Raw genomic sequence first — 144,179 nt, 5'->3', positions numbered from 1 at the left:
GCAGGATATTTGTATTACTAATTGGATTAAATATTTTAATGCATTTAATATTTTATTTTTTAAGACTATTGGTGGACTCAAGTAATAAACTTGTATCTAGTATCTTTGTATTAGGCATTATACATATCATATGTGGTGAATTAAATTATATACCCCTCAAAGGACACGTTCTTGATCTGTGTTCCTATGGAAGTAAGACCATTTATATATATTTATGATCTTTTGAAGATGTTACTCTTTGTAAGGTGTGCCACTTGCATCAGGATGGGTCTTGATTAATATTAAGTGGTGTCCTTATGAAGATAAGAAATCAGAAACCTGGGGTCAGAGAAGGCCACAGGGAGAAGCCAGAATTCAGCAGAAAACAGAAGAGCAAACACATGTGAGAGATGGCCATGTGCCTGGTGGCAGACATGCAAGCCAAGGAACCCCAAGAATTGCAGCTTGCCAGCCCCAGAATGCTAAACACTTTGGGGAGAAAGCATTGCCTTGCCAATACCTTGATTTTGGACTTCTAGCCTCCAAAACTATGGACCAATAAATTCATATTGTTTAAACCAACCCATTGTGTGGCATCCGTCATAGTAGTCTGGAAAACCAAGACATCAGAGTATCTCATTACTTAGATAAAAATATTATTTGACCATAGTGCTTGATATTGAGTTTTTGGGAAATGCTCAAAGATAAGCTGGAGACTCTCCAAATCTAAGTTTTAAAGGCTTCTTCTCATAATCTAGATGAATCAAAAGGGAGGAAAACCAGGAGATAGCATCTTTTAGTACTAGGAAGCAGTTGGCAACTTTAAAAATCCATTTGCCATTGTATGTTAAATTTTTCTTTCTGATAAGAGAAAATAAAACATGGTATATTTGGAAGATTTAACATTTCCACAGAAGAAAACAATTACTAAATTATTTTTTGTCCTATGCATATTAGTAGAATAGCCTTAAGATTTTCTAGGAGAAACATTTTTAACATTTCTATGAAAAATGGATAACTAAAAATAACCAGGTAGAGAGTTCATAGTCATTCACATTCTTTTCCAACATGAAAATCTAATGAGGATTTGCTATTTCAAGTTATTCGAGCATGTGTAATTTAATTTTATTAAATCTTTGACCTATATTACTCTAATTATAATGAAGTTGTGAGGAGGGAGTAATCTTTACTCAACCCTGAACTTCAAACTGTGTAAAATCAGGTAATCTCCTTTTAGGCTCAAATAGGAATTCATTCAGAAGTTTACTGACTCCAGTTTGTCTCAACGGAGTTCTACCCCATGTCCAGTTACTGGTGGATCTTAGGTAACTGGTCACACCTGTAATAATTTCCTAGGTAACTGGATGCACCTAGTACTCATTCCCTTGGTAATCAATATATGATTAGAATATACATACTTTGTATTTGGCAAAATCCATACATTTGTACCTTGGCCTATGAGGTTAAAAACTATCATAATGTGGAAGGCCGAAATCTATCAAAGTGGGGAAGGCCTAATGGATGACTGTAAATCTTTCCACCATCAAAAAAAAAAAAAAAGAAAAGAAAAAAAAATCACATCCTAGAGGAAAAAGTGGGCAGAGGGCCACCCAAAAGAACTAAATAATGCAGGAGTGGTAGTCCTCATAACATTTTCATTTAATTCGGCTATCTGGTCTCCCACAAAGGCAAGCAGATCATGGAGAAAGTTAAGAGAATATCATGAATTCAGCCACTGTAGTAGGCTGAATATTGGTCTACTAAAGATATCAGGTCCTAATCCTTGGAACCTGTGTTCCTTATTTGGAAAAATCATCTTTGCAGATGTGATTAAGGATTTTGAGATGACATTATCCTGAACTATCTGGGTGGGACCTAATAAGAAAGAGGCAGGGGGCATTTGACACAGACACACAGAGGAGACTAGAGTGATGCAGCCAAGGAATGCCAACAGCCACCAGAAGCTGGAAAAAGCAAGAATTGATTCTCTAGCCTCTCTACAAGGAGGACAGCCCTGCCAATGCTTGATTTCAGATCTCTGGCCTCCAGAACTATGAGGGAATAAATTCCTGTTGTTTTAAGCCACCAAGTTTGTGGTAATTCGTTAAAATAGTCATTAGATATAATACTTTTGTTAAATCAGATTAGCAAGGACTCAGTTACATGGCATGTGGCCATGGATTCTGAAAATTTCATGCTTTTTATCCCAGTCAGAAATAAGGACTACAATTTACTCGTTTGATCAAGCAAACATTGATCTGATTGTTACTATGAGTGTATTACCTGGATTTCATCAATAGTCAGCTGATTACATATATGGCTGATAACATCTACATTTGGCAAAGGAGATTGCCTTCAGCAATGAGCAGAGTCTCCTTATCAATCAGTTGAAGGCCTTAAAGGGAGAATTGAAGATTTCAGCAGTCAGAAAGAAAAATTTCCATCTCTACTTCAGCCATCTGGCTTCTCATGGGGAATTCAGGGTCACTATCCAGTTGCCCTATGGAATTTGGACTTGCCAATCCCAACAACTGAATATACATATATGAGAGAGTGAGAGAGATGATAGATAGATCCTATCTATTCTGCTTCTCTGGAGAACACTGACTAATACAAAAAAGGTTCACATTCACTGGAACAAATGATAGCATAAATCCACATTCTTCATACAGGGCTGTTTAGCATACTTCTTCATAATATAGTCTGAATAGACATGGACTGCTGAATATCTTGCAGAAAATCACATTGGTCCTGTATAGATAACATTATGTTAATCAGATGGGGTGAACAAGACATAAACGAATGTAGGAATCCTTGGTAAGGCATATTTGTATCAGAAAATAGGAGATAAACCACACAAATATTCCATCAGTGAATTTTTAGGGCCCTAATCATCTGTAGAATACTCAGGCATATATCTCCATAGGACAAGTTATTGCATTTTGCCCCTCTTCTCTTAATGGAAACATAATTATCTTGTTATCTGTTTTTGATGGGAAAAAAATTCCTCTAGATTAGACCACATATAGATAAATGCTTTGTCTGATCAGGAGCCTGGAAAGAGAAAGACTGGATAGTCAGAAATAAGGAAGTTCCAGGTAAAGCATGTCTGTAGACCTAAGGAATTGACATATAAGGTATGAAAATCTTTGTATCCCATCAAATACCCACCAGAATATCCTTTACAAAGGAGACACTAAACAATGAAGTAGACTGAATGATTTGACTACTTTGACGTGAGTGGGCCTCTTTCATCATGCTTAATGGTATAATGGGTACATAAATTGAGTAATTGTGGTGGCAAAATGGAAGCTATGAGTAGGACAGCAGCCAGGTTTCTCACTAAGGTTGATATAACCATAGCCACTGCCAAATGTCTAACTAGCCAGCAACAGAGACAAATGCCCACATCCTAGTATGGCACACATACCCCAAAGATATCTGTCAACAATTTGGTGGTATGTTGACTACATTGTCACTCTTCTATCTTGGAAGGGATAGGGATTTGCTTTGACTAGAAATGATAGAATTCTGGTGTAGGTTTGGTTTGATTTTCCAGCTTGCAGCATCTCTGCCTCACTGAGAGATGCACCAATATAGGATACCACATAACATCACAACAGACTAAGGTATCCATTTCAAAGAAGGGAAGATATATCAGTAGGTACATGAGCATGGAATCCACTCATCCTATAATGCATGACCCAGAAGATTTAGCACTGATAAATGATGCCAAATGACAGAAGGCATAGCTTAGTGGTTAGCTCAGAAAAAAATACTTTGCTATGATGGGGTGTCAACCTCTTATTGTTCAAGTCTATACTCTAAATCAACTACCACTCTCCAGTGCAGTGTACTCAAGAGGTAGAATACATGTGTCCAGGAACCAAAGGGTGAAAAGAATGGCTCCCTTTACCATCATCCCAAAGACCCAATTGCAGAATTTGTGCTTTCCATTCCTGCAAACTTGCATTTTTAAAATGTAAAGGTACTGGTTCTTAAAGGGTGAATATTTTTATCAGGAAATATAGCGAACATCCCAATGAACTTTAAATCATTGTTACCACCCGGGCACTTGAGAATTTGTTTGCCACAGCACTAGCAGGCAAAAAGAGTCACTGTAATGGCAGGGGTAATTGATCCTGATCAGCAGAAAAAGGTAGAGTTGTTGTTAAACAATGAAGGCAAGAAGGAATATGTTTGAGACCCAGCTGACACACATAAGCATCTCTTGCTAACCCCTTGCCAATTTTGATGGTAAATGAAAAGTGCACTAGCCATGACCTGAACAGAGCACAGTAACCAGGGCTTTGGATCACTTGGGATACCCACCAGATAAACTACCTAGATGAGGAAAGATACTAGCTACAGGTGAGACAGAATCAAGAATAGATCTAGAAGAGGAAGATGATGAGTATAAATTCTGGCTTTGAGTCTAGAAACAGATACAGAGTCTTTAGTTCATCACTGTATTTTCCTTTTATATTTCTCACAGGATAGGAAACAGAATCCTACAGAAGCTACTCATACATCTTATGCAAAGAAGTAGATTGAATAGAGCAAGGAGTAGATTTGACACTGTACACTCACCTCTCCCTTTGAGAGTGAAAGGTTTATTCTCTAGCAGCTGAAAGCCTTCAGCTGAAAGCCCACTCTGGGATTTGTTCTCTTCTAAAGAGAGTTGCCGCAGCCATACCTGCTCCTCCTTTCCAGGGGCAGCCTGTGTGCAATGACTGGTTGATGAGGGAGGATGAAGACCTGAGGAGAAAGATCATCCTAGCTTTAGAACTCCCCATGGTGTCAACTATGATCTTTGTTGTGGGGATTTCATTACAGCCCAATTTCTCCCTCTGACTAGTCCTTCTTCCTCCTTTCTCCCTCAATTCTTAATCTTAAAAGCACTCTCAAATGAACTTCTCACATGCTAATCTCTGTTCTTTCAATACACTCCCTAGGGAATCTGACCCACATGGATTATAAAGATACAGGTAGTGTTGTTAGTACCATTATAAGTATCATCATTTAGTATTATAGTAAGCATAGAAACAGACTGGGAGATAAATTTAAACAAATATCCTTTATTTTAATAAATGTAGGAATATTAGGCTTAATATGATTTTCAGATATTTGATGGGGAAGGGATTCAAAATTCTGGTTTGCATTATTAAAAATATTTTCCTTGAGATAATTTCCTTCTCCATAAATATAAATGAGTATTCATGTTCTTGTATGAGATTAGTATGGTTACAATGAATGAGATCTCCAGTTAAAAATGCTATGTTCTTAGCTCATTTTTAGAATACCATTAAAAATTTATGTGTGATCACCTTACCTTCAGGATAAGGAAAGGTGTGGATGTTTTAGCTGAAAAATGCATACATTATACAAGTTCTAACTCATTAATTTTAGAAAAAATAAGGGAATGGTAATTTATCATTGAAAAGAATAAGAATATAATGTTTTGCCACCCTAATTCTCCCTTAAGTAAGGCAATCAAACTTATATTAGGGACTGTGATCTTGGTAGAATGCATACGGACCAAGACAATATTCCTATATTCTATCGTTTACTATAGTATTCCAAAGAGCAAACACAATGCGTGGTGAATAGTAGGTACTCACTGATTATTTTTTGAATAAATGGAAGAGTGAGCACTTATGGTTACTTTTGTTGTACATTAAATAAAATTAATCTAAAACTTTACCTTTAAAGGTGAAAATATCTGTAAATAATATTTGGATATTAAAAATAAAAAAGAAGAGCAAATATTTAAAAAAAAACAACCAAAAAATAGCTTAAGGACAGAGAAAGGCAAATCCTCTTCCTTATTAAAACATGATGTACAACAATATAACTGTTATTTAGAATAGAATACATTTGCTATAAACTTGGTTTTACAGTTTAAAAGCTATAGCCTTGTGTAAGTGTCTTGATCTTTCTGGATCTTAGTTTCCTCATCTGTAAAACAAAATTTAGCTAAACGAGATCCTCTAGTATTGCTGCAACCAAGTGGGTTAGAAGTTTTATAAAAAATAGTAAGCTCTCCTCATGGTAATTTTAGATTAAAGGAGACTAAAGAAACATCACAACTTAAAGCATTGTGTACTACTTGATCGGGGCACAGGCATTAATGGAACTGGGGGGGACATGGATATGGTCTGTATATGAGATGATATTGTATCAATGTTAAATTTCTTAGGTATGATAATGATTTTTCATTACATAGGAGAATGTTTTAATTAAGAGATACTTGATAAAGTATTTGGAGGTCAAGTATCATGATAGTTCCAACTTTTAAACGATTCAAATAAAGAAAAACAATAGACATATGAAGAGAGAGAGAGAGAATAGGGGAAAACAATTTTGCAAAACAAATGTGGCAAAACGTTAAACTAGGTTAACCTAATATGAATCTAGGTGAGGAGGATATTAGTGAGCATTATATTATTTGGTTTTGAATGTTGCCAAATAAAAAGCTTAAGAGAAATCGATCCTTTGAGGTAAATATATTATTATGCCAATGATTCAGAAAAAGAAAACAAAGCAGAAGAGACGATAAATAATTTATTCAAGATTAGACTAAGCCCTAACACCAAAATCTCAAGCCCTGTTTCTCATGTATACTTTACTGCACTACCTCCACTAAAATGTAATATCTTAATGCCATGACTGTCATACTCAACTTTTAATCTTATACAGTACAAATATTATGCTCTCCACATAAAAAACATTATATATATATATAATGTTAATGAAAAAAATATCCAACCAGTCATGCTTATGAAAAACAATAAAACTTGACTAAGTCAGATATACGGTAAGGATACATGAATAAATAGTAGGCAATTTATTTAATCTAAAAATGTTTACCAAGTAAAAGCTTACAGCAAACATTATTTTTAATCATGAGATACCAGAAGACTTTCCATATAATCAGGACAAGATGAATTTCACAAGCATAATTTAATTATTTTAGTGAGAAATGTAAACACCACACTATACTAAGGCCAGAAAAAGAAATAAAGAGTATAAATATTTGAAAAACAAACTTTCATTATTTACATGCAATAAAATTGTCTATATAGAAAAATCAAGATGATCTGAAGATAAAATATGAGAACCAACTGAAGAGGTAAAAATGTTACTGGGTACAAAATCAATGCATAGTCCCTTGCATTTTGAAAAATCAATAATAGAATTTCTATTTCTGTCGATGATAGAAAGCTGTTTTTAGACTTATTCTATTACCATAAACAATATAAAACAGGACAAAATGTATTAATTAAGTGCCACTGGAAAATAAAAACACAAAATATTGATGCTTACATAAATTACATAAGTTGAGTTTCACAGTCACCCAGGCTTTCTGCCAGGGAACAGTCTCCAAACTGACTGCAAAAGGAAAGAAATGAGAGCTATGGAGGAGACAAAAAATCTGCATAGGGTTTCGCTCCATTTTCTTGGCTAAATCCTAAACTGACCATTTACATTGTAAGACTTAGTAGAGAACAGATGCTGAGGGAGTAGAGCTGAAGAGAGATTTTCAAGGTATTTTAGTTCTGTAAAGGCCAATGGAAATTAAAAACAGAAAAATACAGTGTGTAAAATGAATAATTCATTGGGTACCATGTCAGCAGATTGAACAAAGTAGACAAAAGCATCACTGAACATGAAGACAGGTCAAGAGAAATTTTGCATTTGAAACACAAACAGAAACTAGGATGATGATGTTAATAGTTAGAAGAGAGCATTCAAGGTGAGCCAAACAATATCAAGCAGTATGTAACTGGAATACTAGAAGGTAAGGACAGAAAACAAGGGGCAGATACTTTAGGAGTTGTAGTTAAAAAATTTCTAAAATTGTTGAAAGACATCAATCAACTGATCAATGAAGCTCAGGAAATCTCAAGAAGGATAAAATAAATACCAAACCTAGGTACACGACAGTTAAATGACAAAAACTAAAGTTAAAGAGAAAATCTTAAAAGCAGACAGAAAGCAAAAGTCTCATTCACTGATAGGAACCTGAAACAATGATAGCTGACATCTTATTAAAATAAATAAATAAAAGACAGAAAAATAGAATAAAATCTATAAGAGTTTGAAAAGAAATACTGATGAATTAAAATTCGATAGCTGGTAAAAAAAATCTTCAGAAATTATAGCAGAATAAAAGCAGTTCTCAGACAGACAAAAGGTGATAGAATTCATATCCAAAAGCTCACATCATATGAAATATTAAGAAATATAAGAATTTGTATGTTGAAAAAAATGTTTCCAAATGTAATCCTGGAATGTTCAGAAGTAATGACAAAATTTATACAGACAAAACATATAGTTAAATAAAAAATTCTGTTTTTTTAATTCTCTTGAAAACTCTGCTAACCATTTAAAGTAAAAACAAAATATGCTGGGGAAAAACATGTAGAGCTAAAATATATAACCACAAGTGCACAATGGAAAGGAAGTGGTGTAAATGAAGTGTTATTCTTGTAAGATTCTCATATTTTATATTAATTGATATAATATTTTTTGAAGTGGATTATGACTAGTTAAAGATGAGTACTACAATTCCTGGAGAGAAATATGGGAAGGCATAGCTAAAAATCCAATAGATAAGATTGAGAAAAAAGAGACTATTAAGAATAATTAACCCACTAAAAGAAAGGATAGAAGGGATTCCAATTAACTGCTATTCTTAAACCCAATGTATAGAATTACTCTAAAAATAATGGAATTAAACACCTTAATACAAATACAGAGATGATCAGATGGGATAAAAAATAAGATGAACTAATATGGTTTGTACAAGAGAAATACTTTAACTATAAAGGCATAGATAGGTTGAAACCAAGCACAAAGAACACAATATTGTGCAGACACTGTGAGAGCACCAGAGTGGCTAAATTAATATCAAACAAAGCCAACTTCATGAAAAAAGTGTTACCATTATAGAAATGCCATAATTATGAAAAGGGTCAATTCATCAGGAAGCAATAATAATGCTGAATCCCTATGCACCTAACAACATAGCTTTAAAGTGCATGAAGCAGGGTGGTACACTGGTGGCTCAGTGGCAGAATTCTTGCCTGCTGTGGCAGAGACCTGGGTTCAATTCCTGGAGCCTGCCCATGTAAAAGAAAAAGAAAAAAAAAATGAAGAAAGCTGAATTGATAAGACTGAAAGGGGAAATATATAATCTACAACTATTGTTGGAGATTTCAGCACAACTCTCTCAGTAATCAAAAAAAAGACAACTAATTGAACATCAATAAATCAGTAAAGATATGGGCAATACTACCAAAAGCTTATCCTAATTGACCTTACAAAATACAACACTTAAAAAGTCAGAATTATACGTTCTGTATTAAACTTCTACCTCAAAAATCTAGAAGAGGCCATTGTAGGGAGCTGTAGGGGTGGCATAATGTGTTGCAGGATTTAGTTAATCCTCCAGGGAAGCTAGTTAATAGCCAGTAACTGTCTGAAACAACTGTTTGGAGACTTCAGAGACCAGACACACATCACACACCAGCCAGGAATGAGTGGAAGTATGAGACTAATAAATTGCAGTGAGGAGGTGCAAGTAAATCCTTCCATACTGTTGAGTCTGGTGCCCTCCCCCATTGGCACAGCAGAGTCACTCCTTGGTAGGAAACAGAAACCCTCTCTACTAAGAGCAAGAGAAGGGTATCTCAGTCAGGCTCGAAATGTGGCTATTACCATTTAATAGCCTGCTGAATACCAGCTCCAAATACCGATAAATTTATAACACAATCAAGATGGTAACTGGAAGTTCTGTTGCAGCCCCACTCCAAGCAGGGAGGAATCAAGGCTGATTAAAAAAAAAAAAAAAACAGAAGCTTTTGGAGTTAGCTGAGTTCAGATTGCTGGAAGAGAGTTGTACCTCAAGAAAAGGGGCACATAGAACCGAGTACCAATTCCAGTTCTTGATTTGCAAACCTGGGGTGCTGGGAACATCCTCTGAGAACAGCTTTTTTTTTTTTTTTTTAAGCAGCCCTATTGAAGAAAGAAGCCAGGTTTTTTTCACTTTCAGCCCTGCCGCAGGTGGGAGCAGAAATATGGTTAACTCAGAGTAAAAGTTAACTGACAGGTGGTAGTTCCCTAAAGGGCTTATCTTCTCCAAAAAAGGGGGGTGTAGGGTCCAGCACAAGTGGTGGCTCTCATTTAGAAAATTTACATCCAAGGGGCTGGGATATTAACAACAGTTTCAAGCTACATAAGCAGAGACCAGATTGTGTTTCAAATATGTACGAACAGGGGTGGAAGTGGTGCTGCTTGAGAATCACTGTAATTTTTCCAGTCTGCAGGACACAGGGAGCTGAAGAATGGGTCATCCCCCCAGAAAAGGGAGGGGGCAAGGTCCAGTGCAGGCAGTGAGTGATATTTAGAGAATTCAGACCCCAGGAACTGGGAAAATATGAACAGTTTAAGCCCAATTAGCCCTCAGCCTGTCTCAAACCATGTCTCTGGCAGGGACAGGGTTTGCTGATAATTAAAGGCATAGTACCACTTTAAGCCTGTAGGGAGCAGTGGGCTGACAAGTGCCATCTGTTGGGCAAGACAGGAAAAGCACAGAATCAGAAGGCTTCACAGGAAAGACTGGCAACCTGCTGGCTCTCATCCCCAGGGAACATTGATATGGATAAATACCCCTTTCAGGAGTCCTGGACCTGTCATGTCTGGGAAAAACTGACTGGGGTAGATCCTTTCTGAGGGGAACCTTCTCCAATAATTAGCCCTCCAGGTAAAGGTGCTACAAAATGAAAGGAGTGTTAAAAACATATAATGGCAAAAAGAAGGCCCCCCCCCCCAAAAAAAAATGCAAACTACCACAGCAGATCAACATTCCCTGAGGAAGGAGAGGAAAGAGAAAGCTTTTTCCTGGGCAAAACAACTGCACAAAAAAAGGAATCTCAAAAATCATTCCACATATGCAAGGCAAGAATGAGAAAAATAAGGGCTGAAAAAATTCTGATAATTTAAACAGAAGCTATGCTAAAGGTCTAGAATAAGTTGAAATAAATGCCAAAGAATCGTTAGAGCACAAAGCCAACCAACAAGAAAACCCTAGGCAAAAAAAGAGAAAATAACCTCCAAAATAAATTTATTGAAAAAAAATCAGAGGTCTAGGCACCAGCAAAACATCACAGTCATACTAGGAAGTACAAGGATTTGGCCCACTCAAAGGAACAAACTAAAACTTCAGATGAGATACAGGAGTTGAAACAACTAATTACAGATGTTCAAACAAAATCTTTTAAATAAATTCAATGACTTGAAGGACAATGTGGCAATAGAGCTGAAGGACCTAAAGAAGACATTGGGTATTATTAGTCCGTGTTCTCTAGACAGAATCAACAGGAGACATGTGTAAACATAGGATTTATAAAGGTATCTCACACAACAGTGGGAATGAAGAGTCCAGAATTTGCAGGGTGGGTTGTGAAGATGGCAGCACTGATGAAGTCTTGATGAACTCAACAGAGAGTCTCACTGGCTGAAGAAGCAGTGAAAAAGGCTCTCTTCCTCCTTGAAAGTCTTTAACTGATTGGAGTATCTCATTTGTAGGAGACATACCTTAGTGATCACAGATGTAATCATCCACAGTTGCAATCAACTGACTGATGATTTAATACACCAGCCTTCTGGTTTACCAATCAGCCACGAAATGCCCTTGCAGGAATGATCAGGCCAGTGCTTGTCTGAACAGAGAACAGGGCATCACCACTTGACTAGGTTGATACCAGAACCTAACCATCACAGTTCACCCGTTATCAAGTTGGAACCTGTACACATCACCTTGAAACAAGCTTAATTTCCAAATATAACACAATAGCAGACATATATTTCACCTAATAATACTCAACTGTCCTGCACACAACCAGAAATTCACCATATCTCTCCAGAAGACAGTGCAAGTCCTTAGGTAGCATTCACTCTTACACTTCATCTCCTATGACTTAAATCCTATAACATGAATAATACATCTTATGTCATAGGATGAGGAAAACAAGATATTTGCTTTTGAGAAATACAAACCTACTCATAACAATACAGGGAAGAAACATTCATACAATTAAGACCTCATTTTGGTAACTGCTCATGTGGCCATAGTTCATATTTATTACTACCTTCTTCTACTAGCCATTCCATGTTCCTTTTACCCTCAGAAAGTGCTTTGGCTGACCATGGTATTTTGCCAGGTGGGATGACACAAACCTTCATTCCTCAGGTTTCTGAGCCATTGGTTGTTCTGTCTGGCCTGGGTTATTGTAGTTTTACATTGACTTTAATCATAGAACATGGTAATAATAAGAAACATCCTAGGGGATCTACTGTGTTACAGAAAAGTTCCTCTTTACCTTCATTGTGTAGTTGTAGTCTTATTTCTCCTTGTTAGTCAGGGTCAATCAACCCAGACAAAACAGTAATCCCCTTTCATGCCTGTTGATTCAGTGGCATGAGAATCCCAAAGTGGCCAGGTGGCAGTATTCCAATTCAATAGAATCATTATTGTGTCCCCTGGCAGGATCACTCTTCCTTTTAGGAATAAGATGTGTAGACCAGTAGAGCTTTCAGGAACAGGAAGCAAACACTTTTCTAGTGCATCACTAGGGGTGAGAGTGAGTGGTGCCACTCCCAATTCCACTTCTTGATTCCTGGCTACGGGAGAAACAGCACCACACAGTGGAGTGGATGCTGATTCAAAGTATACATAGCCTACTGGAGAACACTGTCCCAGCTCTGCCAGATATTGCCACCTAGTTAGCACATAATTGGGTCTTCAAAAGGCCATTTCTTCTTTCTATCAACATAGTTGCCTCTGAATGATGGGAAAGATGATAAGTCCAGGGAATTGCACGAACACTTGCAAATTCCTGCACTTCATTTTCTGTGAAGTGTGTTCTTTCATCAATAGTAATGCTGTGTGGAATACCATGAAGGTGGATAAGGCATTCCATAAGTCCAGGGGTGATAGTTTTTGCTGAAGCTTTGTGTGCAGGGTAGGCAAACCCATATCCAGAGATTGTGTCTATTCTAGTTAGAACAAATTGCTACCCCTTCCATGATGGAAGTAGTCCAATGTAATCAACCTGTTACCATGTAGTAGGCTGATCACCTCAGGGAATGGTGCCATATCAGGGACTGAATGTGGGTCTCTACTGCTGGCAAAGTGGCCATAGTCATGTCAGACATGGTGAGTGTAAGTCTACATTGCTGAGCCCATGTGTAACCTCCATCCCCATCACCATGCCCACTTTGTTCAGTGAACCCATTGGGCAATGGCAGGAGTGGCTCAGGAAAAAGGCTGACTTGTATGCACAGGACCTCATTCACTTGATTATTAAAAGCTTTGCCAAAGTCACCCTCTGGTGAACATTCCCATGGTACACAGATATCTTCATGTTCTTTGCCCACTTAGAGAGGTCTATCCATATACCTCTTCCCCAGACCTCTTTGTCACTGGTTTTCCAATCATGCTCCTCCCAAGTCCCTGACAATCCAGTCAAACATTAGCAACAGCCCAAGAGTCTGTATACAAACACACCTCTGGCCAGTTTTCCTTCCAAGCAAAATGAACAACCAGGTGCACCGCTCAAAGTTCTGCCCATGGGGTGATTTTCCCTCACCACTGTCTTTTCAGGACATTCCAGAAGGGGTTTATAGTGCTGCAGCAGTCCACTTCTGGATGGTCCCTGCATATCGTGCAGAACAGTCTGTAAACCAGGCCCGAGTTTTGTCTTCCTCAGTCTATTGACTGTAAGGAACTCCCCAAGAGGCCATAGCTCTGGTCTGGAAAAGAGAAGGAAACGTGGCAGAAGTAAGGGCCATGTAACTTGTGCTTTCAGGACCTGCTTGAGACCTTGTATTTTATAAACCACCTCCATTTTATGATGAAGTGCTGCTGTACATGTCCACTCTTATGGCTTGGTGGGTCAGACAACACTCAGGTCATGAAAGGCAACTTAGATCTCATGGTAACTTGGTGGCCCATGGTTAAGCACTCAGTCTCTACTAAGGGCCATAACAGGCTAAAAGCTATTCTCAAAAGGAGAGTTTTCTGCAGCAAATGGTGTCTTTGCACAAAATTCTAAGGGTCTGCATTGTGAGTCTCCCATAGGGACCTGCGAAAGCCTCCAGACAGCATCCCTCTTTGCACTGACACTTCCAGCACTATAGGATCTGCTGGATCATATGGCCCAAGTGGGAGAACAGCTGGCACAGCAGCCTGGACCTGTTGCAGAGCCTCCTGTTTTTCCAGTCCCCACTGAAAAATAGCAGCTTTTCTGGTCACTTAGTAAATGGTCTAGAGTAGCAGACCCAGATGAGCAATATGTTGTCTCCAAAATCCTAAGATGCCAATTATGCATTGCGCCTCTGTTTTTTTGGTCGTAGGAGGCACCAGATGCAACAACTTATCTTTCATCTTTGAAGGGATATCTCAATATGACATGACCCACACCACTGGTTACCTAGAAATTTCACTGATGTGGAAGACCCCTGTATTTTTTCTGGATTTATCTCCCATCCTCTGACATGCAAATGCCTTACCAATGAGTCTATAGTAGTTGCTATTTTTGGCTCACTGGGCGCAATCGACCTGATCAGTGCGATGTCTTGGGGGAAGGAGATACGATCAAGGTCTCTGCAGACAAGATTGTGACATAACAGCTATTGAGAAGAAAGCATTTGCAATATCCATAGCTACATATCAGCTACCAGGGTGTGTGCTGATTTGCTCAAGCAATGATACCACATCTGGAACAGCAGCTACATTGGAGTCACCACTTAATTAAGTTTACAAAAATCCACTGTCATCCTTCAAGATCCATCTGTTTTCTTTCAGGCCACAATAGGAGAGTTGCATGGGGATGTGGTGGAAATCACCACCCATGCATCTTTCAAGTCTTTAAGAGTGGCACTATCCTCTGCAACTCCTCCAGGAAATCCAGTATTGTTTCTGATCTACTTATTTTGCTACAGTTATAGTGGCTTTCTCTTGCCCTTTCTTACCATGATACCCTTATTCCATGAGTCAGAAAAACCAATATGGGGTTTCTGTCAGTTGCTGAGTATGTTGATTTCACTTATACATTCTGGAACTGGGAAAATGACCATAGAATGGGTCTGGGGAACCACTGAAGACACTGTGAGATGGAAACTATCAGTCAGCACACTTCCATAAGCCCCTACTATGACTGGTGAACCAGACTGATGTTTTGGCCCTCCTGGAATTAGTGTCACTTCTGAGTCATTGTCTAATAATTCCTGAAATATCTGATCATTTCTTTTTCCCCAGTGCAGAGATGCCCTGGTAAAAGGCTGTAGTTCTCTTTTGAGAAGGCTGGGAAGAAGGTTGACAATGAAAATTTTGGGCAATTTAAAAAGGTACTTTCCCAAGAGTACCCAGCCCTCCCCTCATTCAAGGGGCTCTGAATCTGTAAGCTGTCTCAAGTCTGGGAATTGATTAAAGGTCCATGATTTCTGTTTCTGTAATTCATGTTAGATTTCTGTTCACTTGACTTATAATTCTTCTGTTTATACATCTCAAACAAGAATTTTGTAGAGTGCCCATCTATTTTACTTCTAGGTACCCAGTGATCTACTAGCAATGCCACAAGTCTGCAAGAAAGATTATTTTGACTGCTACTTTGAGTCTGCTGTCCATTATGATGGGTACACTCACCTTGTCTATGGTAATTAGCTACCATATAGTCTGTGATCTAGGAAAGGGGGGTGTTATGAAACTTGAAAATGGGTCCAATATTTTCAATAAACTAGTTATTGTATAAATAAATAAATACATACATACATACATACATACATACATACTGCAACCAGAAGCAATGTTTAGAAGAAAATTTGCGGCTTTAAATATTTATGTTGGAACTGAAGAAATTTCTACAATCAATAATTTAACCTTCGAAATTAAAATGGAAAAATAAGAACAAATTAGAGTGGGCTACAGTGGCTCAGCGGGTATAGTTCTCATCTGCCATGCTGGAGACCCAGGTTCAATTCCCAGTGCCTGCCCATGTAAAAAAAAATAAAATAAAAAGGACAAAGTAAACATTAGATACAATACAGAAGGAATAATATAAATCAGAGTGGAAATGAATGAGACATCAAACACATGAAAAATAGGGTAAATCAGTGAAGCCAAAGTTGTTCATTGAATAGATTAATGAGATTGAATAAACTAGAGATAAGATTAAGAAAAGGAATGAGACAGGACACAAATGACGATTATCATAAATTAAAGTAGGCAGCCTTACAGAACCTACAGTTACTAAGCATATATTAAGAGGATATTATGAACAACTCTATGTTAACAAATTCAATTAATTAGATGAAAGAGAATAGTACAAAAATTACAAAAAGATACACAAGATAAAAATTTGAATAACTTAATCCTTGAAAATTATTAATGAAATTGCACTCATGATTATAAAGCATTCCACAAATTAAACTGTCAGCCCAGATGACTTCACTATTCAACTCTATTATGAAATATTAATCTAATTGATCCAAAGATTCTATGAAATTCCAATCAAAATCCTGGTCAAGTTTGTTTGTATGAATTGAGACAAGATAAAAACCATTAGCTTTTATGTTAGGAAAAATTATCAATAAAAAGAAAAAAATGATAAATTGTAGTGCGCCAAAATATAAATCTCTGTTCTTCAAAATGTATCACTAACAAAATGGAAAGTCAAGCCAAACACTGAAAGAAAATATCAGGTAGGGTATGTCTGATAAGGATGTACAACCAGAGTATATAAAGAACACTTAAACATGAATAAAACATGAATACACACACAAATACAATAAAAATGGGCAAAGCAGGGGTTCATGGGCAGTTCATTGGTATTATTCTCACCTGCCATGCAGGGAACCCAAGTTTGGTCCCTGGCTTGTGCATTTCCTCCCTCCAAAAAAAAATTCAGCAAATGGTGCTGCAATAATGGGATACTCACATGGAAAAAGAATGAACTGTGACTCCCACCATCCAGCATACAAAGAAAATGTGCAAAGGATTTTCATAGACATTTCAAAAATAAGTTATAAAAAATGGCCACTAAGCATAAATAATGATAAATAATTTTTGACTCCTCATCTTGAGGTCTAGCTACCTGACATTCATGCAGCCATAAGTTAACCTATTAGCTTTAATCCTCATTCTAATATTGCTGGATGGGATCTTTTTGATGGAGATGTGACCCACCCAATTGTGGGTGGTAACTTTTGATAAGATGATTCTCCACCCATTCAAAGTGGGGCTGCTTACTGGAGCATTTTAAGAGGGAACCACCTTGGAAAAAGTTTTAGAGCCAACAAAAGTCCACAAAGCCAAAGACCTTTGGAGATGAAGAAGGAAAATGCTCCTGGTGTAGCTTCATGAAAGAAGAAGCCAGGAAAGAAAGCTAGCAGACATCCACATGTACCTTCACAGCTGAGAGAGAGACCCTGAACTTCATTGGCCCTTTCTTTGGAGTTAAGGCATCTTTTTCTGGATGCCTTAGTTTGGACATTTTCATGGCCTCAGAACTGTAAACTTGCAACTTAATAAATTTCCTTTATAAAAGCTGTTTTATTTCTGGTATAGCACATTCTGGCGGCTTACAAACTAAAACACCAGATTCATGGTACAAAACAAGGTTGAGGGAAACTGACATCAATAAGTAAGTGGAGAGACAAGCCATGTTTCTGTAGTATATCCAATATTGTTAAAGTATCAATTCCCTCCAAATTTATCAACAAATTCAGTGCAATCACAAACCAAATTCCAGTATGCTTTGTTGAAATAATAGACCAATTCTTTAATTTAAATGCTAAATACCTAATTGGTGAGGTTGTGTTGCAACTTAAAATCTTATGAGTGAAAAAATTTGTACAAATATTGACCATGTGACCATGCAATTACTTTCCTAGGTATATATCCAAGATAAATGAAGTATATGTCCATAAAAATAACTGTATAAGCATGCTCCTGGACACCAAATATCCATGAAGAATATGAATGATAAACAGCTTGTGGTATATTGATTCAATGAATACTATTCAGCAACTAACTAGTGTGAATTACCAAGATATAAAACAAAATGGATGAATATTAAGAGAAATATGTTGAGTGGAAAAAGCCAGTCACAAAACAGTCCATACTATATGATTTCATTTATGTAAAGTTCAAGAACACACAAAATTAATCTGAGGTGATAGAATTCAAGATAGAGTTTGCAACTGAGGTGGAAGGGTTGACTTTAAAGGGCCATGAAGAAAATCTTTGGAATGATGGAAATGTTCTTGTTTTAAGTGTTTACATTTTAAACCAATGTATCTTGGTTTCAGTGTTGGTTACATGGAGTTTTTTTTAAAGTAAACAATTTTTATTCTTTTATATGATACATGGATATATGGATACATTTTCCTTAAACAGCTTGCAACCCTGAGGTGATATCCTTGGGTACATAAAGTATAAAGCAATAACAAATGAAATCTGAGCTCCAGGAATAACAAGTGGACTTTGAAAACATAATTTCATATTCATGCAATTGTGCACATACCAATAATATTCTATACCTCATCTAGTCTCTTAATCCAACTATCTCAACTGCCTTGCATTTGCTTCTTATATAGCTTGACTCTCTATATCTATTTCATTATTTACAATGCCTTCCTTCTGAGTGAAATTCAATAAATTAACATGTATTTACATGCAGGGATTTTATGTGGTGAATGCATTGCCAGAAAGTATGCATGGTTTTTGAATATAGCACTTTCCCACATAAAATCTTTAGACTCCAAAAGGGAATGGACACTATCTAACCGCAACAACTTTGGGGTCCTTAAGGTAACCCTGGGATCCACCAGGTAAGGTTTTTCATCTAATTTTTTAGGGCTACATCAAGGGTACAAATGATTAGAGGAGGTGGAAGGTCATGGCTACTGGTTAAAGAACTAGTGAATCTAAGTCCTCAGTTTTCAGGATGCATAACCTACCCACTAAGATGGGGCAACATTGAGGTTTATAGGTTGACTGTGTGGCCAGGTCACAGGTGAAGAGGGAAGGGAAAGACAGGACCAAGTATAAGGGGGCTACCGTGCTTCTTACTCATCAACCTAATGGCTGGCCAAAAGCACTGGTATAAATTTATTTCTGAATATTCAATTTTCTCATAGTTTTATAAACTATGGTGAAGGCAAATGTTTATGAGAAACTAAAGGTGAGTTCATTATATTAGTCGTATATGATCATCCCTCTGAGGATAACAAAGAAGTATAAATAAAAAGCAGTCAAATACCTGTAAGGTGACTTGAGCTATAAATTCTTTCAAATTAGAGATTGACTTTTGCCTTGAAACAACTATAAGGCCTGAAAAGCAAATCATGAAAGCAAAATCTAACTGCGTCTGGCCCATTGATATACAATAATCCTAAATCCTTCCTCAATTCACAGAGTCTGTTTTTCTGAGGAATATCCTCTGTTAATATTCATTTGTTCCATAATTACTACAAAGGGACTTTGTATTATAATTATTATTTATAATTTATTTATTTATATAATTTATTTATAACTACATAATAATTATTACTGTAGCTTTGTCCTCATTTAGGCAGTGACTCTGCTCTGGCCCAACTGACCAAGTACAACTGATCACTTAACAGAACTCATATGTGGCCTGTGGAAGCTGGATACGTTTTCATTCAGTGCATAGATCCTTTAGGACAACTTTTGAAATTATCACAGAACTTGTTCATTACACTTCACTGCCATGACACTGTCCACTGGGATGCAGTTAAAGGCTCCTAGTTGATTGCCTGAAGTGAAACCTGTGGCTTCCAGCCAGATGATTTCTTCTGCTTGCTCCACAGTACAGCAGAGTTCAGCTTCTGAGACTGAGAAGAGCTCACCTGAGTTGGACATTTGTGGCACCCACCTGCTCGCTGAGTAGGAGAGTGTAATTTACTGTGGTGGGATGTCCAGAGAGACCTTCTCTCTGTTCTTGGCTAGTGTTCACAGTCACATGGCTTTCATTTAAGCAGTCACCCAAAGCTAAACTTTTTCTTGTTTTCTTTGGAGAAGACCAAGGAGGAATCCAAAGAGAAGGACAGAGATGCTGTCTTTCTCTTGGATTCTCCCATGGAAGGGATAATAGTCACAGGGTTGGTTAATGCTGAGTTGTAACTGGGAGTAGAGGATTTGTACTGCAGTCTTTCATTCTCTGAGCTGGCTCGCTTTCAGAGGAACCCATATCTGCACTCCCAAAATATGGAGCTTTGTCTCTTTAGAACAGGGATTGCACTGGAGGTGTGATGTCTGTCATATCTGACCATTAGTCCATGCTCCATGAAGTTTTTCAGTTTAGGAAGGGTTTGCCTCAAGTCTGGAGTCCCTAGTCCATGTTGATGTCTTAGCTGCTATGTTTTTGTTTAGAAGACAGACACCATCATTAAATTGCAACTTCTCCCCTCCTTTTGGATATAGTGGAAACTCTCCTTTTCAGTCAGCTTGTCATTGATTTTATCATTGACTATTGATCTAGATGCCTTACAAATTATAGGATACCTGAGGGGCATTTGTAGGAGAAAGGAAATCATGGTGGCCAAACATGCAGTGAAACCAGGGGCAACAGTGGTGCTTTCATCATCTTTTACTTGGAAGTCCTCAGAATTGGGCAACTTGACACAGTATACAAAGTAATCCTTATGTTCATTCAAATCAATAGGGTAAATGTAGGAAAATTCAGATAGTAATTGCCTGCATAGAACTATTAGCTGAGCATTAGAGCATTAATCTTCAAAAAGAGTTCTCTTTTTGCAGTGCACTCCATCCTCAAAAGGAATTCCTTCTGGAATTGAAGCTTGAGGTGTTCGGCTGAAAATGCATGTCCTTTGTCCTTAATGTAATCCGTTGCTTATGCAGTAATGCCACCTCCGGTCCCAAAGCTTTCTTCTGTCTTTCCAGTTCATTTCAAAGGACCCACATTTTTAACTGCAGGCATTTACTTTCTTCTTTCAGCTCATTGCTTGTAGATGTGAGTCTTAGCTTTTCTTCAATTTCCTTTTCAATTTTCTGAACAGTTACTTGAGTCTGCTTAATTGCACACTGGGCTCTATGAAGCCATAGCAAAGCAGAGACATCATAAGGATTGTGAACACAGTTTTGATTCATCTGAAGACTATTCTTCTGAACATTCAAATAACCCTTATGTTCAAATGGATTGCTATAGTAGCCATTATTGAGTCCCCAAACTATTTCATTTTGGTTACAGACATGAAATTAATGATCCAATATTTCAGCCCATCCAAAAAGACTTTCCATTCAATCAACAGGTAATAAACATCCTCTTATCCATCCCAGATCCTCATCACAAAACAAGACACAGATGCATGAAGATGGTCTGGCATTATTCCACAATCAAGACTCCCCCACGTTGGATTAAAGGAATTCTTAATCATTCACTTCTTTGCAATTCTTTATATATCTTTTCAGCATTACACAAGTGAAGTGTGAAATAGGTATCAAGGAGTCAATGGCCATTTCTATGAATGTTGTAAGCAGAAATGTTTTGAAGTTGTCGAAGACACTGCTGCTGAAACAGGAGCTCCACATGCAGGATCCGCGAGGCAAGAACCCAGAGGCAGCATGGCGGCGGGGCCCTGGGGGTGGCAGAGAGACCAGGCCCCCATCCACGCCAAGGTGCTCATCTTGACCCAGTGGCTGTCATTCAAAAGGGCCAGTGTTCCTTGGGCATCCATCCCCATCTCCTAACCACAACCCTCGAGCCTCTGCAGCCTAGAAACACAACACCTGAGAGGCAAGGTTGCCACTGCCACTGACATGTACATTTTAAAAAGCTCATTAAATTATACAGATAAGATTCTTCATTTTTACTGTGTAAATTATGACTTCACTTAAAAAGAGGTGAATAAATTGAATATCAAAAAAAATGTAAACTATGAAGCAAGCAACTTTTTGGTCAACAGTGAAGGCATTATTGTTAATCCAGTACCTGACTCTCAATAAAAGAATCTAACATATTAGCAGAAATTTTATTTAAGCCATCTCTGTACTGAAAAGTAAGTTCCAAGAGAAGGAAGTAGAAATCAGATAAATATGAATGGGTTTGCAGATGGGAAGTTGAGGTCTTGGAAGTAACCACAGTAGGGAGCCAGGGAAGGGAGGAATGGGTAAGCAGTCAGCAGAGAAGAGGCGCTGAACCCCGCCTTCCTCAAAGTTTTACTACGGGTTCCAACTTACCATACACATAAATTATATCTAGGCTTATATTTTTCAATTGCTTAAGTTGAATATAATCAGCACATGAAATCAGATCCTTTTGAGGGTGAATTAATAATTCTATGAAGTCAGTAAAAAAAAATTCTATGCAGTCATGTGTTGGCTCATTGATGGGTCTTCTTTTGGAAAAAATGCAAGTCATGTAGTAGAAAAAGTGGAGTTCAATATAAACTAAGAAAAAAATCATAAAATTTCCTTATATATGCATGTACTAGCATTTCTGACTAGCTCTTGAACTGGAAATGGTTCATAAAAATAGTAGCATTAGAGCTAGGTTTAGGACAGGGTGAAAGAGAAAAGAAATTGGGAACATAATGAAGATGTGAAAACATAGGGGAGGTGAGAAAAGCTTATTTAATGAAAATTAAAGAAGAAATTAAGGAAATCTAAAGTTTAAAGTCTAATGAATGCTGCTAAAATGAGAACAGCAGTACTGTGGAACTCTAAGTTTGATTTAAAACTATTGTAGAGATTGTGTTATCTGATAGTCTACTTCCAGGCCTTTCTGTACTCCAACAATGCCATGATAATCAATATTCATAATAAAGAACAGCAGGAATTGTAAGAGATCATATTTTTTTAAATGAATAGTCAAATGAGAATTACAATTTTAGTCAGTTTTATTGTATTCTCATTCCCAGAGGCCAGTTTAAGGGAATCACAAAAGGAAAACCATGTCACACTGCTTAATCCTTTAATTACTGCCTTTTTTAGTTACCTCTAAGTCTTTACATCTAGTCATCTAGACTTGTTCAATGGGATGAGTCATTTTTCAGCATTAAATGTGTCTGAAAAGTAACCCTGTCTACTCATTCTAAATGTACTTCTCAGGTCTGCTATTTCTCCAATTCTTAAACACTTCATCTCTTAAATTTCCCAACAGGTTGAGGTTTTTTTCCTTGGATGTCTGCTTTGTGCTAGGCTCTTTTCTTTTTTTTTAAATTATATAACATACATATATAAAGCAAAGAAAGAAAAAAAGCAGTAATTTTCAAAGCTCAATTAAACAAGTAGCTACAGAACAAATCCCAGAGTTTGTCATGGGCTACCATTCTGTCATTTCAGATTTTTCCTTCTAGGTGCTCCAAAACACTGGAGGCTAGAGGAAATATTAATATAGTGATTCAGCAGTCATAGTCATTTGTTAAATCCCATTTACTCTATCTTACCTCCTCTGTATCCTTTAATCCTTTTCCCAATCTAAAGAGATATTTGGGGAATGCTTGTTCTGACTTTTTCATGTGAAGGGGTGTCCACACTAAAGGCTAGGGGGATGTAATTAATTGATAATCCTGGAGAGGCTGGTCCCTCTGGATCTCAGGACCCAATTTACCTAGGAACCCTCTGGGAATTATATATTCCAGGAAGGCAAAACTAATGCATAAAACCTTTACAGAGTTTCAGTTAGAGCCCTAGATGTTCTTCAGGGTCAACAGGAGTGATGTTGATTTGGGTCTAGCAAACCACGGCAATTATCACTATTTAACTGAAGCTTGCATAAGACCAGTCTCCAGAATAGCCTCTTGACACCATTTGATCTTTCTTGGCCATGGAAGTTTTATTACATTTCTTCCTCCCTTTTTGGTCAGGAAGGCATTGTTAATCCCACTGGTGCCAGGACCAGACTCATCCCTGGGAGTCATGCCCCACGTTGTCAAGGAGATTTTCACCCCTAAAGGGCTTGTATCAATGTAGGGGGGAGGGCAATAATTTTCCTTGCAGAGTTGGGCTTAAAGAGAGGCAGGCCACCTCTGAGCAACAAAGAGGCTTCCTGTAAGCAACTGTTAGGCCATGTTACAAGTAGTCTTAGCTTCTCCCCTACAGAATAGGTTTCATAAAAGCAAACCTCAAAATCCAGGGCTTGGCCCATTTTCTTGGGAGTCCCTAATGGTTGGGAGGGTAACTGAAGTTTCACCGATGGGAAAGTTTAATAGTTCCATATATAAGTATAGTTTTCCCCTTCAGAACCTCAACGGACTTTACCAATACTTTTTAAGTATCACCCCACCATAGTCTGAGATGTATCCCAGCATTACACCAAGCCATAGAGAATTATAAGGCCTCATTTCATTCTGGACTCCAGGAGTCTGGGCTGTTTAAATGAGCCACCCAGAGAGGCTGATTCAGACTATGTGTTATAGAAAAAAATTAGCTTCTAGACACAGTAAACCTCTCTGCCTTTGATTTCATACAGCAGCTTAAGGTCTAGAATACATAAACTATCATCTTTTACCCTGCATTCTAATTTACCTTTGACCCAGCCAGATTGGCTTTGTTTTAAAATCTAATTGAGGACTGATCTCTTTCTTGACTACTTCAACTGTTATTATTTTTAGCTATGCTAACTTTTAGGTCTGTAGCACTCCATCTCTGGGACCCAAGTGTCAAAGAACTACTCAAAGTTCCCGGGAAATCAACTGATATACACAAATGGCCCAGCAGCTCAGAATCCAGAAATATATCCACAACTTCAGACCAAATATGGCTGCTACAAGATCCCACAATCCTGGCTCTCATTTTTTTTTTTTTTTTTTACATGGGCAGGCACCGGGAATCGAACCCAGGTCCTCGGGCATGGCAGGCAAGCACTCTTACCTGCTGAGCCACTGTGGCCCCGGCTCTCATTTTTTATGAGTATTTTCTGAAACAGACCTTGGCATGTTTGTTTTTTTTGTTTCTGGACCATTCTGCACAGCTTATTGTCCCCAAGGCTTATTCAATTTGTTGTGCATCCCTGGATATTCCTCCTTTTTGCAGCTACAACAAATTCTATCACATAAATGTATCACCATTCACCATTGTTCTTCTCAGTCATTGTATCCTTTGTCTCCCCCTCCATCTATTTAGCATTATAAGTAATGTCCAAAATAAATAAACCATGTCTTACCATACCTTTGTTGGTGGTACAATCAGCAGTACTCTCAATTTTAGACAATTTTCATTTGAATGACAAAGAACCCACAAACATAATGTCACCAACATTGAATCAAAACTATTGCTTATCACTTGTTCCCCAACCGTACCCCCATCAGTTAGTTGCTCCCGGTAGTGCTGTGGCAATGTTGATGTCTTCCTGTTAACTATTGGCCATAGCATGCATTTTTAGTTTTCTCCCCATACTCCTCTACTGTTGACTCTCTGTCCACTATCTAACCATTGAAATAGTTCATATGAGAACTTATCTATGATCATAAATTTAATCACTGGGATATATGGCACTATACATCTCCTTTCATATTCACGTTCAGTATGGCAATGTTACTTATAAACCTGCTAATTAGTTATCACTTCTGTTACCTTGCATTTAGATTCAATCTCTCGCCAACATCTGTAGTTGTCTGTTTCTTTAATAGCAGCCATTCTTATAGGTGTGAGATGATATCTCATTGCCATCTTATAAGGGTAATGCAAATTAAGATGACAGTGAGATATCACCTCATACCTACAAGAATGGCTGCTATTAAGGAAATGGAAAACTGCAAATGTTAGTGAGGATATGAAGAAATAGGAACACTTATTCACTGTTGGTGAGAATGTATAATGGTGCAGCTGTTGTAGAAGATTGTTTGGTGATTCCTCAGAAAACTAAATATTGAGTTGCCCTATGACCTGGCAATACCAATACTCGGTATATGCCCAGGAGAGCTGAAGATAGTGACCCAAATAGACATTTTCACACTGATATTCATAGTGGTACTATCCACAATTGCCTAGAGATGGAAACAATTGAAGTGCTTATCAACAGAAGAGTGGATAAACAAAATATGGTGTATACATATGATGTAATATTATGCAGCAGTAAGATGAAATGATGTACTGAAACATATGACAACATGGATGAACCTTGAGGACACAATGCTGAGTAAAATAAGTCAGTCACAAAAGGACAGAAACTGTATGATTTTGTTATTATGACTCTGGTAAGGGTAATCTCAGAGGTTATACTGTGTAATATAGCAGACCTAGAGGTACACAAAAGCAAGAGGTTGAGGGAAAGCTACCCAAAGAGGATGAGTTTTTACAGAAGTGACTACTAAGTGTTCTGGAATAAATATCTTGATCCATTTTGATTGCCTATTCTCAAGGTAAAAAGTGATTTTTAACTAAAAAAATTTGGACAAGAGAAAAGAAATCATAATCTCTAAAAATTCAAGAGGCAGTATTAGGGTATATAGTGATGAGGTTTGACATGACTTGGTGGCTTAGTTTGGGCCACCTTCTGGAGCTTCTTAACAATAACCTTAGATTCCACATGTATAAATGCTAAAGGTGAAATCTCATCATAAAGTAGCAAGTTTACTCAATGTTGAAGAATTTTTAAATCACCGTTCTAGGTTGCCATCTTGTTAAATTTTCCACCTTCCATTTTTATGTTATTATATATTTGTGAAAAACTTATATTAAGAATTTAACTTTGACTAACAATAGATGGTTTATTTATTGATAACATTTTATTCACAAAACATATCTTATCTAAAGAGGGTCTTTTTAATTACATGGGTCATTTTGTGTATGTATGGTATTTTAATCCACACTTACTTTAATTTCAGATGGCGCTTTATCCATAGTTGAATCTTTTTGCCTGGAGGTTACTTTGGAGTTGATGAAAGGATAACTGCAGGCAGAAATCACTGATTTCCCTTATCTAGTCCAAATACTTTTATTTGAGGCCCTGAAAATGGTTTCATAATGATGTCCTCGAGTTCAGCATGATTTTCATCATTGGTTGCATTCTGAAATTATGACATGTTTATGTTGAGAAAGAAAAGATCATTTTGCTATTTTGGTGATAACATGCCTAAAAATTTAGCAGGGAAAATTCCAAGTTTAATTTTGGTGGGTACTGAGGACTGTTTGGTTTACTAGGTTCACTTTTAGTCTCTTTATTCCATGATACATAGGTAATACTAGCACTCAGTTTCTTCCTATACCAAAATGCTTTTCACAAGCATATATCAAACCCTTGTCTTATCTAGGTGCTTTTTGTACTTTCTTCTGTTATTTTCAGTATTACAAGAATTATCTCATAGGACATGTTATGTTTTCAAATCCATTTTATTTTCTAAGGGAGGTAAGCATATTTATATCAGATGTAGCAGTTTCAGTGCTCATCCTGGTGTGGTGGTGAGGAAGATTTGGAAATACTGTTGCTAGATCGGGAAAATACTTTTGATAGAGCTGAGGATACTTTTGTCAGCACTTTAGATCCTTGTTTGGAAATACTGGTCTTGGGAGTTTCTGTGGAAAACCAAAAAAGAAATATGAGCATTTATTAAACTTTTTAATTGAGGCAGTCAACCTAGGGCATTAATGATTTACAATTCAGAAATTGATATTTGTGAAATAATTTATGAGTTTTAAAGAACATTCGCAAAGACTCCCTTGATTTGATCCTTCCAACACAGCTCTGAAGGAAACAGTAGATAAATCAGTGAGATTAGATGCCTTGCCTAAGGTCATATGTTTATAAAGTAGCTGATTGGGACTAAGACCCGAGTTTTTCACTTTCATTTCATCATTATGACTTCTGCACCCTGATGCCTCTCTAGACAGGTGTGCAGACCTTGCCTCCCTTTTTCCATAAGAGAAATACCTGAAAAGACTTAATAAGCTAACATATGTGGAGAGGTAAATTTTGTCTACAAACACTGAAGGTGTCTCTATCAGAATGCTTAGGTAAAGGTAAAAGTGCACTAAAAATACTATCATTTCTCACTTATTTTGGAGTACATTTTCAGTTGACTGACTCCAACAGATTTTCTTGAGCTTTGAAATAGGATTGTACAGTTGCAGTTACCATTTGGACTCATTTTTCTATACCATTTATCCAGTGCATAAAGCTCTTAGAGAATATTGCAGCTCAGTTTAACAAAATAATTATTTTATCGATAAAGACAGAAATGAGCATGTTTGTGCCTTGCTAATACATTATAATATGGTGTGACAAAACATGATAACACATGTGACAGTAAAAGCCCATTATTTTCTTAATCATGATACATGACAAAAAATGTTTTTTTTTTAAATAAGCTGTTATCTTCTAAAAATGATCTTGAATTAAAAAAGAAAAGGTCACAATCTGCAACAGAAAAGACAAACTTGAATGTAGGAGACAGATGTAAAGTTTAAATGATAAAAATTTTAGGAATGGGATAGAGGCATTGCTACAAGACAATGTTCTTAAATTCTCATTGGAGGGGGAAAGTTCAGCTGTTCTTGAAACTTGGGGGTCTTGTTAAAGAGTATGGATTCTTGGGCACGTTTACTCAGAGATGCTGAGGTAAGTTTGGAGAGGGTCCAGGAATATGTATTTTTGATAAGTACCCTGAGTGATTCTGTTGCAAATATTCCCTTGACACAGAGCACATTGCCTCAACTGTTCAAGACTGGCTGATGACTGGTATCCTAAGTTCACAGCACACAGAAAACCCTCAAAAGGACAGACAGCGCTTGTAACTACCATTTAACAGTTCTGTTCAAAGCAAGACTACAGGCTGTCCTTTGTCATGACCTAATGCATGTTTCAGTTTGGGATGCAATGGCAGCTAGATGGAACCACAAAGTGGAGGTAAGAAATAGTGTATAATGAAAGTCAAAAGACTGGGTTTGAGTCCTGGCTCTGCCATTTATTGGGTGTGCAACCTCAGGCAGGCTATTTACCTCTATTTTCTCTTCTGTAAAATAGAACTTTCAGGTTTGCAGAGAAGAATGGCTTCATACAAGGTTTATGGACAAATTATACTGGGTACACAAACGGTTTCTCAAAAAATTTTAATAACTTGAATATTAAGAATTCCCACCATAAAATTGGAAGACCTGAATTGGAAGACATGGAAAAAATTCAGCATTCCAAAGATTGGAACTGAGTAACGCTTGCCACCTTTAGATGGGCATGCTATCTCCAATGGGCCACAGAACTGTATTCAACCTGACACTCCTGTTTATACTATTTGTGTTCCTCCTGAGAGCACTTGAATATGTGAAATATGGTCTATTTGAATGGGCTTAAGTTTTGAAATCAGGCAGATCTGTTTGAATACCAGCTCTGCAGCTGGCTATCTGTGGGTAATGCTGGATAAGCTAGTCTCACTTTTCTCCCCAGTAAAATGATTTTTTCTTCTTTTATAAAAAGGAGATAATCCATCCACATAGGGTTGATGTGAGGAAAGCACTTAACAGAATTCCTATTAATTGGAACCTAATAATTGTTAGTTCCATTATGTTACCCCTTGAGGTTTAAATAAGTGCATAATAAACTGCAAATTATTATCTATATAAATAGTAAGAATATCATTTCAATCCCATGTTGGTAACAGGCGTGAACAGCATAAGGGAATGTCATTCATTCCAGACAGTAACTGTTTAAAATTTCAAAATTCAAAATGACATATTTGATGCAGTGGTAGAGTTCTCACCTGCCATGCTGGAGACCCAGGTTTGATTCCCAGTGCCTGCCAATGTCCCCCCATATGACATTTTTAAGAGTTTTATTATATTAATTGTTAAGTGATAGTATATTTGGTACCTGCAATGACTTCCTTTGAGGGATACCCACTGTCAAGAACATTCTTGTGTCCTTCGTAGATGGTGATAAACTGGGAATACAAAATTAAGCAGTTTTTTGTTGGACATTGAACACTAGATATACCTAGAAATCCTCAAGGGATGGAACATGGCCATTATACCATCTTACACAGTAATCTCTTTGCTCTGTAGTGTTAGGCAATTATTGTACAGGCTCATAATTTTTGTCCATTATGATTATGAGGATTGGCTCTTGTCATTATGTGGGACTTTAAATGATTTTAAGGGCTCAAGTACGAAAAAACGTCAGCCCTATGTCCCGTACCCTCTTTTTGCTGAATTGGATGATGTTCACTTCATCTTCCCAATTTCCATTTAAGGAAATTTTAGCAACTGAGGGGTCTGGAGCAAGAAAATGGTTTTGTAGAGTTGGTAGGGTAGGGATAGTGTCTCAGACACTGCTTTACTCCATAGATCTTTATCACCTCTTTGAATGCAGAAACAGCAACTGTCCCAGAGAGGCACAAAATAGGTTGGTGCAGGTGGCTGGGCCCTAGTGTAGCTACTTTACAGTGCTGGCAGTTAAAAAAGGAAGTCAAGTATCAGTGAAGCAAGGTTTAAATACAGCAGGATGAGAGAAATGTGTTGGTTATAGAGTATTTACAGGACAGCAGATATTATAAAAGTTTACAGAGACAAATATAAAGCATTGGTTCTCGATGTGAAATATTTTCAAAAAGTATTAATCTCTGGGCCACTCCAGTTGAACTGGAATCTCTGAGAGTCAGCTCGGTTTTCAGTTTTTTTTAAAGTCTCACATAAAACTAATGTGCAACCATGGTTGAGGAACCCTGATCTAAAGGAAACAGCAGGGGACAGATGTTACCACATACCTGAAATGAGTAGATATTGAGTTCTGCTTTAAACTCCCATCTTTCAATCTGTTTAAAAGCGTTTGCAATTATTTCATGGAACACTGTTAGAACAGTTGCTCTAAAGTCTTTTGTCTGATAATTCCAAAATCTTGATTTCTTTAGAATTGGTTATTGTCATTTTCATTAAAAGTTAAGATATTATCTTTGCTCTTTGTGTGGTGAGTAATTTCGGATTGTACTCTGAACATTTTTATATAAGTTATGAGACTTTCAGTCTTGTTAAAATCCTCTGAGAACTTCTGATTTTGTTTGTTTGTTTAAATAAGCAATCAAGCCAGTTAGATTAATTCTATAGTCCTAGCCTGTCCTCCATAGTCTGTGGTTTCAGAGCATTTACAGTTCTATGAGCAGTACTGTGTATAAATCTGTGCTGGTTTGAAAGAATATATGCACCCTAGAAAAGCCATGTTATAATCCTAATCCCATTTTGTAAATGCAGCCATTTCTTCTAATCCCTATTCAGCATTGCATACTTGAAACTGTAATTAGATCATGTCCCTGGAGATGTGATTTAATCAAGAGTGGTTGTTAAGCTGGATTAGGTGGAGGCATGTCTCCACCCATTTGGGTGGGTGTTGATTAGTTTACTGGAATCCTATAAAAGAGGAAACATTTTGGAGAGAGATTTAGAGAGAGCAGAGCAGATTGACATAGCCACGAGAGGCAGAGTCCACCAGCCACAGGCTTTTGGAGATGAAGAAGGAAAATGCCTCCCAGGGAGCTTCATGAAACAGGAAGCCAGGAGAGAAAGCTAGCAGATGATGCTGTGTTCACCATGTGCCCTTCCAGATGAGAGAGAAGCCCTGACCGTGTTCACCATGTGCGTTTTCAGATGAGAGAGAAACTCTGACTGTGTTCACCATGTGCCCTTCCACTTGAGAGAGAAACCCTGAACTTCATCGGCCTTCTTGAACCAAGGTATCTTTCCCTGGATGCCTTAGATTGGACATTTCTATCCAATGTGTTTAGATGTGTTTTAACTGGGACATTTTCTCAGGCTTAGAACTGTAAACTAGCAACTTATTAAACTCCTCTTTTAAAAGCCATTCTGTTCCTGGTATATTGCATTCTGGCAGCTGGCAAACTAGAACAAAACCATTATGAATACCACAGTTTAAGTTCTCAAAGCGTTTAGCCTATGTAACTTCATGCCAATTTCATGTATGCACAGTCTAAGTGGGACTTTATATAAACAGATTAGGAAATTCCTTTCCTCAGAATCCCACCTCTCCATGATTTCCCTTAATCTCTCTGACTCCCAGTGGCCCACTTTTCTAGTCGGACGTGCTGGGGCTTTAGTCTCCCCGCAGTAGTGGCTGCCTTGCTCTTCCAAGCTCCAGGGTAAAGCAGCAGGAAAAAGCAGAGAAAGAAAACTAAATCTCCCCTTCCCCCAATACTTTTCAGACTCCTGGGGACCCTTTTCCCTTTTCATCTGGAAAGACAGGGTTTCCTCTCATTTTTTAGGTGCCTGAGCAGCCTTGCCACTGCTATGTACCATTATGAACAAAACTTGCCTCGAGGCTTGGTCTATGGGGAATAAAAGTGAGAAAAAAAGTGGAAATCACCCTAGCCTCCCCACAGTCTCCATCCCATCACATCCACTCTCACAGTTCTAGTCAGAAAGCAGTAGTATCTTTTGGAGTTTATTCTATCCATTTCCTTTTGCATTTCCAGGATTCCAGCTGCCTTGAGTCTAAGCCAGGAAATACGGGAGGAAAAAATCCAGGAAAATCACAACGGTATTGGCTATTCTTGAGTTTTGATTTCCCTCCTCAATTTTTTGTTACTTATTTTTCAGAATCTTTAGTTGCCCAGAGCTTTTACTTCTAGTAAGTGAGAGAGATAGTGTAGAGTGTGTTTAGTATATATCTTACTTGGAATTGGACTGGGCAACAACTTTAACGAGAGTTTTACCATGGAAAAATCAGAAAGTGAGAGAATGAACAATGAACTAAAAAGGGTCAGATTAGCCAGGAATTCAGCTTGACAGAAACAATGTCCTGTCAATAAGTCCTAAGACTGGAGATTCCTCTCCTTGTTATTGCCATATCCTTTTACTTGGGAAGTATGAGTCTCAAAGTAGAACCTTGAAGTTGTCAAATAGATGCTTATGTTAAAAGATGAGAATTAGGTCAAGCAGGAAAATAGACCAGCATCTTTTGAGATTTTGGCAAAAGTTATCTTGTATATGAGCTGTAGGATTTTCAGAATTGGTTCTGAAAATTACACTACATCATGATATTGGGAAGTAATTGCATAATTGCAATTTTTTCCAAGAAGGAAAAATGTGACAGAGATGAAGAGGAGAGAAGAGAAAGGAAGAGCATCTACAATTTCACCTCTCATTGGAAATTTTCTAAGAAGGACTAGGGAAGAAGAAACTTCCTGGGCACATACTGAAGAAAAGACAGGCCTTTTTGGAAAGATAACCTTCAAAGAGCTGGCCCTTAGAACATGGAGAAATCAGTGGAATCAGCACCCATTTTCCACAAGCCATACCCCTTTATCTTTGAAACATCATTCCCTCCCTGATCACAACCAAGTCCCTCATTTGGTTCTACTCACTTGGACTATGCCAAGTGACACACTCCCTCTAGCATATCTCCATTGACTTCAGTAGCAGAGCTAATGAGTAGAATTGGACTTAGTAGCTAAGAAAGGACATATATACAGTTCAATTACTCTATGTAATTGAACAAGGAATACTGACTTAACTCTAAGGTGAAAATTCTAGTAAGGCAATTTTTTTTTAGGCGCTAGAGACAGGCCTTAGGTGAGGGGAGAAATCTGGTATGAGAAGTTGTAAATAGAGGAATGCTTTCTGAGGTCCCTCAAATCATACCACAGGGTCTGTAATTTCATTTTGACAACTGGGCCATTCTCAACTGAAACTCAATTATTTCATTTAAAGGCTTCTGAAAAATACTTACCTTAACACTACTTGCATTTTCCAGCTTTGGTTCCTGAGAACTTTCTGTGGGCAAAACAAAACATTGGAAAATAGTCTTTTTAAATTTTTTTTCTGACACATGTATAAGATTGACACACAACTGATCTTAACCTTTTTTGTTCATGAAAGAACCATAGAATGTTGACAGGTACAAGCAGTCTTTTTTTAAAGTGTGTAATCAGTGAGTACAGATCTGAAATAGATGATATCCTTAAAATGATACAGTATTTCTCTGCTCTTTACTTGGGGATAGTGAAAGATTAAATGAAATATAAGAGGGGCAGGTTCTGTACCTAAGTAGGTACACTTAGTAGGTACAGTTCCATCTCTATGGGACTGTTTGTTCATTGTAAAATGAGGAGTTACACTATAGATGATCCTTAAGGATCCCTCCAGCTCTAACACTCTTTGATTGTAGAGAGCTAATTAAAAGCAGAAAAATGAAACAAGGCTTCCAGCTAAAGAATTCCCAGAGAGGAAGATGCTGGTCTTAGGAAACATTTATTTCTGGTGAGAAAAAAGAAAGCTTTGAGGGACTATCCTGAAGGAGTCTGGCAGAATTGCTAAAGAACTAGAAGTTTCCTAAGTTCCAGGGGATGTCAATATGCCTGTGAAAAAAATTCAGTCCAAGAAGGTATAAATGTTACTGGGAGAAGCGGTTTCACAAGGCCCTACAGCTAGAGTCAGAAAATCCATGCTGAGCCTCAGCTTCACTACTTTGAGTTGTGTGAATATTGGCAAACTACATCTAACTTTTCTGAATTTGTTTCCTCATATGTAGAACTGGAATAAATAAGATTATCTTCCTTGCCTGTCTCACAGGAGAACACAAAAAGATATCACATTTGTAAACCTAACATTTTATACAATGTGATTCTATGTATATTATATAGAATATATATAATATATATTCATAATATATATATGAGTCAAGACAAGTGGTCATTTTCTGAATTACCTTTTTGGTCAATGTAGATTCTGGAAAAGTTATAGTAAAACCTAATTAACTCAGATACAAGGGGGAATGATTAATTGAATTATCTGAAAAAAATTGGTTAAATTTCATTGTTGGTTGATTATATAAGCTTTTGAATCTACTTCATGACATAATTGAACTAATTTTTATCTGTTAATGATTGGGGATATTTGGGCCTACAACCAGGGCTATTATTTCAAACACTGGCATTCCTGTTTCCAGGCGAAATGGGTCCCAAACTTCTAGAATATATACTAAGAATTGTTTTGATGAAGAAGCACAGAGAATTCCAGATATCTGAGGATCAGAGATATTCAAATTTAACTTTTTTATTGTACATTCCATGAAATTAAAACTTTAACTCTAGCTTTGACTCCTTAATGAATGCTAGACTTAAATATCCAGTTGCTTATGTGACACCTCAGTTTGAATGCCAATGATACCTCAATCTCGGTATCGCCAAAACAGAATTCCTGTTCCTGTCCCCACTTAGTTTTTTCCCTCATTTTCTCCAAAGTCACTAAATGATTTCACCTACTATGTTTTATCCTCTTGGGGATACAGTTGTAAATAGTCATAAATCCTCACTTTCTTGGAACTTACATTCTTGAGGGAGATAGTAAGCAAAATAAAAACAACAACAAAAAACAGCCCATCAGGCGGTGGCAAGTGCCATGGATAAACAGTACCACAGTGGGAGCGAGGTTGCAATTTCAGAGTATCATCAAGAAACACCTCATTTCAAGAAACATTCATTTGAGCAAGAATCTAAGGATAAGGAATAAGCAATGCAGATACAAAGGGAAGAGTACTACAGGCAGATCAGCAAGTGCAAAGGTCCTGAATGCCTACAGTGTCAGAAGGACAGTAAGGAGAACAGTGAAGTCTGGAGTAGAGTGAGCCAGGAAAGGAACAGAGGAGGAGGTTAGAGAGATAATAGGGGGGTAGGGTAGTGTTCAGATGAATGTAGAGTTTTGTTAAGACATTGTAAGGATATTAACTTTTGTCCTAGGTGAGATGGGAAGCTCAGTTATTGATAACTAATTCTAGTTATCAATAACTAGAATTATCTTATTTATATCTTTTCCCTTTCCCTCCCCACTCCAAGTTACAATGCAAATTCCATGAGTACTAGGACTTTATCAGTCTTTTCCACAGCTGAGATCTTAGAACACTGTCAGGCACAAAGAAGATACTCAGTACATCACTGAATGAATAAATAAAGAGATTGATCAAGTGTAACATTATCAAAAGACATTAGAAGTAGGCATGGTCATTGTAATGAACTTGGGAAAAAAACCAAAAACACTGAATTTAGGGTCAGGCTACTTGGGATCCAGATTGGGCTCTGTTTCTGACGCACAGAACTTTGATCAAGTCACTCCTCTCCCTGAGATTCAGTTTCCCCACCTATAAAATGAGATATATGTATGTGTGTGTGTGTGTGTGTGTGTATTAAATAATTTCTCTCTGGGTCTAACAGTCTATGACTCCATAATACAGTAATAACTGGGACACCTCTGGTTATAACGTGTCCATGGAATTAACTTACTGCTCTCTTACTGTTCATCTCCTAATGAAATTGATTTTTGCTTCCAAGTTAAGACAATAAGTTTCTTGAATAACTCCTTGAGTGGGTTGCATGCATGAAATAAGCTGAACCTTCATACTGTGTTTTGGGTTTCAAGGCCATCTTTACAGTAAACAGGACACTCTATTTCTTATGTATGCTATTGTTAGTACCACACTGATCCTCGATATTTTAACAGACCGATTTTTTAACAAAAAAATCCTCATAAATGTCCTAATGAGTCAAAACTAATAGAGACAGAATAAAAACTGAGGTCCATCCTAGCCATATTTTAATGGGAGCAAAATTCAGCTTTTAAAGCCTCTTTGCAAAATTTAATAGGGCTGAGCTTTGAGACAAAGGAATGATTAAATCCTAATAGCATGGCTTTTGGTCCATATTGCAATACACACTTGTTTTGTGTATTTCCAACAAAAGCATGGTAATATCAACTCATACACCACATTGTATATGTCCTACCAAAATTATTAGTGAAATCATAACAGCAATTCAGACAAGGTGAATTAGGTGGCTGATTTTACACTTGAGTTATGTACTGTCGAACCACTTTCCAAAAATAAAGTAACTGGAAATATTCAGTATTAATGTCAGTCTTGATAACTGAAAGGATTATCAAAGTATTAAACAAAGTCTCTTTTTGAATATTCTCTAATTTAAAATAAATCAATCCAACCTTCTAATATTTTAGCACTTGGATCCGGATTACAATCTTCAGTCTCACTGAAACGAAAGAAAAAGGACATTTCATTTCCCACATATTTAATAAACGAAGTAATTACTGGTTAAGAACAGAACATTTTCAATCGTTATTAGAAGTAAAATGGGAATAGTATAACTCTAAGTTCCCAAGTGAAATGAAAATGATTGCTAATTTGAATTTTATTTTGCATTATCTTTGCCCCCCTACTGATACAGAATCATACCTGTCTTTCATTTATATATGTTAAGATTATTATTATGCAGGAGGAAAAGGGGCATGATGGTCCAGGAATGGATGTCCCAAATGACATCAGGTCAAAAAGAAACAATTCTGTAGTGCTGAATGGAATAAAGAGTTAATCAGATTGATTTTCTCCTTATACCCAGTGCATTTCCCATGATGGAAAATGCTACCTTTTTCAGTTTATAAATATTCTTATAAACTTAGGAACACTTTAGAACAAGTTTTGGCTGTTTTAGACACAGTTTTTAATTAGACTCCATGTCTAAAGTGTACTTTGTTCTTCTCTGTCTCCTATAAATATGACACAGTACAGACTTTGCTCTTACAGTCATCCCAACCTGGATTGCCTCACTTTCATGCAAATCCTATCCAGCTTTAAAGGCCAACATAAAATCCCATTGCTCTCTAAAACTGTGCTCTGAATAATCCAATCCACACTGCTCCTTTTCTTCTTTGAATGCTTCCAGGCTACTTGAAAGAGCTAATCAACGACCTTTCAGGGCCAATAGTACAGATATTATTGTTGACCAAGTTCTATACAATGGTATATTTAGCTACTTAAAGAGAACTGACCAAAAATGCTTATGGGTCAATGGTACACATATTCTTGAACTAGTGCCTGTCTTCCAGGTAAAATAAAAACAAACTCTAACATCTTTTCAAATATTTGAACCAAGACATCACTAGACAGGAAAGCAGGTCTCAAAACGAGGAAGCACAGACCAAGTAAGGAGAAATGGTGGAGAGTAGGTGTAGGAATGGGAGGTCCAGTAACCACAGTAGGGAGCTAAGAGGAACAAGACTGAGGAGGAATAAGAGATGGTACAGAGCTGAATAACTGCTTCCTCAGTTTTACCAGGGGCTTCATTCTTCCTATAAGTATTACTTTTATATCAGATTTCTGTTTCTGAGTTGCTTTAATTTAATGTACCCAGCACAGGAAATCAGATCTTCTTGGTTGTATGAAGATGAACTCATAATTCTGTGTACGAAGTAATGTGTTGGTTCAGTAATAAGTCTCCTTTCTTCTTTCTGAAACAGTTCAAATAATATATTATACTCAGTATAGTTTGATATGCATTGTCTCATCTTACTGACACATTTTGCACTTTCAATTACATTTTAGTGAGTTAAAGTTTTACATTGACTTAAAAAATGGATGAATCCTATAATTTCATTTAAAATGTCCTTTCTGATATAATTATTTGAAAATGGCTCAGTGGTGAGGATTTAAATTATGATATTGGGTTTTCAATAAACTTTAAATATAAACCTAACACAATGTTTGAAGAAAATAGTCTACTGTTTCTGTACTTTACAAATATTTTTAAATTATTCATAATTCATTGAGTTAAAAAATGAAGAAACCTTTATTGTGACATTTGTTAGAATCTCAAAAAGAGAGGTTACTAATATTGGGTTTCTTCATATAATCTATACTGATTTTGCCATTATTATCCTATAGCATGATGGAAAAAAAAAACAACAGAGGCTCTGAGTCAGACAGCACAAAATACTGCAAAAGGGCTGGACCAGGGTTCTGGGAAGATGGCAGAATAAAGGGTTTTGGGAAGATGGTGGAATAGGATGGGTTGAATTCACCCCTGTTTCAAGGAACAACTGGAGAAGGGACAAAAAGGCAACTGAGATGATGATTTTAGGGTGTAAGTGACCCAGGAGAGTCTTTTATACCACATAGGGAAGCCCTGGTTACAAAAACTGAAGAATTGAGACACAGAGAACTGGACAGTGTCCAGCTGCTGCAGACAGCCTAACACACTCCTCTGCAAATGGAAGCCTGGAGCCTTCGGGAGTGCATGGATGGGGAGACTGGGACTAGGAATGCTTTACCTCTGTGTCACCCATGCTGCACTCTGCTCCTGATCCAAGGTTTGCCTGAGCTGCACCACATACCCACAACTCCCGTGCCACACATCTACAACCCCACGACACGTACCCCATGCTCAAAGGCACCAGCATAGCATCCCCAACCTGTGCTTAGACCTGCACTGTAAGGCATCACCACTCTGTTGTGTCCCACTCTACACCCCATATCTGCTCCACCTCTATCCTGCAAATACAAAGCTTTTTAGACTAATGAAGGAAATCAATTTACAAAGTAAACCAATCAAGATATTTAGATGCTGTGAAGACAACAGAAGATTACTAAGCATATCAAGATGCACACAGATACAGCCCAGCTTAATGACCAAATTAAAATACCATACGAGACACAATTTTGGAACAAGTAATCAAAGATGTTCATGTAACTCTACTAAATAAAATAAATGGGATGGCTAAAGACATAAAGGAGATCAAGAAGACTCTAGAAGAGCATAAAGAAGAATTTGAAAGAATAAATAGAAAAACAGGAGATATCACTGAGATTGTAAGATGCTGTAGACCAAATTAAAAAAATTCTAGAGACACACAACAGCAGATTTAAAGAGGTAGAAGAAAGAGTACGTGAACTAGAGGACAGGACAACTGATTTCGAACACTCAAAACAGCAAATGGCAAAAAAGATGGAAACATTTGAATTGGATCTCAGGGAAATAATAAATGAACAAAGCACACATATCATTGGTGTCCCAGAGGAGAAGAGAAATTTAAAGGTCTAGGAAGATTAGTGGAGGATATAAATGGAGGGAAACTTCAGAACCCTTATAAAGGACATAAATATACAAGTCAAAGAAACTCAATGAACACCAAATAGAATAAATCCAAATTGGCCTTCCCAAGACACATACTAATCAGTCTGTCATATGCTGATGAGAAGCAGAAAATCTGGAAAGTGGCAAGAGAGAAACAAACTACTACATACAAGGAAAATCATATAAGACTGAGTTTAGACTACACAAATGGCACTATGGAGGTGAGAAGGCAGTGGTATGATATATTTAAGATCCTGAAAGAGAAAGACATCCAGCCAAGAATTCTACATCAAACCATACTGTCCTTCCAAACTGAGGGAGAAATTAAATTTTTCACAGACAAACAAATCCTGAAATAATTTATCAACAAGAGGCTGGCCCTACAGGAAATACTAAAGGGAGTTCTACCAGTTAAATAAAAAAAAAGACAGGAGGGAGGTCTGGAGGAAAGAACAGAATTGAAGAGTATCAGTAAAGATAGCTTAAGAGATAAAAAGAGAAAGAGGGAAAAGAATATATAAATCTGACAAATAAAATTCAAAAGATAAGATGATGGATTCAAGAATTGCCTTTTCGGTAGTAGCTCTGAATGTTAACAGACTAAACTTACCAATTAAAAGATACAGATTGGCAGAATGGATAAAGCACCAGCTATATGGTGCTTACAAGAGACTCATCTTAGATACAAGGATACAAAAAGTTTTAAAGTGAAAGGGTGGAAAAAAATGTTCCATGCAAGTTGTTACCAAAAGAAAGCAGGAGCAGCTATACTAATATTGTGCAAAATAAACTTTAAATGTAAAGACATCATAAGAGACAAAGAAGGACACTATATATTAATAAAAGGGAAAATTCACCAAGAAGAAATAACGGTCATAAATGTTTATGCTCCCAATCAAGGAGCTCCAAAGTACATGAGACAGACACTGGCAAAACTGAAGGTAGTGATAGATGCTTCAACAAAAATAGTAGGAGACTTCAATACATGACTCTCCTCTATAGAAAGAACAATCAGACAGAAGACCAACAAGGAAAGAGAGAAGTTAAACAACTTGATAAATGAATTAGACCTAACAGACATATGTAGGTCACTGCACACCCAAACACCAGGATATACATTCTTCTCAGGTGCTCATGGAACATTCTCCAGTATAGATCATATGCTGGGGCACAAAACAAGTCTTTATAAATTTAAAACACTGAAATTATTTGAAGCACATTCTCTGGTCACTATGGAATGAAGCTGGCCATCAACAACCACCAAAGAATGAAAACTTTCACCAATATATAGAGATTAAATAACATACTCTTAAATAATCAGTGGGTCAAAGAAGAAATTGCTAGAGAAATCATTAGCTATCTGGAGACAAATGAAAATGAGAATACAAGATATCATAACTTATGGAATGCAGCAAAGGCTGTACTGAGAGGAAAATTTATTGCCCGCAATGCCTACATTAAAAAACAAGAAAGAGCAAGAATCTAGGACTTAAGTGCTCACCTGGAGGAACTTGAAAAAGAACAGCAAACTAACCCCAAAGCAAATAGAAGAAGAGAAATAGCAAAGATTAAAACAGAGTTCAATGAATGGGAGAACAAAAGAACAACTGAGAGAATCAATAAAACCAAAAATTTGTTCTTTGAGAAATAAAATTGATGGGCCATTAGCAAGGCTGACAAAGAAAAAAAGAGAGAGGATGCAAAGACACTATAGTATTTCTTTAGCTATCTAAGGAGCCAGCATTTCTGACTATGCTGTACAAGGAAACTGCTCTGCAGACTATATTTGGTCATGAAATAATGTCTTCCCAACAAATAGTTCAGAGAATGTGTTAAGATGATTGAATTGGGGAGCTTCTGAATTGACCAGAGTGGTATCTCTGTTCTTTTTCTCTGGTGCACCTCAGCTTTTGTGTCAACCTGGTAATCACTTCAAATGGATAATCAAGAGAATTGTTTCACTAGTAAATCCTAAAGCATATGTGTTCTTCAAAACCATGTTATGGGATAGATTTTTTGGACAGGGCTACCCCAAAAGGTCAACGGCGTCTAGACGATCTTTTAAAGGGTAAGGAACAAGGGAGAAGAACTGTATGCTGTGATTATGGGGAAGTTTTATGAGCTAATTACAGGGCTGATATTTAGAATATTTTGATTAAGCTTGGGTGAATTGGCTGAGTATCTCTTAAGAAAAAAATTGGCTATGTAACCTGCCCAAAGGTCACAAGTTAAGTGACAGAGTCAGGATTTAATAAAATTGTTAACTTCCCTTTACCTCAGCTTAACTTCTGGTCTTGTCTTTTTGGTATGCTATTTCCCATGCAAAACTGTCAATGAATATTTACCAAAGTATAAAAGGGAGGAAATCTGTTGTTTTAAATAATTATCCTGCATTTCACTTAACTGGTTTCCATTTCTGTTTTCCCTCAATTGTGGTCCATGGCTTAATTGTTTATTATTTCCCTTGTACTGTAAATATCATCAGGCTTAGGAAAACACTGTCTAGAACCATTTTAAAGTCTTTTTCTACCTAACCAAGGTACACTGTTGGACAGAATTTGTGATCTTTACGTTTTCCATAGATATTTGGCCAACGATAATCACACTTTTTTACTTACACTACACTGTGACTTTTTCTCCCAAAGAGAAGAGTCTGTGTCAGTCAAGGTTGTTAAGCAGGTGGCCATGTCAAGCTCAGCAATAGCTCTTTTAACTTGTCTCTCCTTAGATTCTGTTATATGATTTGAAGTTTCTTCAATACTTTCGATATTTGTACTGGATGTGGGCTGACAGCATTTGCTCAGTGATAAAAATTTTTTTAGGCTACTTGTGCTTAGTGTTGGCTTAGGAGAAACAACTTTGCTTTCAACTGGCTTCATGGCTTCTTTTACTTGATCTTCATATAGTTCTGCTGAGCATTCTTTGAGTGAGATGACCTCTCCTAAAACAACTTCTTCATCAGAAGTCAGTTCCTCTTCTATGTTAGTTTCTGAATTTTCTTGATCAATATCATGAGCTACTAACCGAATGATAAGATCTTCCTTGCTCTCAACATCTTTTAAAAGCTCCACTTTGGTGATATCCGGTTTTCTTATATTCTGAAATGAATTTCTGCAAACAGCCTGGAATTGAAAGTATAATGAATATTAAAAACAATACCCTCAATAATTTTTCCTGTGGTTTGACTATGGTATCACTATTTTATATAATTGCTAATATATCAGCAATGCTGGTTTTAAAAAAGAAAATTGTAAGAAAATTATTTGTTGATGTCAATAATTTCTTTTCCACTCAGGGATCTTACTAATTTGCCACATTTACTTCACAAAAAGCAGAAAAAAGTCTGAAATAAGGTTCTTTCTTTTGCTTATAGTTTACATTTGGTTTCAAAATAATTTCATTACTTTCCGTTTTTTTAAAAAATTCATTTGAAAATTTTTGGCAGAGGTAGACATGATATAATATATTTTTCTAAAATCCTACGTAGGGAATCACAGAGTAATCTGAAGACAGACTTTCAAGTATAAAAGCAAGGTGTTGCCTAGCTATGACTTTAAAAACTGATCAGTGTGGTGCTGGGAAAACTGGATCTCCATTTTGCAAAAAAAGGACCCACCCTCACACTTTATACAAATGTCAACTCAAAATGTATCAAAGATCTACATCCAAGAGCCGGAACTCTCAAACTCCTGGAAGAAAATGTAGGTAAGCATTTTTAGGTCCTTGTGTTAGGCAACAGTTTCTCAGACTTTACAACCAAAGGACAAACACAAAAAGACAAAAAAATAAAATAAATCTCATGAAAATTAAAAACTTTTGTGCCAAAAAACACTTTACCCTGAAAGTAAAATGACAATCTACACAATGAGGGAAAATATTTGGAAATCACACATCCAAATAAGGTGGAATGTCCAGAATATTTAAAGAAATCCCTCAGTTTAACAACAAAAAGACAACTCAATTAAAAAGTGGGCAAAAGATTTGTATAGGTATCTCTCCAGAGAAGATACACAAATGGCCAGGAAACACAATAAAGGATGCTCAATATCATTAGCCATCAGAAAAATGCCAATCAATAACCACAATGAGATATAAATTCATACCCATTAGATTAGACACTATTAAAATAAAGGAAAATAAATGTTGGAGAGGATGTGGAGAAGTTGGAATTCACTTATTGCTGGTGGCAATCTAAAATGGTGTGGTTGCTTTGTTTAGCAGTTCCTCAGGGAGCTAAGTATAGAAGTATCATGTGACCCAGCAATCCCACCACTAGGTATACACCCCAAAAAATTGGAAGCAGGAATTCAAACAGATATTTTGCACACCATTGGTCACAGTGGCATTACTCATAATTGCCAAAAGATTGAAGCAACCCAAGTATCCATCAAAGGATAAAGGATAAATTAAATGTGGTATAAACATACAATGGAATATAATTCAGCTGTAAAAAGTAATGAAGTCCTGATATATGCAACAACAAGGATGAACCTTGATACCATGTTGAGTAAAATAAGCCAGACACAGCAGGACAAATATTGTATTATCTCACTGATTTGAAATAATTAGAATAAGCAAACTTGTAGTGTCAGAATCCAGAATAGAGGTTATCAGGAGACAGGGTGGGGTTAGAGAATGGGAAATTAAGTCTTAGAATGTATAGGATTCCTATTTGAAAGATGGAAATATTTTGGTAATGGATGGTGATGATAGTAGTACAATATGATGAATTCAATTAATAGCACTGAGAGGCGATTAAAAGGGGATATGTTAGATTGTATTTATGGTAACAAAATCTAAATTTAAAAACATCCAGGAAACTGCACTACAAAGTGAACCCTAAGTTAAACCAAGGACTTTAATTAGTAATACAATTATGAGTATTATTAATTGTAACAAATGTTCCACACCAATGCAAGGTGTTGGTAGTGGGGTGGTATATGGGAATCCTGCATTTTATGTGATCCTTCTCTAAACACACAACTTCTTTAATAAAGAAAAAAAAGATGAATATACAAAATTGTGAAGGCATTTTTACTTTCAATTGTTCTACTTCTGATCCTTTGAACATATTTTCCAAAAGAAATTTCAAAACAAAGTATTTTTTCTCAATTTCCTATCAATTATCACTTTCATTTGTCAATGTTAAAGGCAGATCAAGAAAAAGGCAATTATAATTAAATAACGAAATGTCTCCATTTTTATAGCTTTTGATGATTCCACAGAGCCTCTAAATTATAATTATTGAGCAATCTTAGGTCTCAGTATCCCTTTGTGATACTGTAAGCCAGCTTTTCAGGTAATGGGTGCCCTAAAAGATTATCTAATGTGGACAACAAAATATAGGAAGAACTTTTAAGAAATTAAAACACAATCAATTTTGATTATCTGTGCTAACAGGGGAAGGGAATCAGAGGTTTAGAAAATTCAAAGTCATTTTATATGGTCTTGTCATTTTCTATTGTATGCACTTTTAATATTCATGTGTCTTTTATGGTACTCGAAAATAGAGAATGAAATGCTGAGGAACAGCCAGCAAAGTGTCTAATTTCTCTGACCTATTTACTACTCTACTTCTATTTGGATAGCATCGGTATCCAGATAGGTGAAATTATATGTCTTTAATGAGTTGCCGATGTTGGCATGTTTATTTATTTCTATGTTTAATTTTTTAGGATAACTTTTCCTCCTCTGAAGAGGACAAGGTAATCGTATTGTTTTAAATATTCTCTCCCTACTTTCTGCAGTCAATAAAGGTCTTACATAAAGAGCTCTGGTAATTAAGAATAAGATTTGTGACAGACAATTCTGTGGATTATTAAATACTGATTTTAGATTAAATTATCCTACAGTCTGTTCAAACAAATTTCACTTAAAACTACAGAATAACACTCTCATATTCTTATTTCACATTTACTATATATTAGTCTTTACTCCTCTAAAATTTGTCCTACACCCAACAATTTTTATGCACCTGTAATCTAAGAACTTTCAGTAATGGATGTTTGTAGAGCCTTAAATTTGAAAAATTTAAACTATTATAGAAGTTTGTTCTTATGATATTCTATGAACTGGACCCTTTTGAATGTCTTTATATCTACAGTGAAGAAAGAACTAAAGGAACTTTAGGAGTTTATGTTTCTTCGGATTCTTAAAATGAGGACTGTAATTCTAGTTGGTCTGGTTTCAATGTTAGAGGCAAGTCTTAATAGCCACATTTTTCAAAGTAAAATGTCAGTTCAATCTGTTTGGCTTAGGAAAATTACTTGAGACCTTTAGTGTAAGCCAGGGAGCTGATAAGGCAAGTCCCTGTAAATCCTAAGACTGTATTAGAAGGAAGAGTACACCAGTTCTGTTATGATGGTGGTAATCTTCTATTACCAACAAAAATGCATTCACAGAGACTTGTTTGCAGAAGGGATCACAAAAGAAAAATTATGTCTTATTATTCACTTTTCTTTTCCATCACTTTTTGCACATACCTGTAATGGCTTTATATCCAGTCGTCCCATTCTATTCAGTGAGATACGTCTTTCTCTCTTTGTCTCTTCATTAGATGTATCTGATGAATAACTTCTTCCATTTATTGATGCTCTTCTCAGTTCTGCTATGCTATGTCCAGTTCTATTTAAACAATCCTTCTGAAGTCTCTCAAGAGGTTGAGTTTTTACAGAAATTACTGCTAAGTGTTGTGAAATAATGGCTGGATCTATTTTGATAGGTTTGTTTCCAATATGTGGAACTATTTTAATTGGAAATTCCCCATCATTTAAATCTGGATCTGACACTTTTTTCTCTAAGTCAGGGACCACTTTAACAACATGCTCTTGTGTCTTTTGAACAATTCGATCAACATCCAGATCTCCCAAGAGATCAGCATTCAAATTCTTTGAGTTAACCCTATCTAATGGGAAATTAGAAACTTCATCAATAATTAAACTAGCTACTTTTTTAGGGAAGAATCTGTTTGTACTTTTTATATCATAATAAAGTTCTTTTTGGGTTCCAGATTGTTTCAGCACATTACTATAAACAGAGTCGACAATCTGAGAAATCATTTCTATACTTTCTGGATTTAAAATGTGTTCTTCAGGATCAGCAGCTACAAGACTAATATTACTTCTAGAAATTTCAGCTTTCACAGATTTTGTCAGTTGACATGCAATTTTATTTAACTCAGGCTTTGATAAGTTTTTCGCGTTTTTGCTTGAGGGACCTGGTAACTTTGCTAGTTTAGCCAATAATAAAGCCATTGTTTCCTCTAAAAACGTGGCATCTAACACTGAACCTTTTCTGGATGAAGGTTTTTCCTGAGACTTAAGTTCATCAATAAGTTTAATAACTTTTCCCATAATCTGGACAGCTTCCAGAACTAATTCTGAACTTGATGCTTCTTCTTCTACTTGAGGTTGAAATTCAGAATTGGAAATTTCCTTCACCATTAAAAAACCTATTATATCAGATAGGACACTGCTCTGGCCTATTAAATCTTTAAATATAGAAGTATGTGAGCCAGAGTGCTTTACAACACTGGTGTAGATAGAATTGACTACTTTTTCAATAGTTGCATTGTTCGCTAAAGGCACAGTAGGTGATTCCCTGGCTGGTGGCACTAGTTTAATCTGACTTTTGGACATAAATTCTTGGACTGAATTTAAGATTTTTGAGGTTATTTTCTGCATTTCAGTTTCTAGAGATTTGGTTCTTTCCTCATTCACTTTTGGGAACATAGATAAAAGCTTTGATAAAAATTTTACAGCAATCTCTTCTATTATATTATAAGGAAGCTTGTATGTACGTGATGGCTGAGACTGGGGAACATTAGTAGTTTGGATGACATCTTTAAGGATATTTTCAACAACATTGTCAATTTCTGCACACTGATATGGAGTTAACTCTCCTGAAAAATAGTTTTGCAACTGATTGCCAGCCACTTCTCGTAGAACTAATTCAACTATAGTTTCTGTAAGGATTCTGCATCCACTGGTAACACAATTTTGTATGATCTTTTGAGATCCAAACTGTGGCAAGAGATTATTATAGATAGACTGAACAACTAATTGGATAATTTCATCATCATTGGGATGTAAAGATTCTACATATTGTATAATCATATCTTCATCTCTGGAGATCTCTGTCTTAATTGTACTTACTAACTTTACTTGAAGGAAATCCAAGTCTGTAAACAAATAGTCTTCAGAGGCTTCTGCTTTGGTGTTGGATATTGTTGAGAAAATTTTAGATAAGAGAGAAGAAATTACATTCTCTAAAAATTCATGAGGCAGAATTATGGTATATGGTGATGATGTCTGACATTCTTTGCTGGCTGTTTGAGTGACCTTTTGAACCTTTTTGACAACATCCTTGGATTCCAGAGGCAAACATGCTGCTGCTGGAAATTCATCACAAAGTAGCAAATTAAGCTGATGTTGAAAAATTTCTTCTATCACTGCAATAGATAGCCTTCTTGCTACATTTTCTCTATTACTATTGATGTTCTTACAAATGGAGTCTTGAGATCTAAATTCCTTCAAAATATTACATATAGAGGAGTGAACAACTTTATTGACCAATGTTTTATCAACTGCTGGTATTTCTTCTTGAAAAGGTACCTTATTTGAAGAGGGTATTTTAAACATTTTATCCACAGGTGGTATTTTGTCCACAGCTATTAACTTAATGCTGGGTGATGCTTTTTCTGTAGTTGATACTTTTTGCCTGGGAGGCAATTCATGAACTGATGACTCTTTACCTGCAGGTGGGAAAGACTGATTTCCCTTACCTGGCCTAAATACTTTAATTTGAGCATCTGAGAATTCTTTTAAAAGTGAATCAATCAGTTTCATAGCTGTATCATAGAGTTCAGCTTGATTTTCATCAACAGATACATTTTGACACTCACTATGTGTTTGTGTTTCCGGTGAAGAAGAAAAGATCAATTTGTTAACCATTTCAGTGATAACATCTTCTAAAAATTTAGCAGGAAAAAGTCCAGGTTTATTTTTTGATGAGTACTGTTGACTGCCTGGTTTACTTGGTTCACTGTTAATGTTTTTGACTTTCTCTTTTTCTTCCATCTTCTCTTTGTCATGGACATATTTGTTAATTGAGGGGGAGAAATCCTTTGCTGAAAGAGACTGTGTAAAATCTTTGTCAACCTCTTGACTTACATGCAATGCTTTATCATCTGCTTTATCATCTGGGAGACCCTGGGATTTTGAATTATCTGCTGAATCTTGCAAAGATACTTCTAAAACATTGTCATAAATATTTTCAATGACATTTTGAACACATTCATAATCCATGTATTTTCCCTCATCCTTAACTGTCTGGGCTAGAGAGTCTCTCTTTCTTTCATTATTTGGCTTTTGGGAGACTACTTTCAAAGTTTTCACCATTGTGTTCTCCTTATTTCTCTCCTTGGACTTCAGAGAAGATAATTTAAACAGCTTGTCATCTTTTTTAAATGAACTTTCTCTGCTCTTGTTACTCTCCTTTACATCATCTGGTCCCTGTACTACTTTTTCATATTTTGTAGTATCAACAGCTAATGAAATTTGTGTGTGATCCTCATCACCTTGACCGTCATCTTGTGAAGTTAATGTGTTTTTCTTCTCAATTTCATTATTTTTAAATGTTGGATCTGTTTTCTGAGTATCCTGACTTTTCATACCAGTACTTGGAAAAGTAATTTTTGATAAATTCCCATTGCATTTTTCAATTGAAATGTCCATTTTCTTTTCATCCTCTTTCTTCTTATTTTTTGTCTCCTCATTTTTGAAACTTTCCTTTGCACTCATTGTATCTTTATCTATTTCCAAAGGGTCTACTGTATTTTTCTTGCTTGCAGTTAGACAAGCATGTTTACATGATTGTTTTGGCAAAATAAGTTGTTTCTCTTTTAAGGATCTGTTTATCTGTGTAGAGGTTTTTTGTGGTAGGTGTTGAACCCTTTGGGTGACATTATCTGGATTTAGAAATGAAAAGAACATGGAAGACCAGTCTCCTGAAAAAAGTGGTTGAATCTTAAAAGCAGAGATTGCTTTCTGGGTTAAAGCAGAAATCATTTCTATAACAACATTACTTTTATCATTTTTCTGAATATCATTAGATCCATAGTTTCCTATAAATTGATCATACACAAAATTGGATATTTTATCAACAATCTCTTTATCAATTGGTGGAAAACAAAACATTTCTTCAGCATTTGGTAGAACTTTAATTTCACTTTTCCTAAATTCCCCTATCAGGGCATTTGCAAATTTTATTGCTAACCCTACAATGTCTGGTTCTTGTATTTCTTTTTTCTTAGAATCTTCAGCAATACTTGGAAGAGAACAAAATTTATGAACGAGGTTAACAATTACATTTTCCAGAAATGTAGCAGAATAAAGAGAAGACTGTGTCTTTTCTTTACCAGTTTTAACTAGGACAGAGACATGGTTATAATCAGACAAGTCATTGGGAGATGTTTCTTCACCATGTAAAAATGGCTTCAGATGATGATCCATGATTTCCTTCATAATGAAGCCAGCTATTTTACTGAGGAAGGGACCTCCTTTTTTGCTTGAATCTTTCTGTACTTCAGCTTGGAATTCAGATTTTTTCAAAATATTCTTACATATGGAGTCAATTAAATTCTCAATCACTTCTAATGGTGTACTTTCCTCATTCTCTTCTGCTGTGGCAAGTCGAATCTCATGCTCAGAAATTTCTTTTATAATTTCATCAGACAGTTTTGAAGCTGCATCTACAAACTCATAATCAGGTGGCACTTCCTCCTCTTTTGGTTCGTTTTCAGTGTCAGATGAAGGGAAGATATGAACTAGAAGTTTGTAAACCACATCTTCTAAAAGGGAACGAGGCAATACAGTAACATATGATGGCAAGGAATAGCTATCCTTCAGGATGATGCTGAGTACATTTCTGATGATAGTATCAGCTCTAGGGGAAGAATAGGAAGAAGATACTAATTCTCCTGACACTAGTGACTGAACCTGATAATCATAAATTTCCCCCAATAGCAAATGATATATTTTCCTTCCAAAACAAATAGTGTCACTTTCTATAGCCCGGTACACTTGAACCAGAGATTTATATTCAGCTAATATATTTTCATAAATTAAATTGACTGTTTTGAAAACCATTTCCTTATATCCTTCTGAAAAACACAGATTTTGATCAAAGTTATCTGCAACTAAAATCTCTGATGTGTTGAATTCCAGAACAATTGATTTTACTAATGTCGTAACAATGTCAGTAATTTTGGCTTCTGCTTTCTCTGGATTTTCAGCAGCCAGGACATTATGTGAGAATGCATAAAGGATTTTACATAAAAGCTCAGAAATTACTTCCTCCAAAAAGACAGCTGAGTTCACAATGAGAGACAATTCTCTTTGTTTAGGATCTATTACTTTCTGTTTATTAGTTTGATCAAATGCAGCTGTAAAGAGAGTTTTACTGTCAGATAAAAATGACTGAATATGATGGTTAAAGATTCCTTTTATTATAAAACTTGCTATTTTTGATACAGGTATGCTACTTATGCCTTTTTTATCTTTTGTAAGAGTCTGGTATAAGTTTGAATATGAAAGATCAGCATAAATGGAATCAACCATAGACTGGATATCTTTTTCTGAAATCATGCTTTGTTTTTCACTTCCATGTTTTGTAATGCATATTGCATGTTTTGAAATTATCAACATGATTTCATTAATCAGCTTCATGACTGTATTACTTAAGCCTGACTGAGAAGTATCTGGGTCTTCTTCACTGGAGGCCAATAGGCTCATCTGAGATATAAGCTGAGTAACTATTTTTTCTAAATGTGTATGTGATAACATAGTTGTGTATAATGTTGAAGCCTGTCTTTGGAGACTTGATTTACTAATGTCATATTTGGCTCTCTCTATCAAAACATCAGCACTGAGCTTAGAATATGACTTAAAAGGCAGCTTTGCTATAACATCTGGATGAATCTGGAAATCAGAAATTTCAGCCAGGATGGTTTTAGTTACCCTTGTAGCCAGTTCCTCTGTGTCATTTAGAAAATCCTTATTGGGTATTATTTCCATTTCATATTCTTGTAAAACCTTGCTGTACACCATGTCAATAATTTTTATGACTATATCTCTATCCAGTGGAGGCAAACACAATTCTTTCTCAGCATTTTCCAGGACACTAACTTGGGCTGTTGAGAATTCTCCTGTTATCAAGTATATGAGTTTTTCAGCTGTTTTGAACAGTTCATCTTCTCTTACTGATTTTGTTTGCACAATGCCTAACATTCTGTGGAATATTTTGCTTAAAACTCCAGAGACTACATCTTCCAAAAAGGCTGCAGAATAAACATTGGCATAAAAAACTTGCCTTCTCTCATCATCAAAATTTGTGTATAATGAAGTAGGTAATGACTTTCCATCCACAAATGGCTGAAGATGTTGCTGACAGATATTTTTAATAATAAAACCTGCTATTCTATCAATAAGAGCATCATTACTACTTGAGATATTTTGTTCAACTGATTCTTGAGCAATGTTTTTGAATACTGAGTCAACAAGACGCTGAACATAATCATCTGAATAAACACACTTGGTTTCTTCTTCATCTTTTGAAAGCAGAATTTCATGTTGGGAAATTTTCCTCCTAATATTACTGATTAGATTTGAAGCGATTTCATTGAAATTCACTCCTGATCTATCTCTGTTTGAAAGCACGCTAGAGGCAGAAGGAAAGATTCTACATAACAGTACTCTGATCATATCTTCTAAAAACATGTATGGCAATAGGGTGTTATATGGAGATAAACTCTGGTGTGGCGTGGTAGATTTACTGATGGTACTAAGGATGCCTTGAACAGTATTCTCAGGCTTTGAAGTAGAATAGGAAGAAGCCAGTAAATCCCCAGAAAACAGTGGATGAAGAAGATAATCTGAAATAGCTACTATAATTAAATTGGCAATATTCTCAACAAAATTTTCACTGTTTTTAGATTCTTTATCAACCTCAGGGTCAAGCCCATCCTGTTTTAAAACATTCTTATAAATTGAGGTAACAAGTTCATCCACAATATCTGTATCTACAGAGGGGAAAGACTGCTCTTTGTCATCATGTAGAATGCTAATTTTTAGTTTTTCAAAATGGTTATTTATTGAATTCACTATTTTTTGGGTCATTTTTTCCAACTCAAATTCACTGTGACAGTCTGGGGAGATCTTTGATAAAAGCCTGGCAACAATTTTCCCTACAAATGCATCTGGACAAACTCCTAAGGGTGATGGTTTCTGGGTTCTGTGTGACTCTGTGACTTCACTGAGAACCTGTTTAACCATATTAGATATTTCATCCATTGGAGAGCTTGGATGAGGTAAACTCTCTTCATCTAAAAAGGGTTGAAGGTGATTTTCAATAATTTCTTGGATAATAAAACTGGCTATTTGGTCAACTATAACTGGGCTTTGGCTTATTATACTTTTCTGTATTGAAATAAAGGAGTCAGACATTTGTAATATTTTACTATAAACAGAGTCCACCATTTTTTGGAGATTTTTTCCGGTACATAAATACTGCTTATCATATATAGTGAACCAAATTTTATGTTTTGAAATGGCTGACATAACCTTTCTAATTATATGGGTGGACATTTCATTAAAATCTGAACTCATGAAATATTTCTTTTCTAAAAAGGAAGCTTCACTGGGTGAGGGAATGAGTTGTGATAAAAGCCTTCTGATGACATCTTCTAAAAATGAGTGTGATAACATGGTGCTGTAGCCAGTTGAAGGCTTGGGCTGGGAATTAAATTCTCTCAGGTTTTTTTGGAGTTTCTGCAATATAATTTCAGCTTTAAGAGGGTATAAAGAAGTAGGTATCAGCTTTCCCCTGAGGTAAGATGGGAGTTGGTAGTCTACAATCTCTAGCAATATGCCATTAGTTATTTGCTTTGCTATTGAGGTATTGTCATGTGCCAGATAATTACCACAGGCCACTTTCAATTTATATTGCTGCAAAACGTCATTATAAACTGAGTTAACAATCTTAGTGACAGCTTTTTTATGGACTGGTGGAAAATATAACTTTTCTTCAGCATTCTGTAAAACCATGACTCTATTCTTATTAAGCTCATTCACCACAGCATTGACAAATAATGTATTCATCTCAGTGAGCTGAGTCTCAGTGATGTTTGCATCTTTGCCCCACGAGGTAGAGAGAGTAAAAAAGAGTTCAGAAATTATTTCCTCCAAAAATGTGGCTGAATAAACACCTGCATTCATGTCTCCTGGATATAGCATCTTATAGATGGCTGCTGTATCTACTTCATTTGTTTTCTGTTTTCTAAAAGGTGATGCATATGAAGGTTTAACTGAAAACTGCTTATAAAATGGTGTTTTGGAACCTACCACACTAGGATCATTCAGGGAACCTGTCAAAGGATTACTGTCATAACTCATGAATCCTAAACAGTTTTTATCTTGTTCCAATTCTGTTAATTCAGGTCTTTTTGCTTTTGTGAAATTAGACTGTATTTGTCTTGTTTTATGCTTCAAATGTTTGTTTGCAAAAGGCAGACTTTGAGGGGCTTTCTGAATACTGTGGGTTAGTTTTTCCATCAGTGATTTAACCAAACTATGGGATATAAGAGTAAGCACAGATTCTGATGACAATAAGTCTTGATCCATTTCTGCCAGATTTTCCAAAAAGTCTGACACGTAATCTCCTTGAAATGGTTCACAGTCCATTGCTCCTTTACAATAATCCAATTCTTCATCTTCTACACTTTGAAGTGTTTTTAAAAGTTGACATTCTTTTGCTGATATTTCATCAGAAAGAGGGTCATTATCAGGTAAGACAGTGCTGGTGCATTTTTCCAAAAGTGTTGTAATAAGTTTCTCACATACAACATTGAGAAGAAAAACTGATTTGGGAGAGAGACCTAGGTTATTTCCAAGTGTGCTATGACTTTGCTGACTATTTGAGGATGGGAAAAATGGTTTTGCTATTTTACCAGAATTCATAGTATCATCTGTACATTCATCTGGCAAAAATAAGTCTAAAACAATATTAAAAACTTTATTAACTACTTCTTTGGATTCATGGGTTTTTAGGCTACCAATCAGATTGTCTAACTTACGTGCCAGATAATTTAACTTATTTTTCTGAATGAGTTCGTCAGTTCGGTGTGTATATGAGTCACATTCTCTGGAACCTGCCTGTCTTTCCATGGAATTTGCTTTGTTGCAAATGGGAATGCTATGGCTCCTCAGCATAGAAAATGATTTGTTTCTTCCTTTGCTTTTAAGGTGATGATTTATTCCTATTTCTTTGGACAGTACATGAATCACTCCTACCAAGAGATCCTGAAAGAGATCATCCAAGTCAGAAGCAGCTACTCCTGGGGAGTAAATGTATTTTGGTTTTATAGAGACCATTTGCTGTGTAATGTCAGCCTTTATAATGTTACTATTAAAAAGGATTTGAATAATGATTTCAGAAATGCTTAAAACAAGTTCTCCAATAGGAATTGACCTGCTTTCAAAAACCTGGGAATAAATTGAAATAATCTCCTTAAATGCTGCTTCTTGACTCTCCAATACTTTCACTTTTGCTTGAGTCTCTTTGGTGCCATCAGAAAAACGGGAACTTATATGGGAGATGACCAACTCAGTGAGGTGTTCACAAAACTGATGAAGCGAAGAATCACGATGTACACCTCTTAGAAGCTGATTTGATTCATACTTTTTCCTTGACAATGTGGAAACAAGAGACACCTTCTCTTCACTGGAAACTTAAAAAGAAAACGTTACCATTTTAACATGCATTAAGGAAAATAGGGAAATTCAATACGTTGGCAATTATTTATATATGAATTTCATCTTGGGTATACCTAACACTAAAGAAAAAAGAAAACCCTAGTCAATAAAGGAATTGGGTTTCTTCCAGTATTCATTTACCACATTTGGAATCTTATTATTTCTCAGAAAGTGATAACATAGCCCTGAAGATTCCAAATCTCTAAGTTAAGTGTTGATGCCTATCTTGCTTGGATGGTTACGAGCTCTAAGAAGCTAGAAATCTTGTGGCAGAAAAATGATCTCTAGGTTTAGTGTTACATCTTAACATGTCTCCAGTGATCTCCAGAGACCTCATATATTCTTTTAAAAATCTGTTTAGTCAAACATTTAATGTTATGCTATGAATTACTTTTAGGAGGCTAGGGAGTTTTGTTGCAATATCAACTTAACTAAAATAATTGGTAGTCATATCTTAATTCCCAGATTAGAGTTTATCACAAAAATGGGTCAGTGCAGTCAGGCACAGAACTCAGTTGTTTGCTTTATTTAACAGATTTGTTGTAAATCATATATATAATTGGGACAGTTAGCATCTAGAAGCCAGAGTAGTATACTCGTTTTTTTCCTCAGAGTTGTCTCAGAATTTAATAATACAGCATAGCTCTTCATTAGATAATGTTTTCAACTGTATCTAGGCAATGTTTTATATATTGCATGGTTCCAAATGAAGGTATGCTTTTGGAGGAGAGACAAAGGCCTGTTTCTTAATTTTCTTCCATCCAGGACCTTTTCTCTCCTTTCCACCTTTAACTCTATGTGCACCCTTAGTAAAATGCTGAAAAATACCAAGTCCTTCACTTTTCAGATAAGAACTCTGACCTTCAGAAAAGCAATTTGCCAAAGAGTCATTTAAGCACTGAATAAAATCAGTTTAAAAAACAGTAAAAAGGATTAGATTTGAACTTATTTTCATATATGTTAAATACTGGCATTTTAAGTTTTATACAAAATTAGGTAAACAGTATTTTATTAATACTTATTTTTGATAAAGGAATTTTTTTTTTTTACCCTTTCAACAAATATTTATTGGCTCGAACGCCACATTTGAGCTGGGATGTGACATTAGACAAGATTTTGTAGACATGAGAGGCTTTAATTGCACCATGATGGCTAGACAAGATTTGGCCACGTAGAGCTGAGGGAGTGAGAAAAAGGGTGTTCTAAGTGGAATAAGGAGCATGAGCAAAGGCAGTGGAAAGTTTCAGATATGCCTAAGAACAGAGAATAGGTTTGATAAAAAGAGCCAAGTACCAAGGGAGTGGAATCATGGACTCTTTTCTTTGTTTTTGTTTTCTTTTTAATTCTCTAAAATCAATTTGGCTATAGCTGGAGAAAGCCTATTATGAGTTTACGGTTGCAGAGGTAGCACTGTCTACCTCTATAGAATACCACTTCTAAGAAAAAGAAATTTCTTCCTTATGCAGGTGGGTAGAACTGGTAGTATGTGTTCTTCTATTTGAATGATGCAAGTGGTGTATCTGGATTGGTAATGTAGCAACTGATCATTAGTAACTGGAACTATGAATCCACTCCAAGATTATTTTTGCATTATGATCAAACTTTATGAAACTGTCAATAACCATCACTTTTTGGCATACAAAAAAAAAACTATTACATATAGTTCAGTCTAATATAGACATAGAAGCATTCTTAAAACGTAGTGCAAATATCATTCTTGTAAGGATATATGTTTAGAGTATTATACCTAAAAGGAATTTTAAGTAAGAGTACCGCAAAGCAAATAAAACAAGGTGTTTAGTACCACCGTTCTTATGAATTGAATAATAATGGCAAGGACTTCAACTGTACATTTAAAAAAAGACGTTGAATCATTTAAATACACATGTAGTATGATTATAATAAAGAAGTCTTTTATAAGAACTCTAAACATGCATTGGAAGTCCATATGTCATGTTCAATCAAAATCCTGTTTTAAAGTAGTCTCATTGGCAAATATAGAAAACTGAGCAATATCCCTTCAAATTCAAACCATACATATGTTCAACTTTTTTTTTTAGCATCCTAATTGATTAAAAAGCAATTAGAAAGTCACCCCATCACCAATGCTATTTTCACAAAAAAGGGGGAGCGCACAGCTTCTTGGATAGGAAGTATATCTTTTAAATATATCATTGACTATTTTTCTTAAATGAGGACAATTTTTTAAAAGCAGGTTCTCACCTCTTGCTTACCTCTGGTATTGACGTTCTGGAAATGTGTAACTATAGATCTGGTGACATATCTTGCTATCAGATGGATTTCATTTGGGCCCAGTTCATGATCAGCAAAAGCAAAGACTTCAACTTCTTTCAGTGTTCGCATTTTCTTTATATCTGGAGAATTTTTATTTTTCCATTTATGTAACAATGAAAAATCCGCTCTGATGTCTTTAGGGTTTTTGCTTTCTTCTTCTGGTATACAGTTGTTTCTTTTATCCCACATTGTAAACAAACTTCTCTCCTCATTCTTTTGTTCTTCAGAGGTTACAGAAAAAGGGCTTTGCTTTGATATGAAAATTGGTTTCATTGTTTCCATGCTTTCATTAACGTGTGGTTGATTTGGAAAGCCATAGCTTGACAGTACAGTATTGACAATGTTTTCTGCAGCTAAACATATTTTGAGTGGAGAAACAGTTGTCTGAATTTGGCTTGCCTCAGTAACAGGTTTTTGGGTTTCACAATGAAACACTCCTGGATTTTCACCTTTTCCCATCTCTATGAAAGACATGACTTGCTCTAGGGCTGCTTCTGTGGAGTCATTCGCTTTCTTAAACAGTTTTTGTAAGATGCTGCCTTCGGGGAGAAAGCTGTTTCCTTTCAGGGCTTGATCAAAATGACTAAAATTAGTTTTCTTTGAGCTGTGGCCTTGTACTTTTTTTCTAGAGCATGATGGTATTGTTTCTGAATCAGGACTTCCCATTGGCTCTGAGTTTTCAATAGCGTCGTCCCCTAATAAAGTGGATGATTTGATGTATGAGGGTAAATTTGATGAAGCCCTGTACTTTTTACCTATATCTTCCTCTGAATAATACACCAAGTCAGGAACACTGATTTGTGGAAGGTTATTTCCAAAACTAGCCTTCCTCAACTTTGATGTGGGCATTTTCATAGTAGCTGCTAATTCTACTTGATTAACAATGTAGGAATTCTCACCTCTTTGAAACAAACTTTCCTTTGGAAGGTTTTTGATCAATGATTCATTCAAATGACTACACTGGCCCATCAGTGTGCTGATGATTTCACTTGCTATAATGCTCTCTTCCAATATGTTAATTGAAGATGATTTGGCTTGGCTTATTTCTTTGTCTAGCTTGTTTTTAATTATACCAAGCATGTCACTGACAATATTAGCAGCATATGTAAGCAATTCTGAGTGGAAAGAATGAACTTGTAGAAAGATATTCTGTATGTTTTGTTGGGAAATAGTACTTGACTTGGATTCATCAGAAGACTTTTTTAATGGTTGTAACTTTGGTAACATCCTTTTGCTTAATAGTCTCTGTTCGGCAGGAAAAAAGTTTTCTATAGGCATTTTCACTACTTCAGAAAATTCATATCTAGAGACGCATTTAAACTGCAAATCCACAAATGACTCTAACATATTTAAAATCCTTTCAATAATTTCTTGAACAATTTGGTTGCTAGAACCCAAAGAAATGTGGTCTTTTGATTTTATGTTATAAGTTGATACATTGCTGAGGCTGTGTCTTGTTGGAAAATCATATTTACCTTTAGCAGTACTCCATTCTTTGCTGACTGCTGGGATGTCTTTATTATCTAACGTGGGCATCTGGGACACAAAACATAGCTGCAATTTTTCAAATAGCATTTCAACAATTTCCCTTCCAAACATGTTGACTTGTGATTTAGAATCCTCAACGCTACTAGAAGCTCCTTTAAAACGATTATAGGACCTGCTTTCACATGCCTCAGGAGGTGGCAAATTTAAAAGTGAAACAGAATGCTCTAGTTCTTGTGCTTTTATTGAAATTTCAGTCAAAACTTTCTCAACTATAATCAAGAGCTTATATTTTTCATTTTCAATGTCACTTGATTCTGTTTGCCATTTATCAAACATTTTTTTAAATATACCTTCTTTAGGAAAAATCTGTTCTAGCTGTGAAGAAACATTCTCCAAGAAAAAACATGCCTGGGGTTTGGACAGGGACTTTATACCTATATTCCCTTGTGAGAGTATGGGATCATCCAGATGTGAGAATTTGATCGGATAAACCAAATTGTGGTTATTTGAGACATGTAATCCTTGCAAGACTGTATTAACTATTTCACTTGCTGCCATGATTTGATCAGATGGTAAGGCTTGTCCATCTGCCATTGCTCTATTCTGTTTTACCTTTTCAAATTCCTTCATAATCGTTTTCAGTGTGTTACTTATTATGTCCTTGGCATACAGTTTTAGTTTCAAAGTGGGCAACTTTGTTTCCAGTAAGTTTTTGGCATCTCCTGTTGACAGGATGTGTGGCAGTCCAATGGCAGTCTTGGACCGGCTCCCTTTTGGGGTCTTCTCTCCAGAAACTAATTTAGTCTTGCTTTTGTCCTTAGCCCCACTAGGTCCAAGGTGCGGTTTTGTTCTAAATTTAGGCAAAGAGGTAACTTTTGATCTTGCTTTCAAATTTGCTTTAAAACCTGACTTAGGGCTTCCCTTAGGACTGATTTTACAACTGTGTAGCTTTAGCGGTTGCACATCATCAGGACAACCTTCAGGGCATGAACTCCCTTCCAAACTCAGTGTGGTAAAATTCGTGATCTTATTCAGAACCATTTGTACTAAATCTTTCCCCACTTGCAATGGAGAGTACTGCATAAAGGTGTTTTCCAATAAAGACACGCTTTGACTGTGTACATAAGGATAAACCTGTGGTATCATGTATCTGGAGGGATCATTTCCTTTTCCTGCTTGTTTAGTTCCCTTGAGGCATGATGGTTCTGGTGGTAATGCATCACTGTTGTCAGATGCTTTTACTTCTCCCCTGCTTTTATTACTTACATTTAAGGGTGTCACAACTACACTGTACATTTTCCCCAAAACACTTTCAACTATGTCATTTGCTACCCTGTTGATCTGGGATTGCAAGGATTTTTTGTGTGTGATATCTGATATTTTAATTTTAGAATTAAATCTACTGTGGGGGATTTCATGACATGGAGGCAAATGTCCTACGACTTCCACTACTCTTTGAGACACCTTATTTAAAACTTCTTCCACTGCACTGATCAATGCAATTTTCTCTTTCTGTCTTGATTCTCCACTTCTCATAAATACTTCTTCCAAAACCATTATCTGGCTTTCCGTTTCTGATGTCACTTGGTTTTGTTCTAATGGGCTCTTTGAAAACAGAGATAATTTAGCATTTTTTTTCTTCTCTCTTTGATCCAGTAGCATTGTATCTGATACAGTTAGTTGTGAAAACATAATAGGACTCTGTTTTGCATAAAAGCTGGTTTCCTTTATAGATCTTTTATTATATAAAATCTTTAAGATATTGTTGATAATTTCACTCGCAAAAATGTTTTCTTGGAATGAAATATTTTCTGGACATGGATACATCTTTTGGATTTCTAGATCTAAGTCATTTTTAATAAGTTTCAAAATGGCACTGGCAATGATGACAGCATATTCCTTAAGATGAGCTTGTGATAAAGGAATTGTGGATCCAAGTTTTTCTCTATAACTAGCAAAAGTGGAATCTGTGAGCTCTTTGCCGAGAATGGTTTCAGCTGTTGATAATTTCAGTATAGTCACATCTGATTCAGTTTGGCTTGATTCATGCAAAACACTGTCATTTTGTTTACAGTTTTCAAGGTCTGAGCTAACAAATGACTTTTTAGTCTGGAAAGCGAGAGTAATTAATGAATCTATTCTTTCAGTGGCAAAAGATTCTAACCGATTGAAAATAGTTTTAGTGATGAAGTTAGCATTTTCTTCACAGGAGTCAGGAACAGATTTCTTATTATCTTCTTCCTCTGCTCTAGTTGACTGATTGTCTTCAGCAGGAGCTGATTTGGGATGTCCTGAAAATGGAAAACACACTGTTTTTCTTTCACATTTTGACCCCTGAAAAAGGAGTTGTTGGCACTCAGTTCTTGGGAGCATTTCACAAAGGGACAGGGGCAATTTTGAAAAAGTATAATCCTTTGTATTTATGCCAAGCATGACAGCAAAACTGAGATTATGTAGAACAATATCCACTATATCACTGGATATCATAACAACATCTGATTTAGGAATTGAAAGTTTTGGGAAACTCTTATTTGCACTCTCAATGAACATTTCAGAATTTGCTCCTGAATCTTTATCATCCATGTTACATTTCAGAGTGGGTGTGTCAAGTAAGAGATTATTCTGATCCAGGGTTTTTTCATAAATATCACGTAAGACACCTTCAATGGTATCTTGTATCTGAAACTGAAGTACTTTTCGATATTCAGTTTTATTGAATAGCTTCTCAATAAAACCTTCTTGCTGATTTGAATCAATCTCTTCGTCAGAATTGCTTTTCACACATTTGCCTTTAGAAGATACAATATCTAACACTGTATTAACAATCTGACTTGCAATATTTTCAGAAACTACAACGTTGTGAGTAGGACTTTCTGTTTCTTTATCTAATTCATGTTTGATTCCTTGTAAAATTTTTCTAGTTACTTCTATTGCATAGGTATTTAATTTAGACAAAGAGAGCTGACACATTGAATTGGTGTTTTCTGACTTAATTTCATCCACTGAGTAACAGGAAAATTGATCTTCAGAATATGGATCTTTGGCTGATAATGTTTTGACTGACATACTCTTATCCTGATGAAGAGGTAAAGCCAGTGGAACTGTAAAATTGACTTGGGGACAAAAGAGAGATTTTACTTTGGAAGTAGCAAAAGTTTCTAAATTTGTTAATACTGTCTGGATAATATCTTCAACTACATTTACTTTGGCCTGTTTATCAATATTAAATCCAGACTGACAAGTACAAGGATTTCTGTCCAGCATAGTAACAGAGGACTTTCCTATACTTGTGTGTTCATAAAAAGAAACATTTGCTGAAAAGGTGATACTTTTATACCTATCTTCACTTGCATTTCTCTCTGTCATGGCAGCTGAATAAAGCTTATGAAATACTGTTGTAACAACATCATCTGCAACGATAGTTACATCTGCTTCTGACACTAACGGAGCCATTTTATCCATGAAATGAAAGGATGTTTGGGTAACTGGCTCATCAATATTATGAGGGATATCACTTAAATGAGAGTGGGGGAGAGGAAACATATTTAACTGATTGACTAAAGCATTTTGAAAAATTTCATTTAAAATATTTCTTATAATGGGCACAACTGGAGATTTTTGTGGTTCTTTGAGTTCGACTTCAATTTTGTTTAAGGTTCTTTCTAGAACCCATTGTTTAAGAGAATCTGATTTAGTTTCTTCTCCTGATGGTGTTTTTTCTTCAGTGCATTCTTTCTCTGCATGTGCAGCATCTTCTACAAATGAATCTGATTCAGCCCCTCCAGGAAGAAAATTTCCATAAGTAGGCTTGTATCGGTACGTTTCAAAGTCTCTCTCAGATTCAGTTTCATCAAACATATTTGAAGACGCTGCATCTAAAATTAAATTGACTGTATTCTTAAGCATTTGTTTCTCAGGTGGTGGATTTTTTACACTTGTCCTCAAATCTGCTGAGTTCACATTTAATTCAGTTTGTACAGCCTTCAAAATAGTACTTGATACTTTCTTTGCATGCATATATAAAGCAGACTGCAATAGTTTTTCATGTGTATCTGTGGAAATACTGGGACTTTCACATTCCCAGTCCATGTTATTGCTTTTTTCATTCCCATCATTAATAGCATCCAGAGTTTCTAAATTTCTATTGGCAAACCCTTCTAATTTAGCAAAAACCATATTAAAAATATCTGAAGCTACAGCTTTCAGTTTATTTGAATGCATTTCTTTTGTGCTCCCTGTTTTGGAAGATACGGTAGCGGTAGTTTTTGCCTTCTTGTTTAGCTCCTCTTTATTACCCTCCTGGATTATTCTGGACACCATGCTAGAGATTATGCCAATGCATCTGGCCATTTCCTCAATAATTGAATCAAATGGTAAGCTGTCAATGTCAAGGTCCTCTGAGACAGCTTTATTTCCAGGACTTGCTAAACTGCTATCCATGTCAACACTACATAATTTTTCAAGGATATATTTCAAAATTGTTTTGGAAATGAGCTGAATATTAGATTGTAATGTGGTGGTCATTTGCTGATTCTCGTTTGCTTTCTCTCTATTTTGCTTATTAGAAGATGGGTTAGAGAAAGGATGAATTCCTATGAGATTGCATAACATTTCACATAGGGTTTCTCCAATTCTATCCAACACTTGCAATCTGGCATACTCTTTGAGATCCTTTCCACTGCAGACACTATGGAGAGAACACGGAGTAGCCAAACATTTGTGAATTTCAGGAGTAGCTGCTCCATGTACACTAGGAAAATGAGAGAAGATAGATTTTTTTTCCTGCCTTCTTGGCAAAATGTTTTGTTCATCAACAGTGTCACATTTATATGAGGTTTCAGGCCTTGGCTGATTTGAAGGGAGTACAACATTGCTTTGATCTGCACTTCTGCTTGATAATATCTCACAAATACAAGTTATTAATGGACTTGCCATAAAGTCATCATCAAAGTTTGTGACAGGAGGTTCTAATTTATCAGCGTCATCGGAAAATCCTCTAGGGATTTTGGTAGAGTTTATATCCCTGGTATTTACGTTTTTTTTTACTGAGTTCCAATTCATTCTGGATAGCATGCAAAACAATATTTACAACTTTGCTCGTGTAAGCACTAAGCTGACATCGTAATGCAGATTGCTTGGCTAGTACAGGTTTGAAAGTCATTTGCAATTTTGGGCAAACAAATAACTTAAGTTTTTTAAAAATTGTATTAATGATCTTATCACTAATGTCATCTATAAGGTTAGGTCCACTTTCTCCATCTTGTAATAAGGATGGCTCTGCAGGATCTTTATTGAGTGAAGATAAATATTTCACTTTCTTTTCGCTGTCAAACCATATTTTTAATGGCTTTTTATTTGGTGGTGCTTTGACCATATGGGGAATGTCAGAATTACCGAGAGAAGTTTGTACTGATGTAGAAATGGAACCTGTGATGGTATTGGGAATGCAGCTTGAAGCCTTATAAAGTATATTTAACACAGCATCTGTTATTTCTTGAGCCACTGCACTGATTTCTGATGCAGAGAACATCTGGTCCATCCATTCTTGATGTGACAGACATTGAGGTTTTCCTGAGGCAAAAACTGATGCTTCCTTGACATTTTTACTGTCTAAGTGGCCCAGATGAACAGAAGCTCTGTCCTTGATCATTTCTGTTAAAATACTTTTAACTATGTTTTCTGAAGCCTTTTGTATTTGTTGCTTTTCATCTTGACTGAAAATTAAAATATCTTTATTCATGCAGGGGTTTTTCTTTAAGAGTTCCTCATCATTAAAAGATGGGAGGTCAGTCTTTAATCCCCAATCACGAAATGCAACTTTGCTTTGAGAATCAGGCACTGTAGGTGGTTTAATATCTTTCTTGTATTGGAAACAAACATTTCCCTTTGTAAACTGATGATTGGGAATCTGGCCTTGTAATTTGGCTTTTTCATTTTTGACAGATGAATCAAGCACATTTTTCACAATTTTTTCTATTTCTTCATTATCATCCTCAGAATAAAGGACCATGCCAGGAACATTAATAGGTGGAAATGGCCTTCCGGATTTTGGTTCATTACATACTCTAGTACCAGTGAGTCTGTACTTTTCTTCAGTGTCCGAAAGATTTCTAAGTCTGGGGCATTTACCCTTTTGAACAGCTGCTTTTACTGGCTCCGGGCGGAGATGAGTGAAGATGTCATCCAGTAACTGAAGGAGTACCACTGTTTCTTCAGATGCAATAAGTCTCTCATTATTAAGTTCAGTTTGTACATAACCTAGTATGGTACTGATTGCTTCCTCTATGTAACCAACCAGAGAGGACTGGGAAAAAACATTTGACATTAAATTTTGTATTTCTTCATTAGCAATTAAATTGCCATCTCCGGTTTCAGTACTAGATTTATTTCTGTCAGCTCTTTGAAGGAACTCGTGTGTTGGATCTGTCATCTGTTGCTGACCAGAGAGTTTAGTTGTGTCTTCAAGACGAGGTAGTTCATTTTGCTTACAAGATGCCAGAGTCATAAGCTTTTCTAAAATGGAATGCACCATATCTTCTGCAATATCACACATTGGTTCCAAAGTATAAGGCGATGAAGCTCGTAAAATTTCTCCATCTGATGGAATGAAATATTCTCTACTAGCTGTTATATCTGGTTTACTGTGGACAGATAGATCTTCTTGTGAAAACATCTTAACACATTTTTTCTCAACTGCAGACTCTAGCTTCTCAAGCATATTTTCCACAATCTCAGCAGCTACTGAGCAGATATCAGCATTAGAAAGCAAGTCTCTTTTTTCTGCTTCCCCATGGTCAACAAAAACTTCAGCAGTAACAGAAGAAAGAGAGGGAATGGCTTGGGTTAAATCAGACATTATTTCTTGAAAAATACTTTCTAAAATCATTTCCGTTTCCCCTTTTAAGTGACACTTAAAGTTAACAAAAACATTCTTTAAATTCTTCACCTCATTGATGGCTTTTGTTTTTTGATCAGAAGACACTGGATTCTCTAAGCCATCTGTTTCAGTGGCAGCATCCTTAGATTTTTTTGTACCTGTTTCAAATGATGCTAAAAGTTGACTGTCAGATTTACAATTTCTGAGGGTAGGGTATGTGTGTATCATTCTGGCTTTATTATATTTAACATCAGAGGTTACAGACTGTACTTTTCTGTGATATGTTTTTCCCACAACTGTTCTTTCTTTATGGGCAGAAGGAGGTTTTAAAGACGTGGTTGGTTGCCTTACTGATACACCAACTGCCAATGTACAGGGCTCTGTCTGAAATGTTTTAGTTGTTGCTGATGTGTAGCTTCCATATGTAAACTCTTCACTGCATGTGCTACAGAAACTTGAACTATCTGAAGAAAAGATGGAGTCATCAGACACTGGGTATGTATTATTTTGCAACCTTTCTTCATACTTTGTGATAGCTGGGTATAATATACTGGTCACTGTAGCCACAACCCAAGTCATTATATTCTGAATTATACTATTCAGTTCTTCAGAAGTTACCTAGTAAGGAGGCAAGCAGGAATGAAAAGAAAATCATGTAACAATTTACTGTCTTCTGGGAACAGAGTCTAACAATTAATGTTTCATATCAAAGAACACATAGGTGGAATATCATCATGGTTTCTATATATATATTTACTATATATAAAGATAATATAGTAAATAAATTTAGAATTTCAGATAAATTTCAAGTTCATTTATTCAACACTGTAGTGAAATATTTTAAAATAATATTCTATTGGATTCAGAGTCCCTCAGAAGTTTTTTATTTTATTTTAGGATTTATTGCTGGTTGGTTACTATTTAGCAAAAAATGAGAAAGTCATTACCATATTGCAAGCATTTCGGCAAAAAGAAATCTGGCGCTTATCAACCTCAATTTTATTTTAAATACAGAAGATAATTTCTAGCAAGCTATTTATCAAAATAGATACAGTCAAAATATTTGAATATCTTCATAGGCATCGGTCTAGCTGGAATATGAGGGCACAAAACTAGCCACCCTCTCACCCCATTCCCTGCTGCAGGGGTAATCCTCTGGTCATATATGTGGAAATGAGTAGAACTAATTATTCAGCATTAACTGATAGGCAACAATAAAAACTAATGCTTTCTAGGGATTGAATGGTTTTGTATTAGACACAAGATTATTAGTGCAAACTGTCTTAGATAGGGAGGCCAAGGATAAATAATGAAATAAAGGAACAAGTTAATTTAGATACAAATAAGGGCTAAGGCAGAAGCACAACTCAGAGAGCCAGGAGGGCTCAACAAGAGCATAGAAACTGGAACAGTTCCCAGGTGAGCTGAAAGTAGAAACCCAAGAAACAGATTTGAGTGATCATTTCCTTAGCGACCAATGGTCCTATTATAGATTAAAAGGGGCCAAGGATCAAAGCAGAATGCATCTGTAGAATTCTACATACCTTTACTTACTTAACTGTATGCATATTTTGTACTTGTAAAAAGTATCTTGCCTATAAGAAAGCAGTAGTCTTTTAAATTGTTATTGCCTTTAAGACAAAAAGGTTGCAAGCACAAGTAAGCAGCAGCAAAGTTTGGAAGGTTGATATTTAGGCACCAGGGTAAAAATGGGATTCCTGTTATGTATTTGTCAGCAGTCAAGATACTGCCTAAGTTAGCACAGAATTGTTCAGGTTTAGGGCCAGCATTCAAAGAAAGTTAAGTTGCTAAGGCAGCATAATCTCTTCCAACCTATGTGAGAGTGTTTGAGGGCCGCACCAGGGAAAGTCCATTTTATTCTGCTTTAGTCCCCAAATATCTTAATACTTTTTTTTTCCTACCTATTAACAGAAAATAGCTCTTGGTTTGAAAACAGACTTCGGGATGACAACTATATGTTGTAAAATACTTGTCTTAACACAAATGCTTCTTAAATAGAACACTTTAAAAAATAAATCCTAAATTTGAACAAAGAAGGTAATTTTTCTAAATCCACCCTAGCATATATAACAAAAGTATTCAAAATATATTATTTATCTTATTACCAGAGATGATAAACAAGAGATCTACATTATTACTCTTAGGCTAAGTGTGAGGAGGATTTTCCAACTTTGATATATAAACAAGGACATTCTTAAAATTATATGTAGTGAAATGTGGTGATAGGATCCTCTTTTAATTGATTTTCATTATACTAAACTGAGAAATACTATCTTGAATCAAAACCTTTGTCTTTGTTGCATATTTTATGAATTGAGCAGGTGAAAGAGTGTTAGGGTATTTCTCACAACTCCTTTCTCTTTCCTGACAGGTGTGTGTAGGATACAGAGTTGAGGCTAATAAAATGCACCCTCTTATCCTTGCACGTTCCAAGCCTCAATTTTTAGGTGATTGGGTTCCTTCCTATATGACCTTTTCAGGTGACAAGTTCCCTTCATAAGAAGACTACTAGAGACAGATCCAGGCATCCTGGCTCTTTTGCTACTGAGTTTACCAGCCAGGTTTACAAAGGCATGTTATGAAATAGCTTTCCATGATAAAATGGGTTTTCAGTATTTGACGCTATTTCTCTGATGGCTAGACCCCTTAATGTTCCTCATTATCCCCATGAAGCCCCTTCCTGAACGGCCATCACGATCTTTTCTTTTTTTTTCATGCTATATAGTAGGATCACATTACATTACTTTTCCATGTGAATATCCTGTTATTTCAGCACTATTTTGTTGAATTTTTGTTTGTTTGTTTGTTTACATTGTTTTTTGGGGGGAAGTAAATAGACAGGGTATCAAACCAGTTCTCCTGAATCATCATGTTTTTTTATTTTTTGCATGGGCAAGCACCCAGGAAATGAAACTGGGTCTCCAGCATGGCAGGTGAGGACTCTGCAACTGAGCCACCATTGCCCATCATTATCTTTTAATAATAACTTTGGACGGCTGAAAAATCCAAGATGTAAGTGGAAGTGAAAGTTGAAGAAGAAGAAAGACAAAGAGGGAGATTGACAAATATCAATTCATCATTATAGGATTCACATATTTTTCATACTATGGCACATTAGAAAATACATTAATATATTGCTTTATCAGTGGCTTTTATGATACATACTTTTTCTTGCAAGTGTAGGAGGTTCTGTTGTCTGTAAAGTCAAAAAAGGACAGTCTTTTAATTATAACTTAGGGTCAAGCATTTATGTAACTTTTTCCAAAATTCCTTATGTTTGGGAGATTTTCCATAGAAATTCAAATGAAGCATAAACTTACTACTGTTCAATCCCCCTATTTTACCTCTTCCTTAGATACTGGCCACTAGATAGAGACATGCTCTATTACACAAAAGAGCTGAATTATATAAATATAAATAGCAGTCTGTCAGATGATTCTACTTCTGGTCTGCCTTAGTCATGCCTATTTTTTTATTTGCCCAGGAAAAGCACAGGGTTGGAGGGATGGTGTGGGTTAGTTTCTTCTGTTTGCTAAAAGGCATGATGGTGTGTCAAGGCATCTGAACAGAGTTTTATGATAATTTTCTTCAAAATCCCATTTTGGAAATGGGTACAGAGCCTATGCAGCCAAGACCTCTGGAGATGAAGAAGGAAAACACCCTGGAGTTGCTTCATGAAACAAAAAGCCAGGAGAAAAAACTAGCAGACTTCACTATGTGCCCTTTCAGCTAAGAGAGAAACCCTGAACGTCATTGGCCTTCTTGATCCAAGATATCTTTCCCTGAATGTCTTAGATTTGGACATTTTCATAGTTTTGCCTTAATTTGGACATTTTTATGGCCTTAGAACCATAAACTTGCAACTTAATAAATTCCCTTTTTTAAAAGCCAAAAAAAAAAAAGTCCCTAGTCCCGCCTCCATATCCCATGATAGAAAGTGAATATATGGGTGATTATTCAGTAACTATGGGTGGTAAAATCATGGGTTTCCGGATATATTCAATACTGAAGTAGATTAATATTAACCCTTTACTGTATAACAATATTCTGTGTTCTTATCAGAATTATCATTGCACAAAGAAATAAAAAACATCACTTTCTAAATTGTAACAAATACAAAAGCAATTCAATCATGAAAATGATAGTATAACAAAAATGTAGTTAGTAAAACAAGGCTCATCTGCAGTTCCGATTTCTTTCCATATATTTTTGCCAATAGAGGCACTTTGCTTGTTGTCTTAAAGGAGAAGTGGCACTCTTTTTTTCACTTTCTTATGTTTGTACTCTAAATTGTTAAATTTACTTTTGCCCAAAGTCTAAAATTAAATTTTGAGAAACAACCAGACTGAGAATTTTATCCTCTTGACAGAGAAAGAAAATTTCATTGGTTTCATCTCAGAAATCAGGCAGAGTAGCAATGGTCCACTCTTAGAGTAATATTATTTTTGCAATATGGAACTTGGCATGAAAGCTGATTCAGTAATGTAAACTTTATTATTTGGCCTCATGTCTTTTTCCACAATCTGGTTTCTTAGGTCAGCTTAGGTACAATTTCCTTCTTGTAGATGTTTTGCAACCTAATTATCCCAGATACATTTTACCTGTTCTTTCCACCTTATGCCATAGGCAGCAGATGGAACTCTATGAGTCCTATATATCCCTTTATACCTATTCCCAATAGGCTTTCTGCCTCAAAGACTTTACACAGAGCAAAACAAGAAGACCTAAGAATAACACTAGGAAAATAAATGAGAAAAGTCTATTGGAGATCATTATAAGGCATTTGTAATAATAAGATAAAGGATAATTTTAAAAATAGCTGAGAAAGGAGCTCCTAAATTCACTCCCCTAAGAAGGCAATTAGTAAACTGAAAAATTGTCAGACTCATTCTTTTCAGAATGTTGGCAATTCACCAAAGGTTTATGAGTATGTAGACCGTGTTTAAGAAAAAGAGCTGAAAACACTTCCAGCAGCCTGGCTGAGTGTAGATGGCATGACCTACCATGTACAAAGAGCCCACTGGCAAAGAATGAAACTTAATGGTTCCAGGTGTTTACGGAAATCTCTGACCATTCATTAATGACCACTAAGCTAACTGAGGAGAGACCTTAGTAGTCATGCAGGACAAAGAATAGGGACTTTATAGATTTAGCTCAGAAAAATCGCTAAATGAATGTGCCAGTTTGAATCTACTATGTACCCCAGAAAAGCCATGCCCTTTTCTGATCTGGTCTTGTGGGAGCAGCTGTTTCTTTTAATCCTGATTTATTTAGTATTGTAGGGTAGACACTTTTGATTAGATTATCTTCACAGAGATGTGACTACCCAATTGTGAATGTGACCTTTTAATCAGATTGGATGTGACTCCACCCATTCAAGGCAGGTACTGATTAGTTTACTGGAATCCTTTAAAAGAGGACAAATTTTGGAGATAGTTCAGAGCCAAAAGAGACACTTGGAGAACAGTTGCTTCAGAGCTGACAGAGCCAATGTAGATGTTTGGAGATCTAGACAAAAATAGCCCAGGTGCTAAGCAAGGACTACAGAAATAGCCAGAATCTGAAGAATAATCTCTGGCCCTGGCAGAGGCTAAGCTAAGAGATGAAACTCAGAGTTTTGCTCCACAGCAGCTGGAAACTATTGGCATCAGAAGCTGGAACCAATGGAACTGCGAACAAGGATCAGCAGATGTCAGCCACAGGACTTCCCTATTGACAGAGGGATTCTAGATGGCATCGGTCTTTGTGGAGTGAAGGTAACCTCTTGTTAGTGCCTCAATTTGAACATTTCCACTTCCTTAGAATGCAAACTCACACTTATTAAATCTCTTTTTTAAAAGCCATTCCATTTCTGGTATACTGCTTTCTGGCAGCAGTAGCAAAGTAATACAATAAGCAACAGTGACATAAAATCCTCTGGTGGGAAGAATCTGATTTCCAGAGTTTCTACATTGCATTATTTAAAAAGTTCACTTTTGCAAGCAAAACTTATGAAACATGTAAAGGAACATGAAAGTATGGCCCATATTAAAAAAATCAGCAGAAATTGCAAGGAAACCCAGATGTTGGATTTACTAAACAAAGAATATTTATTTATTTATTTATTTGAATGGGCAGGCACTGGGAATCGAACCCAGATCTCCAGCATGGCAGGCAAGAACTCTGCCTGCTGAGCCACGATGGCCCATCTTAAACAAAGACTTTAAAGCAGCTATTTAAAATATGTCTTAAGACCTAAAGGAAGTCATGTATAAAGAACTGAAGTATGACAGTGATTATCTCACCAAATTGATAACATCAAAAAAGAGACAATTTTTTTTTAAAGAACCAAATAGAAATTCTGGACTAAAAAAATATAATAACTAAACTGAAAAAAAATTCTCTATAGGGACCCAATAGCAGATCTGAGCAGGTGGAAGCATGAAATAGCAGACATGAAGACAGCTCAAATCTGATTACTTGAGAAACAAAGAGAATGAAGAAAATGAGCATAGTATAAGAGACTTGTGGGACACTTTAAAGGGTACTAACATATGCAAAATGAGTTTCACAAGGAGGGGAAAGAGAAAAAGGCAGAAAGAATATTTGAAAAATAATAGCTGGAAAAACCCCAAATTTGATGAAAAATATTAATCTGCACAGCCAAGAAGCTCAACAAACTCCAAGTAGGAGGAACCTAGTGAGGCACCTAGACACAGCTATCAAACTATCAAAAAACAAAGACAAAGAGAAAATCCTGAGAAGAGCAATACAGAAACAACTGATCACATATAAAAGGGATCCTCAATAAGATTAACAACTGATTTCTCAACAGAAGCCAAAAAAGACCAAAAGGCAGTGGGATGGCATGTTTTCATTCATATGATTTATTCATTTGCTTAAAGAAAAAAAAAATATCTACAAAAAGTTATATATCTGGCAAAACTATCCTTCAAAAAAAAAAAGAAATTAAGATATTCTGAAATGAGAGAACTTGTCTTAAGAGAACTATTAAAGGGAATCTTTCATGTTAAAATGAAAGAATAGAAAATAACTCAAATCCACTCTAAGAAAAGTTAACTACACAGGAAAAGGTAAAAGAGTGTAAATGCTTTCTTTGATTGGAATTCCTTTTACTCTTATTGATTTATAAGATAACTGTACAAAGCAATAATTATAAATCTATACTGACATTTATTAAGTGTCTGAGGATGCAATTTGTATGACATTTTAAGAACATATGAGGGGAGAGATAATGGAACGATCTAGAAGAACTGTTTTGTAATACTATTGAAATTAAGTTGGCTGAAATGCAAATAAGGTTGTGATAAATTAAGAACTTAATTGTAATCCCCAGAGTCAATGACTACGAAAATAACTAAAAAAGTATATAGTAAAATAAACGGCAAGAGAATTAATGATATATTAGAAAAAAATACAATAACACAAAAGAAATTAGTAATGGAGGAATATAAATAACATAATATAAAAAAATAGCAGGAATGTAAATAACTAAAAAGGCATATAGTAAAAGAAATGACAAAATTAAAATGATATATTAGAAAAAATACAGTTACATAAAAGAAATTAGTAATGGAGGAATATAAATAGCATAATATAAAAAAAACAGCAAAACAGCAGGAATAAGTCCACCTATTCAGTAATTAACTTAATTATGGTAGATGGCTCAAACATTTCAATTGACAAATACAAATTAAAATCACGAGATGCTATTGCACACCCACTAGAATTGGTAGAGTAAAAAAAACAGAGTAACAAGTATTAAAAATGACTTGGAAAAACTGAGATCCTTATACATTGCTGATGGAAATATAAAAGGTTTCAGCTGCTTTGGAAGCTTCCCCTAAAAGTTAAACAAAGTTACTGTCATGGTTAGGGACATGTGTCAACTTGTCCAAGTTGTGGTACCTGTTTATCTGATTGGGCAAGCGCTGGCCTGTCTGTTGCAATGAGGACATTTCATAGGATTAGGTCACAAGCACGTCAGCTGCATCCACAGCTGATTCCATTTGTAATCAGCCAAAGGGGAGTGTCTTCTACAATTAGTGATGCTAAATCTAATCATGGGAAGCCTTTTAAGGAGGACTCAGAGGAGACAGATTCCATTCCTGCTTTGGCTGGTGAGCCTCTCCTATGGAGTTCATCCAGACCATCCATCGGAGTCATCGGCTTCACAGCCTGCCCTGTGGATTTTGGACTCTGAGTTCCTGCAGTCACGTGAGACACTTTTATAAATTTTATATTTGCAAGTGTTCCCTGTTGATTCTGTTTCTCTAGAGAACCCTAACTAATACAGTTACCATACACAGTAGACTGAGTTATGCACCCTGGAAAATAACCGCAATCTTAATCTTTATCTGCATTCCTGTGGGTGTGAACCCAACGTAAATAGGATCTCTTGAAGTTGTTATTTTAGTTAAGGCATGATCCAAATGAATGAGGTTGGGCCTTTATACAGATTATTATGGAGTCTTTTATAAGCAGAGTAGGTTTTAGAAGTCAAACACAAAAGGCTACATATGATTCCATTAATATGAGATTGTCCAGAATAGTCAAATCTATAAAAAAGAAAGTAAATTAATTGCACTTAAGAGTGTGTGTATGCATCTGAGGGGTGGAATAAAGCAATAGAAGGCTATAGATAAAGAGTTCAGGGTTTCTTTTTGAGGAGATAAAAGCAGTCAAAAATTAACTTTGGTTGTGCTTGTTTGAAGCTGTTATGTACTTCAGAAAAGCCACATTCCTTTTCCTGATCCAATCCTGTGGGGGCAACCACATTTCTTTGAATCCTAATTCAATATTGTGAGGTGGAGACCTTGACAGAATTAATTCCATGGAGATGAGGCACACCCAATTGTGGGTGTGTACTTCTTTCCTTTTTTTTTTTTCTTGCATGGGAAGGCTCCAGGAATCAAACCTGGGTCTCCAGCATGGCAAGTGAGAATTCTGCCACTGAGCCACTGTAGCACTGCCCAGATGTGACCTTTTGATTAGATTGAGAAATGATTCTGCCTATTTGAGAACAGTCTTGATTAGTTTACTACAACCCTTCAAAAGGGGAAACATTTAGGAGAAACCTCAGATATAGATTAGGGAAACTGGAGAACAGTTGACTCAGAGCCCACACGAGACCCAGACGCATGGGGATACAGAAGGAAAATGCCTGTGGGGAAGCTGTTTGAAACCAGAAGCCAAAGGACTATCAGACATCAGCCATATGCCTTCCCAGCTGACAGAGATGCTCTGCACCTATCTGCCTTTCTTGAGTCAAGGTATCTTTCCCAGGATGTCTTAGTTTGGACATTATTATGGTCTTAGAATGGTAAGCTTGTAATGTAATACATTTCTTTTATAAAAGCCATCCCATTTCTGGTATATTGTATTCTGGCAGCTTTAGCAAACCAAAACATTGGTTAATGCTGCACAGTGTGAATATACTAAAAACCAAGGAATGGTACACTTTAAAGAGGTAAATTTTATGAACTGTGAAATATTTTTCAAAAAACAATCAGATACAGGATGGAAATTGAAATGAACTAGCACAAAATCTTGTTGGAGTTGATTATGAAGAAATATGCAAATGAACTGGGCATTATATTGGGAAGCTGGGTGACCAACAACCACCTGAAGATTAATACAATATTAATTACTTAGTTCTGTCTGCCAAATAGTTCTAAATATGCAAGTTTTCAATTTAACATAGCAATATGTTTAACTGTTAAATTTCAATTTAAACATAGCAGTATGTTTAAACATTAAAGGGTCTCAATAACCATTTGAGAAATTCCCATTTAACATCTTTGGATCTTTGCATACTTTAATCCAAAACCAAGCCTTAGTCCAAGCCATTATTTACTAATGGATTTAGAGACTTATAATAGTTCTTAGTTCCTTGCCTTCAATTTGTCACATATGCTGCCATGAGGAGTTATTCATCCCCTGTGCTAGTTTGACTATATATAAGCCTCCTCCAAGCCATCAGACTGTCACCCAAGAAATAAACTACACATTTCTGGTCACAATCTGCAGAGCGGCAGACTTATTGCCCTCTTAAAACTGTTACTCCTTATATGTTTCAACCCAATCATAAAAACTTACTCATTATCTAAAGGCAATGCTTAATCATTGGAAGTTGATGCTTTTGGATTACCTTGAATCAATAATACTCTTTAGGAGGAGGGTAGTAGATTAAGTCATTAATACTGTATAGTAAACTACCTTACCATCTTTAGGAAGTCAATTACTTCAAAAGGCCTAAGGAATGATAAATGTTTGAAAGGGGAGTGTTCTAGTTTGCTAGCTGCTGGAATGCAATATACCAGAAATGGAATGGCTTTTAAAAAGGGGAATTTAATGAGTTGCTAGTTAACAGTTCTAAGACCGAAAAAATGTCCCAATTAAAACAAGTCTATGGAAATGTCCAATCAAAGGCATCCAGAGAAAGATACCTTGATTCAAGAAGGCCAATGAAGTTCAGGGTTTCTCTCTCAAGTGAAAAGGCACATGACAAACACAGTCAGAATTTCTTTCTCATCTGGAAAGGCACATGGCGAACACGGTCAGGTTCCTCTCTCATCTGGAAGGGCACATGGCAAACACAGCATCGTTTACTAGCTTCTTCTCCTGGCTTCCTGTTTCATGAAGCTCCCCGGGAGGCATTTTCTTTTTTCATCTCCAAAGATCACTAGCTGGTGGACTCTGCTTCTTGTGGCTACATCATACTGCTCTGCTCTCTCTGAACTGCTCATTCTCCAAAATGTTTACTCTTTTATAGGACTTCAGAAACTAATCAAGACCCACCCAAATGGGTGGAGACACACCTCTACCTAATCCAGTCTAACAACCACTGTTGGTTAAATCACATCTCCAGGGAGATGATCTAATTACAGTTTCAAACATGCAATATTTAATAGGGATTAGAAGAAATGGCTGCTTTTATAAAATGGGATTAAGATTATAACATGGCTTTTCTAGGGTACATACTTCATGTCAAACCATCACAGGGAGTAAAATCAAAGAGGTAAATCCAGATCTCAGGAAATTAGCTGAGGAGAGGTCATGCTGGGATTATAGGAAAGTGGCAATGAAGACCCTGTATACAGAAAGAGCAGAGAACCATAGCAGGAATAAAGAAATACAAAAAGAGGTAGAAAAGCATGAGTGAATAACTTTGTCTACTTTACAATTTAAGCTTAGTGCTGAGAGTTTGCAAAAGACAGAAGTTTCACCTAATCCAAATATAATAATGGAAGACCCCATGTAATAAATTGCTGTCCAACAGCATCCCTGTGTAATTATTAAAATATTAATTTTAAATGATACATTAATTTGTTTAGATACTTACGTATTTGAGCCAACATGAGAAGAGAAAATACCCTGGGCTGTACTGCGAACTTGAGATCCTATTTATCAGAAAAATAAAATTATAATTAATTTACATTCTTTCCCAGGTACTTGTAAAATAGTAATTAATTAACATCTTTTCCAAGATCTTTATTCTCTTCTGTTACTTCCCTGTTTAAAACTCTTTCATTGCTACAGTGAAGCACAAATTCTTGAGCAAGGTACGAATTACAAAATAATATAACATCTTTTGCCTACCTCTCCTGTCATCTCTGGTCAGTCTTCCATATGAATTTTATGCTCCAGAGATGCAGTATAATTTGCACTTCCTTAAATATATTGTTATATATTTAAATATCTGGATCCATGTATTTGCTGTTTGTCTGGAATATCCTTGTTCTCTCTTTAACTTCTCATATTTTTGGTCTCAATCATCTTGTGTTACCTTTTTTAGAAAGCCTTTCTTGAAATCTGCCTAAATAAATATCTTTTCCCTGTACTCCCAAAGCATTCTATGGCTGCTTTCATAAAACTCACTATATTGTATTTTAATTATGTTTATTTTTCTGCCTATCCAATAAAATATGAATGCACCATTATATTCTCAATATTTAATGAATACATTGTGAATACTCAATAATAGTTAATGTTGAATACTTTATTTAATTCATGTGTTTCCTCAAAGTTTGATCATTGATATGTCTGCCATTAAACTTTTCCCAATCAAATACTCTCTAACTTTCTTTGCATGTAATCTAACAAGAGACCATAACTGGAGATTATTAATTACTTTTGGTAAAGATGACATCATAGCTCTTTATGCAGAACATCTCTATGTTATACTAGATTGGTGTATCTTAATTATGCAAATACATAAATGAATGAAAGACAAACAGACTTCTCTGATTACATTTAGTTTAATAAGTGGAATGAGTTCAAAGTCAAGTTTACTTGGTAACTTTTGTTTCTCCGAATAAACGAGTAACTAATAGGTACCAATGATATGTAATTAAAAACTCTAACTTATCCTCTATACTTTCTTGAGTCTGTTTTTGCTTGTAGGGATGTTTTATGTGTGTCTGATTTTAGAGATGGGAAAGCTGAAATAAAGAGTGTATAGGACTGAGAAATTAAGTGTAAAGAGAATATTAATTTTAAAAAAGTCAAACAATAAAAAAGTACTCCCCTGTGGTATTCAGTAATAAACTGGTGTAAATACCCTAAAACTTTTCTGTTTAGAATTCTGTTTAAAATATTAGGGACATTCCCTTAAATGTACAACTAAGCTTTCAAGCAGGAGCACATTTCAGAATTTCTCTTATCTTCTTGATTTTGGGGGGCGGGGTAGGGGTGCATGGTTCAGGAATCGAATCTGAGTCTCCCACATGAAAGGCGAGCATTCTACCACTGAGCCACCTGTGCACCCACTCTTATATGATTTTGAAAGATCAAATCCACCTAAGTAGTATGGTCTATAAAAATTTGGATTAGGAGAAATTAATTTAAAATAGACCTCTTTTTTAACTCTCCCAAATACCTGTCAAAAGCAAATGAAAATACTCTGTAGAAGAATACAGCCTAACCACACAAATTATGGAGTTCTAAAAGACACATTTCTTTTAAAAACCAGCTCACAAATAACAATATATCTCCCTGCCCCTCCAACAAATCTGAAGAACCATGTCACATGTCTGTTACCAGAAAAATTATCCACTGGAATTTGACCTCAGATGTCAGACATTTGAATTTTCAGAAATAGAATATAAAATAAGGGTGCTTTTATTTCTGTAGTAAAGAAGCTAAACCTACCTATAATTATGCTTAAGTGTTACTTCTAGAAAACCTCTTTTGTTGATCAGATATGGTCTCTCTCTCTAAGCACAACTCTCCAAGGAAAATCATTACCCTTCTCTCTACATGGGACATGACATACAGGGGTGAAAGTCTCCCTGACAACATGGACATGACTCCCAGGGATGAGCCTGGCCCTGGCACCATGGGATTGACAACACTTTCCTGACTTAAAGGAGGAAAATGAATCAAAATAAGGTTATCAGTGGCTCAGAGAGTTCAAATAGATTTGAGAGTCTATTCTGGAGGCTATTCTTATGCGAGCTAGATATTGCTAATTGCCACAGTTTGCCAAACCCCAACCAACACCATTTCTGTAAATCTGAAAGAATTCTAAGTGCTCTAATTTGAAAGTCTTCAAAAGTTTCACACACTAAGTTTACTTTCCAGAAACTTATATTCTTCAGACGGTTACTAAGGAAGACCTTCAGAGGAGACAGTCTCTCCAAGAACATCAACTAGTTCCATCCCCATATCTCATATTGTTGCTAACCATTTTCAACATGAAAAATTTAGAATGGGCATAGCCCAAATACTCCAAAAGATTAGGAGGAGTATCAAAGGAGAAGGAGGAGTTATAACAGAGAAGATAGAGTTTAACAAATGAGTATGGCTACTGAATCATTATATTGGCTTTTCTTTTAGTCTGCAGTGTCTTGGAGCAGCTAGAAGGAAAAACCTGAAATTCTGGAACTTTAACCCATACCAAATTTTGAAATCTGTTCCATACTATTTGTTAAAATGTGCTTTGAAATTTATTGTTGTTTTGTATATATTTCCCAAAAATGCTAAAAAAAACTTATGCATAAAACTCTTGAGCCTTAGCCAACTTTGACCATGACAAATAGAATTTATTTCTGCAAACCTTCAAAAAAATAAGTGTATATGATTTGATGAAGAAGGGATTTGAAAACAAAGAAATGGAACAAGGAACTATCAAAAATTCTAGTCAAATTTGAAAAATAACTATTCAGAAATGTATCACTTATGGCACAGTATACTATAATCAATGAAATTTAAAATGCAATGAATGCAAGGAAAGTGAAATATTAAATTAGATGTAATTGAAGAAATAATTAGTGAACTCAAAGACAGGTGTGAAGAAATTAACCAGAACGCAGCAGAGAGAAACAGAAAATACAGAAATTCTTAAAGCACATGGAAATATTTAAAAAGTCTAATGCTATATCTAATTGTAGTTTGGTAGAAATGAATAGAGAAAATGTGACAGGAAATAAAGGAATGAAATTTGGCTGAAACTTGTCTAGAACTGCTCATAATAATGAAACTAAATAAAACTAAAAGAGTGATCTTTAAAAGTAGCCTGGGGGAAATGTAGGAAGGAATAGGAGGGAGAGCCACTTACACAGAAATAACAGACTAGAAAAATATCATTAAAGTGCTATGAAAAAAAAAACTGTCCTTCAGAACTTATATGTTCAGACATACCAACATTCAATCAAGAGAGTAAAAGACAATTTTATCAAATAAAATCTGAGAGAGTTTGCTCTGTACTTTAGGAAGAATGAAGACAATCCACAACAGTGTGATATGCAGGATAACTGTGCCTCAGAACTTGTATATACAGCCATACTTACATTCAAGAAAAAGGATAAATGACAATTTTACAAAAAATGTCTAAGAGAGTTTACTTTACACTTTAGGAAAAATGAAAATGATCCCCAAAACTATGAAATGCAGGGACTGGTGAGCAAAGAAATCGATTTGATAAAGAATGGATAAATAGAAATAGATATTGACTGCATAAAACAAAAATAGAAAAGTAATTTGGTTGATAAAAAAATCAAAACCAAATTATTAGACAGCAATAAATGTGTGATACCAGGGAGTAATTAGATATAAACAAAACCAATTTTGACTTCAGTTAAAGATATATGTTAAAACTCCAGGGTGATTATAAAAAAGAATATATATATTCTTTATAATATAAATTCAATATAATATATATATTGCATAATTTCCAAAAGAGTAGAGAGAAAAATGAATTAAAATTAAACTTATTCTAAAAGAGTGCAGGAAAGAGAAAAATGGGAATAAACATTAAAATGCAGAACAAATAGAAAGAATGAAATAAGGCATCACAGAACTTCTAAAAATTGGTAATTGTCATAAAGGCAAATGTAAGTATCTAATTAAGTCAGACTCTAAGATTGAATAAAAGTAAATTAAAATCCAGGTATATGATGTTTATAGGAGACACACCTAAACATGTATGAATATAGAAAAATTAAAAATAAGAGAATGCTGTGTAACACAGTAATTCAATGTTCAACTTTGTAAGGAGCCACAAAACTGATTTTCACAGTGGCTACTTGTACAATCCCATCCATAATATACAATCATTCCAAGTTTTTCTGCATCCTTGCCAACACTTGCTTTTTAAAGAATTTTTATTAATATTAGCTATCCTGATGGGTATGAATGGAATCTCACTATGGTTTTGACATGCTTTTCACTGATGACCAATTACATTATGTTTTCATGTATTTATTGACCACTTGGAGAAATGTCTATTGAAGACCTTTGTCTATTTTTTAACTGGGTTATGTGTCTTTTTGTTGTTGAGTAGTAGCAGTTCTTTATATATTATTGATATTACACTTTTAAATCCTTAGCAGATATATGATTAGCAATTATTTTCTCACATTTGGTATATTGTCTTTTCATTTTCTTGATAACATCTGTTGTGCAAATGTTTTAAATTTTGATGAAACCTCCTTTATCTAAAATTTCTTTTGTTTCTTCTTTTAGTATCATATTTAAGAAATCCCTGCCAATCCAAACTTATAAAGAGTTTGTACTATGTTTTCTTCTAAGAGTGCTATGGTTTTAGCTCTTTTGTTTAAGCCCTTGATCTATTTAGAGTTAATTTTTTTATATGGCATGAGAAAGATCCAATTTCATTCTCTTTTGGATGTGGACAATTTGTCAGCACTCTTTGATGAAGAGACCATTCTTTTCCCATTGAATGTACTTGGCTCCCTTGTCAAAAATCAGTTGGCCATACATATGTGGGTTCATTTCTGAACTTTAAGTTCTAATCTATTAGTCTATCTGCCTGTCTTTATGCCAATATCACACTGTTCTTATTACTTAGTTTTGTACTATGTTTTGACATTGGGAAGTGTAAAACTGCCAACTTTGTATATCTGAGCTAGGAACAGAGACAGTTTCCCTATTCCTCAGCAGAAGGCTTGATATTTGCAGGTCTATTAACTGCTAACTGTGCAGAGAAGAAATGATTGTGGCTTCTTTCACTTGCTGGTTTTCTGCTAGTATCTAAGAGACTGAACTGATCAATTACTGAGGTTATACAAAACAGAGAAAATTAGACCAAATAGAGAAAATTAGAAACTCACATAAGGGGAACTCAGCAATCATGGGGACCAAGGACAATACCTAACATTCTCAGAAACAAAATTGATGGAAGAGTCAGAGCACATCTATTCATTATGTATTGTCTATCATTGACTTCCAGTTACAATCCAGAAGAGTTGAGTAGTTGCAACAGACATCAATGGCTGACAAACCCATGATCTAGAATCTTACATCCACAAATAGAGAACAAGATTTTTCTGGTATATCAGCTGGACATTTTAAAATATCAAAACATATTTGGCCATTTGGCTGTATTTTCTATCAAATCAAAGAATTTTAAAATAAAAATCACCAACATTATTAATTTCTTGGAAATTAGGAATATGCACTCAGATAGATGTTGGAATGCAAGAATTAAAGAAGGAAAATAAAATCTACATATAAACCAATGAAAAGGAGAATAACTTACATCAAAACCTATGGTTTTAAGCTACACTCATAAGAAAATGTATAGCATAAAGGCTGTAATTATAATAGAATGAAAAAAAGAAAAGCACAATTTTGGAGGATAAAGTTAACACCTGGGCTGGGAATGCCCTATCCTTATCTCTGTGGATGCAAAATGCCTTGTTTTGCCTTTTGCCCAAAATATAAAGGCAGTGAAATTTATGATCTGAAATTTAAAACTCCAATCTCCCCTGGAGACCTCCAGGATCAGGTTAGTTTACGTCTGGTTTTCACCTGGAATAACTAGGTACAGAACTTGGTTTAGTGAGTAAACACCCCAGTAGCAATCTACCTTGAGTTCTCTGGAAGCCACGATTTATTGCACATACCTTGGTGATGTAAGCCAAGTGCAAATAAGGGTTCTCAGGAGCTTGCAACCAGATATTTCTTAGACCCCCAATGCTTGCCTGTACTCTCTTTTGCTGTACTATATCCTTTGCATTTAAACAAAAGGCTATGTGAGAGCCTGCCCATGCTAAAACAAACAAAAAAAAGGCTGTGAGTGTGCTAAAGAATCCAAACTTGTGAAATATTTGTAGTAACTCACTCATTTTAAGAAATGTTAATAGAATAACAAAATAGATCAAAAGGACTGCAAAGGGAGGCCCTAAAATTAAGGGGAAAATTCATTTAAAAGTACATTTTAACAAGTGAATTTTTGAAAATGCCAATAAAACCAATAAACTGATTAGGAATATGATTAAGGAAAAGGGAGAAAATAGTAAAGATTAGTCAGGGTTAGGATACAACCAAAAATATAGGAGAGATTGGAATTGTTATAAGAGGACTGTACACAAGTATAGATAAATATGTCTAATTTAGGACTTCCTAGAAAGTATAAACTAAAAAATTAACTCAAGAGTGACAAACCATGAAAAAAAGTAGAACTGTTACTAAAGATGTTGAGAAAGCTAATAGGACCTGAAGGATTAACAGTTGAATTTTACCTCATCTTTAATGAATAAAAAGTTAAAATGTAATACTGATTATTCAGGGCATAAAAAATGAAAAGTTGTTCATTTCATAAAACTAGTATAACTTTAAGATCAAAACCTGAGAGTGACACAAGAAAACAAGAGTCGAACAAGAAAACTAACAGATCAATACCTCTTATAGACAAAATCATTTAAATGATGTAATATCAAACTAAACCTAGGCATGTATTAAAAGAATAATACATAGTATTTCCCTCTTTCAGTATTTAACATTCTGCTTGAAGGCTGCCAATCATGGCAGAATAACTGCAATCAGGCTAGCTCTCGGAACATACACAACTAGAAAACTAGAAAAAATATATCAAACAGCTCTTTTCAGATACATGCAATAGGCATTGCAACAGTGTTCTCCCTAAGAAAAGGGATGCAAATGACGCAAAGCCTATCATTACCATGGCTTTTTATAGGAATACTCCTTCCAGGCAATGGTACAGAATGATGGTTTCACTAATTTCAGGAGTTAAAAATTAGAGTTCATGGAAGGTAAGGCTGCTAGAAATTATGGGGCATAGTACCAAAGAAATGTGGTACTATGTTAAGAGATCCAGGCATCTAAGAAAGGTTTTCCTTGAGTCTGGCTCTGTATTAAGTTGCATCTGCTAGTGTACTGGTATACTAGTATACTTAGGTGAAATATTACTGCGGAGGGTGTAATGTGAACAATTCTCAAGGGTGGGAGATATTTCTTCTTTGACTAGTTAGAGAGGAGTAACCTTGTTAAATATCTAACTCATTCAGTAGAGACCTCTGAGAAGTCACACTTTAGAGGTAAGGATGAAAGAGCTCTAGAGTAAAATCTATATTATACATCCCACAACAAAGCTTAAAACACAAACCTCTAAATGATCATGATGATCCAGACGTATGTCAAAAGAAAATTAGCAGGCAAAATTTAGTGAATCTTAGTTATTTAGTGAATCATAGTTATTACAACTATGTTCATGGATTTAAAGAGAAATATGAATAATGAAGAGAAAAATGAAAGATGCAAAAAACCAAACAGAACTTGTAAAAAAATATATACTATTTGAAAGGAAAAATTCATTGGTGTAAGTAATAACAGATTAGATGGTACAGGCAAATAAAATGACTTCAAGGGCATAAAACAAGAACTATCCAAACTGAAGCAGAGACATAAAAAAAGGATGAAAAAATAAAGGAAAGAGGCTCAAAGTTCTACGTGAAAGTATCAAATGAAAGTATATGTCGAATTGTAGTCCCAGAAAAGGAAAAGGAGACAGAAAAACATTCAAAGAAATAATGGTACAGAGTTTCCCAAATTTGGTGAGATATCTAGACATAGAGATCCAAATATTTAATGAGCCCAAAGCTAGATAAACAAAATTAAATCCATGCTGAATCAAATTATAATCAAATATATAATAAAAGAGTATAAGGAGAAAATTTGAGAAGCTGCCTGAGGAAAAAAGACACATTATATATAAAGGAACAAAGAAAATAATCACTTAAGACCTGTCCTATCATTAAAAAAAAATAATGCAACTAGAAGACAACGGGATGGCCTCCTTAAAATGCTGAGAGAAAAAACAAAAGACAAAAATCAAAACAAAAAACCGCCACAAAAACTGCTAATCTAGAATTCTATGTCCAGAGATATTAAACTACAAATGGAAGTAAATGAAGATATTTTTAGACCAAATAAGATTAAGAAAATAAGTCACCAACAAATCTTCGCTACAAGGAATGCTAAAAGAAGTTCTTCAGGCAGGAGATGAGAGCCTTAGTTCTAAACCAAGAAATCAAGAGTAAAAGAAATATCAAACTCTCTTTAAAACCATTTTAAAATGTGCTTAAAAGATGTTTGACTATTTAAAGCAAAATTGCAACAACATATTGTTGGGTTTAGAACATGCAGAAATAAAACATATGACACTAAAGCAAAGTTCTGGATGGCTGAAGTAGAAGTATATTATTGTAAGTTTCTTATTTTATATGTGAAGTTACATAAAATTATTTGGAGATAGAGTGTGATAAGTTATATATGTTAATCCTAGACAAACTTCTGACAAAAGAAAACAAAGTACATTATCTAGTGAGACAATAGAGGAAATAACAGGAAATAGTGAACCTATTCAATCTAATAGAAAGCAGGAAAATGGGGTGGGTTATGAGACAAATAGCATGATGGTAGCTCTAAATACAACAAAATTGAAATTTACATTAAATAATGACCTAACCTCAGACCATTCACAAATATTAATTATAGATGGATTGTAAATGTAAATATTAAATCTAGGACAACAAAGCTTCTTCACAGAACACTATCTTTATAACTCAAATAGGCAAAGATTTCTTAAATGGGATACAACATTTGAGATATTAAGCTATATTAAAATGAAGAACTTCTATTTCTTAAAAGATACCATTAAATAGAGTTGAAAGGTAAGCCATAGAATTGAAGAAGACATTTGCCATATATACAATGGACAAAGCACTTTTATCTGGATTGTTTAAAGAATCATATAAATCTATACTGAGATAGGCATTCTGATAAAATTGTGCAAAAGAATGGAATAGGCCCTTAAGAAGTTTCAAAACAGCTAAAGCTCATCTATATTAGATTAGAAGTTAGGATAGTAGTCACTCTTGTATAAAATGAAGAGGGTACTAACTGAAGGGGGAGGGGGAATTTAGGGGATTTCCGAGACAGTACTCATGTTCAATTTCCTGTTTTGGATAGTGGTTACACTGGTGCGTTCATTTTGATAATTTATCAAGCTAATCACTTATGATTGGTGTGCTTTTCTGTATGTAAGCTGTACATCACTAAATTAAAATTAAAATGTCAGTACATTAAATGCTTCATTTAAAGACAAACACTGTGAGACTAGTCTGACTTTATGGTGGCCCAGAAAGCAAACCTCAAAAGACTTCATAAAATGCAGTTATGCTTTAATGACAAAAGTGAAATCAGCCTAGATATCGATAAGAAAAAAATCCAAGAAAACTACCATATATTTAGAAATTTTAAAATACATTTCTAGTGCTCGCTTCGGCAGCAGATATACTAAAAATTGGAATGATACAGAGAAGATTAGGATGGCTCCTGAGCAAGGATGAAATGCAAATTCATGAAGCGTTAAAAAAAAATACACTTCTAAATAAAACACAGATCATAAGAGAAATCAGAATAGGAATTAGGTGGGTTTTTTTTTTATCTAAATGAGAATGAAAATACAAGCTATCAAAACTTTTAAATTAGAGGGAAAAATACTTCCTTAAGTGGATGCATCAGAAAGGAAAAACCCAGATAACATTACCAGTAAATTCTATACAACCTTTATGGGAAAAAATACACCAATTCTCCCCCAAACTCTCTTAAGGGAAAAGAAAAAGGATAGATCACTTATGAGTGCTGTTCAACCACGATACTATTGGAATCCATCAAATAATCATTATAATTAAAGGAGAAAACGTTTATATGACATTTTCAGGTGCTACAAAAAGCTTTAGGTAAAACATCATAAGCATTTGTAATTAAAACTTCAAACAAAATAGGAGAATAAACTAAAGACAGCAAAGTGTATTATCAAAAATAGCAGCACATGTTATCCTAAATGACAAAACAACAAAATTATTAAAATTATTAAAAGTAAGACCCAGAACTTAATAAGCATTCTGGCAAATACCCTTAACATTGGAAGTTCTAGTCATTGTAATGTGACAAGATTGTAAAATGAGTACAAACATTGGGAAAGCGTGAAAAAAAATTCTGTATCATATAATTGTTTATCTGGAAAAATAAAGAAATATAAGTAAAAATATTAAAATAAGAGATTTTGTCCTTTAGTTTTTGGCTGGACTCACTCAGCATAATGTTCTCTAGGTCCATCCATGTTATTACATGCATCATAAGTTTATCCTGTCTTAAAGCTGCATAATATTCCATCATATGTATATACCACAGTTTGTTTAGCCATTCTTCTGTTGATGGAGATTTTGGCTGTTTCCATCTCTTTGCAATTGTAAATAACGCTGCTATAAACATTGGTGTGCAAATGTCCGTTTGTGTCTTTGCCCTTAAGTCCTTTGAGTAGATACCCAGCAATGGTATTGCTGGGTCGTATGGCAATTCTATATTCAGCTTTTTGAGGAACCGCCAAAGTGCCTTCCACAGTGGTTGCACCATTTGACATGGTCCCACTGATGTGAACGGACATTCGAGAATAAACTTGGAATATGTCATTGGTAACAGAGTCCAGCAGGAGGTAGAAACAGGGTAAGATAATGGGTAATTGGAGCTGAAGAGATACAGACTGTGCAACAGGACTAGATACAAAAACTCAAAAACGGGCAGCACAATAATACCTAATTGTAAAGTAATCATGTTAAAACACTGAATGAAGCTGCATCTGAGCTATAGGTTTAGTTTGTTTGTTTGTTTGTTCGTTTTTTTTTTTTTTTTTACTATTATTATTACTTTTATTTCTTTTCTCTATATTAATATTCTATATCTTTGTCTGGTGTGTCGCTAGTTCTTCTAAACCGATGCAAATGTACTAAGAAACGATGATCATGCATCTATGTGATGATGTTAAGAATTACTGATTGCATATGTAGAATGGTATGATTTCTAAATGTTGGGTTAATTTCTTTTTTTTTCCGTTAATTAATAAAAAAAAAAAATAAGAGATTTTGAAAGATGACATACAAGATGGAAAGAAAATTAAAGCATTTATGTAGCATTAGGAATCTATAAATGAATGTGGAAAAATATTTACAGAAATGGTAAAAATAATAAATTACTTAGGAATAAACTTAAGAAAAGCACAGAACTATTATACATCATATATTGTATATATTACACATGCATCTGCTATGAAATTATATTCAAGGCAATTTCTAAACAAATAGAAAGGTTTATGGTGCTTATGGACAAGAATAATCATCATATAGTGTCAATTTTCCAAAAATTAAAATGTAATTTAATTCAATTACATAAAGAGCCAGTAGGTTTTCTATTTTCCTCAGGAAGAGATCAATGATCCCAAAACACAAAACAAACACCAAACATTAATCAGGCTTTTGTAATAATCAAAAGTGCTCTTGCAAAGGTCACCAATGACCTTTAATCAATCAAATGGTCAATTCTTAGCCATTTGAGTCCTTAATTGTTGTTAAGAGGGAGCAAGGCTTTGGGTAAGGAATAAGGGTCTCTGGAAGACAGTTCTGGTTTAAACTTTGGTTTTGTGACTTACAATTACCATATAGCTATATGAGCAAATGTAAGAGGTTTAGCACAGCACCTTGCACATAAGTTCTTAATAAATGTCAGCTGTCATTTTTATTGTTTCATTGCTTTCATTTCCCTTCAACCCCCAAATCACTTTTTCTTCTTTAGAAAAGGTAAATAGATCATATCACTCCTCTGCTCAAATTCTCTATAGTTTCACATGAATAAGAGATACACTTCTTAGCATGACCTATCAGAATCTGAATGATCTAACCTTTATCTACCAGTTATCTACCAGTTAACTTCATTTTCTTGTAATGCAAACTTTTAGCCAAAGCAATTTCAAAGCTATTTCTATTCCCTCTGTTGAATCATGCTCAAATGTCTCTGCGTCTTTGTAAATGCTGTTTCCTTCTCCTGGAAGGTTCTCTTCTCATTTTTCTGTCTAGAATATGTTTTCTCATTCTTCATGTTTCAACTCAAATGTGGCCTCTTTAGTAATGGCTTCCTGATGCCCCAAGGTATAAGTAGGCATCTACTGTTTTTTTTACACTTATATATTGCATTGTAGTTATTAACATGACTATCTCCCAACCACATTATAATTGCCCTGGTTAGGAACCACGGCTTTTCTTCGTTGTATTTTTCACACCATACTAACATGAAGCAGGATCTCTAGTAAATAGATGAAAGAACGAATTAATGAATTGCATGATTCACTCAATAACGTGGCTGATATTTACCTGATTCATAGAGGCAGCTTGATCTCTTCGCTGGTCTTTCATTCGACTCAGCATTTAACTCCTTCTATATAATCCACAACAATAAAGACAAACAGAGCCCCAAAGGGGTTTTATTTTAGAATATGAGCATCTATGGTTAGATAAAGCTTCATATCAGTGTTTACCAGCCAAGTTTCCAGATGCCAACCAGGGGCCTCATTGCATGAGACCTTCTAAAGATAGCAATCTCAGACCTACTGTGTTAACTCTTTTTTGCATAAAAATATTCACTGGTATCTTAAACTTAAATATCTATGGAATGCACTAATCAGCAAGGAAGTTAATTTAATGAGACATAAGAATGTGTGTGTGTATGTGTGTATATTTGCTTGTGTGTATTTTAACAAAGTTAATGAGAGGAGAAAAGTCTAAGGAGAGCTGGAAGGCAGAGAGCAGGTTCTCTGCGTACATGGGGATGTGGCTCTCTGGACCTGGCCAAGAACTCAGCTTGCTTAGGTAATTATATAAGGTGACAAATCCAATGGAACAGACCCAGGTCTGAGAACTGAACACAGAAACGTTCATTTTATGACAGTGATGGGCTATGTGCAAAATGCTAAAGACAGAATATAATACTTACAATAAAAATGCTTGTGCTATGTTTCAAAATAAATTAGATATCTGTGATCATCTGAAGTACTTAAGAGCAACACGAATGGCAAAGTAAATTACACACACGCTATCCCCAAAAGTCATAATCAAATTTCAACCCAATTTTTAAAGGAGCCTTTTCAGTCAAGACACAGTCTTTGAGATCTTTTTGGGCAATATGAAGGTTTCAAACCTTCAAGATGATTAAGGAGTTTCTTTTCCATACCTTAGCATATTAATGCAGCTACTGACATAGCCCAGTATGCACTTGTCAAATGTTTATTTATAATGAGATAGCACAAAATGCAGGAAGTGTATTGTGGCAAACATACTATATTTTAGGGGTTATGATTAACTTAATCTATCAATTATTATACATTATAAGATGTGGAAATGGTGCCACTTTTCACCCTAATCATGAAAAATTCATTTGGGAAGAATTTAGTAAATTTCCTATGCATTGAAACCTCTAAAACCATGTTAACTTCTTAGCACAGGTGAGCCAGTCAAAACTGTGCTAATGGAACCAAAGACTGGGATTTGATTCTTTTAATAACAATTGGTGACCCACAGAGAAAATTTATGTCATGTCCTCCGATTGTACCCTGAATTGTTGCTGGTAACTTTCCAATAGCAGATTACTGATCACTTTTCAAAAAGAAATGGGGAGAGACAGTATAATTATCTTCATACAATCTATTAATACTAGTAGAGAAATGACTCAAAGAAGCCCGATTTGATACTTCCTCTAAAAGTTTTACATACTATACTGCATGATAGTATAGAATAGTCTACTAGGTATGTAGTATGAATTATCATCTTGTACTTTATATTTAGGCAAGAATGCCTAAATATAATAGCCTAGGGCTATTCAAATTTTATTATGGTACGTTTCATTTCAGGGAATAAAGCTGTTCCCTGTGGTCACTTAATGAATGAAAATATCTAAAGTCAGTGATGATCATAAGATTGTACCTCATTTATTCTGTTTGCATCTGGGGCAAAAGAAATATTATATGCTTCTTCTTTCGGAGGACCCACAGAAGACTGCGAAGGCCTGGGGAAATTTCTCATGGGTGAAAGTTGAGCTGAAACAATTGAAGCTTGAGCAGAGATGTCTGCAGCTCCTAAAGAAAGAAGAGATACCTATAAATATGAGAAAATAATATATCTGGGATAAGCATGAATTTCTAAAAATAAGGTTACTCCAAAATTCTCTCTGCTGAGCTGCCACAATGACTAGAATTAACGTAATCATTATCTGTAAGATATTGTATTCTCCAAGATACTGAGTTAAGACAGTATGTCCAAGAATAAGATGACCTTTTTTGATGTTCACTATCTGCAAACTTCCAGTGGTTCACCATTGCCTTCAGGAAAGTCTCAGATCCTTAACCCCTGATCCTAATTTATCTACCTTATTATGCAAGCTTAATCTTCCACCATTCACCAAAGGGCACTGCCAGAATTAACTGTTTACATTTCATTTAGTAAGAAGTGGGAAACTATCGATGAACTTTTATTAGGGGAATAACCAAAGCTTTGTTTTAAGACGACTGCTTTCAAAGCAAAATGTATGGTGAATTAAAAAGAGGTGAATTAAAAAGAGGTAGAGGAGTAAAGTTACTATACCAGCCAAGGATGAAGAAAAAAGGGCAGAAGCAGTGGAAATGGAAATGATGGGAAGAGAAATGAAGGAGGTAGATTAGTCACAAAGTGGGAACTTTGGGATATAAAATACAAGACAGAGGAAGTGTCAAAGATGACTCGTGTTTTATGCCTAGACGGAAATAGGAGCGTTGTAAAGATGATAAATTTGGATTTGTATGTATTGAGTCTGAGGTGCCCATTGATCACCCAGACGGACATATCTAGCATACTCTGAGTATCGTCTATTTCAGTCCAGGGGAGAAGGGACACAGGATGCATGTGGGGTAAAAACGGGAGATATGGGGACCCTGAGGAACCTTTTCTGTATCTGAACTCTCTGAATCACAATAGATTAAGGATTTACTCTGCCTATTACTATAAACAGCCACAGCAAGGAACCTAACTTCTCCACACCTCACAAATTTTAAAAGACACATTTATCAAGCAATCACCTACAAATATGGGCTAATATAACATGTACATTAATAATCTCCTTTATTTTCCAGAATAAACACACATATAATTAGGTTGAAAAACTATAGGACAAAACTATATTTATTTAACAAATGATGGAACAATTACGAATATTTTTTTATTTTCTTACCTTTATCATCCAAAAGACCTGATTTTTTAATTGTCACTCCATCTTTCTGTATATTGCAATATTCAAGAGAAAAACATTCATTAGGAATTATACTTCTGAAAGATATTTTGCCTCTTATTCAATCAATCAAAAAAATATAGATTTATTTCCCCCTCTCACCCCTAAGACTCACAGAAATTGTCTTAGAGATAATACATATTGTCAATCTCTTACTAGATGCCTTCCCCAGGTATCTCAAATCTAATTAGTTCAAAACTAAGTTCAATATATACTAACATAGAAACTTGCTCCTCCTCAACTATTCTGTTTTGTTTAAAGGCATGGTCATCCACTCAGTGCTTAGCCCTAAAAGTTTATAATGCATTTCAACTCAATCTAATTAATGTTTATTGAACACTTCTTAGAATAAAAATAAAAGGTATCATTCCAGACCTCCCACTTTTATTGTAATAAAATTTTTCTGCCTGTTTGCCCCACTAGATAATGAATCCTCAATGGTAGTGGTTATGTCATATTCAACTTTGTATACCATGTCACTCAGTTTCCTCATTTTCATTTCCTTCTAGTTTAACACAGGGCCTAGGCAACAGTAGATATTCAATAAATATTAGCTATTTTTATTATTATAATTACCAAATGCTTGTTTGAATTAGATTCTGCTAAACTGCACAGTGAACTTAGCATAAAGCTAACTCAACATCTTTATTGCTAGGGAAAGGAATCAGGTTTCATGTCTAGACTCCAATAAACCCAAATAATTAGTTGCATGTTAATTATGGAATAATCAATTAAATAAATGTTAACTAGATTAATTAATAGCTGTTATACAAAAGTTTAACGCATAATTTCACACCTTTTGTTCTATACCATTATCTTGCACATCTGGCTGGTAAAAAATAGAAGTTGCTGATTTTTTCCCAACATACTTTGAACTACTTTGAGACTGCCGAACAGCGTTTGTTAAGGGTCCTACAAGTAAATGAGAGGAAATTCCATAATTTTAAACTTCACTGAAATACAATAAACTGTACTTATTTAAATTGAATGGCTTGGCCAATTTGGAAACATATAAACAACTGTTAACTATCACCACATTCACGATAACGTTTACATTACCTTAAGAGCTCCCTCATTTATCCCTAAGTAACCAAAGGTCTGTACTTCTCAGATTAGTTTGCATTTTCTGCAATTTTATATGAATGGATCCTATAGCACATAATCTGCTTTGTTTTTTCTTAGGTGGGCAGGTCTGGCTTCTTTTATTCATTATGATGATTTTTTAAAATTAATCCATATTGATGTATGGATCAACAGTTTGCTCTTTTTTACTGCTGAGTAGTATTCTATTGCAATAGAATTTTTTCTTTTATCTACTTATCTGCTGATGGATATCTGGGTTGCTTACAGGTTTGGCTTCTTACAAATAAATCATCATGAACTTTAATGTACAAGTGTTTGAATGGATGTATTTTTTCATTTCTATTGGATAAACATCTAGTAATGAAATGGCTGGCATCATATGGTAGATATATGCTTAATTTTTACAAATATAACTGTTTTCCAAAATGGCTGTACCATTTTCTGTACCAATCAGCACTATATGAGAGTTCCAATTGTTCTATATGCTTAGCAACACTTGGTAGGCAGAAGAAAGAAAAGAAAGATGAGAGTGAAAATTAAACAGAAAAAAACACTGAGAAAATAAACCAATAGCTGGTTCTTTCAGAATAACAATAAAAATGATTATCTTTAACCCAGACTGATCAGAATAAAAGATACCTGGAACACATTCCAACACCAAAAAAGAGAAAGATGACAACACAACAGTCTACAGACAATTATTCAAAAGAATAATAAATGAATATCATGAGACATATGATATATGCAATAAATACAAAGACTTCTATACAAGGGACACATTCCTTGAGAGACACTGACTAGCAAATCTCACTCATGAGTAAATAAATTATATGAAGAGCCTTGCATCTATTAAGGAAAATTCCAGGCTCAAATGACTCCATTTCTGAATTCTATCATATATTTAAGGAAGAAACTATACCAATTTTATACAGTGTGTGACATATATAGCATATCCTATCTGACTGAGGATCACCCTTGCCCTTGCCCTCCTCTCCTCAAACATCCCTTCCCATAAAGCCCTGAAGCACACTAAGCTTTGGCTGCTATAACCTTCAGTGCAGGGTAACCTGAGAGCATTCTGTTTGTGAAAAGAACACATATTAATATGTTTTTTCCAATACTTGCATATAAGCTTCTGGCACTCTGCCACCTTTGTCCCTCGACCATATATAACTTATAAGAGTAGTAGCCATATATATACATACACTTCTTGCCATCTCACTGTCTCTTGCAAGGTAGCTGCAGCTCTCTCTACATAAATTACCTTAATAAATGCTTTTGGACTAACTGATATGCTGGCATTTAGTGCCTCTTCCTTTGGAATTTCAACTGGTTTAGTGCAGTCCTGGTTGGATATTCCACTATTTCTTTCAGGGTGAGTCCAGCTGCTGGTTCTGAACACAACACACAAACACTTCAAGAAAATTGAGGAGCAGTGAATAGCTCACAATTCATACTTTGAAACCAGGATCACTCCGATACTAAAATCATTACAAGACATTACAAGTAAAGAAAACAGTTAATATTCCCCATGAACAAAGATGCAAACTTATAAACAAAACAAATGGAAGACAACAGTATACAGTAAAGGTAACACATCATGACTGAGTGAGGTTTATCCACAGAAAGAAGGGTTCACTTAACATTTGAAAACCAGTCAATGTAATTTATCATATTAACAAAGCAAGACTGAAAAAAAGGCAATTTCTACAAAGAATGAAAAATCATTTTAAAAAATGCAATATACCTCTTGATAAAGTTCTCAGCAAACTAGGAATGGAAAATAGCTTCTTTAACTGTTGGAAAACTACAACTAACATGAGATTTAATGAAGAAAGACTGAATTCCTTCCACCTAAAGCAAGAACAAAGAAACAGGTGCTCAACTCTCATCTCTTCCTTCAGCATTGAGCAGGAGCTTCTTGCCACTGCAATCTGGCAAGAAAAAGAAACAAAATGCATCCAGATTCGAAAGGAAGAAGTAAAAATGACTGCAATCACAGATTACAAATGAAATCTACAAAAAACTGATAGAATAAATAAGAGTAATAAGTTGACATTATACAAAATCAATACACAGAATCAAATGTATTTCTATATATCACATGAATAACTGAAATTTGAAATTACAAAATACAAGTTACAATAGCATCAAACATATTAAATATGTAGGGATAAATTCTACAAAAGATGTGCAAGACCTGTGCCTTTAAAATGACTAAACATTGGGCAGTGTGACAGTGGCTCAGTGGCAGAGTTCTTGCCTGCCATGTTGGAGACCTGAGTTCAATTCCTGGTGCCTGTCCATATTAAAAAAAAAAATTACTAAACATTATTGAGATAAATTAAAGCCATAAATAAATGAAGAAATATACACTGTTTATACACAGAACACTAAACATTATTAAGATGCCATTTCTCCCTAACTTGACATATATTCAATATATTCAAACATACTGTTTGATATCATATACACTCAATATACCAGGGTCTCAATGTCCCAGGGAATTTTTTGTAAAATTTTATGGGTAATTGCAAAATTAATATGGAAATACAAGGGACATGGTATATCCAAAATAACTTTAACAAAAAAAGGGAACAAAGTTGGAAGGCTAACAACATTGATTTCAAGACTTATTTAAAAGGTATAGCAATCAAGACTGTGGTATTTATATTGTGAATATTATGAATTATATATCTGATATATATCTAAAATATATAAAGAACTCTCAAAACTCAATATAATACAATAATCCAATAAAAATATTTAAACAATTGCACAGATGCTTCATCAAAGGAGACAGATAGCAAATAAGCACATGAAAACATGCCCAAACACCATTAGTCATTTACATTTACGGAAATGCAAAGTAAAATCCTAATAAGATATAACTAAACATCTATTAGAAAGATTAAAACAAAAATACTAGGAACTTTAGTGGGAAGGTAAAAGAAGTGGAATTCTCATATACTGTTGGTGGGAATGTTAAATGACACAAGCACTCTGGAAAACAGTTTAGCTTTGCAAAAAATTAAACATGCAATTACCATATGATCCAGGTATTCCAGTCCCAGGTTTTTACCAAAAAGAAAAGAAAAAATATATATAAAATAAACCTATATCGCAAAACCAGGAATGTTCTCAAAATCCCCCCCAAATTTGTATAAATAATACTGCGGCATATCTGTATGACAAAATGTTTCTTAGCAATAAAAAGTAATGAACTATTTATAAATACAACAAGGAAAATGAACTTCAAAATAGGCTGAGTTAAAAAAGTCAGACAAGAACAGAGAACTGCTCGACCTTATTTTAATAAAACTTTAGAAAATGCAAACTAACTTATGTTGACAATAAAGGGCATAGACATTCACAAATGAGACTGAATCTCAGTTTCATGTGTGTAAAAAAGATATCAAAAATTAGCAAACTGTAGACTTTAAATACAGATAGTATATTGTATTTCAGTTATACTTCATTAAAGCTATTAAATGCAGCTTTATATGAAAATAAAAAGGTAAAAAAATCAATGATCTAAACTTCTATCTCAAAACTACAAAATGAGATGAAGAAATCAAAATATTTTTTAAAGACATGCAATAAAAAAATCAACAAAGTCAAAAGCTGAGTTTTTGAAACATTCATATATTTAATGTACTTTTAAGAAAGATCAATTAAAAAGTTACTACACAAAATATCAATGTCAACATTGAAAACGGAGTTATTACTGCAGACCATATAGACATTAAAAGGGTAATAAAAAGAAAATATCACAAACTTTATATCGATACATTTGACAGTCTAGATGAAATAGAGAAATTCTTGAAAATCACATCTTGTCAGAATTGCCACTAAAGGAATTAGAAAGCTGAATAGCTCTTATATTGGTTAAAAGAATTGAATTCAAGATTTAAAACATTCCCACCAGGCAATCTACAGCCCTAAACACTGGGGAAGCTTATCAAATATTTAGAAAAGAAATATCAATTTTACAAACATGCATTAAGTAAATATAAAAAGTAAATATAAAATGTGGGAATACTTTGTAACTCATCTTATGAGATACCACAATCCTGCTGCCAAAATCTGAGAGAACATTACAAAATCAACATTCTTCATGAACAAATACATCCTAAACAAAATGCTAGCAAATCAAAATAAATGTTACTAAAAAAATGGATAATAACATTATGTCTAATGGGGCTCATCTCAGAAATGTAAGACTGCCTTAACATTAATAAAATCAGTCAATATATTTCACCACGTTAACCAAAAAAAAAAAAGGAGAAAATTCATATGATTAGCTCAAAATGCAAAAAACTCTTTATAAAATTTGACAACCCTTCATCATAAAACCACTTAATAAACTAGGAATAGAAAGGGAATGTCCTTCTGACAAAACAGTTTCTGCACATCCTTGCAGGTAATATTTTGCTTTATATTGATCGCTTTCCTTTAAGTTGCAGAACAAGATCAAGATGCACATAATCACCTTTCTGTTCAACACTGAACTATTGGGGGCCCTACCCACTACAGTCCAGCAATTTTCTTTGTTTTAGAAAAGTTTCTTGCCTTTTTATGGAAGTATTTTTCCATAAAATATTTTATATGAATATTTAAAATAGAATAAATGGTTCATTAACTTATTCTATTTATTTATGTTTATATTTGAAATGTTTAATAACAAATGCTAAAAAAAATCCTTTACAAACAAGTGGAAAATATTTCCATAAAAAGGCAAGAGTTTTTTTCCATAAAAAAAAAATTCTATGAAAAAGCAAAGGACCTAGAATAGTCTAGTCAACCTAGTAGAATATCAAACACTGATAAATTTTGAACTGCCGAATTTCAAAACTTATTATAAAACAACAGCAATTAAGAGAATGCTGTTTTGGCATAAGGAAGATGAACAAATCAATATAGCAGAACAGTGCCCAGAAATGAGCTAGCACATAAATGATTATTTTATTCTTTTAAAGTTGCTATGTAATTTAATTATATTGAAGCAACTGAATGTATACAAGATAAGTTTGGATCATTCTGTCTTTCCTAATAGCAAGGAAGCTGGCCTATACCACTAGGGTAATGTCAAAAGTTGGGAGTTATCTTGAAGCGACTCCCACTGGCTATGGCTGGCATAATTTTTCAATATTAAAAAACAATAACAAAAATGTATTGAAGCACATCAAATTTATTTAAGCCTTTGATATCATAATGAGACCAAACAAACAAAATTAATTGCTTACTGCTGACAGATGCTATGAAACTACTCATTCTGAAAGCTAAGAAATCATGGTAAAACAAAACATCGAACATTTAGTCTGCTTTTCCTAAATATTCTGTACTTCAGTATAATCAAATAGTAATTGAGGTTAATTTTCTTTTTATAGAAGTATCTCAGCTAATCTATGAAGAAGGAATAATGATCTAGGCCTTGAACATAAATAGCTGATAACATCACAAAAAGAAATGTAATCAGATGTTATATGCCTTATGATTTAAGGAGGCACCACCATCAGTGAGTCAGTTTTACTAAGGAAAGCAAACCTGAACTTAAGCCAGTAGGTCTAACCAATACCTTACAGGAAGTACAGAGCAAAGACCATTCAAAATTACACCATATGATGCAGCTGGCAAAAATCCAGCCTGTGGTAAATTTGGCAGGACACGCAAATCAGTTTCTTCAACAAATAAGCTGAGAGAAAAAAAGGGAGGAAGAAAGTAGGAGAGGGACATATGGAAGAACATATAGAGTAAAAGAGATTTAAAAGATACATCATCTAATTGCAACATGTGTGAATGCAGATTCAAACTAACATTTTTATGACATTTATGAGATCATTGGAAATTTGAATGCAACTATATATTTGACAATATTAAAGAATTATTATTAATTTGTGTAGTGTTATAATGGTGCTGTGGTTATGAATTTAAAAAAAAACACCTTATCTTTTAGGGATACATATTGACACAATGGATGAAATGATAGTATTTGTGTGTTGTGGTTCAAAATAGTACAGCAATAGGGAGAGGTTTAGGGTGGGGTTAAAACAAAATTGTCCATGAGTGGTTGATGAAGCTGAATGATAGGCAAAGAAGTGGTTCATTAACCTATTCTATTTATTTATGTTTATATTTGAAATGTTTAATAACAAATGCTAAAAAAAAATCCTTTACAAACAAGTGGAAAATATTTCCATAAAAAGGCAAGAGTAACATATTCACCATAGTGAAGGAGTCCCTACAAATTGACCTCAAATAAAAATGAAATGTACAAGTCATTTAGAAAAAAAATTACAGTTTCATCACAATAAATTAAGAACTTTTGGGCATCAAAAAAACAATAGAGATTATGCAGAATTTTCCATGAACCCATAACTTCTCTAATAAGGCAAAATAAAATTAAAAAGACAATGACAAGAGAACAGAAACAAGCCATAAACTGGGAAAAGTTATTTGCTATACCATACATATGTATTTAACAGGCAAGTATCTAGAACAAATAAAAACTCTTCCAAATCCATAAGAAAAAGACACTCAATATACACGAAAAGGCAATTTCTCAGAAGAGGAAAAACGACCCAGCAATTACATATTTAGACGTATTCTCTATAGAGAATCCCTTGTCCACACGTACTAAGAAATTTCTATGTACAAGAATGTTCACAGCAACCTTGGTCAAATGGTAAATATTTCCATCAACAGAAAAGCAGATGCATAAATTTTATATTCACAAAATGGGATATGACCAGTAGTGACATAAACTATAATTTCATGGAAAAGATGGGTAGATATTTTAAAACATAATGCTGATTATAAAAACCAAGCTATAGTACTACATCAGTTATATTTTTTTAAATCTTGATACTAGTATACATACTGCTTAAAGATACACACTTAAACAATATGTACACAAGCATCAAGATTAAAAAATATAACTGATGTATCATAACCATTATGACCTATAAAAAGTAATGGTTATGATAATCACTAAATTTAGTTAATCATTCCTTTATGACCAAGAGGGTTTCTTTTTGGGAAATTTGTTAAAAGATAAGAACCTATGATTGAAGAAACTCAGTGAACACCAAAGGGGAAAAAAGCCAAAGAAATCCACACTAATAATCAAATTGCTGAAAACTGAATGCCATTTTAAAAGGCTTGAAAACAACCAGAAAAAAATGATGCATAACTTACAGAGGAACAACAATTCAAATGTTATAGTTATCTTATCAGGACAAAAAGTTGAACACATTGAATAAAAGCAAAGGATAAGTTTTTGTCCGAGATAAACCAAGGTTCAGATTTGACTCCACCAATTCTTCACTCAATAGGCTGTGAATCTCAGTATCTTAATTCATAAAATGATAATAATATATTTAAAATAATTGTGGTAAATATTTTAAAAAGATGAAATAGCAATGTGAAGGATCTTCACAATGGCTTATAGATGATATTTGATAAATGTTATTTTTCTCCTCTTCTCTCTTCCTTCCATGGAAACAAGAATTTTTGTGAGAATGTGATTATATAACACCTATGATCCTGAGAATCAAATGAATATTTAGTTTCACTGGGCACATTTTACTGCCTCATTAATTCTTTACTCAAAAAAAGCAGTTTTCTATAAATAAATTTGTGGTGGCTTGGAGCTATGTACCACAGAAAAGCACGTTCTTAAACCCAATCCTTTCCTGTGAGTATGAACCCATTGTAAATAGGTCTTATTGTTGAGGTTACTTCAGTGCAGGGTGTGGCCCAACTGAATTAGGAGGGGTCTTACTCTATTCCTTAAGGCCTTTATAAGTGGAATAAAATTCAAAAAAGAGTGGAAGCCATAAAGAAGGCAACCATGACAATCCCTCGGAAGTCAACGGATTCTGGAGGAGAAGCCAGAAGAGGACATTATGTGCATTGCCTTATGACAGAGAAGCCAAGTATCCAAGAATCACTGGAAGCCAGTCCCAGAACACTATAGCCTTCAGGAAAAAGCACCATCTTAATGGCATCATGAGTTTAGCCTTCTCCTAGCCTCAAAACCATGAGCCAATAAATTCCTGTTGTTTAAGCCAACCCATTCATAGTATTTGTGATCATAGCTGGGAAACCAACGCAAATAGTAACATAAGTCTGAGCTGTGTTAAGCAACAGATTTTTTAGAAGATCACTTTATTTGGGATAACTGTTTGAGAGACTGAGAATTCAAAAATTTTTTTTTTTTTTAACATGGACAGACACTGGGAATTGAACCCAGGTCTCCAGTATGGCATGCGAGAACTCTGCCAATGAACCACCATTGCACTGCCCTTCGTTTTATTTTAAACATTTAGTATATGTGGGTCTGTATTGCAAAAATGCAGAAATAATACAAAATCTCATGAAAGTCAGCTGCAGGTATGGTCTGTCTAAGGCAAAAATTCTCCTTGGCTCTGGGCCTGTGAAACTCAGAAAAAGTTATCTCCTGCCAACATACAAAGGAAGGACAGTCATAGGATACATGTTTCCACTGCCATAGGGAGACACTGAAAGGTAAACTGGGGTCACTGGAACCAAACAGTTCCAAAAACCTGCAGGGCAAATTCCATTGGATTTCAAAATCTGTGAGCCATTTATCCTCAGGACTTTAGAAGCGGCAGTCCCAGGGCTTTCCAAGGGCTTATTATAGTGGCCTTTCTCTCTCTCTCTCTTTCTAAATGCTGGGGTGAGTTGCAACACTGGGGCATGTTGGGGGGACCACCTTTTTCTCAGCTCCAAACATTGGGGCAATAACTGGTATCTCTGCCATTTCCAGGGTACATGCTCAAATCCTTCAGAACAAAAGGGTGGCAGCCGGGTTCCCCTCAATCCCTGGTTTACACACTCCACTCTCTCTGAGGTCTAGGGTGGCACAACTCTTCCTGAGCAATGAAGCTGAAGGCCTGCCCTCTGCTTCTGGGGCAACTCACCCTCTCCATGTGTATGGATGAGTCTGCTCTCTTGACCCAAGATTTCCTGGATCCAGACCTTAGCTTCCATGGTTCTGCCTCTGAAGCCATTTTTCCTTCAGTTTGTTCCTTTTCTATCCCTTGTAGTCCAGACTTGATGTGGGCCCATTCATACAGATCTTGCAAGAAATTTATTGATTTTTCTATGTAATACACAAGGATCAAAGCTATCAGACAATAAGACTTTCCACAAACCCTTTCTGAATAACTCCATCTCCAGTCCATGCTTGTCTTGTAATGACTGGCTGCCTCCATGTTTGTTTAATTCCTCATGGGGGGCCCTATTCACTGGGTTCTCACTTTCTGGAAGCCCAGAACTTTCCAGACTACTAAATTTTGTTTTGTTTGTACCCAAGAATTCAATTCTTATCTTGTTCCTCTCACATTTTACTATAAGCTTCAAGGAGCAGCCAGGCTACATTTTCCACTTTAAGTTTGGAAATTTCCTCAGCTAAATATCCTGGGTTGTCATCTTTAAATTCTAACTTCCATCCAAGAACAGTACATAATTTTGTAAGATTCGGTGCCACTTTAAACCAAGGGTCATCTTTCTTCCAGTTTGCAATGGCAAATTCTTCATTTCTAAGGCCTCATCAGAGGTATCTTTAGAGTCCACATTTCTACCCGCAATCTCTTCAATGTATTCTAGACCTTGTCTATCAAGATACTCAAAACTATTCCAGAATCTTCCCCTTATCCATTTAAAAGCCATTCTAATATGTTTGGTATTTGCAAACCATATCACCCCACTCCTGGTACCAAAATCTGTAGTAGTTTGCTAATGCTGCCAGAAAGCATTATACCAGGAATGGAATGGCTTTATAAAAAGGGGTGTTTAATAAGTTACAAGTTTACAGTTCTAATGCTGAGAAAATGTCCAAACTAAGGTATCAACAAGAGGTTACCTTCACTCAAGAAAGGTTGATGCTTTCCAGAACACCTTTGTCAAAATGGGAAGGCATGTGGCTGACATCTGCTAGTCCACTGTTTCCAGGCTCTGTTGCTTTCAGGCTCTGTTTCCTGTGAAGGCTCTTTACTTGGCATCTGTGGGCCTTCACTTAGTTCCTCTGGGGCACAATTCTGGGTTCTGGCTTGCTTAGTATCTCATGGGAAGGCACTTGATGATGTTTGCTGGGCTTGCATCTCCAAATGCCTGAATCTGGTATTGGCTCTATCAGCCCTGAAGTTACTATTCTCCAGTGTCTGCATCTGTGTCACTCTGAGCTCTCCCAGAATGATTTTTCTTTTTAAGGACTTCAATAAACTAATCAAAACCTACCTGGAATGGGGGAAGTCACAAGTCCATCTAATCAGAACGTCATACCTACAACTGTGCATGTTACATCTCTGTGGAGATCATCTAATCTAAAGTTTCTGCCCTAAGATATTGAATTAGGATTAAAAGCAAAGGCTGCCCCTCACAAGATTGGATCAGGATTAAAATATGGCTTTTCTGGGGTACTTAATAGTTTCAAGCTGGCACCATTATCTTGAGCATTAAAAAATTATTTTATGATTTCATGCATTTAACAGCAATAGACCCATCTAATTTTTCTAAAATGGTATTATGATATGAAACTCAAAACACTAAATGAACAATTAGAAAGTCAAATACAAAAGGCAATAGAGGTTGTACCATTGTGGGTAAGCATCACTTTAACTCAGTAATTTAACAAAAGAAGACAGAGAATTTATCTGTATTCTAAGTAAAGGAGTACGATATACCAGCAAACTTAACCTTTCCTCAAATTACTATGTAATATTTCTTATAACATTCAATTACCATTTATTCCTCTATATGCTTTCTGGTCACCAGTAGGAAAAGCTAACTTTACATCATCAGAAGTCTTCTTTTTCTTCTTTGGAGAAGCAGCTAAATAAATGTAATAAAACATTTATTTGTAATAAGGGTGATGGCAGAGTTATACAAAATAGATTATATTTTTATGCCCAAGAGGCGAGCCATATGCTAATCTTTATATGCGATTTTGAAGGGGAATTAGAGAAGATGTAGAGATGCTAAATAGGAGGAAAAGAAATCACCCTTGAAATGTTATTCCCCTAAGTTAAAGCTATTCGTATGGGGGCAGAATTTTTTTTCTGGCTGAAGAGAAAATGTTCTTCCTGCTCAAATGAGCCTTAGCTTTTCCTCTGTGTGTTCATGCATGCCAGCATAGTGACTGGGCTGGAAAATCACCATTCCATATGACTATGACAATTCTTGGATATAACTTACAGTTTGGCATAAACAACCATATACAATATCATTTCTTTGTAATAGAATTAATTATAATTCCTGTTTCCAACCATTTAGGTGGGCCAAGGGTCTATTGCATACGTGCTCAATGGGTTTTCATTAGAGAGGTAGAATATGAAATTGATCTGTCTCCCCATTGGTCACTGGAGCTGATTTATCTGATGTTTCCTTCATCTTTCTCCTTCTCCCTCTCCCCTACTGAAGCTATATAGTTAGTGGGGAAGATGATGTTACTATAGTTGTATAATTAAATTTCATTTGTGAAATAGGTATCATTATTCTCTGTTACCTTGATACTATAAATTAACTCATTTATATCCTACTTCTTCCAAAAAAAAGGATCTGAGGTAGCAAATGTTTAAGATGTCTATTGAAACCTTTTTTCCTTAGTGTCAAAGTAAACAGCTGAAGACAGATAGATGTATGTGATTGTTTAGGTGATTTATCACCTGAGGCATGAAGTAGGTGCTGTGTCTATTCAGGAAACATGAATGTTATTTGCCATGGTGGTTAAAGAATGATAGAATTTTGCAAGAGATGGGGAACAGATTATTTTAGGGCAAGAAAATGGCATAATCAGAGGAAGAGAAGTGGGAAAGGTAAACTATTTGGGGAAAGGTTAGTTAATTTGATGGGACCATGAAATAAATTGAGTGCTTACTTTGCATTAGGGACTGTTGAACTCTCTATACAAATTATCTATGGAGTATAATCTTTACTTTCATATGATGAAACTGTGTTTCAGATACGCTAAGTAATTTGTTCAAGGTCACATGGCTAGTAAGTGTGAAAGCAGGACTTGATCTTCAGCAGTCTGGCCTGGCTCCAGAGCCTATGCATGTCACCCCTATAATATAGTTGCATTCTTTCAAGGAGGTAGCATAAAATAAAATTTAAAAGTTAGGTTGGGGCTTGTACTCTAGAGGGTGATGAATTCCTACATGAGTAGTCTGAGCTTCCAGGGGATCTTTAAGATTTGGGGGCAGGAAAAAAAACAACCCAAACAAACTTTTAAATGTAATTAGGCAGCAGTGTACAAAATAGATTTGAGGTAGGGAAAAATAAGAACAAAGGAAAACTAGTTAGGGATTCACTGGAGTAACAAAGGGAGACTTTGGCCTATAAATAGGAATAATGGGACAAATATGAGAAATATGTTATTATAGTTTTATAGTTGCCAGGAAAATGACCATTTTTTTTTCTTCTTCTGATTCTGATACTATATAGTCACAGATAGTTCAAATAAGTCTACATTTTTTGCATTTTGGTCCTGAAATTTTCATTAATATCAAGGGAAAAATGATTGTCTAATTAAATTGTAAATAAAAGGAAGCTGGTCCAAAGCCTGTGTTCCTCCTTTTAAACTTTCTTCATTTCTTTCTTTTTATTGCTTACTTTGTTCTTTCCTCCTCCCACCCCCATCTTCACTACTTTTTCCTTTCCTTCTTCCCTTTCTTTTTTTCTCAGTGTCCCTTCCTTTTTTGTCCAGTAATTTCTTTTCGTTACTGGCTGGCAACACAGTAGAATACCATTTTAGTATATAATAGCAATTATTCACACACAACCTTTTAAAGTTTCAGTAGGGAAAAAAACAAATCTTTCTGTGTATGGGAAATTTGGTTAGAGTTGCAGTACAGGCAAACTTGTCTGGTTTAAGACAAACGAGATAAACGTGCTGAGTTACAAGATTGTCTTAGTTGTTCTAATTTATATATAGGTCTACTTTCCAAGCTGTAATGGGGAAAGCCCTAGAACAGAGTCTAGCAGAAAGCAGGAAAGCAAGGATAAGCCACAGCGGAGCTTTACAAAAGCTACCAAAACATAAATAAAAAAGTATACATCTTCTACTTAGCTACATTGCCTTTAACGTTCTCACATGCACAATATATCCAATTTGTCCTCTGTATACAAACGTACTTTTTTCCATTTCTTCTCCATTAAAGCCAATCTCTTGCATTTTTTGTAAATGATAGGCCATTTTTTTCTCTAGAAGGGCTTGTTTCTAAAATATTAAAGAACATATATTGGTTAATATCAATTTACTCTTTAGAAATGCATGACAGATATTTAAATTGTGACAGTATATTAGAAACAAATACTCATTCCTGGCTTATGATTTGTAAGATTATACTGAATACAAATGTGGGAGGATGAAAAGGGGTAAATTTCCATCTGTGGTCAAACAAGAGGAAGCACATATTTACCATTTAGATGCAATTTACTTCACTGCACATTTTTGGGAGACTGGTCCAGCTTTAGATCAGATTGGGTCTCTTATTTCATAGCTATCCTAGTGAGTTTAGAGAATTTCTCAATCATCTTCAATTGGAGAATTCCTGAGTTGTTCAATCATAAATCACTCAGGCCCCATACAGATAAAAATAAATACATAAAATGTGACTTTCATTTGTAAATATTAAGGCTAATATTGATACAAGATGTACCAGAAAAGAGACAAATGAACCAAGAAAGAATCCCAGAAATCCTAAGACTGGTCCATGGAATACTAGGAAGAAAACAGATTGGCACAGGCACATGAGGAAATACACAAGCCACATAAAGAACCATCCTAAAGGATCAGAGAGAACAGTGCTTAAACTTACGTAGTGCTGGAAATCTTGCCTCTTTCCACCAGTCAGACTGGAAAAAGGTCAGAGTTTGGGTAAAGTATAAAGATAGGTCTCGCCTAAGTAATAGGGCATAATTTATCCCTAAACATGGCTGTGACCCCATCTAATAAATGTTTAAAAACAGGATATAATGATCAAATTGTTTCCAAATAAGCTAATCACATCCAAGAAAAGGCTAAAGAGATCCATAAGAATATGAAAACATTCAGCACCTAACAAGTAAAACACAACTCCTGGCACAGAATCAACGAATATCAGCCTTGTAATGAAGTAGGAAAATATACCCAAAAAAGAGGAGAGAAATTACTGAAAAGTAACCCAAAAATGACACAAATGTTAGAATTATGAAGTTAAAAACATTGAAAGTCAACATGACTAAATTCTATATGTTTACAAAGTAGAGGCATGAAGATATAAAAAGGACCAGAATCAAATATTTTTTAGTATGTGTGAAAAATACAATAGATGCATTAATGACAGAGAACGCAGTGTGGAAGAAGAGATTTGTTTACATGAATTCAGCAACAAAAGCCATCCAAAAGGAAACACTGAAAGAGGAAAAAAATAAAGAAAAGAAAAGGGCATCAAGGAAGTATCAGATAGCTTTAAGCAGCCTAATATACATATTAATTGAAGCCCCTGAAGGAGAAGAGAAAGACACAAAGAAATATTTGATAATACCTAAAAATGTTCCTAATTTGATAAAAGCTATAAATTCACAGGTCCAGGAAGCACAAAAGCCCTATATAAAGGAAAAATAAAGAGGGCGGGCCACAGTGGCTCAGCAGGCAGAGTTCTCGCTTGCCTTGCCGGAGACCTGGTTCAATTCCTGCTGCCTGCCCAGGCAAAACAAAACAAAACAAAGCAAACAAGCAAAAAAAGAAACAAAGAAATTATCATAAGGCACATAATAAATTGCTCAAAACTAGTAATAGAGCTATTTTTAAAAGTATACCCCACACCCCCTCCAAAAAGTTACGGTAAATAGAAAGACATTTAAGGGCAAAAGCAGATTTCCTATTGAAAACAAAATAGAAAAGACAGTAGAACAGCATCTTTAAGAGCCAAATAGAAAAAAAAAAAATGATGACAGACTTAAAACTCACTAATATTATTCATCACATTAAAATATAAATGCTCTAACAACCTCAGTTAAAGGCAGAGAGTGCTAGGTTTGATAAATAAGCAAAACCCAACTTTATAAGAAGTGCTTATAAGAAAGAGGCTTTGAAAATACATACATAGACAGGTTCAAAGTAAAAGGAAAGAGAAGAGAAAATGCTCAAAAGGACATTGCTAAGACAATTGAAAAAAACATATGGACTATGTGCTTTATGTCCAAGCTAAATTTCTTAGATAGCTGTTCTTAAGGTGGTTACGTATGTGAGCATCCTTGTTCTCTGAAAATGTACATGGAAATATTAAGTGCTAGATGACATGATATATGCAACATACTCTCAACTGTTTAGAAAACAAAGACAAAGTGAGAGTGAGAGAGAATGATAAAATGTGACAAAAAAGCTGAGTTGATAAATCTGAATATCTGGGGGAGTATGTGTATTATTTCTATAAATCTAGCAAGTTTGAAATTAGTTTTTTAAGTTTAAGAAAAATGTAAAAAAAAGGAAAATGGTATGTCATGCTAAACTATTTGAAAGAAAGCTGGAATCACTATATGAATATTACAAAAGGTAACTGCAGAGCAAATAAAAGTTTCAGGGACAAAAAGGTGTTTTTTAAATGATAAAGGTGCCAAATAACCAATAAGGTATAAAATCCTAACTATTTATGTACCTAATAACTGAGCTTTAAAATAAATAAAATAAAAACTTGCTAGAACTACAAGGAAAATACACAAATTCCAAAATAGTCAAGATATTGCAAATTCTGAAAGAAATTTCAAATTTTAATTTCAATACTTGAAAGAATAGTATGCTGGAATTCTGCAAAGATACAGAAGATCTGGATCACCCTATCAATGGTTTGGCATTTCTAAACCATTTATAAACACTCTACCAAAACACAGTAGCATCTACATTTTTTTCAAGTATATATGATTATTTATCAAGAATGAGCATATTTCGTACCATAAAATAAATCACAAGTTTGAAAGAATTCAAGTTAAACACTAGTATGTCCTCTGATCACAATAGAATTGAATTTGAAGTCAATAAAATAACTCTCTAGAAAAGCTCTAAATATTTGGGAGCTACTTACACTTCTAAATAGTCAGTATGTCAGAGAAGAAATTAAAGGGGAAAGTCAAGTATTTCAAATGGAACAAAAATGCAGACACAACACATGAAAATCTATAGGCTCTTGGTAAACAAGAACTGAAGAAGAAATTTAGAGTACAAAATGTCATATTAGAAAAGAAGAAAGGCTTCTACTTAATGACTTATCTAAGGAAACAGAAGAATAGCTGATAGTCAACTCAAAGTAAGTACAAGAAAAGGATCTAACAAAGATCAGAACAGAAATCAATGAAATAGTAAAAAAGAAAGCTAACATATCATTAAAATCAGCATAAAGAAGGAAAATCTCTAGCCAGACTGACCACGAAAAATGATAGAAATCACAAATTACCAATACCAAGAATGGCAAGTAATATCACTACAAAATCTCTTGATACTCAAAGAATAACAAATTCTACCTTTCAGGTAGAATAGAATAAAATAGTTAAAATACACAAATTTTCAAAAATAAATACATGCAGCTCTGTAGACCAGTATCTGTTAAGGAAACAGACCTATGTTTCTTAAGAAAACAGAGTATATATTTTAGAAAAATTCACACAAAAAAACTCTAGGTTCAGGTGGGCTTCAATAATTCTATAAGACATTAGAGAAAGAAATACCAATTTTTAAACAACTTCTTCCAGAAAACTGAAGAAGAGGTAATGCATCTCAACTTATCATATGAGACCAGTATCATTCTGATGCCAAAACTAGGCAAAGACATTGCTAAGAAAAGAAAACTATACACCAAAATCTCCCATGTACAAGATGTAAAATTTTAGCTGTTTGATCCAATAACATTTAAGAAGGGTAGTATAATTTGACCAAGTGGAATTAATCCACATATTCAAGACTGGTTTAATATTCAAAATGTAAATGATGTTATTCACCATAACAATAAGCCACAATTGAAAAACCATATAAACCCTGAGAAATCCAGTATCCATTCCTGATGAAAATTTTCAGAAAACTAAGGAGTTTTCTCAACATGATGAGAAGGTGCCTATGAAAATCCTACAGTTAATTTACTTAATGATAAAAAACTGACTGCTTTCCTCTTGAGATCAGTAACAAGATACACACAAAATTCAATTACATTTCTATATATTGACATCAAATTTTCAGAAATTGAAATTAAAATGCAATTTACAATACCACAGAATTCTGAAATAGTTAGGGATGAATCCACCAAAAGAAGTACAAATTACATAACATTGATAAAAGTAACTAAGTAGACATAAATAAACAGAAAGATGGATCTTGTTAAGGAGTCAAAAGATTCAATATTGTTAAAAGGTCAGTTTTGCCCAAACTGACCTATAGTGTCAACCCAATTCCAATTAAAATACCAGTAGGATATTTTGGTAGAAATCGGAACTCTTATTCTAAAATTCACATGGAAATATAAATGGGTTAGTCTAGCCAAAACAACTATAAAACAGAAGAACGAACTTGGAGGGCTCACACTACTGGTTTCAAGGATTACTAAAGGTATAATAATCAAGACAGCATAATAAATCGATAAAAATAAGACTAAAATCCAGAAATAGGCCCACACAATTGATATTTGACCAAGATGCACAGGCAATTCCATGTAGAAAGCATAACTTTTTCAACAAATGGTACTGGAAAAATTGGATACCTATATGCTAAAAATTGAACTTCAATCCATATCTCACATTATATAAAAATGAACTTGATAGTTCATAGACCTAAAGGTAAAACCTAAAAGTATAAAACTTATAGAAGAAAATTTTTGAGACACTGGATTAGGCAAAGAAGTCTTAGATATAACACCTAGAGGACAAACTCTAAATGAACAAATTGATAAGCTGGACTACATCAAAGTAAAAGATGTATTTTACGAGAATGAAAAGAAATTTTTAAGAGAATTTTAAGTCTTTTGAAAAGAAAATTTTAAGAGAATGAAAAGACAAGCTAACAACTAGAAGAAAGTATTTGCAAGCAATATACCCAAAAAATGACTTGCATCCAAAATATATTAAGAATTCCCTCAAAACAAATAAGCAACAAAATGACTCAATTAAAATAAATGGGTTTCCCAAAATCAAACAAGTAAAACAAAGATAAAAAAAAACAAACAAAAATTCAACAAATGGTGCTGCAGTAACTGGATACTCACACAGAAAAAGAATGAAATGCGACCCAAGGCATACAGCATACAAATAAATAATGATAATAAAGATAAATTAATTAAATAAAACTAATGGACAAAATATTTAAACAGATACATCATCAAAGATAACCATATAGCAAATAAGCACTTAAAACAATGTTCAAATGCCAATAGTCTTTAGGGAAATGCAAAATAAAACAACATGAAAATAACACTACAAGTCTACTAGAATGGCTAACATTAAATAGATTATACCAATCAAGTGTGTTGAGAGTGTGGAGGAACTGGAAATCTCATATACTGTCAGTGAAAATGTTAACTGATGCCACTACTATGGAAAACAATTTGGTAATTTCTAACAAAAAGTTAAATATACAGATACCTTATGATCCAGTCATTCTACTCCTACGTATTTACTAAGAACACATGCACATACAAAGACTTATCCAGGAACGTTCGTAGCAGCTTTATTTTTGATAACCAAAAGCTAGAAACAATCCAAATGTCCATCAAAAGGGAAATGAAAAAACAAATTTTGTATATCCATACAATGGAACACTTCCTAACAATAAAAAGAATGAGCTATTGACATAATCAGCAACATGGATGAAGTTCAAAAGAATTACGTTGAAAGCATTCAAAAATTAAGAATGCATATAGCATGATTCCATTTATATAAAACTTCAGAAAATGTAACCTAATCTATAGACAGAATATAGATGAGAGGGGGCTTAATAGTGGGGGCAGGGAAGGAGAGGACTGGCTATAGAGATTACAAAGAAAAATGAAACTTCTAGGAGTGGTAGATAAGTACATACTCCTGATTGCAGTGATGATTTTACATGTATACACATGTCATAATTGTACATATTAAATAAATGTTCTTTATGTCAATTATATCGCCATAAACCTGTTTAACAAAAACAGAAAACTAAATTTAGACATGGAAAGTTCACCTGAAATTGCAGTTTGCAGAGAAAAAAGAAACCAGAAGAATAAAAGAAACGCATGATGATCAAACTTCCCAATGGTTGTAGTGCCTATGGATTCTTACATATTTGCTGAATTCATTTTTTCTCCCAAAGTCATAATTAGAATGATGGGATGAATAAAATATATGGAGAATATGTTATGGGATGTATAGCCAGAATTTAAAGATTTTTAATAGCATATAATTTGAGGGAAAATATACGAAATGTCAAATAAAAAAAAAAAATTGAAATATTAAGAAACAAATGGGTAGAAGACATCATGTTAAAACAACAAGTCAAAAAAGACTAAAAATCAAGAATAAGTCAACTGGAAGCATCAATGATTCAAACAGCCCTGCCATTAACATGGTTCAAGCAGCCTGCTTAATGGAGACTCTCTGCCATACTTTGATCTATGTTGCACTAGTATTCAATAAAATTGAACAGGTCTCCTTGAATAGAAAGTGGCATCAAGCAAAAAGCAAGAAAAACCAAGGACAATTTATCTCTTTCTAAATGAAAATATAATTTCAGAGATGTCTGGTAGCAACTTTACAGAAAAAAAGAGGACAATTTGGAGAGGACTCCCACTGAAAAAAATTTTTTTTTTTTTTTAGAAAATAAGAATTACAGTTAGTTGGAATAAGCTGAGGCTACCGTATAAGCGATGACTCCCTGACAATACTCTAGAACATACACATAACAAATATAGAATACAAGATAATCATATGTAATTAAATTTTCAATTTTATAAAAATATAGAGAGTAGCATATACAAATATAAACAAAACTATGTAAATCTTTCTTAGGTTTGGTTAACAATAAAATACCTAAATGATTTAGAATTTTAGATCAATATTTATTGACATGGAAAGTTGTTAATGAAATCTTACATTACATTTTTATAAATGAAACAGCAGTCTATAATATAGCCTGTATGGAATAATGACACGAGCTTATTCATAAATATTCAAAGAAACATTATGCAAATGTTCACACACAACAAAAAAGTTAATAGGGTGGTGGTATTATAGGAGATTTCTCCTTTTCTTTATACTGTTTTACACACTAAATCATAAAAATATCTATTATTTAATACTAAAAAGTTAAGCTAAAACCTGTCACTTCACTGGCAAGGAAAAATTGAGAATTTTAGCTGAGAATTTATAGTCCCAAGAACAGTTTAGGGTGTGAAGATAAGTCAAAATTAGTTATATCAAGTAATAGATAAGGTAGCTACTATGTATATTATAGCAAAAATAACATTTTCAGAACTTTCAGTTTGGGGGTAATTGGCCCATAGTAGTCTCACAAAATATACTTTGAAAAATAAAAAATGGTAAAACTTTTCCTCAAACTGTCAAGTTAGAGGTCATATCTCACCCTACCTTCCTGTCACTCTCTTCTCTGCTTCTACGCCGCTGTTCCTCAATTCTGGCTTCTCTTTTAACATCTTCTCCAATCTTTGTCAGAAGTAACATCTCCTTTGTCTTCCATTCCTAGAATGTACAATGTTACTCTACTCATAATAGTATTTTTGTATTTCGTTGACAACCAACAAGCAGGTCATACACTCGACAGTCTTACATTGGCATTAGAAAGAGCTTTTCTTACTGTATTTCTATGAGGAAAGCAGCCACTATTATTTTCACTAAAGCTAAATTCTAAAAGTTAAAGAGCAGAAATCGGCTCATCTATATAGCTTTGTGGTATCAGACCCACTACCCAATGTAATAACTTACAACAGCTGTGATAAAAGATTAAGAGGGGTTAATTCTATATGCTTGAAATGACTTTCAGCCCTATGATGGGGTACCTAAAATTTACAAATGAAACAACTGGACACAATTTTTCTCTCAATATTTTACATTTATCTCTCACCTCTTCAATTTTTTTACGAAGACTAAGTTTTCTCCTTGTGTGCTCCCGCTGTCGTCTTTCTTCTCTATCCATCTGGATTAGGCGCTGCTCTTCTGCCGTGCGCTCAAGTTGCTCTAATTCCCTACTTATCATGTCCAAATATCTGAGTAAAAGTGCAAATGTTAGTGACGCTGTACTGGTTATTTCCTTTATTTTGGCATTGTCTTCTTTGACATTACCAAACTACGTCCTTGCTTTCTTTCTATTTCGTGAACTACAGCAATTTTCGTTTTTCTATCAGCCGTGTTCATGGACCTTTAAGCCAGCCTGACCTGCCACCTCACCACACTTTACTCATTATACAGGTCACCCTGCTATATGAGTATCTGTAGTTATGGCCAAGACAATGGCAAAATGTGGTGCAGACTTACTGAAATAAGCACAAATAACTCAGTATATTATGCAAAGAAGGCAAATCAACTGAAGCAGTAGCTTCAAATCTGGGGAATAAAACTCCAATAGATTTGAAAATCTTAAGAAAAAGGTGGGTATTGGTTTCCCATAATTTATAAGTCCTTGAACAGTCCTCCCAGTCAGAGTCTCTAGTAGGTCAGTATGTATTATGGCACTACTATAAATTGACACCATGGAATACAAAAGTCATATAATGGAGCTTTTTCCCTTAACCCCAATGAAGGAGGAAGAAAAAGAATAACTCATCACTTCACCAACTCAGCAGTGAGCTTGTCATGGAATAGAAACATTTGAATATGTGTGGGTATTACCTGAATGAGCTTACAGCTTCTTGGAGAGAACACATATATTGGCATCTGATCAAATTTTAGTAAACCTCCTTTTTTGACCTTCCATTAACTTCTTCAAACCTAATGGGTTTTGAAGTCCTTAAAAATGAATCATAAATAACTGCTCCTCTTTGAGGTATGTGCTAAAGACATTCTCTCTCTCTCCTACTATGGAAAGAATATTTTATCTGATTTTTCCTTCAGTTATTAGTTTGCTTTACCTCCTAGGCTCTCAGAAACCCTGACTTCTCTGGTAGAAATTCTTCTTCCCAGCCTTGGTACCAAAGTTTGCAATCCCGGCACCACTTTGCCTCCCTTCTAGCACACAAAGGGCTAGAGGGGAGTCATGTATACCTAGTACTTTTTTTTATCCTGCCTTCGTCCTTTCTAGTATTTTCTCAACTTATCTGGCTCCACCAGATTTACACAAAATATGCATTAACTTCAATCTTACCTGTGCCTTATTAACTGTTCCTGGTCCTTCCTAGATTGCATGCCATCCCGTAATAACCAATTTTGGAACTGGGCAACATCAGAACTTTCAGGGCTTTGGTTGTTTTCCTGTAGTTTATTTACTTGTTTTGCAAGCATTTTCTTAAAAAAAAAAATATATATATATATGTATGTATGTAAGTGTACATGTATATAAAATACATATAAACAAAATGCCTTTTAAATTTTCCAAAAATAAAACTGACCTTTGATATACTATTTTTGTATTTAGGATTTAGTACAATTGCTATACTTTACAGTTTAACTACATTTAAATCTATTTTAAATCCATTCCAGTCAACCAAATTAAAGTCCTCTCTGGAAAAAAGAAAGGTAAATCTTTCATTTTATTTAACTCACCATTCTGAAAAAAATGAAATGAAAATGTGGGAAAAGTAGAGAAGCTCTCTAGTCACAGCAAAGAACAAAAGGGGGGAAAGGTATAGAACATTTAAAAGCATAGAAGTCACTTCATTTTTATCCAACTCTCTTAACTTCAGAACATAAATGTGCATGCACCTAAACCCACATCTTTCTCAATTTTATCCAACTCTCTTGAAACTACATGAATTCACACATACACACACACAGACAGAGGCACGCATGCAACTTTGAGTCATAAATCAAAAGGAAATCACTGTCTACCGACTCACTCTAAATCCAATCATTCTACTTCACCTTTAACACCAACATTTTTTTTTAAAAACTGGATGAATACATTGGGTGGGTATATCGTAGAACACTGCAGCTCGCCATATTGTTCTTCTCCTATTATTCCAGCTGTTTTCAGTTACAGCTTAAGATTATTGCTGCTACAATAAACTTTTCCTAATGACCTAGCATAGGTAAAAAGGACACATCTGAGTAGCAATTTAATTGCTGACTGAATTATGCCAGCTTATTTGCCACATTAATAGATGACATGGCCCTTTTCTCCCTCTTAACACAATATAGCAACAATCAAATATTGTTTATTCCTGCTCAAAATTTTCATTTGGAAATCTTATTTGATTTGTTACCTCCATAATAAAAGATCAAAATATTATAAATATTCAACCAAACCTTTCTTCCAAACTTTCTGTAAAGAAAACAAGTTTAAGTATTTAACTTACTTGTTCTCTTATATAGTTTCTTTCAAAGTCTAATTTTAAACTGGTAAGATATTGTCTGTAGTTATTCAATTCCCTTAAGGTACATACAATCTAAAAAACAAAACAAGAAAAAAATACATAAATACAAATATTTAACAATCATAGCAATCACTTTCCAGAGAAACAACAGTAATAACATACATTTTGAGAACAAGAGTAATAACTATCAAGAGTGATAATGCTTTATTAATATGGTTTACACCATATTAAGGGATTTAGTATACACAATTTGAGTTACTAAACTAAAATACAAGTGTAAGAGTAATGGTTTAACTGCAATTAAGAATGTATTCTATTATGTGGAATTTTGCTAGGTCCCCATTTTTCTCAAGTTTTTAAAAACTTTATGTGACATATACCTTGACAAGCATACAGTGCCATTAAAGAAGACTATGATAGAGTGGGGGAAATTGTCCATATGTCTTTACATCCTCCAATCATTTGATAATCATGCTTTGATAATGTCAAAATAAAAAAGGATTAAGACATAGTTTCACTTAGAAACAATAGCTGCTGTATTTCCCTTGAAGCAAATATTGAGTAATTTATGGAATTTCCATTAAATATCTAATGACAAATTAAAAGGTGATACAGGCCCCCAATGAGGTAGAGAAGTAAGCTTATATTAAGTCTTCAAGGTCTTTACTGATAAAGAAAAAATAATCTTCAACCCACTTTATTACTGCTGGTGATGTAGCCACCTTTTCTTAATCTCCTCAGGATATCTTTGCGTCTATAATATGCTTTTAAATGTGGATCATGGAGACTTTTATACTGGTTTTCCAAAAGTCGACAATAAGGATCAGTCAGGTTAAAACCATAAGAAGGTCGAACAAGCTGAAAACAGAAATTCAAAAAATCTTACAAATATAAAATTAGTGAATTCTCACTTTAAAAACTCATTTCATTGAAATGACTAGTATGTTCATTGAAAATGAAATATGCAAGAAGCATCTGAAGCAGGGTAAACCAACAACAGAAAGATTTGGGAATTGCCTTTTCCCTCCCTCTCTTCTCTACCTGCTTGAATTATTCTAAAAACTCTGCCTTCACTCAATTAGTTCCTCCCCTGAGCCCCATCAGACCCTGGCTGTGAGCCAAAGAAGAAGGAAAAAGGAAAAAAGAAGGAAATATGATATAACTTGGTTTAAGGTATAAAGTGACTGCTAAGATTCTACCCTTCCTCCTCTCTCTTCCAGATCAAGGCACTGCATCAAAGGATAAAATGAAAGCAAATAATAGAAGATTATCTTTCATGATTCATGAAAACAATTTTAACAACAAATAATAAAACTCAAATGTTGACGACTACGGATTAAAGAATTATTTTGTCTTGGGTCTCCTCTAACGCAAGAAATACAAAGATCTCTGAGTGCTAAAATGGGGAGAAATTTGAAGGACTACTTATATAGCTCTCCATATTAAGGAACTGATTATAAAGGATATTTACAGGAATTGAGGTTTCTCTGATACGTATAAAGTCCAAATACGACCTTATGCCATACCCGCATATGAAAGGAGGAAAGCATAATCAGCTAATAGTCATGCTTCTGTATTTTTTACTTCAAAGGAAACAGCTGAATTATTTTACCTCATTTGTAAATTTAAACATAAAGAGAGTTTTTGTTTTGAGTTCTTAGTCCATTTTTCAATAGTTGGATGGTGATAATGGTAAAGGTTGGTCCTCTGAATAGGAAAAAATGGAGAACAGAGTTGGCATTTAGATAGGTAGAGGATGTTGCTTCTGCATTCTTCCTTTTTTATTTTCTCTAAAGTTTGCTTGGCCAGAACAGAACAAGTTTTAGTCCAAGCTAATGCTAAAGCAGTAACTGGCTCAGGTGAACACAAGGAATAAATGAAGGATGTGGCAAATTAGAGACCACCTGCCCTGTTTGCAAGCATACAATTCAATTTATACTGCTGTACAACACTGTGCACCAATTACCAGACCCAAATGCAAGTACCAATTTGTGACCCCTGTGTTTATTCTGGCTGTAGTCACAACTTTAGCCCAATTTCTCACACAAAGGAACAATGCTGGGTGGGTCCTATAAAGAGCTCCTGCAAGGTAGGTGGGAGGATACTATATATGCCAGCAAATAAGCAGATGGGAGAAGCACAATACAATGCTAGCTTCCCTTTTCCATTAAAAGCTTCCTTTTTAAATTTCTGAGCTCTTATTTAACACCAGACTCTAATTTCTCCCAAAGGGTATAGATAAGGAAACTAGATTCCCTGATTAAGGATACTTTCCTGAGAAGCCAAGAAAGTGATCCTACAGAGCAACATCTTCATTCAGTGACAATTCAGACATGAAGCAAGAAGGGAAGCAATCAACAATCATGAGGAAAGTAATGGATTATCTTCTTTAGACATTGACTTTTAACTATCAACTTTTATGTTACTTAAAAACCAAATTCTGCTTCTAGCCTGTAAACAAAGAATGCCTCTTAGCAAACCCATTCATTAGAAGCAGAGTAACCCTTCTATCGCCAATTACAATCATTGATTTCCCTTCTAACAAAAAAAAGGAAAACTAACTAAAAGTCTAAATATAAAGCATTTTTTCATTGAGGAGATCGCATCAAAAGAAAAATAAGTATCAATCTTCATGGAACTAGTCTGGTGCCTAACTGTTAAATCAATACCATTTGGGAGAATTAACAGTAATAAAGAATAGACAGAAACATTTTCTAAAAAGTAGTTGACAAGTGAATTAATGTTCAACAAAGAACAGATAATGGCAATATAGTGAACAATATATTTGAGGAAGAAGACAAAAGATAGAACTACATTTACACACCAGAGAAGAGTGATAGAAGTTATGGAATAGGTTTCAAACCTGTTTTAGGAAAACTAGTTTGTGTGGGTGTGATTCAATCAATTTGTGTGACGCTGGCATATTTTTAGCTAGCCACTCTATTCTAGTAGAACAGATTGATTTTCAAAAGGGAAATTATCCGGCAACAAAACTCATTTTTAAAAAAAGGTTATTAGACATGTATCAAATACAAGAGGCCCCAGTCATTTCTGATGACATCATAGACAGCAGAAGGGTAACAGAGTCACTCAGAATTCTTTCATTATAGAACTTTTTGCTCTAGTGATCAAGAATATGAAAAGAATATAGTATACCTTCTTTAGATTTGGTCAATTAGCCAAGCACTGGGGAAGTTGGAGTGAGAGAGTGTGAGGACCAAAAACATGAAAGGGTTTGAGGGAAGTGCATATTATCACCCAGTATGATTAAGTGTTGTGTGACATATAAAGTGAGGACAATGCTAAGGATTGCTGAAGGATGGCTCAAATTCATAGATTAATGAGGAGAGGGTGTGCCAGGCTTTGGAAGCAAGGTGGAAAAAGGCACGGAAGTATTAGTATGGTATGTATGGGTAGGTAGAAAACATGGCAGTCTGAAAAAGATGAGACTGAGCTGGAGAAGAACGAACTTGGAAGGGGAAAATGGGGTGAATCAAGGAACATCCTCCCTGGGGTGGGGGGTTAAGGCACCAAACAATTTAACTCGTTTTAACTTCATCTTTTCACTTCTTTGTGAAAATTTGGCACAAAACAAAAATTATATAGAAGTGATTTGTAATGAGAATTTAGTTCCAGTTATTAATTGAAATTGTTAACAAATGCCAGTCTGCATAAACATCCTACCTTTCAAACTGTTCCTAAATAAATCAAAATTCAACACATCAGTATATAAGAAGTTTTAATACCTAAAAAAATTGATCTGTTTTCTTAAATTTATATATTAAAAGACAGAGCCAAGAATCTAAACTTGTTGACCCCTGATTCTGTACTAGATGGAATTGCTTCACACTCACTCTATAGGATACCTTAATTTTATTCCTGTGAATGTTAACGCAAATTCCACATGAGACTGTGTGGGTGATTTTACATCTGAATTTAACGGCCAGTGGAAAACAGTAAATACAACCAATGTGTAACATTTAAATTAGCTTACCTTTTCACTTAAATTGGTAGTATAGAATACAGTATTACTTCCTGGGATCATAGGCAGCTTGACCCCCAGAGGCAGATCCAATAGCTGAGCAGCTCCTATCCCTTGAAAGTGGGTTTTGTGCGTGCCCTGTCAAATGTAATTGAAGAGTTTTGTCTTTTCCTTCAAGGAATTATTCATTTAGTTTAGGTCAACCTACTTCCCCTTTAACAGGCCGATGCCTCCGAAAATAACGAATAATACACTCCGGAGTTAAGGAGGCTGCTCTGCCCGAGACCCCAGAAGACCTCTGCGTCCAGGTTCCCGGCTCTCCTCAAGACCTTCCCCTGCGTCACTTGGAGGACACCGACGACCGAGCTGCACGAGGGCGCTGGAGCTGGTCGGTTAAGAACCGCCCCGTCCCCTCCTCGGTGATCCCCCCACCCCACCCCACTCCAGACCAGGCCTTGCTGCCCTGCGAACCCCACACGGGCGGGCAGGAGGCCACTCACGTCTCCGCATTGCCTGCTGTCTGCGGCCAGGCCGCTGGTGGCGGTCTTGGCGGCGGCGGAATCGGCAGCTTTGGAGCAGGCGCTGAGGTACAGCTCCATAGCCGGCCTGGGCCCTTTTGCCCCCTCTCCGGCCTCCCCTCTCTTCTTCCCTCGCACCCCTTCCCCCTCCTTCCGTCCTGCTCGGACCCGGAATGGTCAGTGCCTCGCTTCCCCGAGGCACCAACAACCCCGCGTTCCAGGTTCCGAGCGTTGGGGGTGGGGGGCAGAAGGGGAGTTACCGCTTGCGCAGCCTCTCCACGTCCCCCCCGCGTTCCGTGCTTATACAGGGTGCTAGATGCTAGGCTTGAGCGCTTAAAAATTGGGGGGTTGGTAAATCCAGGAAGCTTGGTCTGAGAGGGCCACAGTTGAAACCTTGTTTCTGAAACCAGCACCCTTCATTTAAACCATAATGTATAAAGCTTTGTTGGTAGATAGAAGGTTAATTCCTCCTGGCCCAAAAGATGGTGATTCCCTTCGTAAATATTCATGAGTTATTATAGGTCCTTTCTAGAGCCAGAAGCCTGGCTTTCTACATTTTCCTTTTGGCAGCCGACACATCTCCCCTCTTCTCCCCTGCTATAGACGGTAACCATCCCCCAGGCCCCTGTGGGGTCATTGCCCTCTTCCTGCCCTCCTTCCACTTGTCTTCCTCTTTCTTTTCACCTCTTGCTGCCACTCTCCTGCCTCCCTCCATCTCATTATTCTTCCTATATTACTCTTTCTCCTTGGATCAGCCAGCCAGCCAGCATTTATAATGTGCTAGACTCCTGTAAGCCACTTGTACTGGCCTCAGAGACACAGAAACGCGCAAAACATGGTCCCTGCCAAGGATTTGAGCACTTTGAGTAGAGACTCTATATAACTTGTCATGAGTTTGGACTTAACCTCCTACATTCCTTGGCCTACTGCTCTTCTCTATTATTTAGTAATAATACCTATCATTTATAAAGAACTTACTAACCCAGGTACAGAACTAAATACCTCCGTCTTTTTCCTTACAGCAGCCTTTCTTTAATTGCCCTTTTTATTCAGTGTACAAAATAAAGATAATTGCTATTAAGTAGTGGCCCCAGAGGCTGTCTTCTTAACCTGTACATTCTATTTCTATATCTATTCTATTTGTTTTTGGTTTCATATCACTCATTTGCTTTGGATTCCTAAATTTGGAAGTCTAGCCTATAGGGATATAGTTTATTGTGAGCCCTCGACATGGATGTCCTACAGTGATCTCTAATTCAGGATATTCGCATCTCAACACTGCTGTCAGCCTCTTATCCCTACCCCCACCCCCACCCCACCCCCACCAACACGCTCACACACTTCAGCAAAACAGGACAAAACAAAGGTCTCATAACTATTTGTGCATATCCCTTCTGAGTGAACAATACTGTTATCTACCCAAGCCAGAAACTGGGGAATGCCCCTAGATATGATTAACTGATCTCTAAGTCCTGCTGATTTTCCACCAAATTACTGTGTCCCCTCCTATCCATCCCTCTACCACTCTCCAATTAAGCCACTCACCATTTCTTCTTTGTGCTATTGCCAGTCTTGCAATGTCTACCTACCACCACTTACCCCACAGTCCATCCTTTATTTTCTTATTAAATTTATCTTTGATGGCCAACTAACCATTTCTCTCCCTTGCATTAAATCTTAGTTGCCCTCTGAAAGACACAGCATGCATGCTATAGATGTTGACTTGGCCCTGTCTGAGTTTCCTGTTGCTGCTGTAACAAATTACTGTACACATGGTGGCTTGAAACAATGTAAATTTATTATCTTTAATAATAGGTCAGTAGTCTAATAAGTTTTGCTGGGCTGAAATCAAGGAGCTGGCAGGGTTGCATTCGTTCTAAAGTTCTAGGAGAAAATCCAAGCCCTTTCCTTTACAGGTTTCTAGATTGCATACATTCCTTGGCTTGTGGCCCCTATCTCCATTTTCCAGCAATTAGCATCAAATCTCTTGGATTCTGATCTTCTCCCTCCCTCTTCCACATTTAAAGGACTTTGGGGTTATATTGGGCCCATCCAGATAATGTAGGGTAATTTCTTTATTTTGAGGTTTTCTAACAACCTTAATTTCATCTGCAATCCTAATTTCCCCTTGCCACATTAATATAGTATGTTTATATGCTTTGAAATTTTGAATGTGAACATCGTTGGTGGGTATCTTAGTTTGGCAGGACTGATATGATAAATATCGCACATTGGTTTGCTTAAACCAACAAGCATTTATTTTGTCATGGTTTTGAAGGCCAGAAGCTGACAATCAAGGTGCTGGTGAAGCCATGCTTTTTCCCAAAATCGAGTGTCCTAGTGTTGGCAATTCTCTATCACGTAGCAGTTTGCCTCATTCTCTCTTCCTTTGATTTTCTTTGACTTCCAGCTTCTACATACATGTTCTGACTTCTCAGACTGCTTATGAATTTCCTCTTCTTATAAGGCCTGTAGTAATACAGATTAAGACCTAACACTGATTCAGTTTGGCCACACGTTAAATAATAATAGCATCCTTAAAAGAATCTGTTTACGAATGGGTTCCCACTCATAGGAATGTAGATGAAGGTTAAGAATGTTTTTTGTAGGATACATGATTCAGTTTTCAACACTGGACTCTTGCCTACCACAGCCCCTTTCTCCTTTTCTAGAAAAAACACTCCTATACCACCTTTCGAAATTGACCCTCAAAGAATACATAACTGTATCCTGCGTTCATTTGGTTCCCTAAACCAAGGCTCCTGATTATTCATGTTTCTGTGCCTTTGCTTATACTGTCCTCTTTGCCTGGTGGCCCTTGGTACGTCACTGCCTGGCTAATTAATATCAGCCTTTAAGACAACTCAAGTGTTATCACCTCCAGGAAGCCTTCATAACATTCTAAGCCTTTGTCAGATTCCCTTCCTGTGTTATCTCCTCTTAGTACTCCTCTTAGTACTTTTTATATTACGTTGAAAATATCAATTTACTTGTCAGTCTCCCTTTCCTAGAATGTGAACGCCTTAGAAACAGGAATTAGCATAGTGGTTAGCAAGCATTTAGTGAGTCTTAAGTGTATTTTTGTTGTCCTGATCTAGACAGGTCTGGTCTATGAGAAGCTGTTGAAAGTTTTAAACAAATTTGCATTTTAGAAGATTGGTTTGGCAACAAAATGGAGGGTAGATTTATTGGAATGAGACTCATGTCTTGAGAGACTCGGAACACAGTCGTGTGGGCAAGAAATGATAAAATACTGAAAAAATGAGGCAATCATCATGGTGATGAAGGGAAAAGAATGGATATGAAAGACATTTAAATTATCAGATAAAATTATCAGAACTTTAGGTTCTTTCTTATCTTACCTACTTTAAAAAGAACAGGGCAGGCCGGGGTGGCTCAGCAGGCAGAGTTCTTACCTTCCACACTGGAGACCTGGGTTCGATTACCAGTGCCTGCCCATGTGAAAAAACAAAACAAAAGAAAAAACCCACATTTTAAAAAGAACTGAGTTGGAGAGAATGGCTGCTGTGGGAAGCTGACAAAGGTGAATTCAAGCCTGGATTCTGGAGGGAATAGTTAAGTCAGAAAAGTAAAACAGTTCCCTAAAAAGCACATCAAACAGGTGAAAGCTAGATCTGACTTATTAAAGAAAGCAGTTAGAAAGAGAAAATCGAGAAGCAGCACACCTAGGATATTGATGTGCGTAAGAAGCATTTGTTGCATTTTTGGAGATGTAAGGCATGTGTCTGAGATTTTATAAACTTTGAGTCTTTTCAGAGATTGTAGTCTTGGACTTTGCTACATTACAAACCACCCAGAAAATATATTGACTTTAAACAATGATTTACTATTTGTCTCAATTCTCTGGGTTGTCTGAACAGTTCTTTTGATCTGAGCTGGCTTGGCTGGGGCTAGATCATCAAGGATGGTTTTACTTAAATGTCCAGGGTCTCAGCTAGGAAGGCTGAAACTGTTAGGGTGGCTGAACCACTCTCTATGATGTTTTTTTTTTATCCTCCAGGAGACTAGGCCATGTGTTTTTGTTTTTGTTTTTTTGCATGGGCAGGCACTGGGAATCAAACCTGGGTTTTAGGCATGGCAGGTGGGAATTCTGCCACTGAACCATTATGTCTCACCCCCTTTTTTATTTTTTAATAAGGGCCATGTTTTTTTTATGTAGTTCCCAGTCCCAACAGGGGCACTAAACATCAATGTGCAAGTACTTCTTCAAGTCTTTGCTAACATTATCTTTGTTATTGTCCCATGGCCAAAGCATGATGTATAGCCAAACTCAAAATAAACATGGGAAGGAACTTCCCAGGGGACTGAATCCAGTAATGCTCAAATCCTCAGCAATCATTGCTGCAAATATCTGTCATAGACTATTTTCTGATTGCGATGATTCATCTTTGCCGCATATTTAAATACACCTTCCTGAGACCACCAAAATCTCATTCAATTATGGTATCAAGATTAAAGTTCAGTATCTTGTGATCTCCAGTCATGTCTAGGGGCAGATCCTTGGTTACTGCCTTTATTAATTCAGAGACTAATGAACTACTAAAACCCAAGTTGTGCTAATTATCTATACATGAGTGTCATGGTCAGGTTCATGTGTCAACTTGGCCAAGTGGTGGTACCTGTTTGTCTGGCTGGGCAAGTTCTTGCCTGTCTGTTGCAATGAGGACATTTCATAGAATTAAATCATGATCACGTCAGCTGCATCCACAGCTGATTCCATTTATAATCAGCCAAGGGGAATGTCTTCTGCAATGAGTGATTCTCAATCTAATCACTGGAAATCTTTTAAGGAGGATTCAGAAGAGGCAGGCTCTCTCTTCCTGCTTCAGCTGGTGAGCTTCTCCTGTGGAGTTCGTCCAGACCCTCCATCAGAATCGTCGGCTTCACAGCCTGCCCTGCAGATTTTGGATTCTACGTTCCCGTGGTCATGTGAGACACTTTTATAAAGTTTATAGTTGTGAGTGTTCCCTGTTCATTCTGTTTCTCCAGAGACCCCTAACTAATATAATGAGTAACACATTTCTCCAGAAATTTAGACTTAAAGCAATAGTAATAGCTTATTAATTCTCATGGTTTCTGTTATTTAGATGAGGCCTAGAAGGGACAGGTTGTCTCCATTCTGTGATATTGGAAACCTTATCTGGAAAACTTGAAAACTGGTAGCTCGAGTCATCTGAGGTTCATTCATTCATTCACATGTCTGGAAGTTGATGCTGGCTATTGGCTGGGGTCCTTGTTAGGATTCTTATGTGGGATAGTTACACATACCTGCTCCAGGTTGGTTGGGCTTTCTTGCAACATGGTGAATATGTTCCAAGGGCAAGTATCTCAAGAGGCAAAGAGGCAAAGCTTTGTTGCCTTTTGTTATCTAGCCTCAGAAGCCACACAGCATCAGCTGAGGCATTTATAAAGGTCCAGATAGATTCAAGGGGAGGGCATATAGCTTCTACCATCCTAGTGGAACAATGCCAATGTCTTATTGTAAAGAGAGTATGTGGATTGGGATATATGTTGGTGCCAGCCTCTTTAGAAAATGCAATCTGTCACATAATTTCTGTTCCCCACATATCCAAGATCTAATGGTGAGGCAGGGACAGGATATTCCTTTTTAAAAAGGGAGATACAAATTTTTCACTGGTCTGTTTTGCAGTCCAGATGGGCACCTGTTGTCAGACTGCCTAGGCTTCATGCAGGAAATGTCCCTTAATGAAGGCCTGTTTATGCACCCTGGAATTGGTTGTCTGATCCATTGTTCGCCATAACTTTGGCTTTTCCCTCAGAGCTCTTGGCTCTGTTCTCTAAGATATTATTCTTTTTCTCTGCCTGTTCCTTACCCATAGAAAGTTGGGACTTTTTGGAAATTTGAGCAGTCACAGTGCCCTTCAGTCCAATATGGTATTGCTTGTGTTAGTATAACTCTCTTAAAAACATTGTGAGTTTCATATAAATCAGACATGAATCCACTCCATTAGGCAAGTGTTACAATAACACTTCTTTTTGAAACAGGCCTCTCTACTTTGGGTGGCATGGCAACTCTTCTATCTGAAAATATTTATTTTAAATTTATTTTAAAATTTTCTCAAATTGTAACAAGGAATCTTACAACTATACCATTAATTTTTGCCAACTAGAGAAGCTAGACATGTGAAACAATAATTTTTTGTAATCCAGAAAATGCTGGTTTTCTATATTTCATCTAAATTTTGTTTGTAAATTGAACAGTTCTTTAATTCTTCACTCTCTTCCTTTATCTTATCATGTGCACTAAAAATATCCAGATGACATTTGCAGCATTCTACCATTCTGCCTGGTAATCTCCTTAAACATATCTATCTGCCTGTCTATCTATCTATCTATAAAATATAAAATGCCTATAAAATATTTTCCAAGATGTCATAGATGATAGTTTTGCCAGTTGTTTCACTACTGCATAGCACTGCTTATTACTTTTCCATCTTTTCCATATAGTTTATTACCATGTTTTCCACCTACATCATTTTGTTTGCGATTTTTCCAGCCTTTGCTTAGTTTCCTTGCCACATTTTCAGCTCCTCCCCACTGCCCAGTTCCAAAGCACATGTTTTAGGTTTTTGTTATGGTGGCACCCATCTCTAGATACCAGTTTTCATATAAATTAGCCTTTGCTGCAAAACTAGCTGCCTCAAAACTTACTGCTTTACAACAATAGTGTTTCTTTTATTTGGGGGCTAAATGATCTAGGATAGCCTCAAATGTATGGAGCTTCAGCTGTGATAATTGTAATGTCTGAGCCTCTTTCTTTACATGGTCATTCTTTAATTCTCTTTTGGGATTCAGGAAAGAAGCAGAGCCATTGTAAATGTTTTGGATGGGTATTTTAAAAATGGGTATTAGTCTTTATGTAGCCACTGAAAGAGGAGCATGAAGGGAACTCGTGGAGAAGTCTTAAGAATGCATTTGCTTCTGTGCAGTTACCACTTTTGTAGGTCCACATCCATTATCTGTTGGTAAGCTTAAGTTTTAAGGCCACTGTTGTTTAGCAGGGCCAGTGGTCTGAAAGATGAGATGGACTGGAAAAGGAAGAGAGTGAGGACTATTTGGAACACACGGCTCTTTTATATCTATCTTTTATTACATCCAACTACATGAACTTTCAGAGATTAATGGTCGCTGCTTCATTTCTGCCTTCTAAAATCTGACTCCATTTCTTTGTTTGGCCACCCCCAAGCCAGCTCCATAAAACAAAGGGAATTCTGGGAAATGTAGCTCTTAATTTAAGCAAGTTGACAGCTACAGAAGCCAGCAAAGAAACTTTATTCAGAGCTTCTGTTGTCTGTCCCTAGATACAAATGAATTTTGCCTCTCCCCCACATTAATTTACAAAATACATTACTTCCTGAATATCTGTGCCCCCAGTCATTCACCAGCGTTGGAATCCTTACAATAACAATGGCTTACTTTGATAGACTTTTCATTGAGCTGGAGTAAATTTGGGAGCATATTGTGTTGCAAAATATCCTGGACAGATTTTTGAAAATGGGTTTCTATTGAACATAATCTAATAAAAGTAGTATTTCTGGGATTGGTTTTATTGTTCAAAACAAAGAATTCTTCAAATAATCACATCTTGATTTTGAGTGTCACATCTTGATTTTGAGTGAAAAGCAAACTGCCGGGTGCCTGGAATTACTCAAGCTTGATATTTTTTTTAAACAATAATTTAAATTATGTTTAAAATTAGAGCATGATCATTGTAAACACTTTAGTAACTGAATATAAGCAAGATATATAAAAGTCATTTAAAATCCTATCACCTGGATACATTTACTGTTTACACTGATGTGTATTCTTCTGGATATACATACACTCATGAGCATATCATTTTACATTGAAAAATTCCTGCCAGATAGCTATATGGAGAAAGAGTAAACAGCACATAGATTGTATATACAGTGAAGTTCAAGATACTAGTGAGAGCAGGAATGAATACTAGGAAGTAATTGAGAAAGCTGTATTCCTGAATCATCCCATGAAGAGGGAGGGTAAAGATTTAAATTTCCTGATTATTTTCTGAATGTCAGGCACTGTATTTGGTGCTCCACTTCCATTTCTTTCCCAGCAATTTTATTATTCCTATGTTGGAAATCAGGAAATTGAAACTCAGAGATATTCTATAGCCTTAGTGGCAGAATAGGATTAGAATTTAAATTTTGTAGCCCCAAAGCCTGTGCTTCTTCCAAAGCTGTTAAACTGACATCATAACATCCAGTAAGTTTGGAAGAATGTTAACACTAGGATTAAGATAAATTTGCTACTAAGCAGTAGAAACATAATGACAGTTACTTTCAGAAAGGGTGTGTGTCTTTGTGTATTAAAAAGGGGGCTTTTAAACTATTTTAGTTTTGCCAGTTATATTACTTGAACACTTTGAAGTCAGGGTGGCTCTGTGAATTTCTCTTTTGACATATCATGTCTGATTAGACATAGATAAAATATTAAAATAGAAAAACAAAATGTAATAACAAGTTTACCAAACAAGATAACTATATCTGTGAATCAGAAACAGATCAGAAATGCAAAACAGGGAATGAGGTTAAAGCTCCCGACCATATCAGCTCTGATTCCTGAAGCAGGTAATAACAGGAGTATCTGACTAAGACATGAACATATATATTTATGTTGCTCATAAAAAAATGAATAGCTATCCTTTAACAAAAGCAAGGAGAGGAGGGCAAGATGGTGGCATAGTGAGGTACGGAGTTTAGTTTGTTCTCCAGAGCAGCTAGTAAATAGCCAGGAATGGTACAGAACAACTGCTGAGGGAGTACCAGTGGCTGAACACACAGTGCATGCCAGTTGGACCAGATGGAATGACTGAGAGCCCACACAGAACTGTAAGTCCCCCAAGCCTCAGAGACCAGTGTCCCTCCCCCATGGGCATGGCAGACTGGTTTCCTGAGGAAAAAAGAAACTACTACAGCAAAGGCTTAATTCAACCAAGCTCCAATTGCAAAATTAATTAACAAATTCTGAGTACTAAACACACTGCCCCAGAACAGATAAACCTGGAATAAGCACTAAAAGAACTAGGAGATTTTGCCCTGGCACAGAGTGGGTGGCTGATAGAAAGAAACAGAAGCTTTTTTAGTTAGACAGCACAAAATACTGGAAAAGGGCTGGACCCCAAGAAAAGGGCACAGACACCAACTCAAACTTTTGACTGACAAACCTGAGAGAGAGTCTGGTTCAGAAAAGACTTTTTCTTTTGCTGTTTTTTTTTACCCCTTTAACAGCTCATTAGATAAAACTCAGACTCTTGCACTGCCCCCAGCCAAGGGTGAAATTAAGCTAATCTCAGAGACAAAGTAACTAGTCAGGTGAAAGGAGTTAATTGTGTATCTTCCCCAAGAAAAGAGAGGTATGGCCCAGTTCAAGTGGAATTCCTCCTTCAAGGAATTCAAACCCTGGGACTATAAAACGAAACAATTAGAGCCACCCTACTACCTCACTTCTGTCGCATCCATGCTTCTGGAAGGGAAAGTTTGCTGAAATTACAGGCACCATATCACTCTGAGATGGTGGAAAGCTGCAGGAAGACAAGCACCACCTGCTGGGCAGGATAGGAAGAGCACAGAATCTAGAGCATCATAGGAAAGACTGACAATCTCCTGGGTCTCACTCTGAGGTAAAACTGATGCTGGCTACTCTTTCCTCCTGATATGTGGGACTCTCTGCTCTGGGAAAAATTTGACTGGGGTCTATAATGTCTGCTGAGACCCTTATCAAAAAATGTTTCCATATAGACAGGGCAGCAAACAGAAAAACAAGAACTCAAAAATTCTGATCAGTTAAATAGAACCTATGTTAGAGGTCTAGAATAAGTTGAACTGAATGTCAAAGAACAGTAGAGAGCAAAACTATCCAGCAAAAAAACCCTAGGTAAAAGGAAGACAACCTCCTGAATAAGCCAATTAAGGAAATCAAATGCCTAGATGCCAGCAAAAAATAATCAGTCATACAAGGAAAATTGAAAATATAGCCCAGTCAAAGGAACAAACCAACACTTAAAATGATAGAGGAGTTGAAACAACTAATTCAGGATTTTCAAACAGACTTAGAAAATCTAATAAAAAAATCAAATCAAATGAGCTGAGGGAGGATATAAAGAAGACATTGGACAAAAAAAGTGAAAATTTGAAAAAGCAAATCACAGAACTTATGGGAATGAAAGGCACAATAGAAGAGATGGAAACTAAAAAACAAAGGAAACCTACAGCAACAGATTTGAAGAGGCAGAAGAAAGGATTAGTGAACTAGCAGACTGGGCATCTGAAATCTGACAGCACAAAAGAAAATATAGAGAAAAGAACAGAAGAATATGGGCAGGATTTCAGGTAATTGAGGACAATATGAAGCACATGAATATACGTGTTATGGGTGTCCCAGAAGGAGAAGAGAAGGAAAAGGAGGAGAAAGATAATGGGGGAAATAACCACTGAAAATTTTCGTCTCTTATGAAAGACACAAAATTACAGAACCAAGAAGTGCTGCATACCCCAAACAGAATAGATCCAAATAGACATACTCCAAAACACTTACTAATCAGATTGTCACATATCAAAGACAAAGACAGAATTTTTAAAGTGGCAAGAGAAAAGCAATCCATCACATACATGGGGAGCTCAATATGACTGTGGGTGGATTACTCAGCATAAAGCATGGAGAAGAGAAGGCAATGGTATGATATATTTAAGATTCTAAAAGAGAAAAATTGCCAACCAAGAATTCTATACCTAACAAAATCATCCTTCAAAAATGAAGTGGAGTATAAAATATTTTTAGATAAGTAATCGCTGAGAGAATTTCTTACTAAGATACCAGCTCTGCAAGAAATACTACAAGGAGCACAGCAGGCAGATAGGAAAAATGCAGGAGAGAGAGGTCTAGAGAAGAGCGTAGAAATGAAGACTGTCAGTAGAGGTAAAAAGAGAAAAAAAATTAGATATGATATATAAAATCCAAAAGAGAAAATTATACAAGAAACTACTGCCTTTGCAAGAATTACATTAAATGCTAATGAGTTAAACTTTCCTAATCAAAAGATATAGATAGGCAGAATGGGTTAAAAAACAAGACCCATCTGTATACTGTCTACAGAAGACTCATTTTAGACCCCAGGACAAAAATAGGTTGAAAGTGAAATTCTAGAAAACAAGATTTCATGCAAAAAACAATCAGAAAACAACAGGAGTAGCTATACTAATATCTGACAAATTAAATGTAAAACAATTAAAAGAGACAAAGAAGGACACTTCATATTAATTAAAGGAATGATTCAGCAAAAAGACATAACCATCATAAGTATGTATGCACTGAGCCAGAGTGCTCCAAAATACATGAGGCAAAAACTGATGACACTGAAGGGAGAAGTAGACACCTCTACCATAGTAGTTGGAGACTTCAATTCCCAGCTCTCATCAATGGATACAACATCTAGACAGAGGCTCAATAAGGAAACAGAGATTTTGAATAATTTGATAACTGAACTAGATGTAACAGACACTTACAGAACATTACACCCCACTACAGCAGGATGCACGTTTTTCTCAATTGCTCATGGATCATTCTCAAGGATAGACCCTATTCTGGATCTCAAAACTAGTCTAAATAAATTTAAAAAGATTGAAATCATACAAAACACTTTCTTGGGTCATAAAGGAATGAAGTTGGAAAACAATAACAGGCAAAGGGCCAGAAAAATCACACATATGTGGAAGCTAAACAACACACTCTTAAACAACCAGTAGGTCAAGGAAGAAATTACAAGAGAAATCAGTAAATATCTTGAGGAAAATGAAAACACAACATATCAAAATTTATGTGATGCTGCAAAGGCAGTACTGAGATGGAAATTTATTGCCTTAAATGCCTATAATAAAAAAGAAGAAAGGGCAAAAATCAAGGGATTAACTTTTCGTTTGAAAGAACTGGAGAAAGAACAGCAAACTAACCCCAAGCAAACAAAAAGAAAGAAATAATGAAGATTAGAGCAGAAATAAATGAAATTAAGAACATGAAAACAATTGAGAAAATCAACAAAATCAGAAGTTGATTCTTTGAGAAAATCAATAAAATTAATGGACCCTTAACTGGATTGACAATAAAAAGAGAGGATGCCAATAAATAAAAATCAGAAATGGAAGAGGAGACAAAACTGACTCCACAGTAATAAAGGAGGTAATGAGAGGGTACTATGAGCACCTATATGCTAATAAACTGGACAATGTATTGAAATGGGTAACTTCCTAGGAAGGCAAGAATAACCAACATTGACTCAAGAGGAAATAGATGACCTCAACAAACCAATCCCAAGTGAAGAGATTGAATTAGTCATCAAGAAGCTCCCCAAAAAGAAAAGTCCAGGACAAGATGGCTTCACATGTGAATTCTACCAAGCATTATAATACCAATCCTGCTCAAACTCTTCAAAAGATTTGAAGAGGAGGGAAAACTACCTAACTCACTCTATGAAGCCAACATCACTCTAATACCAAAGCCAGACAAAGACACCACAAGAAAAAAAAGTTACAGACTAATCACTTTAATGAATATATGTGTAAAAATCCTCAACAAGATACTTGCAAATTGAACCAGCACCACATTAAAAGAATTATACACCATGGCTAAGTGGGATTTATTCCCATTATGCAAGGCTGGTTCAACATAAGAAAATCAGTTAATGTAATGCACCATATCAACAAATCAAAGCAAAAAAAAAAAAAAAACACATGGTCATCCTGATTGATGCAAAAAAGGCATTTGGCAAAATTCAACATCCTTTCTTGGTGAAAACACTTCAAAAGATAAGAATTGAAAGGAATATCCTCAACATGATCAAAGGAATGTATGAAAAACCAACAGCTAACATCATCCTCAATGGGAAAGACTGAAACCTTTCCCTCTAAGATCAGGGACAAGACAGTGGTGCCCACTGTCACAATTGTTATTCAACATTGTGCTGGAATAGCCAGAGCAATGAGACAAGAAAAAGAATTAAAAGGAAGAAGTAGAACTCTGTTTGCAGATGACATGATACTATATGTCAAAAATCTGGAAAAATCTACAGCAAAGCTACGAAAGCTAATAAATGAGTACAACAAAGTGACACAGTACAAGATCAACACCCCCAAATCAGTAATGTTTCTATACACTAATGATGAGAAATCTGAGGAGGAAATAAAGAAAAAAATCCACTTACAATAGCAACCAAAAGAATAAAATATTTAGGAATAAATTTAACTAAGGATCCAAAACACCTATACACAGAAAACTACAAAAAATTGTTCAAAGAAATCATAGAAGATCTAAATAAATGGAAGAGGACATCATGTTATGGATTGGAAGACTAAGTATAGTAAGATATCAGTTCTACCCAAATTAATATATAGAATCAATGCAATACAATTAAAATCCGAACAAGCTACTATGCAGAATTAAAAAACCAATAACCAAATTTATTTAAAGGGCAGGGTGCCCTAATAGCTAAAAATATCTTGAGAAAGAAAATGAATTCTATCCAATGCAATGGGAGACAATATTTGGAAACCACAATTCAGGTAAGGTTTAGTATCCAGAATATGTAATTTTTCTTCAACTCAACAATAAAAAGACAACTCAATTGAAAAATGGGAAAAGACATGAAAATATACTTCTTAGAATAGGATATAAAAATGGCTGAAAGGCACATGAAAAGATGCTCAACTTTGCTGGCTGTTAGGAAAATGCAAATCAAAACCACAGTGAGATATTTTCTGATACTCACTGGAATGGCCATTATAAAAAACAGAACAAAACCAAAAAGCAAAAAGAAAATGAGAAGTGCTGGAGAGGATGTGGAGAAAGAGTTTCACTGATCCATTGTTGGTGGAAATGTAAAATGTTGCAACCACTCAGGAGGGTAGTTTGGCAGTTCCTCAGGAAATTTAGTATAAAATTGCCATATGATCCCCCAATGTGATACTGGGTATATATTCAGAGGAACTAAAGGCGAGGACACAAATGGGCATTTGTGCACTGATATCTATAGCAGCATTATTTATGATTACAAAGAGATGAAACAGCCCAAATGTCCATCAATGAATGAGTGGCTAAACAAGCTGTGGCATATGCATATGACAGAATATTATGCAGCCATAATACAGAATAATGTTGTGAAACATGTCACCATGTGAGTGAACCTTGAGGAGATTATACTGACTGAAATTAGCCAGAAACAAAAAGACAAATACTGTATGGTCTCACTAGTATGAACTAACATTAAGGAGTGAACTTTGAGAGTTGAAGTTAAGAATGCAGGTTATCAGGAGATAGAAATAGGGTAGAGATTGGGCATTTACTGCTGAGGGAATGCAGATTTTGCAAAAAGACTGATTGTAAAAATTCAGAAATGGATATTACAATACCATCCAATAGTAACACAATAATATAAGTACACTGAATGAAGTTGAATGTGAGTGTGATTGAGGAGAACTGTTGGGGGTATGTCTGAAACCAGAAGGAAAGAGAGGATAAAGACTGAGATGGTATAACATAGCAATGTCTAGAATGGATACTGATAGTGATTAAATGCATAGATAAAAAGCATTTTTGCATGAGAGAGGACAAATGAATATCAACATTGCAGGGTGTTGAAAATGGATCATATACAAGCAAATGTACAGTCAATGAAAGCTAGCATCTGTAGTCAACAGTAACATTGCAATATGCTTCCACTGAATGTAATAAAGGCATTATGCCAAAAGTAAATGTCAGGTGTGATCATGAAGGTGGGGTATGTATTCTTCATGGAAGTAAAGGAAATGTGTTCAGGTACAGTATGGTGGGAAAGTCATGTGTACTTACTTAGGTTAGATTGTATGATGTGAGAATAAAACTGTTTAAAAATGAACATGGGGAAACAAGTGCTAGAGAAAATGCAGAGAAAGAGATATACCTGTTCATTGTCGATAGGGAAACTGAGAGCTGCAGCCCCTTGTAGGGCAGTGTGGTGTTTCCGCAGGAGGCTAGGGATGGGGTTGCCATATGTTCCTAAGACCCCCTGTTGCTCAGTATATCTGTGGAGGAACTGAGTGTGGGAATACGAATGGACCTTTACACACTAGAGGTAATGGCAGCAGTGTTTTCAATTCACAATGGATGGAGATAGCCAAAGGTACAAGGATTGTGGAATGGAAGGGAGAGCTGTTGTGTATACATACAATGGACTGCTGAGTAGCTGGAAGAAACAATGAAGTTGTGAGGCATGCAACTAAGTGAATGAACCTCAAGGACTGTACACTGTATGAAATAGCAAAAACAAAAAGACAAATATTATCTTGCCTCACTCATGTAGACTAACTATAATATGAAAGCTTGGTGAGCTGAAGTGGAAGCATGGGTTATCAGGCTGGAGCCTATTTTAAAGGGCCCTAGATTGCAAGCTTTTATGGCAGTCCTATATATTCAGGAGTTGTTGTAGTGTGAATACCAGGAACGAGGCTGCAGGCCTCCAGGAATATTCCACGAAATTAGAACAGGCCTAGACTAAGGGTCAGCAGTTTCGGGAAGCAAGTGATTTATTAGCTTGTGTGCACGGGGCTCAGGCGAGTCACCTCGAAAGTCTGAGCCCCAAACAAAAGGCAACATTGGCTTTTATAGACACTATTACGTGCTAGAGATAGGGTAAGCTTAATATGGCAAATAGCAACATTAAAGGAACGACAATTAGTGAGTTTAAGGTGTGAAACAGAAGCAGATGAGCTGTTAGGGGAGGGGTCCCTATCCCAGGAATACATCTTATCTCGTTTGTCTGCAGTTACACTCATTCCTGGAGGCTAGAGGAGGGGGTTCCTATCCAAGGAATATGTCATCTCACTTGCCTGCAGCTTTATTCACTCCTAGAGGTCAGGAGAGGGGGTCTGGGGTTTTCTACAGCAAATGCAGCGAATAAGAAAAAGAAGGGGGGGGGCTGTTTGCTGCATTTTAATTGTCATTTATAAATTCTGAGATATTGAGCTCTTTGTATATTAGCTGGTCGTTCCCAGAAACTTCAGGTATTTATGTGACATCTGAGACTTAGAGTTAGAGCTCTAAAGTTACGAACATCAGCACTGCCCTATAAAGGAACTGTTTAAAATGTTGAAAAAGGGTGTAGACTTTGACTAGGAATCTGAATGAAGTAGATTTAGATAGGACTGAGGTAGATCAGAATACAGGGTACTGTCCATATTTTAAAAATTCAACTTCTATGTGAGACCAAAAGGAAAATGTTTATTTGGTACAAAAATTTATATTTTGAGTAGCGCATTACGTAATTTAACTTGTATGGTCAGTTTAGTTGGACACCATAAGTACATGCATCTTGAATAAAGTATGAGATCTTGTTGGTTTGTCTGGGTTAGTGTGATGCCCTGATACATTCCAGAGTAATTTGGGCAGTGAATAAATTAAGTATTTGCAAAGTCCTCTTGGGGGACTGGGGAGAAAGGGGTAAATATTTACCTTCTCTAAGTGAATAATTCCTGATATTCTCAGAAGCAGTGGGGACAATAAAATCAATAGAGTCCCCCCAAAAAATAGGGACAAAAAAATCCTGGGGTTTGCCCTTTTGAAACTTGTTCCTGCAAAGGAGAAACCAAGTCTACTTATAATTATGCCTAAGAGTCACCCCTGGAGAACCTCTTTGGTTGCTCAGATGTAACCTCTCTCTCTAAGCCAACTCATCGGTGAACTCACTGCCCTTCCCCCTTATGGACATAATTTTCAGAAGTATAAATCTCCCTGGCAATGTGGGACAGAAGTCCTGGGATTTGCAAGGACCTGGCATCGTGGGATTAACCTTCTTAACCAAATGAGGGAAGAGAGAAATGAGACAAAATAAAGTTTCAGTGGCTGAAAGATTTCAAACAGACTTGATAGGTTACCCTGGAGGTTCTTCTTATGCAATATATAGCTATCCTTTCCTAGTTTATGGTGTATTGGAGTGGCTTGAGGAATACTTGAAACAGTTGAGCTGTGTTTCAGTAGCCTTGATTCTTGAAGACAACTGTATAATGATATAGCTTTTACAATGTGATTGTGTAATTATGAAAACCTTGTGTCTCATGCTCCTTTTATCCAGGATATGGACAGATAAATTTTAAAAAAATGAATAAAAATAAATAAATAATAGGGGGGATAAGTGGTAAATTAAATTGGTAGATTGAAATATTAGTGGTCAATGAAAGGGAGGTGTAAGGAATATGGGATATGAATGTTTTCTTTCTTTTTTTTAATTTCTGTTTCTAGAGTGATGCAAATGTTCTAACAGTAATCATTATGATGATTACACAACTATGTGATGATATTGTGAGCCATTGATTGTACATCATGTATGGACTACGTGTGAATATTTGTCAATATAAATATGTAAAAAAAGAGGAAGAAGTTATGAAACAAAATAATCAGAAATAAAACAAAAACATGACTATGAAAAGGAACAAGTGTGAAAGTTTGAAACTGAAAGATAACATCACTGAAATTTTTTTTTCTTTCTTTTTTTTTTTTTTCTCATGGGCTGGCACCAGGAATTGAACCTGGGTGGCAGGCAATAACTCTGCCTGCTGAGTCACTGTGGCCCACCTAACATCATTGAAATTAAAAAAAAAAAAGAAAAATAGGCTAAATTCTAGGCTGAAGAAAATGGAAAAGACAATGGATAAGAACAAAGTATTTCACAGATCCGTAAATGCCTTTATGGGGAAATCTCACTCAATTATCCTGATTTTACTGATGAGGAAACTAAGAGTCCAAGAAGTTAAGAAAGTGTCCAAGGTTGTCAGGTTAGTAAGTGATAGAAGTGGGAACTAACCCCCAAAATATTTTAACACAGAGTCTGAGCTATTAACTACTACTATTCGGGTCTGCCTCTGCCTCCCAACTGAACATTCAGCTCCTTCCTTTCCACTAGCTCTGTCTACTCAGGCTTCAAGAAACAAATGTGTGTGTGTGTTTCAATTACCGTGTACCTCAAACTGCACTAATTACTTTGCTTGCAGTAGTTCATTTAGTCCTCAAATAGATACCATTTATCTAGAAAATAGGTTCTATATTCACTCTCCTTTTATAGATGAGAAAACTGATTCTCTGATAAAGTTGTCCAAGATTTTGCTGCAAGTATACATCATAACTGTCTATATGATGTTGGTAGTTAAAACTGCAGATGTAGAGGAAGACAAAGAGGAAGATGATAAGGAGATAGAGCCAGAAAAAATGAGAGAGACAGAGCGATTATGAAAGAAAGAAAGACAGGGAAGATGAGAGCAGAATGTTGGGGGTATGCCTATCCAGGGAGAGAGAAGGAAGCAGAGGAATCAGTGGAGACAGGAAAAAAATACAGTCAGAAATATGTAATGCTCTGGAAACCAAGACAGGAAGGGGCTTCTACAAAGATGGGACCAAGACTTGAATGTTTCTAAATAGCTAAAGAGGACAAGGGAAGGCTGATGGAAGATCTCCACCATTTTGTCACTCCGGATGTTTCAGAGAAGTTATAGCAGAGCAGGGTGGTAAGGGTTGAATGCAGAGTAGAGGCTTAAAGAATGAAAATGTAGTTTTGCTCAAGTTTCTGGTGCTTACAGTTTACAGAGCTTCTTGGATATAAGTTTATAGATTTCAACAATTTAGAAAAATTATTTTATTTCAAATATTTTTTGTCTCATTTCTCTCTTCTTTGAAATCTCCTATTAAACATATTTTAGGTTGCTTAACATTATCCAGCAGCTCATTGGTACTTGTATCATTTTAAAATAATCTCTTTTTTCCCTTTGTTTTGTTTTGGATAGTTACTTTTGCTGTGTCTTCAGGTTGATTCATCTTTTCTTCTACAATAGTCTTTCATTAATTCCAGTCATTTCAGATGTATTTTTCATTTCAGATATAGTTTTCAGCTATAAAACTTTAGCTTGGATGTTTTTTTATATTTTTCATATCATCATTTAATTTTTTTAACCTGTAGAAGGAAGCAATAATAAGTCTTTTCATGAATTTTCTGCTAATTCTAACATCTGTGTTGTCTCTGAGGCAGTTTCAATTGATTGAATTTTCTCATGATTATGGGTTACATGTTCTTGCTTCTTTTCATGCTGGTTAATCTCTGACTGGAGTTTGTACATTGGGAATTGAACCTTGTGGGTGTGCATATTTTTGTTTTCCCATATATATTCTTGAGATTGTTTTTAGAATGCAGCTAAGTTACTAGGAGTTTGATCCTTTGGAGTCATACTTTTTTAGATTTGTTAGGCATGACTAGAATCGTGATCTATCTTGGGTTAATTATTCCACAGTCTTGAGACCTTTGGGTAGAGTACACAGGAGGGTTGGTCTACCTGGACTCTATCTCCTTGGCTCAGGGAATCCAATGGGCTCACTGGTGTTCTCCCTCCCTTTAATGCTGTGGCCTGGAAACTAAAGTCAATAAGGTGGGGTAATAGTTATGCCTAATCTCTTTTATTTATTATCTCTTAGTAATCATTGTCATCCATTGCCCAACGTCCAGTTTATTAAAAGTTGTTTCATACATTTTATACATTTTTTAGATATTTTCATCTGGAGAGTAAATCCAATTCCTGTTACTGTACTTTGGCTGGAAATATAACTTAACTTCAGTTTTGATAGTCAGAGTAGAGTTTTTAACTCTTTGGCTAACAATCACCCTTCTTATTTGAGAGAAATTCTGCGTATCTGAATCTTGATAGACACTCAGTCCAACTTTTAATTGAAACCAAAGATGGGACACATGTATCTGTATTGCATGCCCTAGCAGCAGGATCACAGGCATGTGATTTTTATAATAAGAAAGAATCAAGACAAAGATTCTATAGTAGTAAAGGACCATAAAGTCAGATCAGTGGCTAATTTCTAGTCACAGCACTAACAGTAGCATTTTATGCAATTGCATCTGCAGTTTGATATTACATTTCCTTTTCTAGCTTGCCTAGCATCCTTTGGTTCACTGTGCCTAAACTGTTTGTACAATCAACATAGTGTATGCTGAACACCTGCTCTCTTTCTGTGAATTTGGCATTTTGATATGTGCCAGGCAGAGGGTGCCCACGTGATCAATCTCCATAAAAACCTTGGGCTCTGAGTCCCAAATTGGCTTCTCTGGGCAAGAATATTGGATATATTTTATTGCATTTTTCATTGTAAATGAAAGGATTGTGCTCAGTGTGTCCCCTGTTCATAGGAGGGAGAGAACATTGGAAGTCTCTGCATAGAATTCTCCAGATTCAGTTGGTGTCCTTTTGCCTTATCGATCCTATCATGTTTCTTTTCACTTAATAAATCTTAGATGTGAGCACAACTATATACAGAGTTCCACAGGTCCTTCAAATGAGTAACCAAATGTCTGGGTGATCTTGGGGACCCCAGAAACACTGACCCAGACAATAGAATGTTTTGAGAAATCAGTTTTAAAATTCAGAGCAGAGTATGTAATTCTTTGGCTAACAATCCCCCTCTTCTTTGGGGGAAATCTTGCATATGTGAATCTTGGCAGGCATTTGTACTGTAATTCTCCTGAGAAACAGAACAAACAAGATTGGTGAGTGTTTATATATGTATGTGAGAATGTATGTGTTTGTGTATATACATCCACACACACAAGATTTATTTTAGGAATTGGCTTATATGATCATGGGAGCTGACAGGGTTGAAATCAGTAAGTTAGAGTGGAAATTCTGGAAGAGTTGATATTGAAGTCTTGAGTCAGAAATCCATGTAGGAGAAATGAGCAGGCTGGAAACTCAGATAGGAATAGATGGTATTGAGGCAAAATTTCTTCTTTTGGGAACCTTCAATTTGCTTTCAAAGCCTATAACTGATTGGATGGTGCCTAACCATATTATTGAATATCATCTGCTTTAATTAAAGTTAGCTGATTGTAGATTCCAATTACATTTACAAAATACCTCCAAAGCAACTAGTCTAGTGTTTTGGCCAAACAACTGGACACCATAAATTAGCCAAGTTACACATAAATTTAACACACAACAGCAATCAATCCCACTTTTATCTGGAACCAAAGATAGAACTCTGAATGTTATTGTTCTCAAGTCTAAGATTTATTACAGTGAATGATAGGCTCAACAAGGGAAAAAGACTCAGGTGGAGCCTGGAGAAATCCATCCGCCAGTTTCTGATGATCCTTCTCTTCCATGAGGGGATGCACTGAACAAACTCCTTTCTTCAGCAGTGAAAATAAAGTTAGGACAATCTTGTTTCTGAAATGTAGGAAATACCAGAGAGCATGATGGAAATCTATGCTCTAGTTGCAAAATGAAACTGATATTCTGAACTGATCTATGAATGTAATACCATTGGAACACATTCCATTTCTCTGGCTTTTCATAGGGCAAAAAATGATGTGACCCTTTCTACACTTAATCCAAACTCATTTGAAGGAAATATTGCCTGACCTGTGACAGTTATAGGACCAGAGTAGGAAAATTAGAGGATTGAGCAATTCTACAATTAGAGCTCTTTTTCTTTTTATAGTGTCTATCTAGAAAGTGAATTAATTTCATCCAAGTATATTGATACATAAGGGAGCATTGAATTAGACTCTCTTGTTTGAATAACATTCTAAAACATCACTCACCATGTCCACTTATGCTGGATTCAGTTTCATGTTTTCTAGTGATAACTGCACATAAAATTCCAAATGTGAATTTTACATTGTTAACTTAAGAACAGATTATATCCTTAAAATTTTGTCTACAATATCCTTGATGGTGT

General features: G+C 35.6%; 1 protein-coding gene, 1 non-coding gene and 1 pseudogene across 2 annotated transcripts; 1 reads left to right on the top strand and 2 right to left on the bottom strand.

Annotated features, from left to right (window-relative positions):
* Positions 1 to 19,660: 19,660 nt before the first annotated feature.
* Positions 19,661 to 21,771, bottom strand: LOC143675813 (UV radiation resistance-associated gene protein-like; annotated as a pseudogene).
* Positions 21,772 to 27,342: 5,571 nt separating this feature from the next.
* On the bottom strand, positions 27,343 to 122,579 carry FSIP2 (fibrous sheath interacting protein 2). The gene is given in 24 exon segments (XM_077154378.1): positions 27,343 to 27,544; positions 29,832 to 29,901; positions 33,696 to 33,739; positions 36,956 to 37,002; positions 38,157 to 38,257; positions 42,498 to 43,001; positions 46,362 to 55,663; positions 57,923 to 64,514; positions 64,516 to 66,966; positions 69,535 to 69,565; positions 77,714 to 77,771; positions 90,342 to 90,405; positions 91,947 to 92,098; positions 93,226 to 93,271; positions 94,079 to 94,194; positions 105,133 to 105,222; positions 107,524 to 107,608; positions 114,970 to 115,080; positions 115,463 to 115,604; positions 116,699 to 116,838; positions 117,849 to 117,938; positions 118,563 to 118,724; positions 121,861 to 121,986; positions 122,349 to 122,579. Coding segments are annotated over 24 exon segments (20,760 nt in total). The 5' UTR covers positions 122,448 to 122,579; the 3' UTR covers positions 27,343 to 27,407.
* On the top strand, positions 87,409 to 87,516 carry LOC143678507 (U6 spliceosomal RNA). The gene has a single exon (XR_013173308.1). It is a non-coding gene; the product is annotated as a U6 spliceosomal RNA (small nuclear RNA).
* Positions 122,580 to 144,179: the final 21,600 nt, after the last annotated feature.

This window comes from Tamandua tetradactyla, chromosome 3 (genome assembly GCF_023851605.1).
Source record: "Tamandua tetradactyla isolate mTamTet1 chromosome 3, mTamTet1.pri, whole genome shotgun sequence".
Classification (NCBI taxonomy): domain Eukaryota; kingdom Metazoa; phylum Chordata; class Mammalia; order Pilosa; family Myrmecophagidae; genus Tamandua; species Tamandua tetradactyla.
The sequence above is the reverse complement of the archived record's forward strand: the minus strand, read 5'-3'. Positions and strand labels throughout refer to the sequence as shown.